This window comes from Dysidea avara, chromosome 4 (genome assembly GCF_963678975.1).
Source record: "Dysidea avara chromosome 4, odDysAvar1.4, whole genome shotgun sequence".
In the NCBI taxonomy this organism is placed as follows: Eukaryota; Metazoa; Porifera; class Demospongiae; order Dictyoceratida; family Dysideidae; genus Dysidea; species Dysidea avara.
The window spans coordinates 8,367,154-8,511,332 of record NC_089275.1 but is presented as its reverse complement, the minus strand read 5'-3'; the positions used below and the strand labels follow the sequence as shown (position 1 = coordinate 8,511,332).

General features: G+C 37.5%; 8 protein-coding genes and 3 non-coding genes across 16 annotated transcripts in view; 4 read left to right on the top strand and 7 right to left on the bottom strand.

Moving 5' to 3' along the window:
* Window positions 1–7,742: 7,742 nt before the first annotated feature.
* Window positions 7,743–26,177, bottom strand: LOC136254080 (mitochondrial carnitine/acylcarnitine carrier protein-like). 2 transcript variants are annotated; one of them, XM_066046737.1, is made up of 9 exons: window positions 25,919–26,175; window positions 25,652–25,872; window positions 23,752–23,842; window positions 23,158–23,278; window positions 23,042–23,114; window positions 20,089–20,195; window positions 9,254–9,303; window positions 9,127–9,201; window positions 7,743–7,848 (listed from the first exon to the last, which is right to left on the bottom strand). In XM_066046737.1, the coding sequence occupies exons 1-9, from the start codon at window positions 26,030–26,032 to the stop codon at window positions 7,786–7,788; spliced, it is 915 nt and encodes a 304-aa protein (XP_065902809.1). In that variant the 5' UTR covers window positions 26,033–26,175; the 3' UTR covers window positions 7,743–7,785. The 2 variants fall into 2 exon arrangements, with proteins under 2 accessions (XP_065902809.1, XP_065902810.1); XM_066046738.1 differs by lacking the exon at window positions 9,254–9,303 and having other exon boundaries at window positions 25,919–26,177.
* Window positions 26,178–43,257: 17,080 nt separating this feature from the next.
* LOC136252992 (uncharacterized) lies at window positions 43,258–89,510 on the top strand. 2 transcript variants are annotated; one of them, XM_066045580.1, is made up of 7 exons: window positions 43,258–43,660; window positions 79,842–80,505; window positions 81,230–81,397; window positions 85,148–85,399; window positions 85,961–86,215; window positions 86,895–87,179; window positions 89,350–89,510. In XM_066045580.1, the coding sequence occupies exons 1-7, from the start codon at window positions 43,373–43,375 to the stop codon at window positions 89,430–89,432; spliced, it is 1,995 nt and encodes a 664-aa protein (XP_065901652.1). In that variant the 5' UTR covers window positions 43,258–43,372; the 3' UTR covers window positions 89,433–89,510. The 2 variants fall into 2 exon arrangements, with proteins under 2 accessions (XP_065901652.1, XP_065901651.1); XM_066045579.1 differs by lacking the exon at window positions 43,258–43,660 and adding an exon at window positions 79,064–79,390.
* A 5,612-nt stretch (window positions 89,511–95,122) lies between these two features.
* Window positions 95,123–98,633, bottom strand: LOC136252676 (uncharacterized). Its single transcript, XM_066045227.1, has 2 exons — window positions 97,971–98,633; window positions 95,123–95,727 (listed from the first exon to the last, which is right to left on the bottom strand). Exons 1-2 carry the CDS (start codon window positions 98,574–98,576, stop codon window positions 95,332–95,334), a joined length of 1,002 nt encoding a protein of 333 aa, XP_065901299.1. The 5' UTR covers window positions 98,577–98,633; the 3' UTR covers window positions 95,123–95,331.
* LOC136252675 (serine/threonine-protein kinase PLK1-like) lies at window positions 98,240–103,080 on the top strand. Its single transcript, XM_066045226.1, has 12 exons — window positions 98,240–98,954; window positions 99,045–99,152; window positions 99,208–99,324; window positions 99,375–99,592; window positions 99,640–99,735; window positions 99,788–100,015; window positions 100,074–100,285; window positions 100,336–100,425; window positions 100,484–100,637; window positions 101,185–101,314; window positions 101,647–101,763; window positions 102,608–103,080. Exons 1-12 carry the CDS (start codon window positions 98,841–98,843, stop codon window positions 102,833–102,835), a joined length of 1,812 nt encoding a protein of 603 aa, XP_065901298.1. The 5' UTR covers window positions 98,240–98,840; the 3' UTR covers window positions 102,836–103,080.
* Window positions 103,081–105,041: 1,961 nt separating this feature from the next.
* On the bottom strand, window positions 105,042–120,663 carry LOC136252817 (WD repeat-containing protein 5-like). The gene is made up of 12 exons (XM_066045392.1): window positions 120,478–120,663; window positions 120,207–120,306; window positions 118,065–118,228; window positions 117,360–117,449; window positions 116,926–117,009; window positions 116,823–116,878; window positions 115,107–115,153; window positions 113,161–113,236; window positions 107,727–107,760; window positions 107,598–107,672; window positions 106,597–106,684; window positions 105,042–105,478 (listed from the first exon to the last, which is right to left on the bottom strand). Exons 1-12 carry the CDS (start codon window positions 120,589–120,591, stop codon window positions 105,378–105,380), a joined length of 1,029 nt encoding a protein of 342 aa, XP_065901464.1. The 5' UTR covers window positions 120,592–120,663; the 3' UTR covers window positions 105,042–105,377.
* Window positions 120,664–120,695: 32 nt separating this feature from the next.
* On the top strand, window positions 120,696–124,266 carry LOC136252818 (eukaryotic translation initiation factor 5A-2-like). The gene is made up of 4 exons (XM_066045393.1): window positions 120,696–120,863; window positions 120,921–121,052; window positions 122,084–122,251; window positions 123,857–124,266. The coding sequence occupies exons 2-4, from the start codon at window positions 120,942–120,944 to the stop codon at window positions 124,064–124,066; spliced, it is 489 nt and encodes a 162-aa protein (XP_065901465.1). The 5' UTR covers window positions 120,696–120,863; window positions 120,921–120,941; the 3' UTR covers window positions 124,067–124,266.
* A 314-nt stretch (window positions 124,267–124,580) lies between these two features.
* On the bottom strand, window positions 124,581–124,652 carry Trnam-cau (transfer RNA methionine (anticodon CAU)). Its single transcript has one exon. It is a non-coding gene; the product is annotated as a tRNA-Met (tRNA).
* Window positions 124,653–124,767: 115 nt separating this feature from the next.
* On the bottom strand, window positions 124,768–124,839 carry Trnam-cau (transfer RNA methionine (anticodon CAU)). The gene has a single exon. It is a non-coding gene; the product is annotated as a tRNA-Met (tRNA).
* Window positions 124,840–124,962: 123 nt separating this feature from the next.
* On the bottom strand, window positions 124,963–125,034 carry Trnam-cau (transfer RNA methionine (anticodon CAU)). Its single transcript has one exon. It is a non-coding gene; the product is annotated as a tRNA-Met (tRNA).
* Window positions 125,035–129,386: 4,352 nt separating this feature from the next.
* On the bottom strand, window positions 129,387–139,968 carry LOC136252137 (uncharacterized). The gene is made up of 9 exons (XM_066044526.1): window positions 139,801–139,968; window positions 138,825–139,745; window positions 132,798–133,408; window positions 132,297–132,332; window positions 131,628–131,698; window positions 131,515–131,572; window positions 130,715–130,843; window positions 130,563–130,667; window positions 129,387–129,970 (listed from the first exon to the last, which is right to left on the bottom strand). Exons 2-9 carry the CDS (start codon window positions 139,654–139,656, stop codon window positions 129,431–129,433), a joined length of 2,382 nt encoding a protein of 793 aa, XP_065900598.1. The 5' UTR covers window positions 139,657–139,745; window positions 139,801–139,968; the 3' UTR covers window positions 129,387–129,430.
* Window positions 139,969–140,090: 122 nt separating this feature from the next.
* Window positions 140,091–144,179, top strand: part of LOC136254205 (TNF receptor-associated factor 4-like) — a 13,498-nt gene continuing 9,409 nt past the window's right edge. The window contains exons 1-4 of one of the 4 annotated variants that reach the window (XR_010700364.1): window positions 140,091–140,520; window positions 141,183–141,311; window positions 141,376–141,474; window positions 141,530–141,653. The gene's annotated coding sequence lies outside the window, so the exon portion shown is untranslated. Of the gene's footprint in view, window positions 140,521–141,182; window positions 141,312–141,375; window positions 141,475–141,529; window positions 142,474–144,179 lie in introns of all 4 variants that reach the window. The other 3 variants (XR_010700362.1, XR_010700363.1, XR_010700365.1) reach the window with 3 other exon arrangements.

The following is a 144,179-nucleotide window of genomic DNA, read 5'->3' as shown; positions in this document are numbered from 1 at the left end:
GTCTCTACAGGGTGATTTTTTGTAGCTGAACTCTCTACAGGGTGATTGCTTGTAGCTGAACTCCTTACATTGTGTCTAGTTTCTAGCTGATGTCTCTACAGGGTGATTTTTTGTAGCTGAACTCTCTACAGGGTGATTTGTTTCTAGCTTATCTCTCTACAGGTAGATTTGTTCATTGCTGATCGCTCTAAAGGTTGATTTGTTGCAGCTGAACACCCTGCAAAGTGTTTTGTTTGTAGCTGATCACTCTAAAGGGTAATTTGTTTGTAGCTGAACTCTCTCCACAGTGACTTGTGTGTAGCTGAATTCTGTGTAACTGAATTCTCTAGAGAGTGACTTAATTGTAGCTGAATTCTCTACACAGTGCATGACTTGTTTATAGCTGAACTTTCTGCAGTGTGACTTGTAATGTTCTGAATCTCTATAGTGATATATTTGCATAACTCTCCACATGGTGACTGTCTTCTTGCTGAACTGTCTATAAGATTAACTGTTTGCAGCTGAACTCCCTACAGAATAACTTGTGATGTAATAAAATTCTATAATGGAATAAATAAATTAGCCGAATGCTCTATTAGGGTGACTGTTCTATTAGAGTATCTCGATCTCGCATTTGCTACACGGAGTTGGCTTTCGAATCATAACTCAGTGGTTTGTAATCCGATTCTTCTGTACTACTGCAACGACTTTCTATGAAGATTATTCCAGCTATACACCAATTTTCAGCTCATTGCTCTAAGCGGTTTGCCTAGTAGGCGTGAAAACTAATACTTTTTTATTCATAAAAATCGATCGCGTAATTGTGACACAGGTTGGGTTTTGTGTCATATCTCCGTGGTCTTTATCTCGATTCCTTTCAAACCACCAAAAGGCACTCCTACGATAGTTACTCCATCTACATAGCAATTTTCAACTCATTCCATGAAGCGGTTTACCCTGTAGGCGTGACAACAAATCGATCTTGTTTTACGCGAATAATCGGTCATAACTCCTGAACCATTCATCGGATTTGTACCAAATTTGATGCTAGGATTCGCCGTTGGACTCCCTTTCTGTGTTCCAAATTTCAAGGCGATCGGAGTACGCGTTTGCTTGTTATAGCAATTTTTGCAAGTGTGCGAAAAGACGAAGAAGAAGAAGGAAAAAAAAAAAACGAAGAAAAAAAAACGAAACTTTGGCAGCTCGTATCTCGGAAATAGCTGGAGCGATTTCCTTCAAATTTGGAATGTAGACTCCCTTAGCTGGCGGGCAACTGTGTAGCAAATTTGGTTCCAATCAGATAAGTGATCACCGAGATACAAATGTGTGAAAATGACGTTTTCGTTCTTCCTGTCAATATACTCACGGGTGTGGCGCGCCAGCTTCTTGGGCCGCACGACACACTACCGTGTGTCTTGATAGGTGAACATTGACCATGGTGGAATGTGATGTATTTACATTATTATGACGTGTGCATGGGGAATCTTAAAGAGAGTTGAAATTGGCTTGTTGCACTGACAATATCCTCATTTCAGCACCAAACTACCAAGCAAGACATGTGGATGTAACCCATAAACAACTCATTGCAGCTGGCAGAGAACCAGAATTATACCGTGGATTTCAATCCAATTCCATTTGAAAATGAGTGGTTTACATGGTGATGTATATAATCACATTGTTTTGAACTCAACACAATTCACAAATGGAACTGAAATCCACAATACTTAGTAATGACCCTGCACATCATCAGACAACTTCCTGTGTGCAATGCATGCACAATACAGTGCATATGGCACACAACGTTCACACTGTATAACAATAACAACCATAACAACCATTTCGATACATGTAGCAAGCACCAGTACTAGTGCAACAATGCAGCATAATTTACATGCCAATTCAGTCAAGGAAAACAGGTGCGTATAGCCTTGTAATCCCCCCACAAACGTATTCAAATGCGTATAGTTGTTAAATACCAGTCTATGTATGGCTGCTCTCCAGCAGTGGTGCCATCGCATAATATTGGATTACATAACAACCTAGCTTTGCTACATCACATCATCCAGCTCATTGCACATCACAGATACTATCATAGATCACCCATCATGAAATCCGTTGCAGACAAACAAACTATTGTATAAATAAATACATTTATTCATAGGCGGCGGAAAGGGGGGAGGTTAGGGGGAATGATGCCACGTCAAAATTATCCTTATTGGAGTGGGGCTGAAAACCTTGCTAAAGATTGGGATACTCTAATAGAGCAGTCACAGTATTAGAGCAATGTGTAGCGAGTTATGTAAGGAATTTTATGTAGTTTATCAGCTATAAATGCATAGCTGGTGATCATGAGGTGGGTAGCTATTGTCAGCTGGCTGTGTTGTGACCTTTTCTTTTTGGCTCACTTTACCAACGGTGGAACTACTTCTTATAGTACAAGGACACCAGTATATTTTGCGAACATACCTATGTTCCGCTTATGCTTTACTCAACGTTTTTTTCGTTATAAAACTATTCAATGGTGGAATGCATTACCATCATCTGTAACTGACTGTATTAATTCTCCATTTTATGAGTACGTGGGTGTCCTGTGACTCACTCCTTTGATAATATTAATATGATTGTAACTATATGCATGTTTTTGTTTTTGTGTGTGTTGTAAGTTGTTTACTTTGGTTGTCTTTGTATCAGTTATACCTTGCTTTGTTTAGTTTTGTGTGTACTATCTATGTATTGTAATGTGTCCCTCCGGGCAAGGAAGAATGGCTGTAGCCGATTGCTCGGAGGCTAAATATATAAATCAAATCAAATCCAAACCAGAGTCAATGTAGTGCCTCATTTCCATAAGTTATATCTGGGTTAGCCCAGCCCCCCCTCATATCAACTACTCCTGCATTTATTTACACAATAGTTTGTTTGTCTGCAACGGATTTGCGTGATGGGTGATCTATGATAGTATCTGTGATGTGCAATGAGCTGGATGATGTGATGCAGCAAAGCTAGGTTGTTATGTAATCCAATACTATGCGATGGCATCACTGCTGGAGAGCAGCCATACATAGACTGGTATTTAACAACTATATGTTATATTTGTGGGTGATTATAAGGCTATATGGCACATACGCACCTGTTACTGCATGTCTTGTGACAGTGACATTTTGTACATCATATAATGTGCTATATGTAAGTTTCTCATATTGTCTAGCTACTCATGTATACATAGCATTTGGAATTTTAGCAAGTTGAAATGCCACTGAACTCACTTTATACAGGATGTTAAAAATATTAACTACAACATTACTGGCCTCACACTAATTTTTTTATGTTAAAATTAATACAATTATACAAGTGAGTTCAGTGGTTTACTGATGGCATTTCAACTTGCTAAATTCCAAATGCTATGCATACATGAGTAGCTACATGAGTAGCTAGCTATCATGAGAAACCTACATATAGCACATTATTATGATGTACAAAATGTCACTGTCATAAGACATGGAGTAACAAAACAGGAAAACATGCCATCCCACTGAACTATACACATGTTAATGAATGAACACATGATAACATGGCGTATTATACTTGTGGCCATATACACATTTTGAGTATATACAAGTCAGAGCATCAGTTTCAATAAGCATCATGTGTATTAAAGTGATTTCATTCATTGAGTAAAAGCTCTGTTAGAAGCAGACAGACAAGGTAGTGTTATAAAGGTGATACCATTTTGTAGCTATACTGAGTGATGTGGGATGTCAACTAAGTGCATAGTCAGGGGATTTTGGATAGTGACTGTAATCTTGGTATAGTTCTGACCCAACCTAAGCACTTTAACATATGTGCAACAGAATTATAATTATAATCATTTAGTAGGTATCAGCGTTGAAACCGGGTCGGGTCATCCGGGTCAACCGGGTCACATTTTCTCCCGGTCATCCGGGTCCGACCCGGTTTACAAATTATCCGGGTCTGACCAGGATTGGATCATGTGAGAAACGAAATTGTTCTTTTGACGACGTGGAACTTATAAACGCTATCGCGTAGCTCTTTCGTGAGCCACGCCCACTTATCGCGTTACCAGCATATGCTCAGCCACGCCCATTTATTAGTAAGTGCAGTATGTAGCACGAAACTGAGGGTATCTATAGTGAGGGGTAGTTATTGTCAGTAGGTGATGACCTTTTTTTTATTTATTTTTTTTTTTGGTCTCCAACCTACAGCTAGGCTGAAGTTGCAATATTTACTCAACACGAATCGAACGCTCAAAACGTAGTCTCGTTCGCTCGCTCGAGACTAGCCGAAACATAGCTCTTATCGCACGCCTGGGCTTTAATTAATCCGGGTCAGCAGTAGTGACCGGGTTTCAACGCTGGTAGGTACCCATCTTACACTACACTTTGTCAATGACTAGAGGTTGACATCCCAGGACACTGTTCCAGGAACTCCTGAAAATTAATTTTTTCACACAGTGAAAGTTGAGTCTTCAAAATGGGACTCTATAGATGTGAGCCAAGTACTGTAGAAATCCAATGCCGCAAACAATTAAGCGCAACCACTACTGTGAGCCACTACATGACAGAACAGTTATGCAATCTTTAAAAACATGCATGATAAAATCTTATGGTGCCTTGGCAGTATTGTATAAGTATAACCTAGTGCAAAAGTGTCTTCAGTACAACCCGAAACACTTCCAAAAATTTACTACAAAATCAAAAATATATAATACTTAGTGGAATTTTCTACTGACTGCCTGACTGATGCCTTCAAACAAGTGTAACTTGATAATGCATGGCCAAGGTTACAGGCTTGATTTTTTCATTGTTTGAGGCTGTGATATTTTTGGCCAGAAAGCCCAATCTTCATATGCCACATGCACCCTGCTACTACAATATCTGATCAATGTTATGTGTAGTTTATACCTGTACACAGTGGTCACATGCATTTGTTTGTTATAAAGCTATGTTATAATAGTAGTTAAATAGAAAATGTGTAGACTTTGATCAGGTAAAACAGTTGTGTAATGGTGCATAAGAGGATTATGTATAAACAAATTCTAAACTTTAAGTGTTGTACACTATAAATATTTTGCTGTTTAAAATTACATAGCATGATATTGTAAAAGTTGCTATATATCATTCAATGTCAGATCATACGCACCATAACAAAAGCTTGTGGTGGTGTTTCAAGGTTAAACAGTTGTTGCATGGCAATGTAGCTAGATAGGTAAAATCTCTAGATTATATACGTGTCACAGATTAAGCAGACTTGACCATATTTCTAGCTCCAATTCTTAATGTTGTACAGTGGAACCTGCTAATCATGCAGGACACTTTCATAATAATAATTATTGTGATTCAAAGTAGAGATGGAAGATTTGAAAGTACTAGTAATGATTAATTGCACCGAAAATATCACGACATGATATATTGTAATACTACAAAGCAGTGCATAAGATTTTTCTATTCTAACTCTGTGGCAATAGGAATAACTCAATAGCTTGGTTGTGAACTGGCATCTGCATTTCAATATTTTGAAAATTTTATGCCAAACTCAGCTATATGTATACAACGTTCACCCAATATGATTTTTTATTCTGATACACAATGTACCGATGCATAAAAAGTTGTACCAATACCTGTTACAGTATCACTCTCCTATGTATTGCAATACAGCGATTTATCACCGTATTTATCATCCAATCTCTATCCCAAAGTATATTCCCCTTACTGACCTTGAAAGTCAGGACACTTTGATAAAATTAGTTGAAGGACAGCACTCCAGTCTGAAATTTATTGTTTACTTGGACAATAACAGTATGTAATTGTGAAAAAGGTGTTTGATGTAGCTTTGGTTTGAGTCTTTATCATGTAAACTAATGGTTAGTTAGCACTGTTTTACTCATAGTCTGATAGAAGTACAGTGAAACCTGTGTATTAAGGACACATGATTGAGCCAGAGTGGATCTGATCACAGCAGGACACATTTTTAATGTTAGGAATATCCCAAAGGATCTGGGAAGTTGAACACAATGTGTATACTTATACGTATTGTTCGTTCTGCTTCTGGTGGGATGGCTCATGAAATTACAGTATTCTGGAAGAGACTGGCTGAGAAGCTTAGTATCAAGAGAGAGGAGCATCATTCATTGGGCTATATTGTCATATTTTATACTGCTGCGTAGTGTGATCATGTGTATCTGGGGCAGAAGATCAAGCAGAGGTAAGTAGAATTCTATAGGAAAACAGGAACGGAAAGCAGGAACAGGAACATCCAATGGAAAATGCCTGATAAAGGTCATCATGTGAAAATACAGGTTTGCTTTTGCAACACAGTTCTTCTTTATAGTGTTGTTGTATCTTTCCATTAATACAATTGAAATACTGTAATAGCTGCATTAAAATAATCTAATAGAGCAGTCAAGAATGTTTCACTAACTATCCAACCGGGGACCTGCCTGGTAAATGATGGACTATAGCTTGTCATAGATTACGTATATAGACTAGATAAATCATCAGCACTGAAAGTTAGCTACTCCCTTGAAACCATAAACATTTAAAAACTATTATAGAATAGGTTTACAAAGTATTCTAATTAACTGACAGTGCCTGCATATACATGCAGGATTGTACCTGCAACCTCAGGAAAACGTCACATGTTGGGGATGTGGTAGCTGCAGTCACCTCATTGGAGCTATGCACCTATGTACACATACGTACGTATGTGAAGGTACATGGCCCGAATGAGGAGACTAAGGACAATATGAGCAGTCATAGGGACTCTTCTTGGAGCCAGTTCAATTTGACACCAGTGCTGCACACACTCTTATCATATGACTTCTTATATGGAAGCAGCAGGTGCAGTTTCCAAAGCCTATAATGTCAGTTAACTATAGAATAATTTGCGAATTTCATCAGTATTAATTTTTAATGTCAAATATTTTAAACGTTTATGGTTTCAAAGGAGTGGCTATTGTTTTCAGTATCAATGACTTCGCTGGTCTATATACAGCATACCTAATAAATGACAACTTAGTCCATCAACGTGTAGGATAATTAGTGAAACATTCCTGACTGCTCTATTACAGTATTTTAATGCAGGTGACTGCTTTATTAGAGTGTTTTGATCACTATAGCAAAGGGATCCACAGTGCTGCAAAGAAACATTGCAGTGTAAAATCCTGTAAATCCATCCCATGATGATCTTTATCAGATATTTTCCGTTGGTTATTCCCATTTCTGCTTTCCATTCCCATCCCATTCTTCCTAGATTTCTACTTACCCATCAAGCAGGGAGCATCCAGTCAAGGAAGACAACCTAACTCTGGGAGGCCTGCAGCTGGACTAAGTGCTGTTGTTCTGTTATACAATAAATAAATTTCAGACCTATAACACACACACAAATTCTTAATCTAATTACACAGAGCTATAGTCAACAATGTTGTATGAGCCTGGAGTTTTATAATATTGCACTTCACATATGTAATTACTTATATTGGCATCAGATTCCTGTAGGCATAAAAACCCTATATGTGACCGGATTTACGAAAAGGGGTCTTCCACAAACATCCAATTCACTAACTTTGACGGTTTGTAACTTCGGATTGGAAAAGACTATTGACTTGAAATTTGATCAGACCAACATGGGGTAATAACTGGTTTATATGTTACTTGAATACAAACTTATGGTCTCTCAAGTTCATGAAATTGGATGTGCGTGGAAGACCCCTTTTTGCAAATCTGGTCACATATGTTTTTGAAATTGAATACTGAAAAATAAATTATCAAAAAATATATACAGGTATTCTCATCACCACGTCGGAAATAAATAATCCAGTACTTTCATTGATGTCTCATATCCAAGCAAACATGCCTGTAAAGGTGGATACCATAGCAACCAGTACATACTGTATTGTAAAGGTGCAACCAGTACATACTGTATTGTAAAAATGCAACCAGTACATACTGTATATTTCCAAAGGAGGCTGGTCACGCATCATCAAATACGTATCTTGTAATCTCAAAGAAAACTATTCAACCAGTATCAATATAAAGTATTCCAATATGCAAATTGATAGTGATAAATTACAGCTCCCAGAGCACTTCTTTCAGCTACTCAACATATTGTGCAACTTTCCTAGCGAAGAAACAAGCACTACACTAGTGTAGTTTTTTTACAAATGTGACCAACAAATTTCAAAATAATGATACCGTTATTAAGTACCATGTTTGGTTGTGCAATCACATTTACAAAGACGTTGGGTGCGTGATCAACCTTCTCTGGTGTGTGGTTGGACACTACAACAGGAGGGACCAAATTTTGCAGCTTTGCTAAATCCTAATTCTATGACCCTCAAAAACCCATGTATAAATATACAGCAGCCTCGATGTAAATTTTAATTATCTGGGCAAATCATGTACACAAACCCAAAGCTATCAAAATTCAAGCCATACAATAACAAAGATGGTATAGTGCCACCATGCATAAACTTCCAAGATTTAGTCACGATTTTTAAAATTCTGTAACTCTGTAATGGAAAGTGCTATTACCATGAAATTTGGAACAGTTAAACAAAATTAGGCACCTACAATTTGAGTCAATTTTCAGGTTGTTTCAAAGTTGCATTTCTAAGTTGCAGACCTATCCCTTCATAAATCCTGATTTTTCACGAAAAATGCATCAAGTCAGTGACAGTTTAAGATAAACTAGATTTACAGCATTTGATGTGTTCACCTATGGTACTGTGAAAATGTTACAGAGCATTTTCTTGATTGCTGCTTTAAAATCAGTTATACAAGCAAATAACTGAAAAACTTAAAACGCATCAACTACTGCATACCTTGCAGGAATCTAAATTCTTTTTACAGAATAGAATGTATATTATATATGTAAAAAAGTTACAGAACCATTTTAGCATAGCTTATTTGGTTGAGTAAGTATTGCTCAATCTTTGCAGGCGTGTAGAAATTTTCACTTTAAAATCAATTTAAAATATGTGATAATCTAAGTTCATTGGCCTAAATTTTGTTCAGCAGTTCATAAAAAGCAGCACAAAAGTGTGTGAGGTGGTAAGAAGTTGCAGTTTTAAAGTTGAAAAAAATATTTTTAAAATATTTTTGGAAGTTTATGCCTGGGCGCACTATAGCTTACAGCACTTCCAGGAAACCCTCTAATGACCACTGGTGTAAGTCCCTTGACGAATGCAGAGGGTCCTTCCTCTCGTATCTACAGTATGAACACAGATGACATCATAGTTATCATAACTATCACTACCTACCAGTTCCCTGAACACAGACCTCATCCCGTGAGGGTAACGTCCTTCACAATCTGTTAAAATGGTAGTAGATAATGACATTATAATAATGATACATTACCTTATATGATACATTAATTAATACTTTATGTTTCATGAATTTTGACCTCCTAGAAGTGAACTTGCAGGTAAAGAAAACTATTCTCACAGAATTATTGCAGTTACACTTGATGAGTGTATGACTGCTCTATTGATCTTCATAGGTGTTGGGCTAAGCCTCTATTGAAACACAGTGGAAATATTGATTCATTTTGTGTTGTTACATACACTATGCATGACTACTTTTGTATACACAGCCATCCTAATACTATTTTAACCTATAGAGCTTTTGAGGAATGAATTTTCACAAAATGTGAGTAAAATATGGCATGTGGGCACATAAAAAACTACCTACTTTTTAAAACTCTGATGTGTCATAACTTCGTACTCCATCATTACTTGGCCATGAAATTTTCAGCACTTATTAAACATTTAGTTGGCTTTAAACTGCAAGTTGCAGAATAAAACTATTCTATCCCAATACTGATATACGAGATGATATGTGGCAGGGTATAGTTTGTGCCCACATGCCCTATTTTTGCAGGTCCAGTTACAAAATATGGGCATGCATGCATAGCTTAACTCTTATAGCCCAAAACTACACATTGATCAAATCTGTTCACTGGGCTACTTGGAGAAGTTTAATGCAACTACAGCAGCTTACTTCTTATGAAGCAACAAAACAACAACAACTCACATTTCCATGCTTTAACAAGTGTTTAATTTCAATTGTGGATTCTCATGTGAGTCATACATATATAGCCTGATAAAAAAATTAATGGTAAAGCGAACGGAGCCAGCCAGAAAGTAAACAATCACAATTCCAAATTTGAGGTTTGGATTGAGTAAGAATCCAATCATGCTGTAAAGAAAAGCTGGTTTCTCTCTGCTAACATGGTAGGGCACCCCAAGTATGATTTTCATTGACGTGACAATTTCATCCCCACCAGCTAGATAAGAAGCACAATAAGCATCCATAGTACAATTACAGGCAACAGTATGGTTGGATGCCCCCAGGCTACATTTTAGTAATTTAAATGAACTAGTTACGTAGTTAGCTACAAAATATTCTAAGCTATAAAAAATTATAACACTTCCTTGCAGCAATTGTGAAATTAATCTGAGTTTTACTTTCTGGCTGGTGGCTATGAAATCGTAATGTCGATAAAATACGATTTTTTTAATGTTTGGGCTGCCTGAGAATAGAATAGCTAACTCTTCCTCACAGCGTGGTGCTAAAGGTGGATGTTCACTCAGTCTGTATTACAAGTTTGAAATTAATCTGAGATTGTATGCTATCTGGCTGGCAAAAATGAAATTTTTGTGTCAATAACAATACGATTGGGATGTCGTGCCATCTGAGAATAGAATAGCTAACTCTTCCTCATGGCATGGTGATGAAGTGGATATTTACTCAATCTGTACTGCAAGTTCGAAATGAATCTGAAATTGTTTGCTATCTGGCTGGAGATGATAAAATTGACAATGTCACATCGATAATAATATGCAGCATTGTGTTTGAGCTGCCGTGCCATCTCAGAAGAGAATAGCCAGATCTTCCTCATAGCATGGTGATAAAGGTGGATGTTCACTTAGTCTGCATTGCAAGTTTGAAATGAATATGAGATTGCTTACTATCTGGCTGTGGCAATGTAATTTACACCAATAATAGCACAATGAATATGTGGGTATAGCTATTTCATTGCCACCAGCCAGATAGCACACAATCTTGGATTAATTTCAAACTTGCAATAAGGGCTGAGTGAACATCCAATTGTATCACCATGCTGTGAGGAAGAGCTGGCTTCTCTCTTCTCAGATGGCAGAGCAGCCCAAACTAAAAATTATTTGGATTTTACCAAATAAAGCAACCCTGTGCAGCGATACAGCTAGACCTTTACTGCTACTATGCACATTTTTGAGCACAGCAACCCTAGATAACATTTAGAACATTCAATCCTGTCCTGTGGAAGTAGCTGTGTTTACAATACCACGTTTTTACTGCAACATGCAAAAAATTACAGTGGCTATTTTTCAAACTAAAACAATCGCGCCTCCAGTTTTAGAGCTGTTCAAGCATCTATCAGTACAGTAAGATAAACGCCCTGCACTGGTAAAGAAATTATTTGGTCAAGTTAATTTTTTCATTGGGAACCCTATCTCAGTGTCAAAGTTTTGCACCACCCAGCTAGCCGGCAAAACAAGGGAATTAGGTAAAATTTTATGCCACGGATGTGGGGGTTTAGGCAATGTTTGTAACAAAGTATCAACTGTGCAGTGGCATATCTACGACAGGGCTTTGTAGGGCCTAGGCCCTGCTAAACTGGCTAGTGCCCTACCAAACTGAAGACTACCAAACCCACAATCACCAACTTTTCATGGGTCATTGCATTATCTGACAAGTGAAACTAGTTATTCTATACTAAATTACTCACCAAATTATTAGTATCGAGCTGTCACAAAGCCAATAATTACGATAATTCTAATTGACACCCATCAAATGAGCATGTGAGTAAATCACCAACAAGTGATTTAATCACGTGCTCAATTGACGTGTTTTAAGGACTTAGATAAGGACATGTCTTCCTAGTGTTCATGTACAGTACCGCCCAGAGGTAATATTACACTTGCGAGCAGTTGACACTCATGTAACCAATTTTTGACCTACAATTTCTTTGGCATGCGTGTGCAAACTAACTCACCACATGTAGCCACGACACACAAGCTCCCTCGGGTGGCTGCCCCAGGAACCGCGTGCCTTCGCATGTGGTGTATTCAAGTCGTGCGTCGTGTCGAGTTGTGACCTGGATTTGAGCACTCAGGAGGGATTGTAACGTTACCTCTGGGCGGTACTGTAGTTCATATCTATAGATCCTTGTAAGATTTCATCAAGAATAGGTGTAGTGAATTGTCTTGTTCTAATGCTTTTAGTGTTACTGTACAATCTGAACAGGTTAAATATACTTCATTAAAAATCTAATAGCATGTTTTTTTTTGTAGCTAAAAGGGCCTCAGTACCATTTTGCAGCTGTTGAAAGTCAATGTTTTTCTGTGGGGGGGGGAGAATACCCCTGCCTTCAGCAGCATATACAGTTCACTTGCTGTGCCCTACCAATAGGGAAAGTCTAGATATGCCACTGGTGTTTAGAGGATTTAGACTAATAGCTGGGTCAAATATCCTATTTTCCATTCTTTCCTGCAAAAACTTTGATAGGTGGCAGGTCTATTCAGAAGTTCCTGGCTAACTCAGTGAGATCAAAGAGAGGATAATGGTTTTAAAAAGATCACTTGACCTACATGTCACTGCTGACATGTGTAAGGCATGATTATTCATGTTATGGTGACTGTTGGGCCTAATGGTTCTTGCAGGTTGGGTTGCTAGGGACAATCTTTCATGTCGAGATTTGTAACTGTAGTGGCGTATGCAGCTTACACAACTTTCCACGTGTGAAGCCATACACATGCCATCTGTTCTGAGCTTATAAAAAACACAACATACTTGGTAGTCTTGCACCGTCACAATGCTGAGCGAAATTAAAACCTTTCGGCTTTGTCCTTCCTTGGTTGGTTCTTTATTCAAGGTACATTTACCGCACAGATGCGGCATGCGGAGCAGACTGGACTGAAACTGAAAGATGCCATATTTAAGGATATAGTAGAGCCAGAAAAACTTCTCGACACCTTGAGTTATTACTGGCTAAAGCAATCATAAAAAAGGAGCAGAATTATTAAAAGGTTTGAAAGCAGCCAAGGTAGTTACTTTGTGCAAGCCCTGCACTGCCAGTGATGATACTGTAGTAGAGGTGCAACGATATGACTTTTAGCCGATATTCCGATAGCCGATATAAAATAATATTATCAAGCCGATAACAAAGTCGATCCGATATGGTAGCATGAACATTTTCTCTAACAATTTGCTCCCTAAATGTAGTAAATAAGTGACAGAGTGGGACTGTAATCAATAACCAACACTACATAATCATGCGCTGCTTGGATATTACTAGAGCATGAGTGCCATTAAATAGATGTTTATGTATATCTGTATCTGCTGATTTTTAAGGCATGTTACCGATCCGATACCAATATGCAAAAACAGGGCAAATATAGCCGATAACCAATAGCCGATCCGAATATCGGTGCATCTCTATACTGTAGATCATGGCATCCAGCCACTCACCAACAACATGATCTCCAAAGTTACAGTGGACCAAGGAAGTTTTGAAAGTAAACCATCACCTGGAAGCAAAACATTGCTAGTTTCGATTTTAGTAGGGAACCCAGGCATTGGTAAGTCATGTTTTCAGTGATACGTAATGTACCGCATTTGTAATTACCACGATGATGGAAGCATCAAAGTTCCTGACGTTGTTGCAAGACCAGTAGGAAAAGAATCTTTGACTTTTTACTTCCATAAGAATGGAGAAGCCTTTTACACAACTGATGTTGTAATCCCATGGTTTTGTCACATCCTATACCCAGAAGTTTCATTGTATCTGTTTGAACCTATATCCTGCTTAGAGGACCCTTCTGGAATATGGGTAAAATTTCGATGATAATGACATGGTCCCCTGATGCAAGATGCTACTAAGAATGTAAAAAGAATGGAGGCGCAATGTATTATATGCCTTGTTGGACGCTTCCAGAACTATTGTTTGCAGGAAAGTACTTACATAATCAACATTCTGATGAAATAAAAGTTGACTTTTCCCAAGAAGCAATCACGGAAAGGTTTGAAAGAATTGGGGGCATCTTTAGGTATGCACTTCCTCACAATACTGAAGTTTTAAATGCTAAGCAGAGTAAGCACTCTACAATATCTAACACAAAATCAGTAGACATTTTTATTGCCACATGCTAACATCGAAAAGACTGATTCAAACAAGGATAACATCAGTTATTCGATTTTAAACTTTTAAACTTTCGATTTTATTCAGTTATTCAGCATGATGGTATAGAGAGGGGAGTTTTCATAACTTTGCCATGGAGATTGCAAGTGAACACATTAAACGTAGCCTTGCTTTGATTGATTGACAGATGATCAACTTCTTAAGTACATTGGGTATCTTCACCAAATGTTTTAGGGAAGGCCAGTTGTGCCAGAAACATTTGAAGTGGTGTACAATGTAATTGTAACAATGAACAACTTAATGAACATGGAAGGTGGACTAACGTAGAATGGAACTTATCAAAGAATTGTAGGCTAAGCAAGGGCAAAGAGTTCATAGAAAAGATGCAGCCTGGTACTCTATGTTATCCTAGTGATCCATTTTTCCCAACAATAGTCTTTATTTTTGTAACATAAGAAGACAAAACAAATATTTTGTACACAAGTTACTTATGCAGAGAGCCACATCAAAATATATAATTTCATGGAGATTGCAAGTGAACACGCTAAACGTAGCCTTGCTTTTTTGATTGTTTGACAGATGAGCAACTTCTTGAGTGCATTGGATATCTTCACCAAATGTTTTTGGGAAGACCAGTAGTACCAGAAACAGTTGAAGTAGTAGTGTATAAATCAATTACAAGAACAAACTTTTCAAGTGGCAACTGTATGAACATGGAAGGTGGACTAACATAGAATGGAACTTATCGAAGAATTGTAGACTAAGCAAGAGCAAAGAGTTCATAGAAGAAATGCAGCCTGGTATTCTTTATTATCCTAGTGATCTATGTTTTCCCACTGCAGACTTTATTTCTGTAGATTTCCAAAAACATAAGACAAATCAAGTATTTTGTATACAAGTTACTTCTGCAGAAAGCTACATCAAAATGATTTTAGTTCATAAAAACTCTACCAGCAGCTTAAAATGGATCCGCAATCTGATGAAATATTTATCTATCTTGTTACTCAGCTGAAGTGGGTAGATGGATACACAAAGAACACAATTAAGAAACTAATCAGCGGAGGAACACTACCACATTTACGTTTTGCAGTTGTAAAGCTAACTGGTGATTGGCACATATGCCAGCTTAACTTGTAATGTAGGATTTATTCATTAGCAATGAACTGCAGTATTTTACAACTTCATTTTTGCCACAGTAATATGAGTGTAACTTTCCCTACTTGTTGTAGCTACACAATTAAAGAGAATTACAGATAATTTTTGCACGTTGTATTGTCTCATGGTTTTTTGGTATGTTAAACAGTATGAAGGCTAAATTATTAAGAGGTGGATGTAGGTTTACGTACAAAAGGTATTACTATATACACACCATAGTACAGCACTCATGCAATGCTAGCTTAGCACTTGCAGATGGCTTGTATATATGTAAAGAATTATGACTGAGCTGTGTGTATTTAGGTAATTTGAAGGTTCCAGGTTCATGCATGGTTATGCTTTAGATAAGAAATTTTTAATCAATACTAAGAGATTGTCATGAATGCCAACAGAAGAAGTCAACTTTTGCAATAAACATTGGTGTGGGACAGTGTCAAATGCTTTCTGAAAATCTAAGTAGATTACATCAACACAATAGCCATTATCTAAATGCTGAGTAAGGTAATCCAATACCTGCAATAACTGGGTAGAACATGATCTTCCCAGTATAATTGATAAAGAGAAATTAGTTGGTTTCTAAATACTAGATGAATTAGTATGTGATCTTTAACTACAGACTCCATCAACTTACTGTAGAAGGACGTTAGACTAAGTGGTCTATAATTACTAGCAAGATTCCAATGTATTTTCTGGCAGTTGAACACAGTGAATTAGACAGAAAATAAGCTCCCACGTGAATACCATATGTGACTGGATCTACGAAAACCGTTCTTATAGCCCAAGAAAGGAAGTTTGATTTTTCACACAAACACAAAGCTTAATCAATGCACTATCAAGTTTCACTGCCACATTCGACCAGAGTGAAGCAGTCTGCTTTTGCTGGCTGCTTTTAAAAAGCATAGTCATACGAGTGATATGGGGTCTTGATGGAGCCCTGGCCAACCAGGAGATGGCTGTGTGTGACTGTACAGCTCTGTGGTGCTGGACAATGACCTGTGCTGTAAATTTCCTTTCATTTTAGTCAGTTCTGAGCCCTGAATGGCCCATAACGTGGCCTAATTCATCCCAACACGTTTCTTTTCAATTTTTGAACACCATCTTTCCCACCTTCCAGGGCCCCCGCCTCCCACCCTTCTGGAGCTCGCCTGATACAGACAACCTCGGTTTAAAAACTATCTAAAATGGCGGGCAACTTAGCTGTTGACTACTTCTTCAGTGGATGATCGGGAAGGTAAGAAAGTGCTGTGAAACGTGTGAAAGTTTGGTATGCGTAGCTACCACCATTGGCCAGCTACAACACCCTGAATATTTAAAACCGACGTTTCTCGATACTTTTAAATGGGCGATAAGACAGAGACAGTCACATATGCAGAGAGACAGTCAGAGACAGTCACATAATTATGCAGTTGCATCACGTCCTTACATGACGCTGGGTATATAAGAGTGTAACAGTGTGCTTTAATTCAATGTATGCCACGTGTGTTATACAGGTTAGCTTACAGTTTTGTCAAGTGTGCTCCAATACAATGTCAGTGGAAGAGAAACTCGAGCTTCTTATGCAAAAAGTCTGCCAGTATAGACAGAGTGGAAGAAAAGCTTGAGTCTACGTCAGCGGAAGTAAAGTGTGAGGTGAACACTACCCAAGAGAAGACATCTCAAGATATAGCCAGAAAGATTGGGAACACCAGCTACCAGTTGTGCAAAAAAGGCACAAGCACCAGTATAAATGTAACTGTGGTATAGAAGAAGCAATCAGCTCCACCTATACAGAGTTGGAAAAAGTGATGTCGTCAGTTCCTGAGGAAAAGGAAGCACTAGAAGGTATGAAAGCAATTGGCTGCTAAGCAGAAGCATATAAAGATTGCTGATCAATCTGATTTTGGCTGGGGCACTGTTGCCCATTATCAGGAGGATCTGTTAGCATCTGGTCCTGAAGACGAAAAGGAGATTGATCAGGCCGAATCTCGTGCTGAGAATGATGCTATTAAGATGCAGAAAGAGGAGCCAACTAGCAGCCCAGAGGTGGAGGCGGGAATAACAATAAGAGAAGATGCCTCCAGTACCAGGATCCTTCCTGGTACGATTTTCCAGGGCCAAGTAGTGGCCACTATGGTGACAGGTGAGACCAATGGGGGCCTCCCCCCAACTGGCTGTGATGCCTCAGAGGCCATACAAGCCGAAGGTGTAGGGGCCGTGTTTCCAGTGTGGTGGATTCGGCCATATAGCTAACTTTTGTTGTGCCATGAAAACCATATCCCTTTTCCCAGCCTGTAGTGCTTGCACAGTATGAGTACAGGGGGTGCCACTGCTGCGGTGAATGCTCAAGTCCCAGAACGGAATTTTAAGAGGCATGGGCGATGGAAAAGTGAGAATGTCAAAGATAATTACGTGAAAGACAGACTAGAAAGTCGTCTAAAAGTGTTAAGGAATTTTGGATTGTATCTTAAAAGTTGTTACAGCCTTCTTTGTGCCTCTATGCATATTGCTAACCAACCGCTGTGGTAGCACAACCCCACTAAGAAATATGGCTGGGAAAGGGTAGTGGTGTATAAGGGTGTATGGTATATGGTATGATGTGGGAGATGTATTTTCTGGTGGGTTGAATGCAGTGAATTATACAGAAAATAAGCTCTCACGTGAATACCGTATGTGGTTGCGTCACATCCTCACATGACGCTGGGTACAGTATATAAGGGTGTATTAGTGTGCTTTAATTCAATCTATGCCACGTGTGTGATACAGGTTGGCTCCCATCCACCCTCCCAAGTTTTCGTTAGCTGTATTCCAGATAGGAGTTAAGAAGTAGATGTGATTTGGACATTAGAACTTAATCATTTGCATACACAGCAGAGTGGAGCAATTTAGGGTTTTTCCAGCAGTAAAAAAAATAAAATAAATCAGCCACCAGGTTTTTCCCCAAGGCTGTTTGGGCTGAGCAGTTCTGAAATTTTTTTGTTAAGCTTATTATTATTTTTCTAGCCCCCACTGCTACCCAAGCTTTTCTCATGTAGTTGTGATGGTTTGTGTAAAATGTATTTGGTGTGATGTATACTCTGTAATTCATTTTGACATTATTATTGTTGACCAACCACTGTGGTGGCACGACCCATGGATAAAGCAGTCAACTGTCAACTTTACCTGTCTCCATCGATGCATAACACTAAGCTGCTAGTTTTCAATTTGAAGAACGATTTAATTTTCCTATTATAAAAGGTTACACTTTACACAATTACATAACAAACACGCACTAGTCTGGAAAAGATCTGGTTATCCCAGAAATGGAACCTCTATGGGTGTGTCTGTTTCAGAACTAGCGCATTTTGCTATGAAATGCATTTTACAAGTCATAGTGAGGCTAAAGTATATTCTATGAGTGAGTTATGATGCCATGCTGCCACATGGCAGCAGTGGCCGTTAATGGGTTAAATTATAGCTTACAAATTCTGGAAAAGCACATTTTTATGAGAATGACATGTGATTAACTCTTGGAATAGTCTTCCTGTGGAAGTTATTAGTGCTACCTCTGTAAATCATTTTAAAGAATTATTGTACAAACACCATACACACACAATGTACACACTAATGTATAACTTAAAATGTAATGATCAGGTATTACTATAGGCAAATGCCTTTCTGTAGCTATTACCTTTCTGTAGCTATTCTCACCCTTGTTTCTTTACTTTTTCAGCGATCTCTATTCCCATGTTATAATTTTTAAACCAGGTGCACACCCACAGCCGGCCAAAGGCCAGCTGTGGGCGTACCCGGTTTACTGAAATTGTTTCCAAAAAGTGTGTGTGTGTTTGTATGTTTGTATGTATATTTGTTTGTCTTTCTGTACCCACGTGAGTACAAGTTTGATCGCTAAAAGCAACCTTGTATGTGACAAATAAAGGCCATGCATTAAACTTCTGGCTTTGGTTTAAGATGGTTAATACGTGCCAGTTTGAAATACGGGTGAAACGAGTTTATAAGGACGCGGTGAAGGCCTTACTCAAAGGGCTCTACTGATGTCAAACAGCCAAAAACACAACACAGCTGGCTTTCTAGGCTACCGGGTATAACAAATTCCTTCGAGTTGAAAGAGGGCGTGCCCGTACATACACTTACGAAAATGAAGAGCAGCTTCGAGGCTTTTCCTGAAAGATACTTCTGTGCATTATTAGTGGGTTAAAGTGTTTTGTTCGAGGTACGCCTCCTTAGCAACGTAATTGCAGAATTACAAAATACTTCATCAATTACGAAATACAAATTCATTTGCGTATATATGTAGCAACAAAGCAAAACCCAATATAAATTAGTTTAGTACACTGTTAATTAATTCCAGTTAGGTTTGTTTGCTGCATGGCGCCTGATTTTTAGAAGTAGCACAACATCAACTTGATTAATTTACAATATCTATGTTAGTGGTTGACTGCTTTATTAGAGTATTTTTTGCTACAAGCAGTGACCAATAATAATGGGGGCATGGCACCCCTTCTAAAAATGGTCCAGATGCTTCGACAAACCTTCAGAAAAATATTGGTGCTTTTATCCACTTTGTAACGATTTCCTCACAATTCAGTGCTAAGCTACCCTACTAAAGCTAATTTAGCATGGCTTTGTTAAGAACAATAGACATTAATTTATTAGTTCTAGTTCTAGTTTGTTTCATTTGGCAATTCCAGTGCTAACAGTGCTTCACAATATTGAGCACTATTCAGTTAAGGAAAAGCAAGGGCTGATACTATAGTGATAAACACTTAATGATCACCTTACCAATTTGCAATCTTGTCTTGAGGATGTCAACAGGAATCATTATCCAGTACAGCACTCCGGCCACTCCTCCAGCAAACATCACTTTCAGAGGGTTAAGGTCATGATGACTAAAGAAGTGCATACGTACATATTAGCAGTGTTGGGCAAGTTACTTTGTAAAAGTAACTAGTTACATATTACATATTACTTGCAACTGAACTATTTAGTTACAGTTACATATTACCCATAAAATAAAGTAGCTATAATAATATTACATATTATATTACTTTGTGTACACAGCCTTAAGCTGTCACGTGTGAAACTACCACCTTATCACGTGACATGATTTCGTTGTTGGACAATATGCAAATTTTGGTTATAAGTAAGAAGCTGGTGAATAAGTTTCATTCAGTAGGCCTCGTTACTTCGTTGTGGCTAGGCGTTACTCAGAGAATAACTAACGAGATTAGTAATTTCGTTACTTGTAGTAATAATATTACATCATATTAGACTCGTTACAGTAACTATATTACTTAGGTAACGCATTACATTTGTAAGTAAAGTAGCTTGCGTTATATTACCTGATTTTTATAGCGTATTTCGTTATATTACTTTGTTACCACAAAAGTAATAATATTATGTAACGCGTTACATAAGTAACGCGTTACTCCCAACACTGCATATTAGAGAACAATTTGATTGTCAGATTGAACCAATATTTCACATGCAGTGGAAATATTACTATCCAAACTACAGTAGTGTGTGGGAAGAATGTTTACTGTTTTTGTACTGGCCAATTCAATCAAGAAAATAAAGCATAATTTGGGACCAGTACTAGCTTACTTATTTTTCTTTCCAGCAATTGTTTTATTTTTACCATATTTGCTCATTACTTTGCTAGAAGTATAGTACGGAATTTAATACCACAGTAGGTATAAGTGTTCATTGTTTTGTAGTGACTGTTCTATTAGAGTAAATGTTATTGGTGAGTAGAGTATCTTGATCTCCAACGACATCTGAAGGAGCATGGAATCATGTACATCATTGTGTTAAGTGATATGTGGTAACACTATATTTGCTTCCAATTCTCTCAAGTACAGTGGACTTTCAGCTATCGGGTGATGATAAAGTGAATTGTTTGGAAAACTGGAGCACATACATTTATATAATACAGAGTACTGTTGAAATACTCTAATAGAACATACACTTGTGTACAAAATACCCTAACAGAACGGTCATTTCCAATTTCGGATAACTGAGGGTATGGATAAATGAGGATCAGATAAATGAGGGTCTACTGTATAAGCAAGCAAATTTTACCTATTAGACCAGCATTCCATTTTGTATTATTCCAGCAAAATCAATGCATCCTTACTACATGTGTAGTTTGGTCAAGAGTTGTTTAATTACTCTATTAGAGCATACATCGATTCTATTAGAACATACAGCCTTAATTTTCCTAATATCCAGAAAGATTGGTCATTTTGGCATTCAAACATTTCACATTCAAATAATCGGCTTTCCACTGTAGTGTTTAATAGTTGTATTGTAACTATCAAATCTGTTCATATTTACCCGAGTTCCCTTACCTCGTTTTGGACTGGAAATCTGCCAAAACATTTACAGTGGAACCTATCTTAGTGTCCACCTCTATAAAAAGACCACCTCGCTATTGTGACTTTTATACACACCCAATTGCAACTGCATTAAGCATTATGGTCCAAAGGTGACCGACCAGCTTAGACAAGTTCTACTGTAATAGCACAGCCAAGCTTTTAAACACAAAACTGTTTATCAGAAAAGTTAAGAACAATTGAACAATGAGGCAATAAATTATTCCATACATTTAATAGATGGGCAAGAGTATGCACTGAACACACTCATCACCGTAATACAGGAAAATTTTCGTTGGGTGAAAGTTTTGTGGTTTCAAAGCAAACCACAAAAGTTTCCCCGCTACTGTAAATTGAAATAATTTTACTACAATTTTAAGTTTTACTACTGCAAATCATCTTGGCATGCCTAAACCGCAAAATTTTTGCCCAGCAAAACTCTCCCTATTGTATTTTTGTTTTCCACTACAGTACTACTTCAGAAATGAAGATAGCGAACAGATAAATCCAACATTTATACAATCAAGCAAAACTACAGTACATTAAATTTCACTAGGGACTGCGGGAAGGCTAAAAAGTTTGTAAATACAAGTAGTTGGAATCTAGACAATAAATTCCTGTTCAATGTGGAAAAATTCGAGACTCAGTATATCCCCCAGTAAGATGCACATACCATAAAGCCTACAATTATTTTGAGGGGGGATTTATCAATAGTGGTGATAAAATTTCTGTGGATCTGCAAGCAAACTCATATGTAATATACGCTGGTCTAAAAATATTTCAAGGATAAATTTTTCACTCTTTCTTTCAAAACCTCAAATTAGTGAAAATTTTGGCTATACAGTATAGCGGAACCTATGTTAAAGAACTCAAGGACTCTCCATGTATCAAGGACTCTGTACATTTAGCTTCTCTATAAATGACAGATTCTGAAGTCCTCTACCAATAAAATTTTACCTCTATTTATTCATTATAGTAAAGTTTTGGTTGGTCCCAAAAAGTGTTTGTTGTACCGAAGATCCACTGAATTAAAATGAAAACATGGTTTTTCCAATAAAAAGCTATTTGACTAGAACAAACATTCTTTAATATTGTAGCAACCTTACAGGAGAGCATGAACAGGCTATACAGTAGACCCTCGGTTATCCGATCCTTGTTTATCTGTACCCATGAAATTGAAAATGACCGTTATACTACAGGTGTATGTTCTATTAGAGTATTCAACAGAGCTAATGTATGGGCTTCATCTATTGCAACAATTCACTTATCTGAACACTTTTATCATTGCCTAAAAACAAAATGGTTCAAATAACTGAGGGTTCACTGTACTGTAAAGTGACTATACATCACTTCTCCCTTACCATTTCCCCTCAGGAGTCATCAACTGCAATAACCACTCATAAGAGGAGAAGTATATCCCTCCAGCAGGAATATCTGTGTGTATATGATGATGCATGTAGAATCACCATGACCACACCTCTTAATGCTGTTGCCATGGTACCCCGGAAAATATTTCTTATACCTCCTTGACGATACAACTGCCAAGCACAGTCCCAGGAACTGGAGTACTTGACTGCACCCTTTGCCCCTTGTTGAATCTGAGAATATAAAATTGAATTAGGCAAAACTCCATAAACTCTGTATATACATTAGCAGGAAAAAAGCCTGTGTACAAATCATTGCAACACAATACCTGGCTGTCATGTGCATAGCATTAGTGAATTTCATTGCTAACTTCCCAGAGCACAAATAAATTCCCAGAGCACAAATAAATTCACATCAAGGATTTATCTGCTAACTACTACTACATGGGTGTGATACCTGAAATCTGCAGTTTTCAGCAGTTAGTGTGGGTAGTAATAGTAACGTTACACGTGGCAAACTTTTGGGCAGTGAGTGAGTGAAGAACAGAGGTAGTATTTGGGGTCTCCATAGGGCTTTCAAATCACTCTGAACAAATAACTATTCAGCCCTCTGTACCTATACAAGCTCACTATACACCATATCCTTACATAAATGTATGTGGTTTGCCAAGACAACAGATCTAGATACACTATTGTACATAACAAACCTGCATAACACATTTCACTCGTTCCACAGGAGCATATACCACAGTGGAGTACAGACCAGCCACCATCCCCGCAATGAAATACTGCCTCATGCTATGAGTATACATAAATAACATTACTTTATGAAATGTACACAAGTAATTACATAATCTGATAAGCCAGATCCATTACTATAATGGAGTTATTGGCTTTACCATTGTAAACTGCACCCTAGCCATTTGCTAGACATCTCCACAATACAGTTTTCAAGCTACATTGACAGACTAGTCCACTTTTACTTTTTTATTAATCAATGGTCAAAATGTTAAATGTGACCGGCTGAGCTAAAACCAGTAGTTTTCGCAAAATACGATTTTGCTACAAAAATGTCTGAAGCATATACACTTGGATAAGAATACACGTACTACATAAAAATTTACACACATTTCAATTGCTTTGGTATGCAAGTTCAAATCAATAAAACCTATACACCACCGGATTTGCCTGTTTATGAAGAGTCAAGAAAATCTTTGTTTCTACATCAAACAGTACGTGCTGATTTATGATGCAGTATTACCGTCATCATATTTTCTTTGTTCTTCTTCTTTGTTAACACAGAGGAGCATAGGGCAACCATAACACTTGATGGATTTGCCAGCAGTTCATGAAGTACAGATTGAGCCAAGCCCCATCTTGTGCTTACTATATTTGTGAGTGAAGATCAATTATAAACACCTGGAATTTATTCAGTACCATTGCTGCACAAATCAAATTTATTATTGTCTAGCGTTGAAACTTCGGCTGTCCACACTTTTGTTACTATAGATAACGGAGAAGCAATAAAATGGAATTCAAGGAGGGTTGTATACAATCACTGGACTGGACTAGTGGACTGGACTGGTGGACTGGACTGGTGGACTCAGTTTTTTTTGTTTGTTTTTCATTTTAGCACATATTTGGGCAACTGGTTGTAGCTATTGCTACATTGAATGTAAAATATGCAGGTGAATCTGTCTACCTGGCACTGTCTGTTATCCTAGAATTGTGTGCAATTCTCTCTCTCTTGGCATAATCTGTATTGTACGACTACCATTTGTTTTATCATGAAGTATAAACCATACAGTACATGTGTATGTAGTGTTGTAGTATCCATGCAAGTTATAGTCATGGAGTCAGCTAAATTAAGTGGCGACAGTTAACTGTCTTGCTATTCAATAGCTGATAAAAAGGTTCTATAGTTTTTGCACGACGGCAATAACAAGTGAAATCACATGCACAAGATTTCAACCAATCAAATTGATCCATTTTGAACTTTAAACTATAATTACTGCATGTGACTTCTGTTTTAGATTTGTTGACATGCAAGAACTATTAGAACCTCTGTACATAGCTGAAGCTGGGCAATGTTGACAAGTCTGGCATGATCACACCTTTCTTTGGTTTGTGTGTGGGTTTCTTTATGTGTGGGGGAGTGGTCTAACTACATGAGACTAACATACTTTCAACCAGTTGCCCAAGTATTTGGTTAAAAAGGGGAAAATACCTGAGTCCAGTAGTCCAGTCCACCAGTCCAGTCCACTAGTCCAGTCCAGTGATTGTATACAACCTTCAAGGGTTGTGCCGTTTGTTTGCTCAGCTGGTCACAAACAATGTTGCATTTTACAGACCCAGAAGTGACAAAATATTTCCGATTCCCTTAAAATGAGCACTAAGGCTCCTCTGTACTGTATAATTAGTAATCAGCATAGCATAAAGAGGGCCATTAACATGCATACACTCCAGCACCTAAACACACACTTCTTGTAAGCATGCACATGCTTGTGCACGCACGCACACACGTGCACAGTACACACAAGTGCACATACGCACCAACTTCACACACATGCACACACGTACACACTAACTTCACACACACGCACACACTTTAAGATATCGTCATTGTTCTTCAATTGCATTTTTTTACCAGTGGAGTATCCCAGGAAATACAGACAGTACACAGGAGTTACGCCAATTAAAGGAGACAACAGTCCACGGTACGCACCCCTCACTCCTTCCTTCTGCAGTGTGGAGTATAAACAGTGAAAAGTTCCTCGATACAATGGCGGTTGTCCTGGTAACGGCTTGGGCATTGTCTGCAGTCTAGTCTGATCATGACACAATGACACGTGATGTGATAACACCGCACCTTACCTTGACAGTATCCATGGGATGTCCCACTAATAGAATAGCTACTCCGCCCACACCTCCGGATATGAAGCTCTTCAGAAATGATGGCTCCTTGTATTTGACCTTGCCTTCTCCCATCACCAGTTGTCTACGTGCTGAACTGCGTGTGGAACGTAAACCGATTCGTTATCTTTCCGCAGTCATTGGCAGTGCCCTTTGTGTAGTGACGCCCCTTGATAGTTAAACCCCTGCGCTTTAAAAGAGACTTGACCTTATCCAATTCAATCGTCTTATGTTGGTGAGCGGTCATGGGGTATACAGTGTATTATCTATGGTCAGATATTATCGTGTTGTATACAAGCAACCGATTTCATTTTTATATAATAGCTCACGGCGAGCTGCACGACACCCGCAGAGTCAGAGTAAAGATTATAAGCGCCACCTACTCATTTGTTAGGCGCTAGTTCTGGTCTTTATAAATCAGCGACCGGATTTTGGAAAATCAACACATTTTACAACTGGAATATTATAAGACATTTAGTACAAGCTTCTACTCAGCTTTACGTACATTGATTCGATCAGTATAGCAGACTCTCAACTTGGAACTAGAGTTAACCTTGAGACACCCCAAAGTGCATGGTCACATGCAATAGTGGGGCTCACGCGCACACATTTTGTTAATAAAGAATGTCAACAAGCCGCATGAACTAGCTATACTGCATGCATACTGCTGTTATTTGCAGCTTATTTCTAGGCTCTATGGTCACGGTGTTAATTTACACATAGAATCTAAACAACCTGGAATTCCAAGCACGGTGTAGCATCACATGAATCATAAGTCTGCTTATTCAGCTTTATGCCTATCTTTGTGATGATTGTAGGTATCACTAATCCTTTCACTAGGTCCGAATCTGGCCTCTGCTCTGGCACATGATAGCTGTCTACCTTCATAACCAAGTTCATTCAAACTGAATTGATTAATACTAGAAAAACTTATTACTACTAAACAAATAACGAGAAAGTCACCTTACCATGTTATAATACAAGGTTTGGCAGGTTGGCTCCAGTCTTTTATAGATTTGAGCGCCATAAAATTTAAATATTTATCACGTGAGTACTATTTTTATATTGAGTTGACAAAAAGTTTCGATTGTGGGTTTGAGTTTTTTACAGGTGAAATCCTTGAGATCCGGAGCGTAATGGTAAGCATAATTATTATGTGGTCTTTATATTCAAATACTGTAATTCAGTTTATTTCGTGCAAAAAAAACAAAAGTTTGAAAAATATTTCCATTAAATTAAAAATAAAAAATTTATAAGACTATATACTCTATTAGAGTACCTTAATGTTTTGCAGCACTGGTAGCCACAGTCGTAAAAAGGAGTTAGCTGTGCGGTTCTTGATGCTTAATTACTGAGTCTTAGATGAAAGCTAACTAATACAGTATAGTTACAGTTAACTATAGCTATGCATATTTTGTACTAATTTTTGAGATGTGGCTGAATTCACAATACAGGAAATTCATTGCACAAGCACTGATGGATGATGCACAGTAATCTCACTTAGTTAACTGCTACAAGTACTAGTATTTAGCAAGTGTTGTGTGTTATGTCACTGTATTCAAATAAACCATCTGTTCGAATGTGTATTTTTGTAAATGAGCCATACTTCTGGAAATGTGTAACGTTAACATGAAGTAAAATTGCATTACAGAACTTTGTATCAAACAGTATATGGTAGTATTGTTTAAGTAAGGATTGCTCCTAAAATGATGTGCACTGCATAAAATGCTGCCTTTAAATTCATTCTAGAAACATGCATCTTACGTGACAAAATCACCTTTACAAATTACAAATTAGCTAATGATCACGATACTCTATCAAGTAACTACTCTAACAGAGCAATCAAGGCTGAAACTTTGCCCTTCAGCTACTCTGTATTTTTAAGCATTGGATTTACTGTGACTGTTGACTTAGCTACTGTAGTCTAAAATCCAAGAGTTTCTTAAATCTCAAAAATTACTGATTCAGAAAATGTGTCCTCAGACATTGTATAACTTCCAAATATTCTAGATCTGCCACTGTTGTTACATACTTGATAGGTGGCACATTTAGCCTATCTTTTTGGGTGTACCGTATAGTAAAAAACTTTGGCGGTAAAAAAGTGTGACGAAACCCGCCCTCTGTTGAAAAAATTGGTGGAAAAACTTTGCAGCAATGTGATAAAAGAGCGTGGTCAGTTTTACATATTTCACAGCAGATATAGGTTTCGGCACACATCCCATGTTTTTCCTTGGGGTTAATTTACTCTAAAACAGTTGAGATATGCTCTCCTAAATGAAGTGCATGCATAACTTAGTCAGGTCCTCTACTAGCTAACTGTATTATTATAATCTGTTCATTATCAACTGTGGCCTTCTACTGCAATGTCTAATAGTCTAAATGGTAATAGATGATATGAATTAGACGAGGATAAAATGACCTATTTTAATTTGCTTACTGGGTAAAAATTAATTCTGTCACTATTCCAAATATTTCATGGTCGCATGCATGCACCATAGGCTGGTGGGTACCAGCCTATATTGCTAGCATAATTCTGAGCATATTTATAGACACTGGAAAGCATCAGGTGTATATCGGCTCAGTTTTTCTGAAAACTTTTATCTGTGGTCTGACTGCATATATGTGGACATCCATCATGAATGGCTACATCCATGTGATTATATAAAATGCTCAATATAGTACTGTACCAGTAATAAGGCAATCATAAACCTTCTGCAGACTTGTTCAATTTGAGTTCATGAACTAATTTTACAAATTCTATAACCTATAGCTATATAGCAACCCCAACTGCCATTACTACTATTTTGTGCTGAAATGTATTGAATATGCCAAATAGGTTATCATGACAAGAAAAAATTATGAACACTGTACAACATAGCATAATAAAGAAAAAGGATTTGGGTGTGTGGATTTCATCAAATTTGAAACCCTCGAGCTCTCAGAGTTTTCATTGTCAACAAATAGCTGCTAAGGCCATGCAAAGTCTTAGTAGAATAAAACACTTTTTCAAGTTATTGTCTTGTAGCTCTTTCAAGATTTTGTACCATACTTATATTCACCCTCAGTTAGAATTTTGTGTTCAAGTTTGGTCTCCATACTTGATTAAGGATAACGTGTTACTGGAAAATGTTCAGCGTCGCACCACCAAACTGGTACATGGTCTATCTAGAATGCCATGTCAGAATCGACTGAAACTTCTTGGGCTGTACTCGTAGGCAAAGAGGTGATTTAATAGAAGTCTACAAAATATGAAATAATAACTATAATGTCGATCTTAAGAGTCTTTATATTGAACACCACCACCAGCAATAGAGAACACCATCTAAAATTTTACAAACAAAGAGCCAGAACTTCAATAGGACAGAACTTTTTCAGCCATCGGATAATTGATCAGTGGAATGATTTACCTAGTTTTGTAATCTCACCACCCACAATTAATTAACCCTTTTAAATCTAGATTAGACAATTATTGGTCTGTAGTAGGATATTTATACTGTGAAAGGCTTCAGGCCTAATGTGTATACATTGTTTTATCCATTAATAAGTAAATAAATAAATAATATATTAGGCAGAAAAATAGGCATATAATACTGCAGGATGGTCCCTATTTGGCTGGATAACCATGCATGATAAATTAAAATTTATACTCACGTAAAATTTCATGATGAACTCATGATCATGGATATATTCTTGGAATTTCATGGCCATGGAGAGTTGTGTTTGATAGTCAAAGGAGGTCTAGACCAACAAAAGAATTTAAGCAGGGAGATCAGCTTTGTTTTTTAGATTATATACTAACCACATGCATGCATACTTAGGTGCATATAGTGCATATCATGACATCACTGCATGGTGATGGTACTGTACATGTCACCATGCATCATTTCAATGAAGTCCATGTCATTATCATTACTAAGCTTACTAAAGTAGTTTTATACCAGAGCTTCACTGGAAAAGGTAGCAGCAGTATAGATACGTACCATAGAAAAATCAGTTAACATGGATGGAGAAAATGAAAAAAAAATGGCTACTGATTTTTTTAATTGCCATCAGATAATTGTAAAGTTCCCTTCAGTGTGGCAAACTAATTCTCCCAATAGTAAGTTATAAGTGTACACAAAGTGTAACTTCTTTCTCCCTTCTTCTACACTTCTCTTGCCATCAGTTGTTTCAGTGCCTTGCAAATTTTGGATAAGTCAGTGTTTATCTCCTTCAAAATATCATTGTTAGTGCATAAAACCTCGGTCTGCCATTATTACTATACCCACAGTACTCCTTAGACTAGTAACCCACAACATTTAGTTAGTTCCACATCTGAAATTGAGCCAACACCTATATACAGTATAATACATACAAGGTAAAGAAAACTGATGATGAATATACAAGCCACATATATTATGGTAATTATATTGGTACCAAGTGAAAGATTGTGTGTGCAAGTTATATGTGATTTCTTGATAAAACCGCATGATATTTTGGTCAGCTGACCATTTTTAGAGAGCACACACACAAGTGAGTTGTCATACTTGTTGTACAGTATAGTCTTAGTACAAGATTAGTATAGAGACCGTACAACCTGCATGTGTAGCTACATTAGTATACTTAGCAACTAATAATAATATTACATCCATGTTATTAGCAGGATTACTTCACAGAATATTAGGTGAGTAGCTAACCCTTAACAGTGGCCCCACAAAAGTAAGCTCTACTTCACTTTTGTGGGACCTCTGCCACCTAAGCTAATATTCTGTGGAATAATCTGCTAATAACATGGACATAATAATTATAATAGGCTTGCGCCAATTATGCCGGCATAATTTCGAGCATAGTAGGCTATAGCAAAAGCATCAAGCATTATGCCAGTATAATAGGACGATTTTCAAGAATTTTAATCAAAACGCGCAATGCGCGCACCAAAAATACTGCACAACATGAGAACACGCTGCACTGCATTTCATATCGAAAACCTTGCAGTGTTCAGGATTATTTTTACTATTTCTTGACTGATTTTTCACACTTTATGGAAATAAGATCAAGATACTCTGACAACTTCAAAATTTTTTTTTGATAACTTTTATTCTTAATGTAATTGTTTATTGTAATGAGCAGGACTCACAGGCATAATGCCTTTTCTCTGTATATAATAATAATAATAATAATACTCTAATAGAGCAGTCACTTACTCTAATACAGCAGCCAGGAAATGCAGATATATTCTAATAAAACAATCAGCTCTCGAGCATATCTTGATTTTGAGACCATAATTTTGAGCATAATAGGCTGGATTTTTGAGCACTGCTCAAAACATAATAGGAAATTTTCAAAACATAATTGGCTCAAAGCCTAAGTATAATATTACAGTTGCTAAGTACACTAGTAATGAGCTATTAGTATAGTGCTGTGCACCAGTGTGCAAATAACCAGTGTTGTGTGTTAAGGTAAACCATAAATTACCCCTGCTGACATCATAACATAACCTCAAAGCATGTGTAAATATGTGATTGTAATAACTGTTATTGCAAAACAGGATGTTGATGATCACTTTGGTACCACCTTAAACCTTCCAGCAGGCTTGTTGAGTGCCTATTAGCTATGTCACTTTACTACACACAGCCAATTAACCAGTTATTGCCAATTATTATTGGTAGGCAATACAAAAATTTTGTAGGTGTACAGCACTAACAGCTACACATACAGGTAGCACAGAAATCGAATGTATTGCTATTGCAATGTTTTTCATACACAACACAAGGGATTAATCGTTACTAATTTAGGCAGTCCAACATACAGATTTTCTGCGGTTACAATGTCTAGGGCATGCACTATATAGCCAAAGACTAGAAACACTGCATGAGCCGCCTGCTTTGTCAGTTTTGTTATCAGAATATACGATGTCCCTTAGACTGTGAACTGCTACTTACATCTTTCAGGGCGGCAGGGCCCGCCTTCCCCATACCAGCCCAACTCAATCTCACAATAGAGCAATGCAGTGAAGGTACAGTAAAAGTCTCAGTATAACACATGTAGTTAACAGGAGGCTGCCACACAAGTTGCTGTCAGACTGTAGACAGGATAATAATGTGGCAAAATTACCGTAATTTGCTTTTTTTCGTTGTAAAATAACTTTCGTATGCAAAATTTGTACGAAAATTATACAAGATCGAACTACTCTAATAGAGCAGTCATTCACGTAAATCATACACTGTAAATTCAGAAGTGTGAAGTTCATACTGATGGTATGACTCCTGCGGTCGCTTAGTGTGATCATCATACTTCAGAAGTATGAACATCACACTTTGAAGTATGATCATCATACTAAGTGACCGCAGGAGTCATACCATCAATTTACAGTGTACGAAAATATTTTACACGAAATTTTTATCACGAAATTTTTTTTGCACGAAAATAAAGCGAATTGCGGTAACCAATGTGGGCTGTACCTCACTAATGTGAGCTGTACCTCGCTTTTGTGGGGCCTCTGTTAACCCACCTAAGCTAATATTCTTTGACATAATCCTGCTAATAATAATAATAATAATAATGTGATATAATTAACCAATGTGGGAGAGACAGTATGTGGCATACCAATTTAAGTGCCAATTGGTTTGTCTCACAGTTGGGGGTGACACATTTGTAGGCTTCTTTGCAGGTCTCTAGTGAGATAGTGACTAATCATGAACCATGGTAATGGTTCATAATAGAGATTGCCTGTTTTTTTTTTTCCAAAATCGTAATTGAACACTCACCCAAACACCAACTTAGAAACCTTTTCCAACCTCTATAGAAATCTTAGAAGTTAATTTGGAAGAAGTTTAGGTCCACCAGCAAATATGAAGTCAGTTTAACTGAAATCTGCCATTTTGTTCATCTTATTTTTTCCCCACAGGGCTAGAGCAAAAAGTGAGTACTTTTGGGCTACATAACTTTCCTTCCTACAGTATGTCTTTCTTTGTGTCCATTTTCTGCATATTGCATCCATTCTCAAGCAAATTTGCTTCTTGTATAGGTTCACTTGGCCATTGATCTTCTGACTTAAGAGTAACCAAGTGTTAATAATTAAGTATCTCATCTATTCACATTAACATGTTCATTTGGAAACCCTATATCATTACCGGTAATTTAATTACATTATATTAAGCTCATACCAGAGCAGCAATGTTGTTGTGTACCACTGTGTACTGATCACATACGTATAGCTGCACAAGTGTGTATGTATATCTGAAGCCATACTATACTGCTGACCAAAGCATGCTATATGCCGCCTCGTTGTATAGTTCAAAGTACTGACTGCTGTACATGACTACACTAACTTGATATATTTTTAGTAGTGTGTAATATCAAGCACCACCAGCACCTCTTATTGGCATGTAGTTAAATGGATTTATAAAAAGCTAATTTTTTTTGAAAAATAAATTTTAAAACACAGAAATAGAGATCAGGGTCGCCCACAGGGGAGGAGGGGGGGGACTGGACCATTTTTCTCCGGGGTCCAGCCTGAAAGGGGCCCCAGGAGGCCCCATGAAGGGCCCCTTGAATACCTGTTTAAAAGATCGATATACTCTAATAGAGCAGTCAGATCTAGGTACTCTAATAGAGCAGTCACAGTATTCTTCAGAGGAGCAGTGTAGCAAGCTTATAAATAAAGGAATATGGTTGGTGAGGGGTAGTATTGCCATTGTCAGCATATAATGACCTTTGTTTTGGTCTTCAACTTACAGCTTGGGTGAAGTTGTGATTCAGAATGGAAACCTCCTTGCCCCAGGGGCCCCACTTTAACTCTTTGCCCTGGGCCCCTTAATTTCTCTGGGCGGCCCTGATAGAGATTGCTGAAAAAAGTAAAGAAACAAGGGTAAAACAAGCCAGCATGTTAAATGCACAGAGATCTCTTATCTGCCCCTGATTTATATAAAAGTACTGTTTCTTCCTTAGCTACCACATCCATTGAGTCCAAAGAGAGATCTCTGTGTGTTCAACATGCTGGCTTGTTTGACCCTTGTTTTCAGCGATCTCTATCTTCATAAGAAAATTATTAAATTTATTCACACTGATTTGGATTGCTTGGCACCCCGACCATAACTGGTGCCCACGAGATTTAATTTTAATTTTTAAAGTTGTTCACACTGATTTGGATTGCCTGGTACCCCAACCATGACTGGCCTCCACGAGATTATAAAACGTCAAAGACCAGAGTTCATGTTATCAGATGTCAGTTTTATACCAGTAGTGAGATGTTGGGCAATAAAATATGGTTCATGAGCATATGGGTGAATAAACCTAAAGGCACTGAATGGATTTTACTATGCCTCACAGTATTTCTGTTCATTGCTACAACTGTTGTTAGGGGACAAGCCGAGATAAGCTCCAGGAGATGTAGATCAAGTGTGCTTGACCAATAGACAGCCAGTAGTTAACCTGGATATCCTGATGGCGAGTTTTGATTATCATATCCTTGTGGAGGGTATAATGGTGGACCATGAGCTGTCGTTGATAGAGATGGAAACAATAATGAATAAAACAATAAAAAGAAAAGTGGATACTGTAAATGATAATCAATTATGTGGCTGTCACTACTGCACACCTACATGTATACTGCTTGTATATATACACAGAGGATATTAAACCAAACTGTCAAGTTACAAATAGAATTTGTATGGCTAATAATCTCCCAATTAGGGTTTTACTAGCTCAGATGTAAAGAGTGTATAACACTACAATGGAATAGCAGTGAAGCATACATACTTCTGAAGTTGGTAGCTACTGACAGTTTTTCAACAATGAATCTTCACATATTCATACACCAACAGAATTATTTTATCAGTGTGTATAAATCACTCATAGTCTACAATATTATTCACTTGCAGCAGCCACAAAGGAAAAACTAACAAAGTGTTTCGGTGAAGGGTGATTAAGAACTAGTACAGTCACACAGACTGTGTCCAGAATTTTCATAACAAAATTTTGCAATATGAGATTTTGTACATCCCTATAGGCTCCAAAGCAAGAACTGGTATATAGCAATTAAATTATAACAAAAGCAAAATGGAATGACAATACCAACAGTGCATAAACCTTGAGTACTAGCAAACCATACTAGACACATAACCTTATGTCATCGATATCTTTGAGTAGCCGAGTAGCCAAATGATTGGTCTAACATTTCATAATATAGCCTTATCCACATAGCGGTAACAATGATACTGTATGTCACGATACAGAAACCTGTCTGCTTTGGTCACCTTTAATTTGGAATTTTTCTAATATTTGCTAAGCAGGTGGCTGCATTAGGCAGGTAACTTAGTAGACTGTTGATCATTCAACAAACAGTGACCTGATTAGGCAGGTTTCACTGTATAGAAACGTTGCATATAAGAGCACACTTGGCAACTGTTGTTAGTCAGACATGCATATACTTCGGGGTAAAAGTGTAGGCTAGTCATTCTCAACGGTTACATGTGCAATGGGACATGTCCTCTAGGTTAGTCGGTCGTCCTGGTCAAAGGTCCACAAACATTAAAATTCATGACTAATCTATCGAAAATTATTAATGCATTTTGTCAGTATTATTTCCAACCTCATATCCTATTGTCTGACAGTGATACTCGGTGTGGACAGCTCGTGATGACAAAGCAAGGGCATTTGTCTCATGCGGTCCTTGTCCAGAAGTATGGCTGATGCAACAGTTGTTCATAAGCTTTTTCATAACGAGCACTTTACATGCAACCTCTATAAGATACTTGTACTACACTACCTAGTATATTGATGGGCTGAGAATACCACCATAATTATAAGTTGCTGGACATCAATTCTTGAACTGTAATATGAACAGTGGGCATTTAGCTAATTTGTCAGTGAAGTGATTTGGCCCCCAAGTTTCCTCTCTTTGGCCCTTTTCTGTAGTACACCGTATTGTTAGCTAGGTCAAGTACTGTTCTTAGGTTTCCAGTTCCAGTTTGCTAGGTTAGCTAATCCAAAGGCTGCAGTGTCAGACCTTCAGTGCTGGTCACTGTAAAAGCTTCAATAACTTTCATTATTACATTCTAGTTGATCTTAACAACCATGATGCACCTTGTGTTAACAGAAGCGTTTGTCTGTCTTACCACTACTGTGGATGGACAGCTGTGTAAAAATATTTATATGGTTTGTATAATTATCATGACATAATTCTTGTGGCATATGGTATAAAAATAAATTTTAAAAATAATTGTAATTAACATGATGTCATAATGAATATACTTTGTCTGGCCTTAAAACTTAAAGGTCAAATGGACCAGAAGTCAATAGAGGAGTTTAGCATAAGCGGAAATATTTTAATTGGTCTGTTAATTACTGTTGCGCAACCACTGAATGCTGTGGTTAGCCATAAAAATGTACAGAAACCATTGGGAAACGGATGACCAAGGACACTAAAACCTTTGTTATCTGGAAACAAAAGGAGATACGCTAGTTTATAAACAGCACCTGAAACTACATTGATTTCTACACGTTTTGGTGGTTGTCTGCTCGTTATAGGGTATGTGGTTAGCTAGTTACAAGCTTCTGAAGTTGAAAACGCCTGGCGAACTGAAAGGTGTTCTGATATCGAGAAAGCAAGCAGATGCTTGTTTCTATGTTTTGATTGAAGAACAATACAAGAACAAGCATTAGGATCACCTGGATAGTGTTTACAAGCGCGCTAAACTTCATGTTTGCTTGTCGGCCCGTCTGGTCGATTGTAGCGTTCATAAGGCCAATGAAACTTGATTTCCAGTTTCTTGCTCAGATTTTTGAAAAATTGATGCGGGCGGGCGATTACTTATTCATTATTTTCCAAAAGCACAACACACATCCAAACATGAAGATTTCTGCCAAAAACAGTGAGATCTACATTGCATTAAAATACGTTACTAATCCATATAACAAGTAATTTTTCCATTGGAGTATAGCTGATTGCTCTATTATAGTAAAAGTGACTGCCAGTGGCGATTCTAGACCTGACCTACAGGGGGGGCCCAGTAGGGAACGGCATAACTATTGTTGTTTGGCTATAGTATAAAGTAGAATTTTCAAGGGGGTCTGGGGGTGCAACCCCCAGAAGCTGCAGGATTTTTGCAATTTAAAGGCTTGAAAACAGCCTAAAATTTGTTCTAAAAACATAAAAAATGCTAAAAATAACAATGCCAATCTATACAGCAACTTTTCCCCAAGATTTTTTTAAAGTTATTTTTAACAGGGGGGGGCTTGGCCCCCCCTGGCCCCCCTCTTAGAATCACCTATGGTGACTGCTCCACTAGATTAGAGTATTTCGATCTGAAATACCAATAATGAAATTCCATGCGAGTGTATCAAAAGCATGTGGGCGATGACGCGAAACTGCTAATCAAGTTTCATTGGCCAAATTAGCTATCTATTACCAAGCTTTGCCAATCAGTTCTGAGTGGTTTTCCGGTAGAAATTCACAAGTATCAGCCTTGGAAAGCATAATATTGTAAAATCTTTAACTTTACGGCTCCATTACTCGCTAACCCTTTATCAAGACACACGGTAGTGTGTCGTGCGGCCCAAGAAGCCGGCGCGCAACACCGTGAGTATATTTACTGGAAGAAAGTAAACGCAATTTTCACACCTTTGTAGCTCCGTGATTCCTTATCCGATTGAAACCAAAGTTGCTACAGACGTGCCGGCTAGGTAGGGGAGTCCACATTCCAAATTTGAAGAAAATCGCTCCATCCATTTCCGAGATACGAGCGGCCACTGTTTGGGTTTTTTTTCTTCGTTTTTTTTTTCTTCTTCTACTTCTTTTCGCACACTTTGCAAAATCCGCAATAAAACACGAATTCGTGCTCCACTCGGGCTGAAATTTGGCACACTTAAAGGGCTCATTAAGGCAAATCTCAGTACCAAGTTTGGTAAGAATCCGATGAACATTCACGGAATTATGACCGATTATTTGCGTAAAATAAGGTCGAAGGTCTGTCACGCCCACAGGGTAAACCGCTTGAAGGAATGAGCTGAAAATTGCTATGTAGATGGAGTAACTATCGTAGGAGTGCCTTTTTGTGGTTTGAAAGGAATCCAGTTAAAGGCCATCGAGATATAACACAAAACCCAACCTGTGTCACAATTACGCGATCGATTTTTATGAATAAAAAACTATTAGTTTTCATGCCTACCAGGCAAACAGCTTAAAGTAGTGAGCTGAAAATCGGCATGTAACTGGAATAATTATCATAGAAAGTCCTTGCTGTAGTACAGAAGAATCGGATTACAAACCACTGAGTTATGATTCCAAAGCCAACTACGTGTAGCATATGCGAGATCGAGATACTCTAATAGAACAGTCACCCTATTAGAGCATTCAGCTACGTTTATAACTTACTCTATTATAGAATTATATTACATTACAAGTTATTCTGTAGGGAATTCAGCTACAAACAGTTAATCGTATAGACAATTCAGCTACAAGCAAGTCAACCTGTAGAGAATTCAGCTACAAATATGTTGCTGTAGAGATTCAGAACATTATAAGTCACACTGAAGAGAATTCAGCTATAAACAAGTCACCTTGTAGAGAGTTCAGCTACAACAAGCCACTCTGTAGAGAATTCAACTACAAACAAGTCACTGTGTAAAGGGTTCAGCTACAAAAAAAGCTATACCCAGTAGAAAGTTCATCTAGATCAGCTACAAACAAGTTACTTTAAGCAATGTTCAGTTACAAGTAACTGAACTCTGTAGAGAGTTCAGCTACAAACAAGTCACTCTGTAGTACAAACAATTAAGTCACCGTGTAGCTGGAGAGTTCAGCAACCAATCAAAAAAACCACTCTGTAAAGAGTTCAGCTATACAAACATGTTATAACTCTATAGAGAAAGTTATAACTCCATATTGAGATCAGCTAGAAACAATTAGTCATCCAGTAGAGAGATCAGCTACAAGACATCACCTTATAGAGAGTTTAGTTACAAAGAAACCACCATGTAGAGAGTTCAGCTGCAAACATATCACCCTGTAGAGAGTGCAGCTATGAACAGATCACCCAGTAGAGAGTTCAGCTAGAAAAAGTCATCTTGTAGAGAGATCAGCTAGAAGGATCACCTTGTAGAGAGTTCAGCTATAAACAAGTCACCCTATAGAGAGATCAGCTAGAAGAAGTTACCTTGTACATACAAAGAAACCATCATATAAAGAGTTCAGCTGCAAACAAATCACCCTGTAGAAAGTTCAACTACAGATCACCCTGTAGAGAGATCAGCTAGAAGAAATCACTTTGTAGAGAGTTCAGCTACAAAGAAACCACCATGTAGAGAGTTCAGCTGCAAACAAATCATCTGTAGAGAGTTCAACCAGAAACAGGTTCACCCTGTAGAGAGATCAGCTAGAAACAAGTCACCCTGTAGAGAGAGCAGCTACAAAGAAACCATCCTGTAGAGAGTTCAATTACAAACAGATAACTCTATAGAGAGTTCAGCTAGAAAAAAGTCACCATGTAGAGAGATCAGTTAGAAACAAGTCATCCAGAGATCAGCTAGAAACAAGTCACCCTGTAGAGAGATCAACTAGAAATAAGTCACCCTGTAGAGAGATCAGCTACAAAGAAACCATCCTGTAGAGAGTTCAATTGCAAACAGAAAACCCTATAGAGAGAGTTCAGCTAGAATCAAGTCACCATGTAGAGAGATCAGCTAGAAACAAGTCATCCAGAGATCAGCTAGAAACAAGTCATCCAGAGATCAGCTAGAAACAAGTCATCCTGTAGAGAGATCAGCTAGAAACAAGTCACCCTGTAGAGAGATCAGCTACAAAGAAACCATCCTGTATAGAGAGTTCAATTGCAAACAGAAATCCCGAAAGTTCAGCTAGAAACAAGTCACCATGTAGAGAGATCAGCTAGAAACAAGTCATCCAGTGATCAGCTAGAAACAAATCACCCTGTAGAGAGATCAGCTGGAAACAAGTCGCCCTGTGGAGAGATCAGCTACAAAGAAATCATCCTGTAGAGGGTTCAATTACAAACAGATAACCCTATAGAGAGTTCAACTAGAAACAAGTTACCGTGTAGAGAGATCAGCTAGAAACAAGTCACCCTGTAGAGAGATCAGCTAGAAACAAGTCACCCTGTAGAGAGATCAGCTACAAAGAAACCATCCTGTAGAGAGTTCAGCTACAAACAAGTTACCCTACAGTGAGATCAGTTTGAAACAAGAGATTTCAGCTACAAACAAATAAACCTGTAAAGAGTTCAGCTATGAACAGATCACCCTGCAGAGAGTTAAGCTAGAAACAAGTTACCCTATAGAGAGATCAGCTAGAAACAAGTCACCCTGTAGAGATTTCAGCAACAAACAGATTATCCTGTAGATAGTTCAGCTATAGATACAAATCACCCTATAGAGAGATCAGCTAGAGGAAGTCACCTTGTAGAGAGATCAGCTAGAAAAAAGTTGCCTTGTAGAGAGTTCAGTAACAAAAAAAACCATCCTGTAGAGAGTTTAGCTACAAACAAATCACCCTGTAGAGAGTTTAGCTGCAAACAAATTACCCTGTAGATAAATCAACCTGTAGAGAGATCAGCTCGAGGAAGTCACCTTGTAGAGAGATCAGCTAGAAACAAGTCACCTTGTAGAGAGTTCAGTGACAAAGAAACCATCCTGTAGAGAGATCATCTAGAAACAAATCACCCTGTAGAGAGTTCAGCTAGAAACAAATCACCCTGTAGATAGATGAGCTAGAAACTAGACACAATATAGGGAATTCAGTTACAAGCAAATCACCCGTAGAGAGTTCGGCTACAAACCCTGTAGAGAAATCAGCTACAAACAAATCACCTTGCAAAGAGTTCACTTACAAACAAATCTACCTGTAGAGATATCAGTTACAAACAAATCACCCACTGTATGGAGATCAGATTACCCTGTAGAGACTTCAGCTACAAACAAATCACCCTGTGGAAAGTTCAGGTATAAAAAATTCACCCTGTAGATAGTTTTGATACAAACAAATCACCCTGTAGAGAGTTCAGCAAGATAAAAAGTCACCCTGCAGAGAGATCAGGTCACCCTATATAGAGGTCAGCTAGAAGAAGTCACCTTGTAGAGAGTTCAGCTACAAAGAACAGAGAGTTCAGCTAGAAACAAGTGACCCTATAGACAGATCAGCTAGAAACAAGTCATCCTGTAGAGAATTCAGCTACAAACAAATCACCCTGTAGAGATTTCAGCTACAAACAGATCATCCTGTAGATAGTTCAGCTATAGATACAAGTCACCCTGTAGTAGCAGAAGTCACCTTGTAGAGACCAGCTACAAAGAAACCATCCTGTAGAGAGTTCAGCTACAAACAAATCACCCTGTAGAGAGTTCATCTATGAACAGATCACCTGTAGATAGTTCAGCTATACAAGTCACCCTGTAGAGAGATCAGCTAGAAGAAGTCACTGTCTAGAGAGATCAGCTAGAAGCAAGTCACCTTGTAGGTAGTTCAGCTACAAAGAAACCATCCTGTAGAGGGTTCAACTACAAACAAATCACCCTATAGAGTGTTCAGCTAGATAAAAGTCACTGTACAGAGAGATCAGGTCACTCTAGAGAGAGATCAGCTAGAAGAAGTCACCTTGTAGAGAGTTCAGCTACAAAGAACACACTCTGTAGAGAGTTCAGCTAGAAACATGTTACTCTATAGGGAGATCAGCTAGAAACAAGTCACCCTGTAGAGATTTCAGTTACAAACAGATTATCCTGTAGATAGTTCAGCTAGATACAAGTCACATTGTAGAGAGATCAGCTAGAGGAAGTCATCTTGTAGAGAGATAAGCTAAAACAAGTCACCTTGTAGAGAGTTCAGCTCCAAAGAACCCACTCTGTAGAAAGTTCAGCTACAAACAAGTTACCCTATATAGAAAATTAGAAGCCTGTAGAAAGCTCAGCTACAATCAAATTACCTTGCAGAGAGTTCAGCTACAAACAAACCACTTTATAGAGAGATGAACTAGAAACAAGTCACCTTGTAGAGAGGTCAGCTACAAAGAAACCATCCTGTAGTTCAGCTACATTTCAAGTCACCCAGTAGAGAGATCAGGTGCAAAGAAATTATCCTGTGGGGAATAGTTGGCATTTAATAAACTATATGTATATAATTTGTATAATTACTATATAATAGTTGAAGTATTAAAAATCATCTTTAAGTTCTTTTCTTCTTCCTTTGGTAAATAAAAAAAACAGATGGGTTAAAAAAGCCTCAAAGCCAGCCATAGGCCGGCTTTGCAATATACAAATACAAAAGGAAGTGATATCCAGAGTTGGGGTAGTTACTTCAGAAAAGTAACTAGTTACTAGTTACACGTTACTTTTATCCCATGTAACTTAGTTACAGTTACAGTTACTTTTCAAAAGGTAACTAAGTACTCTAGTTACTAGTTACTTTCGTAGTATCAATTATGACTTGTTTTTAGCTCTTGTAACATGAATTTTGCTCAGAAATGTATCATTAAGGGATGCAGTACATATGTGCACTTAAAATAACAATTCTGTTGCTCTTTCAGGTCAGTTTTAATTAATGCTACGTCTGTTACTCAAGCTGAATCATAGAGAACAGTACACAGAATGTGCTTACTTACTGTAGCTGTATATGGCACAAAAATTTGAAGTGCTCTTGCTTTTAAAACATAATTATTTATAGTTACAAATGTAACTATTATAACTAGTTACTATTGTAACTTAGTTACTTTTCAGACAATTACTCCTAGTTACAAGTTACTAGTTACAAAGCAAGTAACTAGTTATATTACTAGTTACTTTAAAAGTAATCCGTTACATAACTTAGTTACAAAAGTAACTAGTTACCCCCAACTCTGGTGATATCTAATCAAAAACAGCCAAGCTGTAAAAAAAGGTGCGGCCCCATGGTGAAAAAAGATGTGAAATCCAAGGTGGTGGCCAAGAAATGGCTGTGATGGTAGGTTAATGGCAAAAATTTTAATTACGACAATTCGGGTGAATTTGGTGCCGAATCCTAGTGGAGGAGGCAAAGCAAATTCACCTGAATTGTCGTAATTAAAATTTTTGCCATTCAGTAACCTACCATCACAGCCATTTCTTGGCCGCCACCTTGGATTTCACATCTTTTTTCACCATGGCCTTTTGGGGGGCCGCACCTTTTTTTACAGCTTGGCTGTTTTTGATTAGATCCTATTAACAGCAGGCAGCCACGAAACGAAAGGGAAATCAATGTAGTTCCTATCTATGTACAGAAAATTGGAGCATACCGTATACTTTGTAAGCAACGGAGGTTTATCATCGTTTTCCCAATGGTTTTATGGGCATCCAGTGGTTGCGCATTATACAATTAACGCTAATTGCATTCCTAGACGCTTCTCAGTATACTAAACTCCTATTATCAGGTGTTCCCCACTGAGCAGCGTGAGACCGCGGCGTTGGGCGATGGCGTGGTTTATGAGTAAACGTAAATGTGCAAACAAGCCTGAAGGCAAATGGATTTTACAGTTCCTCGCATTTCTGTTAATTGCTACAACTGTTGTTAGGGGACCAGCTCCAGGAGATGCAGATGAAGTGTGCGTGACCAGTCCTCTTAGACCACTACTAGTTAATCAGGATATCCTGATGGCGAGTTTTAATTATCGTAGCCTTGTGGAGGGTAGTGGTGGACCATGGGCTGTCGTTGATTTAGATGGAAATAATAATGAAGTGGCTGGTAGTCGCTCCCCAATAGTAAGTTTTGAAGTAACTAGTTTAGCAATGGTGATGTTTAACGTATTATGTAATAGTTACTGTGTTACTTTTTGGGCTTTTAAGTAATATAACACAATTCATAGCTAGTGTGGTACGCTGTTATAATATAGCGTAAGCGGGGGGGTAGCCAACCCCCACGCAAAAACCCTACACGAGTCCCAATATTTAAAATATTTCTGTATTTAGAATATATCTGTAATTACAATGTAATTCTAATTTCGATTTTTATTGTGATGTTTTTACCTCGAGTTTTCGTATAGAAAGAGATCAGAGGAACTTCAGAAGAGGCACAAGTGTACTTTGCACTGTCAATTTGAACCGCTGTATAGAGCAGCAACCGTAATTGAACTCATGAACAGACTAAAACAAGAATAACTTATTTTGTACATGGTTCTGGATTTGGGATTTCTAAATATTTAATGGATTTCTAATTGGATTTCTCAGATAGTGTACGAGAGTCCCAAGACGTTGGCTACCCCTCGAGCATAAGCGATGGATTAATGACCCCATACTTGGTACCTTAACTTCTAACTCTGTGAAGGAAGGTCCCAATTTTCACCATCTGCTCCAGCTGTCTCTCAGCTATAAAGTAGGTGTGGTACCATTTTCATAGACTGGTTCGTTTTAGCACTGTGCACACTAGACTGAGACCATGTAAAATATGTATTATCGACCACCGGTATGTTTTATCGACCACACATACATTTTACAAAATATGGAGATTATCGACCAGTTGCTAATATGATGTAATATCACTGCACCTGAAAACTCTGCCATATATGATGCAATAGGTAGAGTTGGGGAAGTTACTTCATGAAAGTAATATATTACTTTTATATCAGTATCAAGACACACGATAGTGTGTCGTGCGGCCCAAGAAGCCGGCGCGCCACACCGTGAGTATATTGACAGGAAGAAAGAAAACGTCATTTTCACACATTTGTATCTCGGTGATACCTCATCCGATTGGAACCAAATTTGCTGCACAGTTGCCCGCCAGCTAGGGGAGTCTACATTCCAAATTTGAAGGTAATCACTCAAGCCATTTCCGAGATACGAGTGGCCAAAGTTTCGTTTTTTTTTCTTCGTTTTTTTTTTCTTCTTCGTCTTTTCGCACACTTGCAAAAATTGCTATAACAAGCAAACGCGTACTCCGATCGCCTTGAAATTTGGCACACAGAAAGGGAGTCCAACGACGAATCCTAGCATCAACTTTGGTACAAATCCGATGAATGGTTCAGGAGTTATGACCGATTATTCGCGTAAAACAAGATCGATTTGTTGTCACGCCTACAGGGTAAACCGCTTCATGGAATGAGTTGAAAATTGCTATGTAGATGGAGTAACCATCGTAGGAGTGCCTTTTGGTGGTTTGAAAGGAATCGAGATAAAGACCACGGAGATATGACACAAAACCCAACCTGTGTCACAATTACGTGATCGATTTTTAGGAATAAAAAAGTATTAGTTTTCACGCCTACTAGGCAAACCGCTTAGAGCAATGAGCTGAAAATCGGTGTATAGCTGGAATAATCTTCATAGAAAGTACTTGCAGTAGTACAGAAGAATCGGATTACAAACCACTGAGTTATGATTCTAAAGCCAACTCCGTGTAGCAAATGCGAGATCGAGATACTCTAATAGAACAGTCACTCTAATAGAGCATTCGGCTAATTTATTTACTCCATTAGGCCACACAAAGTCAATTATATGTTTCTGGTCCCCGTGCGGGTCATTTTTAAACCAGTCGCGCGCCCAGCCGGCTGTGTGCGCGCGCGCCTGTTTACTGAATTTGTTTTTTGTAAAAACGTGTGTCTGTACCTAGGCGACTCTTCTTAAGCGGTTTTCCCCTGTTTTATAGATATTTACCACCTTTAAAAACAACGGTGAAGGCCTCATAAGCTTCCAGAGATGGTGTCTCCTTCGAGGAAAGAGGGGGGCGTTGCCCTCTCTCTTACGCGAACAAAAATGCAGGGCATCCTCGAGGCTTTCTCTAAGAAGTTTGTGTAAAATAATACGATAGAAAGGCTATAAAACAGTTAAGAAGATAGCTCTGTACGTTATTTGTGGTTCAAAGCGTTTTTTTTTTCTGGTTAGGCTTTCCAAGATGCTTCATTAGCATGACGCGATCGATCGATTGTAAATGGGCGTGTTTGCTGCTATATCATCAGTTTATTTTTCATAGAGTTTATCAGCTTGTACCTTCTTTTGTGATTCCTGAAATTTAAACTTTTTACATCATTAATACTAAACATTACAGTGCAGTTGGTAGCTATGTATGCATTAATCATTTGTAAATAAAAAAAATTAAAAAAAAAAAAATCCTGGTCACCTGGTCAATTTTTGCATCTGAGCTGGACCAGAAACATATAATTAACTTTGTGTGGCCTTATAGAATTTTATTACATCACAAGTTATTCTGTAGGGAGTTCAGCTGCAAACAGTTAATCTTATAGACAGTTCAGCTAGAAGACAGTCACCATGTGGAGAGTTAAGCAAATATATCACTATAGAGATTCAGAACATTACAAGTCACACTGAAGAAAGTTCAGCTATAAACAAGTCATGCACCCTGTAGAGAATTCAGCTACAATTAAGTCACTCTCTAGAGAATTCAGCTACACAGAATTCAGCTACACACAAGTCACTGTGGAGAGAGTTCAGCTACAAACAAATTACCCTTTAGAGTGATCAGCAATGAACAAATCAACACAAATCTACCTGTAGAGAGATAAGCTAGAAACAAATCACCCTGTAGAGAGTTCAGCTACAAAAAATCACCCTGTAGAGACATCAGCTAGAAACTAGACACAATGTAAGGAGTTCAGCTACAAGCAATCACCCTGTAGAGAGTTCAGCTAAAACAAATCAACCTGCAGAGAGATCAGCTACAAACAAATCACCTTATAGAGAGTTCAGCTACAAACAAATTACCCTGTAGAGAGATCGGCTACAAACAAATCAACCTGCAAAGAGATCAGCTACACACAAATCAACTTGTAGAGAGATCAGCTACAAACAAATCACCCTGTAGAGAGATCAGCTACAAACTACACACAATGTAAGGAGTTCAGCTACAAACAAATCACCCTGTAGAGAGTTCAGCTAAAACAAATCAACCTGCAGAGAGATCAGCTACAAACAAATCACCTTATAGACAGTTCAGCTACAAACAAATTACCTTGTAGAGAGATCGGCTACAAACAAATCAACCTGCAGAGAGATCAGCTACACACAATTCAACTAGTAGAGAGATCAGCTACAATCAAATCACCCTGTAGAGAGATCAGCTACAAACTAGACACAATGTAAGGAGTTCAGCTACAAGCAAATCACCCTGTAGAGAGTTCAGCTACAAACAAACCAACCTGTAGAGCGATCAGCTAGAAACAAATCACCCTGAAGAGAGGTCAGCTACAAAAAATCACCTTGTAGAGAGATCAACTACAAACAAAACACTTTGCAGAGAGTTCAGCTACAACAAATCAACCTGTAGACAGATCATCTAGAAACAAATCAACCTGCAGAGTGATCAGCTACAAACAAATCAGCTTGTAGAGAGATCAGTTACACACAAATCAACCTGTAGAGAGATAAGCTAGAAACAAATCACCCTGTAGAGAGTTCAGCTAAAACAAATCAATCTGCAGAGAGATCAGCTACATACAAATCACCATATAGATAGCTCAGCTACAAACAAATTACCTTGTAGAGAGATCGACTACAAACAAATCACCCTGCAGAGAGATCAGCTACACACAAATCAACTTGTATAGAGATCAGTTGCAAACAAATCACCCTGTAGAGAGATCAGCTACAAACTAGACACAAAGTAAAGAGTTCAGCTACAAGCAAATTACCCTGTAGAGAGTTCATCTACAAACAAATCAACCTGTAGAGCAATCAGCTAGAAACAAATCACCCTGAAGAGAGGTCAGCTACAAAAAATCACCCTGTAGAGAGATCAGCTAGAAACAAATCACCCTGAGGAGAGGTCAGCTACAAATAATCACCTTGTAGAGAGATCAACTACAAACAAAACACTTTGCAGAGAGTTCAGCTACAAACAAATCAACCTTTAGAGCGATCAGCAATAAACAAATCAACCAGTAGAGAGATCATCAAGAAACAAATCAACCTGCAGAGAGATCAGCTACAAACAAATCAGCTTGAGAGAGATCAGTTACACACAAATCAACCTGTAGAGAGATAAGCTAGACACAAATCACCCTGTAGAGAGTTCAGCCAAAACAAATCAATCTGCAGAGAGATCAGCTACATACAAATCACCTTATAGATAGTTCAGCTACCAACTAATTACCTTGTAGAGAGATTGGCTACAAACAAATCACCCTGCAGAGAGTTCAGCTACAAAAACATCACCCTGTAGAGAGTTCAGCTAGACGAAGTCACCTTATAGAGAGTTCAGCTACAAAGAAACCATCATGTAGAGAGTTCGGCTACAAAGACACCACCATGTAGAGAGTTTAGCTGCAAACAAATCACCTGTAGAGAGTTCAGCTAGAAACAAAATACCCTGTAGAGAGACCAGTTAGAAGAGGTTACCTTGTAGAGAGTTCAGCTACAAAGAAACCATCCTGTATATAGTTCAGCTACATTTCAAGTCACCCAGTAGAGAAATCAACTGCAAAAAAATATCCGGTGGGGAATAATGGGCATGTAATAAATATATGTACATAATTTGTATAATTACTAATAAAATAAAAAATAATTGAAGTACTAAAATTCTTCTTTAAGTTCTTTTCTTCTTCCTGTAGTAAAGAGAAAAACACATGGGTTAAAAAAGCCCCAAAGCCAGCCATAGGCTGGCTTTGCAGTATACAAATACAAAAAGAAGTGATATCTAATCAAAAACAGCCAAGCTGTAAAAAAAGGTGCGGCCCCCAAAAAGGCCATGGTGAAAAAAGATGTGAAATCCAAGGTGGCGGCCAAGAAATGGCTGTGATGGTAGGTTAATAGTTACATTTTAATAATGACAATTCAGGTGAATTTTGTGCCACTTGGTCTTGGCACCAAATTCACCTGAATTGTTGTTATTAAAATGTAACCATTAACCTACCATCACAGCCATTTCTTGGCCGCCACCTTGGATTTCACATCTTTTTTCACCATGGCCTTTTTGGGGGCCGCACCTTTTTTTACAGCTTGGCTGTTTTCGATTAGATAATATATTACAGTTACATATTACTTAGAATAAAGAGTAACTTAATAATTTTACATATTAAGTTACTATAACTTAACAATATTACATATCAAGTATATTAAATTACTAATGCTAAGTTACTTTTTTATTAAGACAGCTAAGTTAAAGTTAACATATAAACCACATGCAGTCACGTGATGCACATCAGTCATGCGTACGTGCAACACCTGAGCACCATTATAGAAGAAAGGTTAATGGATTAAGGTGATTAATTAATAGTGGAATGGATAATTGGCAGTAAAATCCATTTATAATGCGTTACTTGTTCATCTTTACTCGTAGTATCACTCGTTACATCGCGGTAAAGTTACTCGTTACGTAATAATATTACTTGTTTCGTTACTAGTAACAAATTGTAGTTTCCAAAAGTAACTTAAAGTTATATTACTGCATTTCCAAAAGTAACGCGTTATATTACTCAGAATCGTGAATTGTAATATATATTACGTAACGCGTTATATTACGTAACGCGTTATATTATGTAACACGTTACCCCATCTCTGGCAATAAGCCAGTTGCATGTAAGGGAAAATACTTTAATTGCGTTTGCGCAACCACTGGATGCTGTGGTTAGCCATAGAAATGTACAGAAACCATTGAGAAATGGACAACTATGGACACAAAAGCTATTGTCATGTAGAATGTAAGGAGATATCCGAGTTTTTGAAGCGGCACTGGAAACTACATTAATTTCTATGCCCTATGGTATTTGTCTGCTGTAAATATGCCAAAAATTGGCGAGTTATGAGCCAGTGAAGTTCAGAAAGCCTACAAAATACATTTTCTGAAGATGAAGCACACTAGCAGCTGCTTGTTTCCACTGTAGTCCAGTCATTTTACTGTTTAACCTTTAACTAATTGCAACAAAACAGATTCAAATGTTTCTGGTACAGAAAAATGTGCCCTACAACATATCAAAAGTCTCGGCGAGTCTCATGGGGGAAAGTGCTTTTTTGTGACCTTTTATAGCCATTTTCAGCTTTAAAATGTGATTTTCAGCTTTATTTCATCTATGCATTATCCAAACCACTCAAGTTAGGTATTAAATGATTGTTCTTACCATAAGGAACAATGTAATAGTTGTTTGGTGTCCATAGCTTAATCTTTTCAAAAGTAACCATTTTATTGTCATTATTTTGTCCCACCCATGCATATAGTTGGATTTTGTTTAAAGCAAGATTAATGACACTAACCATTGCAGGAGACGTGTTTCAACAACAGAGGGTCATGATGAAACCTTAGATGTATTTGTTACCATGAAAACACATAGTAGGTACTTCATACATTGGTTGTAATAATTATTGTTATATGATATGAACAATACGTACTTCAGATGACAGAAGATGTGCACAACTGAGTTGGTGCAAGTTTAAAGTAGAAATGAGTGTAATACAAATATTTACTCATGCTGCTTCTTCATCATTATCATCATTTTCAATTACTTCTGAATTAGTGCATCCTGACCCTCTGCAGTTGCCATGAGCAACAGAACACTTTACATTGTGCTTCTTGCATATGCACCTCATACTGCTGCAGTCAGCCTGACAGTTACATCTGATTATGCTATCATGCCAGTCTGGGGTCTCATAATCTATTTTTTCTTTCAAAACCAATGAAAAATGCAAAGGAATTCAAAGAGTAAGGCTATCAAGGAGCAATTGGGTCCTGAAATATACAGTAATATCCTTTTTCTGCATGCAGTCCTTGGCTGTGATACTACTTCACACCTGTTTGGTATTGGAAAGGGCACATATCTACAAAGAAATTCCAGTCAACTGAACACTTTTGAGAACAAGCCAAACCTGAACTTGCTTAAGAGTTAGCTACCCTGAAGAAATTAATTCCCTTTGCAGGAGAACAAACATTAGTTACTTTGTACAATGGGACACCTGGTGAGTCACTAGACTCTCCGTGCTATAAACATTTCGGAAAAAAAAATTGCCACAAACACATCTTTTATCCATCCACAAACCTTAAATAGTTGCCACCTACTTTAGCTGCAAAATACTACGGCCTTTAATTTTATTTTCATATATTGGAGTGGAAAGGTGTAGTGGCGAAATGAACCTATATAGAATGCATGGGAATGGAAGAAGAGTGATGAAAAATAATTTATACCTAACCATTACTTACTGATTTGCCACCAGCACCAAGTGAGCTTCTGAGAATAATCAGATGTAACTGTCAGACTGACTAGCAGTATGAGGTGCACATACAAGAAGCACAATGTAAAATGTTCTGTTGCTCGTGGCAACTGCAGAGGGTCAGCTGCAGGATGTACTAATTCAGAAGTAATTGGAAACGATAATAATGATGAAGATTCTGCATGAGTTACACTCATTTCTACTTTAAACGTGCACCAACTCAGTTGTGTACATCTTCTGTAATACATACCATCTGAAGTACAGATTGTTCATATCATATAACTATTACAATCATTGTACGAAGTACCTACTATGTGTTTCCATGGTAACAGATACATCTAAGGTTTCATTATGACCCTTCGATGTAAAAACATGTCTCCTGCAATAGTTGAAGTGTCATTAATCCACAAAAAAATTGCTTTGAACATAATTCAATTATATGTGTAGGCGGAACTAAATAATGACAACTAAAATGGTTATAACTTTTGAACAGATTAAGCCATTGACACCAAACAAGTATCACATTGTTCCTTATGTTAAGAACATCATTTAATACCAAATTTGAGTGGTTTGGATAATGCATAGATGAAATAGAACTAAAAATCACATTTTAAAGCTAAAAATGGCTATAAAAGGTCACAAAAAAGCACTTTCTCCCATGAGACTCACCGAGACTTTTGATATGTTGTAGAGCACATTTTTCTGTACCAAAAACAAGTGAAACTGTTTTTGTTGTAATTAGTTAAAGGTTGACCCATTTTTTGGCTACAATGACTGGACTACTGTTTACCCAAGGTACAAAACAAGAACAAGTATCAGAATCACCTGAAAAATGTATCTCTGGGCTCGCTGAAAGAGCTGTTAACTTGTTGGCTGCTCATGGCAATTCTGCATTTTCCTTTGAAGCAATTCGCAACAAAGGCTGTTGTTACGAATTGCTAGGGTTGCTGAATGGTTTTCTGATACTGAACATATGAATAGCAGCTGGAGGAAGCTTTATCTGGTAACATTTCCAGGGCCGTAGCCAGACTTTTACCTGGGTAGGTTCTTTAGACAAAAATATGGAGCTTTAGTGTGGTTTACATCAGCATTGAAACCGGGTCACTACTGTTGACCCGGATGACCCACTGACCCAGTTAGCAATCCGGGTCAGACCTGGATGTGACCTGGATTAATTAAAGCCGAGGTGTGTGATAAGAGCTATGTTTTGGGTAGTCTCGAGCGAGCGAGACTACGTTTTGAGCGTTCGGTTCGTGTTGAGCAAACGGGTAGTTTAATATGTGATAACTAAGACGGTAAGTTTATGATTTAAAATCAGTCAGTGGGTTTGGTTCCACATAGCTACTGTGAGTTTACAGACAGCAATTGGGTGCATCTTGATTCGTGCATGACCTAGTATTACAATTTCCCAATATATTAAAGTGGGTGTGGCTCACAAAAGTACTTATTCTGCTGCAATACTAGACTATATACAACTCATACAATAATCGATTAGTGGGCATGGCTCCATGTAAGCTTGCAGACAGCAACGAACACATTTTCATGCTACAGACTGCACTTACTAATAAATGGGCGTATGTCTGTAGCGCGATAAGTGGGCATGACTCACAAAAGAGCTACGCGACTATCGTTTATAAGTTTCCGCGTCGTCAAACAAACAGTTTCGTTTCTCACGTGATCCAATCCAGGTCAGACCCAGATAATTTGTAAACCAGGTTGGACCTGGATGACTTGGAGAAAATGTGACCCGGATGACCAGACCCAGTTTCAACGCTGGTTTACATCATGGTGTGCTAAAGAAGTATCTGAGGTTATGGTCCTCCCCAGGAAATTTTTTGAACATACATACCAAAAAGGCTACATTTTAGACTTTCAGTCACTAAAAATGATAAAATTATGGACCTTTCTACTAAAACTGTGGACCTTTTTACTAAAATTGTGAACCTTTTTACTGAAAATGTGGACCTTTTTACTGAAGAGGGGAGTTCTTTAGAACCCCCCTTCCCTACGGGCCATTTCTAACTTCATGGCCCTATAACTCAGGCATATTTTATCCTATTTACAGCGAATCAACATGAACAGATAGAGAAATTAATGTAGTTTCTTTCCATGTTCAGAAAATTGGACCATACCCTATACTTTGTAAGTAACAAAGTTTTACTGTCAATTATCACTGTTTTCCCAATGGCTTCAATACATTTTTATGAGCATCCACAGCATCCAGTAGTTGCACAATACGCAATTAACACTGATTGCATTCCTAAGACCTTACATGCAACTGGCCTATTCAGCATCTAATAATGTATACACCCACCAATTTTCAGATCAATCGCATGATTAGAATGCGAGTTATGAGCAAAAGCAGCTTATTAAACACATAAAATGCCATCTTTTCAATAAAGCAACAACAAAAACTACAAGTCTTTAGACTGGTCTTTGCTTGAAACCTTCTTTAAAACTGAATAGAACAACCTGGCTGCTTTTGCCAGTCCATTACACAAGTGAACAAAGCAGCATCATGAATCACCGGATCCAGCATATCATTCAGACTTGTTTCAGGCTTCACCACTACTGTAAGACTTTGTAGAATACGGGCCAATACATTTCCATTGTGTAAAACACTGGTAGTGATGTCTTGACCGACTTATCTCCTTCTTCTCCATTTGAAATTAGCAAAATCGTCTTTGTGTGATCAAACAAACTTGCAATGGGAAGCACTTGGGCGACTATGTTGTAAAACCCTTCTTTGATGATCAAAAACCTGTAAAAGAGGACAGAAACCATTAGAACAGTCCTATAAACAAGTACGATTTATGGAGGAGTTCATTGTTTTTACGGGAAATGCTTAGGTCGATAATACGCACTGGTCAATAATCGGTCGCTTATACTATATATCCCATTAACCGTCACTGGTGCCATATGGAGGTTTTGTTTCTAAGTAACGTACAATAGTCATTTGGGAATACTTTCAACGTCAGTTTGACAAGTTTCCTTCTGACGCACGATGTCACAAAAGGTCACACCCACAGGTACCCTGTAACTATGATAAAAGGATCCCTCCTGCAAAGTCGATTCATTTTGCACAAAAGTGATGTAATGGCGTCTACATGGTTTTAGAAAAAGATTTGATTCAAGCCATTTTTGATGGGCTTTCTGAAGAAGATGAAAGTGATAACGATGAAGACAACGAAATCTATGCCTTCTTGGGCACTCTGACAGTACGGCGAGTGGACCTGATGGCGGCAAACCTTATTGAGGACAAAGGCGAGGATCAAGAAGACTAGGAGGACCAATTTTTTCGTGCTAATCTGATGGCTGGCTCCCTTAGCATAGCTGGAGGTGATCAAGAAGACGAAGAAGTCAGTAGCACACCATGGTTAGGTTTAGGATTAAACAAAAATGTTGCGTAGACAAAATGAGTCCTTAGGCAGTAACATTAAAAGGTGCTGTTTGTGCATCTAACTAGCTAAAGCCTACACACTGTTGTTTATACAGCTTATAGAAACTATTAACCTATTGTAACGTTATTAATTTTCAATTCCAGACAACATACTGACAGCCGATTTCAATTTCCTAGCACACAGGAGCCCTCCACACTCAAGTCCCTTAGTCGGCAATACTCTCTTCCAGGCATACATTATTCTTGGCCGTCCTCCTGTTGATGGTCAGCAACTTCAGACTTTGCTTGTGCTCTACTATATTCGAGACATCACGTGCCAGCAACATGTGACAAATAAACAAACCATTCTTCAGATAAATATATATATCAACTATTCACAGTCTGTACTAACCTGACACATGGCTAACACGACCACTCAAGTTTATCGCAGCTGCTGCCTTGTAATTTGTCTCAACCAACTCAGCAACAGTCCTTCGCCATTTCCACCTTGCATCAGGTGCGCAATTGATCACGTGATGCTGATGTGCAATAGTTAAGCATTAATGCAATGTGACCCCTTAAGGGTAGTATAGAGGAGTGCCAGTGGCCAAGTAGCTACTGGAGAACTCCAGGGGTGCAAGTTTTGGTTAGGACCCAGTCTAATTTGCTTTTGTTCCACCTATTTTTCTTTCCAGCAATTCTTTTATTTTTCACCTATTATGCTCCATATTTTGCTCAAGAATTATAAATTTTGCTCAAAATTCATCTTTGTTAATTGACCATTTCCAAGTGTAAAGCTACAATTTCACCTTAAAGTGACTGTTCTATTAGAGTATCTCGGTCTGCACTTGCTGTCTGCGAAATCGACGTGTCCCTAGATTTGGTGTGATTTTTAATTTTAAGAATTCTGCTTCTGAAAGGGGGATTCATTTGAACCCCCCTGGCTATGCAGTGACTGGGCCTATGAAAATAGGGAATGTGGGCACATATAATTTGCTTACTTTTTCAAACTTTCATGACTCATAAACTTTTATGGCATTGTGCTATGGCTATGCAATTTTCAGTCCGTGTTAAACAGTTAACTGGCTATGATACAAATTAAGTTTGAAGTGCTATAAAACATTGCTAGGTGTTAAGCTAGTTACTGTATTACCTCAAATTATCTCGTATAAATTCCTGGTTTAGCCTGATTTCATTTAGTTACCAGGTAGTTATTATCATAACCCAGATGTACGCAGGATAACTCCTCTATTAGCAGCAGTGACTTGGCAGCAGATTCTCAAGAAGAACCAGTAGTTTACCCTATCTGTGAACAAAATTAATAATATTATTATTAGTATTATCAAAGACCAAAAGGCTCTAGGCCTGCACATGGGTGCTTCCTCTATTACAAAAGAAAACACACAAACACTACTACATCCAACAAAAATTACATAACTAAAGACAGTGAAATACAAAGATGACGATACACAGCCAGACGAAATGAGGGTACATGGGGAGAGATAAACTATTACAGGGAATACAGTTCCCAAAAAAATTGTATTGACGAAAAAAAGAAAATCTATAGCAGTTAATAGTTGACTTTGGTGGAATAATGGAAAGTGAATGGCTTCTAGTTGGTAGATGATTAAAGTGAATGAAATTGGTAATGATATACAATGATTGTTAACTATCTCGTAAAGCAAGCATAATTATAGATAGTCACGTAAAGTTACAAGGCTTGGCCATGCAAGTTCATCAATATAAGTAGCAGATTACTTTGGCCATCTCCTCATGGTGAAAGGGATCCAGTGACTGCCACATACCCACCTAGCAGTACTACACTGTAGACACTCCAAAAGGAGTTTATTCTTAGAGGTGTGTGGATTCCACACTGCACAAGTGTATTCAAGTATAAGTCTATCAAACATTTGTATGATGCAGCTTTAGCAGCCTGAGTTGCACCCCACAGAGAGTGTCCAAATAATTTGAACATTTTGCTATAGTAACCTTGCAGTGAGTAGACGATGATAATGTGTAGAGTTGATAAAAAATCCAAGTTACCAAACAAAGGGTTTCCACTGTATAGATAATTTATCTAGTGCTAGGCATGCGTCTATTATGCTGGCATAATTTCGGGAATAATAAGTGGTTGAAAGAATTGAAGAATATTCCAGAATAATTGGATCAGCTCCAGGAATAATTGGTACAAAATTATAAGTGTTCCTTGTAGCCTGATGCGAAATCTTTTGAATACACCACTGAAACAGTTCAAGCATAATAACGGTTGAAAAGATTGAGATACTCTAATAGAGCAGTCACTTACTGTACTAGAGCAGTCATTCACTCTAATAGAGCAGTCAACTTTGAGCCCATAATTCTATTATAACAGTCACTTATATAAATCCATAATTAATTTGCTTATATCTGGCACAAATCTCAGGAATGATTTTGGGATAGATTGGGAATAATTTTGAGAATAATACTATAGGTGAATAAAAAGAATTTCCAGAAAGAATAATTGGAAGATTTTGGAGCATAATAGACTTAAGCCTATCTAGTACAGTAGATAAAAAAATTCAATAGGGTTTTGTTTCCATGAGATGAGCAAAGCCTGATGGATTAAGGTGGAGCTGCCCATAGATGAATACTGCTTTAGTCCTGCTGCAACTGTTCCCATGTAGTCACTAACTGAATCAACTTGTTTGTACAGGGCTACATCATCAGCAAACAGCTTGACAGTTGAATATCATTGACATACATACAAAAGAAAAATAGTGGACCTAAACTGAGCCCTGGGGTACCCAGAGGTAACAGGTAGCCACTGAGAGTGTTATTCATTATCAAAGACCCTCCTGAAGATTGAAAAGATCCCAAAACATCACCTGCTTGGTTGTAGGCATGCTTGGAGAGTCACACAGGTACCAGGCCTCACATTTCCCCTCACAGAATAGTGATCCAGTTTATTGTCTGTTTTGTTTACAAAACCATTTGGTAATCAGGAGGAGTACGACTCATGTCACGTGTACTAGTATAAGAATTCACCATGTCAGAAAACATTTCACATGAGCCCAATAGGTCCTGTACATTATACTGACAGTGGGGGTCACCGAGGTTTAGTGATATTCAGGTTCTACTTTATCCCTACTTTACAATGATGTGAATTTCACGACTATAAATGGAACTTTTTGTGATGCTATAGCTTTCCAGTATGGCTGGAGACCCCCTAATTTCCCAGCCACTTGTGCTTGTGGGAAGCCTTTTTCTGCTGACCATCACTTCACTGTTACTTTGGTGGCTTTCCCACAATTAGGTACAATTAACAACATTATGTGACAGCTGATTTGCTGTCTTAAGTCTATTCCAATATGCAAATTGAACCACACCTTCAACCACTTTCAGGTGAAACCTTTCTCATCATACAGCAAATGCAGATGACCAAGCAAGATTGGATATCTCTGCTAAGGGTTTATTCTTCCGATAGTAAAAAGAAAGAGATTGGTTTATGTGACTCTTAGCCAAGGGATTAAAAACCCTCACATCAAATAAGGCCAACTCATGGAGAAATGAAAAAAAGTGTGAGTATGAGGAAAGAGTTTGTAATGTTGAACATGAAACCTTTACACCTCTTCTGCTGCCAGTGGCATGTGACTACATTTTACAGATGTTGGCTTCCCTTTTGTCTGACAAACTGCATCATCAGTCTTATTACCAGACGATTCATTGGCTTCATTGTCATTTGAATTTCTCCTTGTTAAGATCAGTGACTATGTGTTTGAGAGGAGCAAGATATACTTGTGGTAGACCACTGCGTGCTGCTGCCAGTGAAATTTCTCTGACAGTAAAATATAACTTGCTTCAGTAATAATATTTTTGTTCTATAAATTGTTCCATTAAGGAGAAACTAGACTTAAAGTAATGATGACGAATGGCAGTCATGTACTTCCCATGAAGGGTTACAACTCTTGTAATGACCACGTACAATCGTTCATGCCTGATGTATCACAATGATTGCTAGTGCTCTGGTACTTTACGTATTTTGATTTGCGTGTGTCTACCCTAATATTATTGCTGAGCTGAAAGATAACCACAGGATCAACTGAAGCCTGCAGTGTAACAACAAAACCTGAAAAGAAATAAATGAGGCAATACAGCAATCATATATTAGCTCAACTATACATTACAAAACATGTGCACGGTATCCATCTACATAGCAGAATGGTTTTGGCCACATACTTGTGTTTTGTAATGCAATGCAATCACATGGCCGTGCAAGCATTCTATTTTGTGAAAGCTCAAGAAGAGAACAACTTCCTCTTGTCTCAGTAAGAAATAGTTAGAGACCTACCACGAGGATCTTTGTTATCTTTTAAAAACCCGAGGCAAAGCCGAGGTTATTAAATGCCACAAATCTGAGTGGGAGGCCTCTAACTGACTTTGAAAATGGTGGGGGTGTACAGTGCTTATTCTGGATAGCTTGATTTCATTTTGAGTTAAGTAAAACTAGGGTTCTGCCGATACAGAAATATACCTACCAATTCGATACCAATGCCTAGCAGTAAATTTTCACCAATACAGATACTGATAATTGCCATACAATTTACACACTGCTCAAGTTAGCTATGTGTGACTGCTCTATTAGAATATTTTATTATGCAGTGGCTGTTCTATTAGAGTATAGAGATATTCCATCTCCATAACAACCATTTTCTGTTGGCCATATTGTTGTGCAGATTTGTCGAATTTGTATGGAGAAGGTTGAAATTAGGTACTGCGTGCATTCGGAATACAACAAACGAAAAAAACTATGGTGGATGAACATCACATAAGGTTAGTGCTAACATGTATAACAGAGAGGCTAACCTGTAAAGTGGATCAAAAAGTCCCTATACAATGCTTGATACAGTTGCACAACAATATGGCCAACATACGGTATAATAATCAAGGAATTACGGTGCCTGTTTTTGTTACTATGGAGATGGAATATCTATATATTTCGATCTTTTCCATGCAAACATAATAAGTAGCAGTTGCTCAATGTTTAACAAAGCAATTCCTGCACCTTTTGTGCTAGAATAATGCTCAACACTATTTCCAGCCTGTTATACCTCAGGTTTTGCTAGCATAGCATTTATGATTATAGTTATGATGATGACGGTTGGTGCGAGTGGCTATTAATTGGTATCAGAATACCTAAATAACTAATACCGATCGATACCAAAAGCCCAATATCGGCTCTGATACAATACCAATCCGATTATCGGTGAAACGCTAAGTAAAACAACATCATGGCATCATATCTTGCATAAAATGTGAACCCACAATCATTTTCCACATTGTTATACTAAAAGAAAGCTCACTGATATTCTCTGCCTCCTGAGGGAGCCATAGCAGATCAGTGATTAACTGTGAGATCAGCAATGTTACTCACCACATTAGAAATGAAGCATTGATCCATTTAAAATGCTTCATTGTCTCAACTGGTTACACGAATTAAGAAAAGTTTGAAAAGCACTTAAGCTCTGCAATCAAAGTAGCCACTATGAAAAATACGGATGATTTCCATTATGAAGGGAAGCCATCACATACTACCACCAAATTGACACTTTTCGCTGTCAAGAAAGATGAATGGGACACAAAGGAGGACACTAGTAACTCCATGAAGAATGCATTGTACATACTGTGGTATACCAAAAGGCACCTCTTGGGCTGAAGCGATCTTGAACAGTGAAAAAATTAAGTCTGTGGCCATAGCCGTTACCGAGTTACGCTTGTCTGAAGGCATCAGTCAGTTATACTCAGTCAATCACTAGAAAATTTTGTTTAATATTTTTTTAAATTACATAGCAACTTGTTGAAAGCGTTTTGGGTCAATCTGAAGGTATATTACCTAACCAATACTGCTTCATCATCATCATCAGGAAAATGGTTTTTAGTGATATTTTCATGGGCCACGTCCACACCTTTGTGGTCCCTACTATAGAGTACTGTATGATATAGGAGTCAGGTCTCTAATCATTTTAGAGTACCTCTCCAAGCCTGGTCTCTTCATGATTTTAAAGACCTCATTATCTCCCAAAGATCAAAGGATTTTATGCATCGTATTTGCTAATCTCAGATGAAGCCAGAGTCTTTTGAGATACCAGTATGCGTGGTAAATGACAAGTTACCACATGTAAATGCTATGCAAAGAATGTTATAATTTATTTTACAATGCATGTATTTTTTTTCTTGACTCAGCTGTACCTGATTTTTAATGCTTACAGAATTCCTCAATCCTACAAATAAACTGAGAATTAGAATTCCAATAAAATCAAAATGGGGTTAAAGCCTCGTAGGACCTATTAGCTACACCTGTATCATGCATGGAAAAGAAAGATTACAAGCAACTGAAAACTTGAAATAATTTAATGAGAACTAAACAGTGTATCATTCTTATATCGCTACAATTATGTGAATAATTATATTGATGCGTGCAACAATACATAGCTGTATGTTAAGACTATAGCCACATATAAAGAGTGGCAATTGATTGGATGACATTCACGTTTTGCCATTATAGGTGTTGTCTGTTATTGTGTACAGCCAATATGGTGGATTTTAGGCTGACACTACTATATGGCATTCAGTTAATTTTTAATGTCTACTTGTGAATATACATACTCACACCCACTGGTGCTTATATACACCTGGTACTTATTATAGGATCATACCAGCTCATGCATATGTTCATTATGATTATGATAGATACATATGACACTATGAATGAGTTTAATTCACTTTTTTAACCTCCTTTTTGGTGCAATAAAAAGGAGTCAATACATAAAGTAGATGACAGCAAAAATTACTGAAGTGAAACAGCACAGAGGGTAGATTACATCTTTATCAGAATCTGAAAAGGCACATTCCACATGTATGTTCATTAATGTGGAATTTAAAGGTGGTTTTTAAAACCAATCACAATGCTTTGTTGATAGCTCATTTTGTACTATAATAAACTAAGTGCATGCCACATCTTTAGCCAGCCGCAAACTGACTGTGAGTGCATTCCTAATTGATTTTGTAAAAATATCTGTGTATGCATGTATGTCATACACACATTCATACATGTATACGTACGTACCTACATACATACATACATACATACATACATACATACATACATACATACATACATACATACACACCTACATACATACATACACACCTACATACATACAAACACACACACACACACACACACACACACACACACACACACACACACACACACACACACACACACACACACACACACACACACACACACACACACACACACACACACACACACACACACACACACACACACACACACACACACACACACACACACACACACACACACACACACACACACACACACACACACACACACACACACACACACACACACACACACACACACACACACACACACACACACACACACACACACACACACACACACACACACACACACACACACACACACACACACACACACACACACACACACACACACACACACACACACACACACACACACACACACACACACACACACACACACATACATGCTATTGATGTTTCACTTGTCAGACAGCTAATCAACTATTCCACTTGTTGTATGCCTTACAATCTCATTCATGCATGTATGCATGTAGCCCTCAAACTATGACTATTTGCTACAAAGTGAGATAAAGCAACTCAAGTCACACAGTGCTAACTGAGATCATTATAGCCATCTGGATTTGATATAGTCTACCTGAACACAAATTGCTATGTAACGTTTATAATTCTTCCTCAGCTGGTTGTTCAGTGCTGTCACATGTTTGCTAAGAAGTGTTGAAGAGACCCATATTACGTCCTACTTGGGTTTGGCCCGGACACTGTTCTTAGCACATCAGTCTCTTCAGCTTGCATCAGTTGCTCAGTGGTTTTGTTGTTTACATTAATCACATATTAGAAGATTAGTACTGACATCATGTACTTAATATGTATTAATGATGATATCCATCCGTTGCAGACATATAATTACTTTTAGTCGGGGTCAAATACTGTAGTATATATCAGATTCTTTGTCTCGTGCACTAAAGCACTCCACAATTATGTTCTCTTGCTAATTATTATGCATGTGTGTATATGTGTGTTTGTTTACAATATATATAATTCATATACTAAAGTATTTGCAGTCTTTTATGGTCATAATGTATGTTATAGTGGAGTCAGTCAGGATCTACTTGTAACAGAATTACTACAGCTTGTGGATACCTATCAGGTGCACAAGATAACTGGCTCATCACTCAGTACATTAACAACACTGCAAGACGTGACATGTACATTAGTGTGAAGTATAGCATAAATGCTGGTTGTGGTCAAGGTTGTAGTACTGTACTGGACATGTATGTGCTCCAAACAAATGAAACTGACCAGAATTTTGCAAGAAACGTTAGTAATTTTCCTAGTGCACCATTATTTGCACTAACTGATACTGTCAGAGATGGAAGCACCATAACAACTGAGATAATACGTATTGGATCTTTATCCACCCCTGGACTGTATGTAGCATTCAGGGACACAGGAACGTGTTTAAGTATTGCTGAAGTAGTAGTTTATTATCCAACCTGTGATGCTTTTTCTCTTACTGCTGGTGCTACATTTACAAATGATGGACACATTGGTGATATCTTGCAAGGAAGTTGTTTTCCTAACATGGCTGTTGACATTAACACCAATCCCACTGATAATACTGTTAGTGCACGATGTGTACTTGACTGTAGTACAGTAATGACATCTTGGAATTCTGCTATGTTAGGAGAGCCAGATTGTATGTGCCTTCCTGGTTTCATGTTTACGTCTCGGTCTACTGCTGACCAATGTGAAGGTGTGTGCTACATACAGTGGCTATTCACATTAATAATAATGTTTTGATTTACATAAATGATGCATTGTGACATGTGATAATTGTTATGAGAGCTTGGCTAGGTCAGTAATTTTATAGAATTATTAAACTCCTGTTTAAATACAAATTGCTTTATTCAAATATGTATATGTACTCTTGGCAAGAATTTTTGAGGATAGCTATTGTATGAACAGCTGCTTATGTATGCTATCATATAATCAAGTTAGATGAATGATCAAGTGTATTTGCAAGTCTTTGGACTTAAGGTATTGATAAATTGTTTTCAGTGATACACACACGGTGGTGCATATAAATGTGTAACATTATCTTATCATTAATAGGCTGTTTATTTCTGTTATTATGTGTACCCCTGGTGGTCAGGCACTGTTTATACAAGACTAGCTGTAGTGGATGAATTTCATAATAATACTGTTGCCCTTAATTAGCTACCTAAACTTTGCAATATTTGCAGTAATGAATCTCTAAACTTCTTATGATATGATAGTGATTAATAACTCATCAAAAATGCTGTAATAAAGCACTCGGCTTACTCTAATAACATAGTCAGGTGTATATAATTATAATGAGCAATGAGTTGCCTGCTTACATTGGTCTAGGTTAACAGTATACTTGATGTTTCAAGCATCTATATTCTCCGAATCATGCCAGCATCATCCTACTGTATGTTGCTATGCTGTATTTACATATTTCACTGTATTTCACAGCTTGTCCACCCTTCACATTCAAGAACACACTAAGTAACACAGACACATGTCAACCATGTCCATCATTCAGTAATACTACAGAGAGTGATACTGGAGTAGCAGTGTGTCCTTGTGATCCAGGTTACTACAGGATTAGAGATGATCCCACTTTACCTTGTGTTGCTATTGGTTAGTTTACATGTGTAAATAGTTATGAATTTGGAATGTGTCTGTGTGTGCTACAGTGTGTGAGTGTGTATATAGTGTGTGTACATGTGTTGTCAGCACCTCTGATTGGTGACTTCTGGGTATGGCTATCAGCTGACTAACACTACTGACAGTGATCTTGATGTTGAATCAGGACCTGAAGAGCCTAAATTGGACCTCTGAATTCCATTTGTCTTCTTTCTCTATTTTACACTCCTATATTAAGTCCATCTACCACTCTTATTACTACCACCCATGAGCTTTCAAGAGGCTGTAGGACCATGTGTCCTACGGACCTTCAGCACTTGTGCTGTAAGCCTTAATAAATAAAATAAAAAATATTATCCACACAAAAAATATAGGGCATATTTGGGCATCAACAACTTCAACACCCTCACAGTAGTAGCTAATAGAAAGATGAATTTTGTTTGTACAGCTTTAGGCACTGTGAAGTCACTACATAATGATTACTTAAAATTGTCATATCTTCTAATGGGTTTTGGCAAATCAGTTACATTTTATCTTAAATTCTTAATAATACACTTGTTACAGTAGTTTAAATGGCATTATAAACTCTATCTAATCTAAAACAGCCAAGCTATGAAAAAGGGTGTGTCCTACAAAAAATAGCTAGACTATGAAAAAATGTGATATCAAAAATTGCAGCCAAGAAATGGTATTATATTATCACTAACTTGATAGTATAATAACATTGTAGCCATCTCATGGCCGCCACCACTGATATCACATCTTTTTCACAATAGCCTAATTTTTGAAGGCCACACCCTTTTCACAACTTGTATAGCTGTTTTGGATTAGATATGTTGTACAGATAAGGAGAATTTCTAGATTTTAAGTGACATTTGTTATCATTTTTAAGGTGAACTGTTGTAGTTGTTGAATATCGCATGACTGCTCTATTTAGAGATCTCAAAACATGTTTGTTATATACATGTACAATCGGTTTTTACTCGTTGCTGTTTAAATGTTTAAACAGATTCACCATTACTAAAGGTTTGTACCTTGATTGTTACCTGACACAAGTAAGAAATTCAACTAATTTGTTGCATAAGCGGTTTAGCTGGTAGGCATAACAACAAATCACAAATGAAGCTGACTGCTCTATTAGAGTATCTCAATCATGTGACTATTATGGTATGCTAATGTATTTTATTTGAATATCATTTATTAATATTTTGTAGTACTCTAATAGGGTACATGTTTATTTGAGCATTTCTAATACAGCATATGAATAAATCTATGAAAATATCTTGTGTAGTAAATTGGAACTTCCATTTATAATGTAGGCATTAAGTGAGGTAAACAACTGACAGCAGAATGATGAAAGGTTTGAGAAAATACAGTAGGTGTGGAAGTACCTGCAACTTTTTTTCAACATTTTTCCTGCACAATTTTTTCTTTACTTTTGGTGACTGTTTTATTAGAGTATCTGGGTAGTGTTTGTTTCACATGTTTGGTTTTTGCTTTATATCTCCTCAGCTAATACTCTCAGAGCTTTAAAATCACGAAAGGTCTGCATTACGATGGTCAGCCTATCTGCATACCAATTTTTAAGTTGTGTCTGTCAATAGACTAGTTTACCCTACAGGTGTGAAAAACAATTGCACTTGCAATTTTTGAAAATCACTAAGCTTGTTATTGTAACGTCCTTTTGTCTGTTTTTCCTTATTGATTTTTCCAATTTGTGCATTTTTGTAAGTGATGTGAAAAGAAAAATTGATGGAAGATGATTAAATATATGAGATGAACTTTAAAGTTGCATATCTTGATCTCAAAGATGGCTTGACTCATTTAGTGATGTGTATACTAAGATGTTCCACCCAGAAGGATGTATCACAGAAACAAATGGGCTATTTCTGTTTAGCAGTTACTGAAGTAACTACGAATGCCTGAATTGTGTTTTCTTGGTTACTGTAAAATACATACTTGTCTGTCATACACCTGGACACATTAGCTTCCCTTGGCCATTCAACACACTCTTCTGTGTCCTTATAACACCTGATTGGGTTCCTTAGTATCACAATGTGTATACTAAGTGACTATATCTGTAATACGGTTCCATATTTGGTACACAGTATCCTCTCTATCAGAATTAAAATGTTAACGATGTCTACATATCAGGAAAAATTTTCCATTAAAATTTTTGTCATTGGTTGGCATCGATGAGAATTAAAATTACTTGCATGGCACTATGCATTCATGAGAAAGTTTGGTTGGGGCAGATAATTCTATTGCACTTCTGCATAGTAGACATCCAGTGACAAGGAGACTCGTATTGCAAGCTTGAAAGTGGGCTCATTAGTATCTCACCAAGATATCAAGCTAGGCATGATTGCTTCACATCAGCAGAGCTGCTAGTGTTCTGAGTGAATATCTACAGCAGTTGCAGATGTTGCAGTTATCTCCTTTTGAACGACCAGCATGGAGGGAAAAATTAATAGGACATTTAAGTTTCAGCCTTTTCTGTGAATGCTCTTGGAGTTACATGTATAGCAGTAGACAGCAGGAAAGCAAAACAATCAATTTGTACATTAACTATTTGTAAATTAAATTACAAGGGCTCATTTAATTGACCATAAGTCATGAGTACAACAGGCTATGGAATTAGGACTTAATATTCTCATAAAATTTAACCATGAGCTGAGAAACACATCAAGGTAGAGTTTTAGTCTATATCCAACCATGCTTTCAAGTTTAAGTGGTGACGTTATAGTTACAAGTTACATTTAACTGCAACATTAACAAACACACATAACTCACATTTGCTTCACAGTATACAAATAGTACTCTGAGGCTCTAAAAATATCCCATACATTTAGTATGGATGATTCAGGCACACAAGCATGTTTACAACATGAAAACATGCTTGTTCCAATACAAAACCATTGGGAATGAACATGTATTCACCTCTTTTGTATTATATACTATATTTGGCAGAGCTCAGGTGAATGTGTACTGACAATAAATATCAGTTCACTGATTTTTGGGCTAATTATAATGAAGACTACTTACTTTTCCATGTCAGAAATGAAATTGCTTGTTTGAAACTTTGTTATAACATGCAACATATTCAAGTGGGGAAAAGTTGCTACCCTTTGTCATTATTTTAGTTAATAGACAAGTTGTGATTTGTCAAGTTGGGCTAATTGGAAAGGTCACAAGACTGGTTTTGTCAGACTGGATCACATGTATAATACAAATACAAAGTTTATTTTATTGTCCTGTCTGTCTTCCTCTCTTACACACGCTTAAAAATTAATGCTGGTGATATTTTCTTTTATATAGCTTGTTCAATACGATCAGTCAAACTAAGGGTTAGTGTGATTGGTAGAAAAGCAGTGGTCAAATTCTCAGCTGTTCCAGATAACAACGAGGGAACGTATCGCTGCAGGCTGAACAATGGCAGATACAAGCCGTGTAAGTTTACTGAATATTAGTCCATGATATGTGGTGAGAAAATACTGTAAGAAGATATGTAGTAGTAAGGAGGGCATTGGTAATAATAACAAAATTTAAATGTAATTTATTGCAACTCAATAAATTGAAGTTAACATGCCTTGGTGTGGGCGTAGAATGGATACAGTGCAAATCTACGTACCATACCATAGTAAATGAAGCCAGCATCCTTTAGTGATAAACTAGCCTTTCGAGTAAAGTAATTAAATTCAGCAACACAGAATCCTTGAGTTGACTGTAAGGTCCATTAGAGAGGCATTGTATATTAGCAGTGCTAGCACCACAAACTGAAATCAACACTTGTTTCAGGTAAAAGTTGAACCAATCTTGTAGGATACATGAAACGTAATGATGTCATAATGATTCATTGTAATAAACTGGTTTGACAGGTTTGAGATCACGAGATCATGCCATAGTGCATAGCGTGTTGGCAGACAGAAAAACTTTTTTCCCTCCCTCCCACCCAAAACCATGCATTAAGTATATGTGCCTGTGCATATGTTGTTGTATGCGCTTGTACGGTTGTCCACATAATGTATGCATATATATATATAAAATAATAAAAACTGAACCTTTGTAGGCATAACTTAGTTACATTGCTTGCTTGGTTGTTGTGCATCCAATTACTGATATTGAACTTAAATACACATATATAGTTAAACGGCAACTGAGGACCAAGTGCAGGTGGATGAAGTGCTAATTATCTGTGCATGGTCAAACCAAACCAATTACGCTACATTTAACTTATATGATTATTCATTGGTTGCTGCTATCACGTGTTGTGTTGCTATATGACGTGTTGCTACAATCTTGTACTAATTGGAAGACATATTTGCTTCGCGGTCAACTGTAAATCCAGTTATGCCATATCCACAATGCTTGTCTGCGTGGCTTGTGCAAAAGTTATTACACCCTACTCCAACAATTTCCTCAGTTGCCCTTTCCCCAAAGTACTTGTGTACAGATATCTGTATGAATGTTATTTGTGTTTTGTGCTGTTATGTATATTTATGGCAATGGTGCAATGTTATGTGGTAGATATTTGCATGAGTGTTTGTTTGTTTGGTGTTGTTGCATACACGTTATGGCTTTGTGGAAAATGTTATTGTGGTTAGAACTAGGAAAAGTAAGCTATAGAGCTAGGTGCGGTAGAAGGGTGGTGTGTATAGCTAGGAAAACATTATATAGTCGTGTCTATTTTGTATGCACACATACTAAATACATGGTAAGTGGTGATTGCACCCCGGGGGTGTGCACTGCTAGAGTATGCCGAGTGCACACTGCCCCGGGGTATTTCCATACCAATCAGCATGTTAATGTACATTTAATTGAAACTTTTAGCATAAGAATGAAGCATTTTCCATAACCCTACAGTAAAAAATATGATTACTGATCACAAGCACATTTTACAAATTAGTTTATGACATATTGATTCTTTCTATGTGCTAGCTTGAGGAAATTCACAAAATTCCTTGAAAAATTTGTCAAGATTTTGTAGCTGATTACATAGAATATTTATTGCATGCAGATACAAGTATAACTTTTAGCTGAAAATATTGTGTTACAGGTACTAGTCCTACGACTTATTCGAACTTGCGTCCTAGAAGTCACCGCATTACAGTACAAGCTGCTTGTCCTGGTCGATCAGCTGTGAAGAGGAAGAGATTCAGGTTTAGAGTTGGCAGAGTAGAAAACTGATTTATCTGCAACTGAAACAATTTCATAACACTTTAGGTCTCATTTTGTGCACTAACTTTAGTTCATATTAGAAGGGAGTTTAAATTTTTAGTGTTTTGTAAATCAACTACAGTACATTTGTGTTAACTGATAATGATGCTATTGTAGGTTTTCATTTGTTTGAAAAATTTTTCTTGAAAGATGAAAGGAATTGGGAATCATAAATAATTGGATTTATTCCGTAAAGTATATTTAACCATTTAATGTTTTAGGTATCAAATGTGTCCATATGCTTTTGGATAATTTTTCAAAATCTGGTCACATATTGTCAACAAGGAAGACAAAATGAAGGGAAATGATGTCAAATTTCATCTTTAATACCAAGTACAAATAGCAATCTTCTTATTTGGCCTATCAGAAATCCTTATACTAGTATTTAAAAAATGTTAATTTAAAAATGAAGTAGCAATAAAAAGTAGTGAAAAAAGAGATGAATGATGGTATTACAGCATAGCTTGGTGGGAAAGTCCCTACTTCAGAATAGAGCAAAATTATAGCTAATGTGCCAAAGTAGGGACTTTCCCATTGAGCTGTGCTGTAGTACCATCATTCATCTTTTGTTTCACTACTTTTTATTGCGTGGATCTGTTGAATGAAAAAAATTTTAAGATACTAGTTTGTTTAGTTTTTTGTTGTAGCACAGCTAGTTACAGTGTAACTTGTGAGCTAGCTATTAAGTTCCTGTACAACTTATTAAAGTACGTACTGTGCCAAAATTGGAAGCACATAGGCCCGTAGTAGCGTGCATAACTTACCTTTGATTGTAGTAGCAGTTGTGCTCAGATCTATGACCTGTCTAAGTATGATGGTCCATGTTCTATTCACCCGGGCTGGAAGTTGTTCGAACGAACAAGCCTTTTCAGTTGTCTGGAACTTAGTCTCGTCTAACAGGATGAAGTAATACAGTTTCCACTCGAATAGTATCCAATCACTCATCGATCTCGCCATCCGGCATTGAGTGCTGAGTCAGTGTGTTCAGAGGAACAGTCAATCCGTTGAGTATCAGTCCGTATATATAGTAACAATTCTCTTCGTCGATTGCAGTCCAGGCATTGGCAAAAGTTGAAGTGACAACTCAGCAGCCTTAATTTAATTTTCACATGCAACACTTGAAATTATTAGTTCCCCGCTCTTTCAACACCATAAGTGCTTTCTGAAATAATTTTATGGTGTCTACAGAATAGTGTTGATACGGAAAATTAATGCCTTGCCTCTATTAAGGCCATGCCTCTATGAGGTTTTAAGGTTTCTATGTGGTGCCATCACTTGTCTCAACTGTATTAGCAGTAGCAAAATGTATTGAAGATGGTGCTCGACTAGATATTTCAATCAATGGTTTTTGGGGTGGCCGTTGTGAGAAAACTTACACTGATGTTAAAGTCTTTAAACCACACGCTCCTAGTAATCATACCACCAGTGCCAGTGCCATTTACAGAAAACATGAATTGTGTAAGAAGCATTCATACGAAGCTCGCATACGTGAAGTTGAACAGAGTTCCTTTACTCCTTTAATCTTTTCAGCCACAGGAGGAATGGCTAACGAAGCAACCATGTTTTACAAACACCTTGCTTCCTTGCTATCAGATAAATGGGATTCGAATTATGCTGCTGGATCCAGTGCTGCTTGTCTTTTTCACTTCTGAGGTCAGCAATTAGATGTCTGAGGGGTTATAGATCCTCAAAGGGCTCCTAGGCCACTCTTTAGGATCAGCACCAATTGACCTCATTCAAGTAGAGTCAAGACTCTCATTAATTAAGCAGTAACTCTTATTGCATTTTTCCCTCCTTTTTTGTACGTTTAATTTGTTGTTTCTTGTAAAAAAAGTTATGTACGCCTTTTTAATGTTTAAAAAAAAAGTAAAATGTATTTAAAACCTAGTAATCACGAACATTTTTACTTGTGGTATTCAATTTCAAGTTTTCTCAGTAAAACTGTTGAGTCAGTACAACTGCATGTGTGTGTTGCAAACTTGTGAGACATGCATTTAACATTTAATAATTTGTAAACAGGAATCAGCTCCATTTAAAAGTTCAAAAGATTCGTGAACTTTAGTTGATGAATGTTCGAACCCTAGTTCGTTTGGGCCCTAATACATACATACATACCTACGTATGTACGTACGTACATACATACATACATACATACATACTTACATACATACACACACATACATACATACATACACACACATACATACACACACATACATACACACACACACACATACATACATACATACATACACACATACATACATACACACATACATACATACACACATACATACATACACACATACATACATACACACATACATACATACACACATACATACATACACACATACATACATACACACATACATACATACACACATACATACATACACACATACATACATACACACATACATACATACACACATACATACATACACACATACATACATACACACATACATACATACACACATACATACATACACACATACATACATACACACATACATACATACACACATACATACATACACACATACATACATACACACATACATACATACACACATACATACATACACACATACATACATACATACATACATACATACATACACACATACATACATACACACATACATACATACACACATACATACATACACACATACATACATACACACATACATACATACACACATACATACATACACACATACATACATACACACATACATACATACACACATACATACATACACACATACATACATACACACATACATACATACACACATACATACATACACACATACATACATACACACATACATACATACACACATATATACATACATACACACACACATACATACATACATACACACATATATACAGTGTTGGGCAAGTTATGAACACTGTACTGTACAACATAGTGTCATATATTAGGCAGACAAATAGGTATATAATACAGCAGGCTGGTCCCTATTTGGCTGGATGACCATGCATGATAAATTAAATTTATACTCACGTGAAATTTCATGATGAACTCATGATCATGGATATATCATTGGGATTTCGTAGCCATCATGAGTTGTGTTTGATAGTCAAAAGAGATCTAGACCAACAAAAGAATTTAAGCATGGAGATCAGCTTTGTTTTTTTTAGATTAATAGTCAAGCTAGCCTTAATTTAAGTTAGCTAATTATCTGTCTGAGTCTGTCTCGCATGTACACACATCAAGGTGTTCCACCACTTACAGTAGGTTTGTTCTCTGTACCACCATGCGTATATGTAAAAGAATAAACTGGTTACCATCAACTGGCTAGGTGTGGACTACACTACCCATTATGAAGCGAAATCATATTAACCACATGCATACTAGGCTTGCGCCAATTATGCCGGCATAATTTCGAGCATAATAGGCTAGCAAAAGCATCAAGCATTATGCCAGCATAGGACGATTTTCAAGAATTTTAATTAAAACGCGCAATGCGCGTGCCAAAAATACTGCATAACATGAACACACTGCACATTATTACTGCATTTCATATCAAAAACCATGCAGTGTTACTATTTCTTGACTGATTATTCACATTTTATGGAAATAAGATCGAGATACTCTAATAGAGCAGTCACTTACTCTAATATAGCAGTCAGGAAATGCAGATATACTCTAATAAAACAGTCAGCTCTCAAGCATAATCTTGATTTTGAGAGCATAATTTTGAGCATAATAGGCTGGATTTTTGAGCACTGCTCAAAAGCATAATAGGCAATTTTCAAAGCATAATTGGCTCAAGCCTAATACTTATAGTGCACATCATGACATCACTGCATGGTGATGGTACTGTACATGTCACCATGCGACCATGTCATTATCATTACTAAGCTTACTAAAGTAGTTTTCTACCAGAGCTTCACTGAAAAAGGTAGCAGTAGTAGTAGGTACCATAGAAAAATTGGTCAACATGGATGGAGTAAATTTAAAAAATGGCTACTGGTTTTTTTTAATTGCCATCAAATAATTATAAAGTTCCCTTCAGTGTGGCAAACTAATTCTCCCAATAGCAAGTTCTAAGTGTACACAAAGTGGTGCAACTTCTTTCTCCCTTCTATATATAATTCTCTTGCCATCAGTTGCTTCTGAAATCAGTGTCTTGCAAAATTTAAGTAAGTCAGTATTATCTCCTTCAAAATATCGTTGTTAGTGCATAAAACCTCAGTCTGCCACTATTGCTACACCCACAGTACTCCTTAGACTAGTAAACCACAACATTTAGTTAGTTCCACATCTGAAATTGAGCCCGGCAGCACCTATATACAGTCTATACGTACAAGGTAAAGAAAACGGATGATGAATATTATACAAGCCACACATATTATAGTAATTGTATCAGTACCAAGTGAAAGATTGTGTGTGCAAGTTATGATGTCTCAATAAAACTGATAATTTGGTCAGGTGACCATTTTACACTCAAGTGAGTTGTCATTACTTGTTGTACAGTATGGTCTTAGTGCAAGATTAGTATAGAGACCATACAACCTGCATGTGTAGCTACATTACTAGTATACTTACATGTAGTAAGTCCATGTTATTAGCAGGATTACTTCACAGAATATTAGCTTAATTAAGTGGGCAGCTAACCCTTATAAGTGGCCCCACAAAAGTGAACTCTACCTCACTTTTGTGGGGCCTCTGTTAACTCCCTAAGTTAATATTCTGTGAAGTAATACTGCTAATAACATGGACATAATATTATTATAGTTGCTAAGTATGCAGCTACACATGTACATATAGGTAGCACAGAACGTAATTCCATTCCAATTTTTTCATGCACAACACTAGAGACTAGCCATTATTCAGTCCAACATAGATTATCTGTGGTTACAATGTCTAGGGCATGCACTATAATAGCCAAAGACTAAAAACACTGCATGAGCTGCTTTGTCAGTTTTGTTATCAGAATATATGTATGATGTCCCTTAGACTGTGAATTGCTACTTACAGGCTACCCTTGCCATTCTTGCAGGGCCCACCTTCCCCATACCAGCCCAACTCAATCTCACAATAGAGTAAATGCAGTGAAGGTACAGTAAAAGTCTCAGTATAACACATGTAGTTAACAGATGCCGGTATGCCACACAAGTTGCCGTCAGACTGTAGACAGGACAATAATGTGACATAATTAATCAATGTGGGGGAGAGAGGATGTGACATAAACATCAGTCTCCCATACAGTAAAAGTCTCAATACAACACAACAGAAGGCTGCCATACAAGTTGCTGTCAGACTGTAGATAGGATAATGATGTGACATAGTGTGTGGGGGAGACAGGATGTGACATATACATCAGTTTCATGTCCCAAATGTCAATCAGCTTGTGTCACAGTATATTTTTTTCCCAAAATCCTCAGGCTAAATGAACACTCACCTAAACACCACCTTAACAGGTCTGCACATCTTCCATTCCCAAAAGAAGCCTTAGAAATTAATTTGGAAGAAGTTTAGGTCCACTAGCAAATATGAAGTCAAAAGGATTTGATAAAAGTAGTTTATAAAATTTACCATACGTTCATCTTCTCCTTCCCACATGGCTAGAACAAAATGTGTGTTAGGGATAAAGACTACGTAACTTTCCTTCCTATGTCTTTCTTCATGTCCATGACCCTAGTATTTTTTAAATGCATAACTATTGCAATGATAACATCTATATTCTCAAACAAATTTGATACAAAGTACTGACTACTGTACGTGACTACACTAACTTGATATTTTAGTACTGTATAATAATAATTTATCAAGCACCACCAGTACTTATTATCATGTAGCTAGCTAAACAGATTTATAAAAAGCAACTTAGTGTTAAAATAATTTTTAAAACATGGGAATAGAGATTGCTGAAAAAAGTAAAGAAACAAGGGTCAAACAAGCCAACATGTTAAACACATAGAGATGATTTCTGTCACAGTGTGTTTAACATGCAAAACCTCACACTATGAAGCGAGTATATAAAATGTAATTATGAGTACAAAAAGGTAATCAAAATTAAAATCACTAAGTATAGGTCAACCAAAGTGTCAATTGTAACTATTTCATTAGATAATTTGTTCCATGACATAATGGTAGCTGGAAAGAAACTAAACTTGTATGCATCAATCCATCTAGCTAAAAGCTTGAAATCATAGCCTAACTAACATGGGCTCGAACTAAGGCTCAGTTTAAGTCTACTAATTATAAGTAATTGTGATTTAGATTCCTTTAAAGGTTATGCACTTGTCAATTTCATGCCCCACCCGACAAATTGTGGTGTCAAATTCCCCACTACTGGGGAAAAATCGGCTGTCAAATCCCCACTATATCCCCACCCCCATAGCAGGGGATTTGACAACACCTCAAGGATGACTAAGCGCATATTTCATGCATGCAACTAGTAATAAACCTGCCCTGTAGCTAGTAAAATTATGGCAAGTGCGATTTTATTGTTTAGAAATGCAACTACCGAAAATTGGTCAGTGAATTGGACAACTATCAAATGCCCCAGGGGTGGGGACAAGAAGCATTGTCAAATCCCCACTTGGGGTGTGGGGACGCCGGCCCAGGGGTGGGGGGTGAGGCATGAAATTGACTGAAGTGCATTTATCTCATTGTTAGTTAGCCACTACACATGATTTTTGTACATTAGCGTTGTACCCTTGATGGGTTTTGCTAATCAACAAATAAGTCATTAGGTCTAAGTCCCTGAAATTAGGTTAGGTAATCCTAAGGCTGCAGCACATGTTGCTGTCAGGCCTTCAGTGCTGGTCACTGTAAAGTGCTAATAATTATATGGTGGGTAATCTTATACATCATTTGTAGTCTTGTCTCTACGATTGTGAAGACTATTCCATATTAGAGTAGCTATTAATCATCTCAGTAACACTACTTGTAGCTATAGCGGTAATCACGGTGGGGTCTATTCTACGGAACGGAACGATGGACTAAACTATGGAACGGAATGCTTTCTCAAATTGAAGCTTGCAGCTTACCATTGCTATACAAGTTATCGGTGGCGCTTCCAGCAGGTAATCAAACGTACCCCAAGAAAGATAAAACGAATTTAAGGATCGATTGTGGGTTCTTGTTGGTTGTCATTAGTAACGAAGTAGAGTTCTACTATAAATTGTGGGAACAGCTGACTCAATGTGTTCATCTTCGGATGTATCAAGCAGGGAACTTAATGCATGACTTGTTTTTACTAGTATGTGAGTTGTTTTTGCTTACTTTAACTTCAGAATGTATACAGTCTGGGGCCCAGCCTTTCTAATTGGCATAAATCAGTATGTAACTACACTACTAAGGAAACAAGTATGGTGACAAGCTTAGTCTAAGCAGAATCTAAAGAAATTTTGTGCAGTGTGTGAGGAGCAAACATTCAGATACCTGAAGGAGTGAACATCAATGATTCATTAACAGAGTAGTGGACTAATGCCAGATATCTCAACCTGAGTAGTGAGTTGAATCCAGGATGGAGTCTATTTTACAGAATGGAATGCTTTCTGAATCAAAACTTGCAGCTTAGCTAGCTGCTATCATTGCTGAAATCGCATTTTATCAGTGGAACCTCCAGGAAAATGGAATAGAATAATAAAATATTAATACTGAGCTGTACTGTCTCATGCAGTGATTGTTCTACTACCTGATATATCAAGTAGGTCTCTTCAATCCATTTATTACATGACCAAGGCAAGTTTTGTTACTACAATACAGTAGCCAATTGGATGTCAGTTGTTTCTGCTGATCTTGACAAGCCATAAATAGTTTAGAAGACCACTCAATTCTTCAGTTTCAGAGCATAACATCTACAGAGAAATTAACTAGAAAGTTACTGGTGACAGGAAAAGGCTATGACTTTATTCAGTCTAATAAACAGAATAATTATATGGTTGATTGAGGGAGGTATCACTTTCAGAATGCTCAGACGACCAGCGATGAGATGCATGGATTCATCAAATTTTTGTTGCGGTTGGAGACATTATCCAAAAGTAAACTGACTGTGTAATACTAATTCACTTTCTTTATATTTTCTAAATTTTTGAGCCTATATACAAATAATTAAATTTTTCTTAGTCAATAGAAGTCCTAGAATAAGATGGGAGAGAAAATTTATCTTTACCTATACTGTACAACTTCAAAGGAAAATGAAGAAAACATACAGACAAATCAATAAAATTAGTACAACTACAATAAGGTTAATTACACATTTAAATACTTAATATGAATTAGAGCTTCAGATAATTATTGCTCCAAAGCAAAATTGTAGATGGAAAAAACAAAGACTGGCGAGATCTTGGTTAATTAATGACAATGGTTGGAGATTAAAAGGGTGGTAACTTCTTGTTTTTGAATATGTTGCAAAGTGGAGGTACAAATCAAAATGGGATATCAATTTCATTATGAAAATTTGTATACATAAATAATCTAGCAATACCATATTCATTTGTCCTCCACTTAAAAATGCTACAACAGTGTCGGTACATTGGCAGTCTACCTTGAAATCTCAACTCTAGAGTAGATCTAACACAGAGCAGCCCGCACTGTAACAAACACATGTGATCCCACTGTAATTTCGTGGATCAGCTGGACTGGGAATCACTTGAAAATAGACGAACAAATTTAACCTGTTTTGTTTGAAGTGAAGCATGTAAAATGTTACACTTAGGATTCTTAGGTGGTATGTAAATAATGTGAGCATTCCATTTCGGGTCTGACTATATACATTGAAATTACACACACACACATCTTGGTCCAAATCACGTTTGCCTGGTGGCTATGGGCATGGTTTCACATGCATAGAAGTCTTATAATTGAGATTTGGTTGATCTTGGAGTTTTGGCATTTAGCCTGATTCAAGGCTAGCAGTCAGACTCATCCTTGAATTAGTGCATCAGAAAAATCAGCTCACTATTGAATACGGCATTAGTCCACTGCACCGGCTGTTAATAACTCCATGCATACACTTCAGTGATGTTTGCAGAATATAGCCTCCTTGTGGTCTGCCAAAATATTTGCTCCTCACATACTGCACAAAATTCTTCAAGTTTTAATTCAGCTGGCTCTTTCCTGTTACCAGTCACAGTGTCTTCCTGCTTGCTTTATTTGTACACTGACTTATGACTTGAAAAGCCAGCCCAGACTGTTTTCTAGCGCCAAAATAAGCAAAACAGCTCACATAAAGTGCCCTTCTTGATATATCCGTAGATGAACCATGGATGAACATCACTGATACAGCTCATCCCACAATTAATACTTCGTTACTAATGACAACCAACAAGAACCCACAATCGATCATTTAATTCTTTTATCTTATGTTTAATCACCCACTGGAGGTGCCACTGATAACTTGTAAGGGCAGTTTCAGCAATCGTAAGTTGTAAGCTTCAATTTGAGAAAACGTTCCGTTCCGTGGTTTAGTCCATCATTCCGTTCCGTTCCGTTCCGTAGAATAGACCCCACCGTAATCACCAGTTACAAATCTTGCTGCTCGTCGTTGTACAGATTCCAGTTTGTCATACATTAGCTGGTGCCCCGCCCCCGCGAGATTATAAAAAGTCAAAGACCAAAGTTCATGTTATCAGTAGTGCGAGACGTTTGGCAATAAAATATGGCGTGGTTTATGAGCATATGCGGGGTGAATAAGCCTGAAGGCACTAAATGGATTTTACAGTGCCTCGCGGTATTTCTGTTAATTGCTACAACTGTTGTTAGGGGACAAGCTCCAGGAGATGCAGAAGAAGTGTGCTTGATCAGTCCTCTTAGACCACTAGTAGTTAACCAGGATATCCTGATGGCGAGTTTTGATTATCTTAACCTTGTGGAGAGCAATGGTGGACCATGGGCTGTCGTTGATAGAGATGGAAACAATAATGAAGTGCCTGGTAGTCGCTCCCCAATTGTAAGTTTTTAAGTAGCTAACTTAGCACCTGCATGACAATGCATGGTGTTGTTTAACGTAGACTATTATGCATGTAATAGTAGTGATTCCGGGAGAATTTTAAAATTAATGGAAACAATAGCATAACCTTGCAAGGGATAGTCACTACCAATAGTCCTGTAGAACCATCTGCGACCGGGATCAAAATCAAATCAAGCGATCAAGAGGTAAATTAGCACTGAATCAAGCGATCAAGACGTCCTAGAAAGTGGTGACTAATCTAGCTCGCAAGCAAAACAAGAATTTACGGAAATATGTGTTAAATTATCAAGCAATCAAGGCTGTTTGATAATTTAGCAATTCCACAATTATGTTCTCTTGCTAATTATTATGCATGTGTGTTTGTTTACAATATATATAATTCATATACTAAAGTATTTGCAGTCTTTTATGGTCATAATGTATGTTATAGTGGAGTCAGTCAGGAACTACTTGTGAGAGAATTACTACAGCTTGTGGATACCTATCAGGTGCACAAGATAACTGGCTCATCACTCAGTACATTAACAATACTGCAAGACGTGACATGTACATTAGTGTGAAGTATACCATAAATGCTGATTGTGGTCAAGGTTGTAGTACTGTACTGGACATGTATGTGCTCCAAACAAATGAAACTGACCAGAATTTTGCAAGAAACGTTAATAATTTTCCTAGTGCACCATTATTTTCACTAACTGATACTGTTAGAGATGGAATAACCATAACAACTGAGATAATACGTATTGGATCTTTATCCACCCCTGGACTGTATGTAGCATTCAGGGACACAGGAACGTGTTTAAGTATTGCTGAAGTAGTAGTTTATTATCCAGCCTGTGATGCTTTTTCTCTTACCGCTGGTGCTACATTTACAAATGATGGACACATTGGTGATATCTTGCAAGGAAGTTGTTTTCCTAACATGGCTGTTGACATTAACACCAATCCCACTGATAATACTGTTAGTGCACGATGTGTACTCGACAGTAGAACATTAATGACATCTTGGAATTCTGCTATGTTAGGAGAGCCAGATTGTATGTGCCGTCCTGGTTTCGTGTTTACGTCTCGGTCTACTGCTGACCAATGTGAAGGTGTGTGCTACATACAGTGGCTATTCACATTAATAATAATGTTTTGATTTACATAAATCATGCATTGTGGCATGTGATAATTGTTATGAGAGCTTGGCTAGGTCAGTAATTTTATAGAATTATTGTTTAAATACAAATTGCTTTATTCAAATATGTATATGTACTCTTGGCAAGAATTTTTTAGGACAGCTATGCATTGTATGTACAGCTGCTTATGTATGCTATCATATAATCAAGTTAGATGAATGATCAAGTGTATTTGCAAGTCTTTGGACTTAAGGTATTGATAAATTGTTTTCAGTGATACACACACGGTAGTGCATATAAATGTGTAATATTATCTTATCATTAATAGGCTGTTTATTTCTGTTATTATGTGTACCCCTGGTGGTCAGGCACTGTTTATACAAGACTAGTTGTAGTGGATACTGTTGCCCTTAATTAGCAACCTAAACTTTGCAATATTTGCAGTAATGAATCTCTAAACTTCTTATGATATGATAGTGATTAATGACTCATCAAAAATGCTGTAATAAAGCACTCGGCTTACTCTAATAACATAGTCAGGTGTATATAATTATAATGAGCAATGCGTTGCCTGCTTACATTGGTCTAGGTTAACAGTATACTTGATGTTTCAAGCATCTATATTCTCCGAATCATGCCAGCATCATCCTACTGTATGTTGCTATGCTGTATTTACATATTTCACTGTATTTCACAGCTTGTCCACCCTTCACATTCAAGAACACACTAAGTAACACAGACACATGTCAACCATGTCCATCATTCAGTAATACTACAGAGAGTGATACTGGAGTAGCAGTGTGTCCTTGTGATCCAGGTTACTACAGGATTAGAGATGATCCCACTTTACCTTGTGTTGCTATTGGTTAGTTTACATGTGTAAATAGTTATGAATTTGGAGTGTGTCTGTGTGTGCTGCAGTGTGTGAGTGTGTATATAGTGTGTGTACATGTGTTGTCAGCACCTCTGATTGGTGACTTCTGGGTATGGCTATCAGCTGACTAACACTACTGACAGTGATCTTGATGTTGAATCAGGACCTGAAGAGCCTAAATTGGACCTCTGAATTCCATTTGTCTTCTTTCTCTATTTTACACTCCTATATTAAGTCCATCTACCACTCTTATTACTACCACCCATGAGCTTTCAAGAGGCTGTAGGACCATGTGTCCTACGGACCTTCAGCACTTGTGCTGTAAGCCTTAATAAATAAAATAAAAAATATTATCCACACAAAAAATATAGGGCATATTTGGGCATCAACAACTTCAACACCCTCACAGTAGTAGCTAATAGAAAGATGAATAAATTGGCATAAATTTGTTTGTACAGCTTTAGGCACTGTGAAGTCACTACATAATGATTACTTAAAATTGTCATATCTTCTAATGGGTTTGGCAAATCAGTTACATTTTATCTTAAATTCTTAATAATACACTTGTTACAGTAGTTTAAATGGCATTATAAACTCTATCTAATCTAAAACAGCCAAGCTATGAAAAAGGGTGTGTCCTTCAAAAAATAGCTAGACTATGAAAAAATGTGACATCAAAATTGCAGCCAAGAAATGGTATTATATTATCACTAACTTGATAGTATAATAACATTGTAGCCATCTCATGGCCGCCACCACTGATATCACATCTTTTTCACAATAGCCTAATTTTTTAAGGCCACACCCTTTTCACAACTTGTATAGCTGTTTTGGATTAGATATGTTGTACAGATAAGGAGAATTTCTAGATTTTAAGTGACATTTGTTATCATTTTTAAGGTGAACTGTTGCAGTTGTTGAATATCGCATGACTGCTCTATTTAGAGATCTCAAAACATGTTTGTTATATACATGTACAATCGGTTTTTACTCGTTGCTGTTTAAATGTTTAAACAGATTCACCATTACTAAAGGTTTGTACCTTGATTGTTATCTGACACAAGCAAGAAATTCAACTAATTTGTTGCATAAGCGGTTTAGCTGGTAGGCATAACAACAAATCACAAATGAAGCTGACTGCTCTATTAGAGTATCTCAATCATGTGACTCTTATGGTATGCTAATGTATTTTATTTGAATATCATTTATTAATATTTTGTACTACTCTAATAGGGTACATGTTTATTTGAGCATTTCTAATACAGCATATGAATAAATCTATGAAATTATCTTGTGTAGTAAATTGGAACTTCCATTTATAATGTAGAAATTAAGTGAGGTAAACAACTGACAGCAGAATGATGAAAGGTTTGAGAAAATACAGTAGGTGTGGAAGTACCTGCAACTTTTTTTCAACATTTTTCCTGCACGATTTTTTCTTTACTTTTTGGTGACTGTTTTATTAGAGTATCTGGGTAGTGTTTGTTTCACATGTTTGGCTTTTGCTTTATATCTCCTCAGCTAATACTCTCAGAGCTTTAAAATCACGAAAGGTCTACATTACGATGGTCAGCCTATCTGCATACCAATTTTTAAGTTGTGTCTGTCAATAGACTAGTTTACCCTACAGGTGTGAAAAACAATTGCACTTGCAATTTTTGAAAATCACTAAGCTTGTTATAGTAATGTCCTTTTGTCTGTTTTTCCTTATTGATTTTTCAAATTTGTGCATTTTTGTAAGTGATGTGAAAAGAAAAATTGATGGAAGATGAATAAATATATGAAATGAACTTTAAAGTTGCATATCTTGATCTCAAAGATGGCTTGACTGATTAAGTGATGTGTATACTAAGATGTTCCACCCAGAAGGATGTATCACAGAAACAAATGGGCTATTTCTGTTTAGCAGTTACTGAAGTAGCTACGAATGCCTGAATTGTGTTTTCTTGGTTACTGTAAAATACATACTTGTCTGTCATACACCTGGACACATTAGCTTCCCTTGGCCATTCAACACACTCTTCTGTGTCCTTATAACACCTGATTGGGTTCCTTAGTATCACAATGTGTATACTAAGTGAATATATCTGTAATACGGTTCCATATTTTGCCCACAGTATACTCTCTATCAGAATTAAAATGTTAACGATGTCTACATATCAGGAAAAATTTTCCATAAACATTTTTGTCATTGGCTGGCATCGATGAGAATTAAAATTACTTGCATGGCACCATGCATTCATGAGAAAGTTTGGTTGGGGCAGATAATTCTATTGCACTTCTGCATAGTTCACATCCAGTGACAAGGAGACTCGTATTGCAAGCTTGACAGTGGGCTCATTAGTATCTCACCAAGATATCAAGCTAGGCATGATTGCTTCACATCAGCAGAGCTGCTAGTGTTCTGAGTGAATATCTACAGCAGGTGCAGATGTTGCAGTTATCTCCTTTTGAACGACCAGCATGGAGGGAAAAATTAATAGGACATTTAAGTTTCAGCCTTTTCTGTGAATGCTCTTGGAGTTACATGTATAGCAGTAGACAGCAGGAAAGCAAAACAATCAATTTGTACATTAACTATTTGTAAATTAAATTACAAGGGCTCATTTAATTGACCATAAGTCATGAGTACAACAGGCTATGGAATTAGGACTTAATTGTCTCATAAAATTTAACCATGAGCTGAGAAACACATCAAGGTAGAGTTTTAGTCTATATCCAACCATGCTTTCAAGTTTAAGTGGTGACGTTATAGTTACAAGTTACATTTAACTGCAACATTAACAAACACACATAACTCACATTTGCTTCACAGTATACAAATAGTACTCTCCAATCTAATTATAAGCTATATCAATTCAAGTCTTGTTTCACTGTCTACTAGCAATTAAAATGTTATTTTGTAGCATGCATCTTTTACCTAATGCATTTCATTGTGTCAAAAACAGAATTATTCAAACTAGTCAGGTTTTCGCTCAACAGGTCACATTTGTATATAAGAGATCACTGAGCATTTTTGGGATGAGGAACTGTATGTGAGTATCCTATACAAATATTATTGCTTGAGCATTTACTAGTGACTACATTATGTTGCTAAGTACGTTTGGGCTCTGAAGCTTCAATAGTGAGGATATGTCGTTTAGAGACAATGTTTTACCCATTCACTCTATGTGTTTTGGGTTACTAGTATAGGCTAAACCCGGATACTGGACTTGCATCAGTTCTAATTCACACTACCACTCAGTAGCAACTAGCATGGGACCTTGTAGGCTACCAGAAATTGCGTATCCCTTCAAATTGAAAAGGAGTGTCTCCCCTCATACTCTCATATACAGACAAAATTAAAAGCTGAACCAAGGTTTGTCCAGAAGCACCAAAAATAGATAGATAGATAAACTATAAAGCAATTATTTTGTTGACTGGTTTATTTAGTTAGGCTTCCTTAGCAACCAAAAAGGTAATAATTATTAATAAATAATTTTAATGAATACTATACAAAATGAATTTTATAATGTCCCTATATCAGGGGATAGTATTAGCTGCATGGGTGCCAGGTTTTTAAAAGTTACCTTATTCTGGCTAACTAACTAACTAACTAACTGATATCCTCAGACAAACATAATGGTTAATGCTTTCAGCTTTGTATGTAGTTATGAGACATCACTTAATCCCAGCACATGTCTTTTGGTATCCTCACACAGAACTTTAACATCTTATTGCTGTGTGTGTCTCATTGTTCAGTTGCTCCATACAATGTGGTCATCATGGGTGATAACATATATGATAATGGAGATCAGTTAGAGTTGCATTGTTCATCAGAGGGTGGACCAGACTTTAAATACAGTTGGAACAGGACTAATTTATTCTCAGTCACCACAACTACTAACACCAGCACCCTTACTATTAGTAATCTAACTACAGTTGATGGAGGGAATTACACTTGTACTGCCACTAACGATAATGGAACTAGCATGAACACCATTACTGTGTATGGTAAGTTAAGATTACAAAGCGATTCAGTGGGGGACCACATTACATTTGTTGAAACCATTCAGCTGTTGTTTTTTTTATTTACAGTAAAAAAACAAGTGTATGATTAGTTTTTAATTTCCTTTGTTCTTTTAAATGTTATGTCATTAAGTACAGTAGTAGTATCATAATGGTTTGTGTATGAACCTTATCCGCAATGACGTCAAAGCACAAAATGGCAACTGATAGTGTGGACACTATAATGTACAAAGTGTATTGGGAAAGATGGCGGTTTGCTATCTTTATGTTTTTATATACTGCAGCAAGGGGCAAGGTGAGGCATACATACTTACAAGACAAATGCACGTGGTTTTGCGTCGATACCAAAACTTTAGCTGGTGGGACTATTTCACATCACTACATCACACTAACTGGCCTCTTACCTTTGTTGTCCAATATTAACATAATGGTTAATGCTTTCAGCTTTGTACATACGTAGTTACAAGACATTGCTTAATCCCAACACATGTCTTTTGTTAGACAGTAACTTAGTATCTTATTGCTGTATGTGTCTCATCTTTTTAGTTGCTCCATACAATGTGGTCATCAATGGTGATAACACATATGATAATGGAGATCAGTTAGAGTTGAACTGTTCATCAGAGGGTGGACCAGACTTGGTATACAGCTGGAGCAGGATGACGAATGATTTCTTGATTGTCACAAATACAGCCACTGACAACCTTAAAATTGATAGTGCAGCTACGATTGATGGAGGGGAGTACACTTGTACCGTTGCTAATGATGCTGGAACTAATAGCCATACCATCACTGTCTATAGTGAGTTTTTCCATATATGAACTACAATAATAACACATTAATATTAAATGACAATTCGTCAATAATTCCAAAGTTTACTTAGTGAATTTTTCTTGACTTGGAAAAGTCAAAAGATCAAAACTATTTTGTACATCATTTGTATCATCAAAGAAAGTTTTGACAAGTTAAACCTTATATCTTGATGAATTGTTACTCCAAATTTATCATGCTTTTTACAGGTTTTGCATACTGTTTACCAGTAAAATTTGTTTAATAGAAATACCTACAGTGTTATTAGTGTACTGCAAAAATGTGGAAGTTTGACAAATTAGCATATCACAAGAGTTTATGTCAGATAAAAGATAGTAAATTTGCCATGCAGCAATGCATAGCTACATAATAGTTTGGAATTTAAAATTTTGAGGTTCTAAAAAAGACAATAGTCTTGTATAGTAATATAGCTAAATAATTTTCTTGAATAGATATTTACAGTCTCTCCAATAAATGTCAAGTAATGTCTTACAAGAAATAGTATCCAAAGCATTAAATAACTATAACAGATGATAGGGTGTTCCAACTATTAATAATTGTGTTGATAAAAAAAATACTTGCCAAACTTTAATTCTACCAAACTTTAATTCTGCCAAACTTTTATATGATGTGTGTTAATGTATGAACACGTTGTTTGCTCTCTCAACAGTTGGTCCAGTATTTACTACTGATCCTGTAGCTAAGGAGGTGGTGATTAAAAACAGTTTTACACTTGATTGTACTGCAGAAGGTTTTCCTAGACCATACATACAATGGTACCTCAACAATACCATCATCACCAATAGCCGTAATATTAATACTACCTCAATAAACAGTGTCACTAGTACATTGATAGTTATGATGGCTGAGTTTAATGATTCTGGTGTGTACTACTGTGAAGCTGTTAGTGGTCGTGCTACTGTGAAGAGTAGCATGGTCAATATCATTGTAGTAGGTGAGCACACACACACACACACACACACACACACACACACACACACACACACACACACACACACACACACACACACACACACACACACACACACACACAAGCAAAGCAAAGTCTACCCAGCAGTCATGCGAAACACAGCTATTGTCGCTCAGCACTGGGATGTCTCTGCACCACTCAAACACTTGAGCCTTGTGTTGGGAATTCTTAGGCATAGTAACCCGCAGGAGGCTCAAGAAGACAGGTTACAGAACCTGAATTTTCACAACAACCCCAACACCACTAAATGAGACAAAGACAGTTGGGCATTTACTTCCCCGTAAACACCAGGTACCCATATAGATGTTACAGCTGGGTGGGCTGATTCCCCAGTTGACACCAGGCCACCAGGTCCCCAATATACAGCTGGGCAGACTGGAACAATGTGAGTAAAGTTTCTCATTCAAGGAAACAACACTAAATTGGCATAACCGGTCATCGACCACACACTACACATATGCATGCATGCATGCACGCACACAAAAAGACACTCACATACACTACACACACACACACACATCACACATACATGCACTTATTATACACTTTCAGCATGCTGCTTAAATTCTATTTGTTGCCAACCCACTTTGGTAGCTATACCCAGCTGCAAATAAACTACCATGATGTATCACTATGAACGTGTGATCCATGAATAGTTGGTCAGCTTATTTGGGGGTTGGTCAAGTATTAATACGTCACTAGGATGATGTGACTGTGTGACCATAACATTAAATTGGAGAGTATGTGTGTGTAATCAGCTAGTAAAATTCATTGTGAATTGACATGTGAAAATGTGCCATGGAGTGTTTACAAGTGGCCATGAATTTTGTCATGGTGGTGTGAATAGTGATCATGAAGGCATCTGTGGAAGTTTATGTTAATAGAGAATGTGTACAACAATTACATGGCTCTTTTACTACTATATTTGGTTAGCGAGATGGAATAATTATGTTTGCACACATGACATCCATTACATACTCAAAGAAGGTTTTAGACATTTGTTAAGTCATACATGCAATGGCTATCAATCGGTAATACTTCCCATGAACTGTGAACGTTCGTTATGATGCTTCTACTGCCCTCCAAATTTTGAGTTAATAAACTGAAGCACGCATGAGTTAATAAACTGAAGCACGCATGAGTTAATAAACTGAAGCACGCATGAGTTAATTATAGCAATTTTTCAAGGGTACAAAAAGAAATTAAAAATATCTAAAAATAATGAACTAAGCAATGTTAAGCCCTGCTCCTCCAGTACAGGGGAGGGAGGATTTGACCAGGTAGAAAATCAAATTTTACAACCTGGAGATAAATTGTTTGGTCAAACTCCCTGTATAAGATGAACTATGAAGGCTACAGTATCTCAGTAATGTATGGCTACATGTATTCAGCTATATAATTACAATTTGGACTAGCCACCCCAGAGGGAGTTTCCACAACAAAATTTCCATTCAGGAACTACGTATCAATGCAAGCTACAGATGCATGAAATTGGCATTTTCTTGGTTCTTGTTAGGGACCCGCCGATTATGCTGGCATAATTATGAGCATAATAGGTGTCTGAAAGCATTTAGCATAATGCTAGCATAATAGGTAGAATATTTGTGTAATAGTATGAATTCTTGCTTATCAAAATAGCTATCACAAAAAGATCGATATACTCTAATAGAACAGTCAGTAACTCTAATAGAACAATCATATAACTGACTGTTCTATTAGAGTATATCGATCTTTTCTGTGATATACATTTTGACAAGTAAGTTTGTGCTTCAGCCACTTATTATTTATCCATAAATTGGAAATTATTACTAGAGCATGGGAACTGAAGCATAAATAATTGGGCATAATAGGTAAGTATTGAGCATATATTTAAGCATAATAGGTAAATTTTTGAGTAGTGCAGCATAGCATAATAGGTAAAATTATGAGCATAATCGGCGGGTCCCTAGTTCTTGTTAAGTACACACTTGTCTGTCGGTGGCTCACCCGACCTCACACTGGCTGGCATTAGCCGCATGACACATTATTGTGTGTCTTGATATAGCTAATGATTTTTAATTTTGATATGCTGCTATGCATGTTCAAACTTATCTATAGGAGGAGTAATCATAATTGCATGTTGTTAACCCTCAAGGTAAAGGTGAAGGAGCTGGAGTGACCATTGCTGCTAGTTTCATGATCATTATTATGTGTGGAGTGCTCACCCTGTTGTTCTGAAGAACCTTGACTTTATAAAGTGTTGTATTACAGTATGTGCTGTTTTATATCCAACCATAGATCCTTTGCATTTCTAAAGATCTATAGCTATGATCGAATTTTATATTGTGTCAATTTGATGGGGTAACATTATAATGCAATGCAGAGCAAATCTTTATGATGTACTTGCGCATAAATATGTGCATGGACCATTCACTAACTTTTACTCTAATGCCAAGAGTTCATTATTATATAATTAATAGTGAGAGAGAGCATCTAGCTTACTGCCCCACAATGCAGCTTGACTGGGTATCATTGAACAGACCTGTTAATCGATCTTTGATAAATTAACACTGTTACTGGAAATTGGAGAACTGATTGAGAAGAAGTATATTATGTGTAGTCAAAGCTGTTGCTCTACTGAGATATGGATGTAATTTTTGCTGAAATGTATCCTAGTGGATTCCTACCAATCCTACATTGTTAGAAACTCTCCTCTATTTTATATTAGTAAGAGAGCTATCAGGAAAAGCAGTGAACCATGCAACACCTCAGTTTAAACAAAAAAAATTCTTCAGCTAGCATTTTAACATCACTCACCAGTTGAAGTATGTGGCTATTAATTTGATCAAAGGTGAACTTGTCCCTATTTGAACAAGTTATACTGACAGTTAGTCACTCTCTCACTACTTAAAATTATATACATATGAAACAGTTGTAGCTGGCTAAATGACCATGGCTGCATGGAGATGCATGCCCACTAGCTACTGGCTGAAACAGGTAGACATATGGCTGGTTCCCTGAGATTTCCAGTGTGCTTGTACTGTTAAAACAGATGTGTTATACCTATGGTAAGTGTCTATTGAGCAGTCACATTACTATAGTAGAACCTCTCGTAGATGAAAAGATGCTATAATATCATCTATCATAGATGCTACAATGACGGCTTTTGTACAGCATCATTTGATGCTATGGTAGCACCTGTAGCAAGTATTAAATTCACCTCACATACAAAATTCTGCAAAATAAAATAAAAGAGTAGTTACACTGTATGATGGTGAATTTACAATTGAACCATACAGAGTTCTTAAGGTTTGGTTATGTGCTTCTGACAGGAAATTTGTTCTGATGCCCTGCATTTAATTTCTTGAAGTCACTCTATGAGTCCATTCCTGAACAATAACAGATGTGAACTCAGCTGGGTTAACAGTTGCTGTTGAGGTTTACAGTAACATCCTCAATACCTTTGAAACAGGATCAAGGTGACTTCATAACTGTTAGAATTTGCACCACACAGAAATTAACAATGGAGCTAATAGCATAATATATTCATCATCACCATATTCCGTATCATGAAACTAGCACTTGCATCATGTTTATATAGACACACTGCAAGAAGCATCTTGACAAGAGCTGGAACATAAAAAGGACATCATTTTTATATTTTCCAGTGGTCATCTCGCACCTCCAGTTTAGATAATGAAATATAACACTCCATCTGATTTTAAAATGATTTGCAATTTTTCCTTTTTAACACTTGATTCAGCTAGGAGTGCCGGCATAATTATGCTGTGAATGGTTTAGCATATTCTGCAAGAGACAAAGTCAGGTTGAGTTGCCAAATTTGCTTGCAATAGCATATAAATAACAGCTTGTCTTTACAGTTTTTAACATCTTGGGAATAAGAGAATTACAATAGTGCATTATTTAATGTATTCAGTAGCAGATGTTGTGAAACAATATTATCCAAGTAACAATGAAGTAGTGAAATAATGTAATAACAGACAATGTAGCCTGTGATGAGCATATAAGGAAAACTTTTTAAACGTTTGCAGACAATGAATTTGGATTGAGAGACAATGGTGAGAGTTTTAAAGAAATAAAGAGCATACTATTTTAGTCAGGTTGGATCAGGCACAACTCCTTGCAATAACCAACAGTTCCTTGTGATTGATGTTGAGATTCCAAAAGTAATTGATTAACTCATAATTGGCTTAATTTGATGCACTTGAAATTCTGAGCAAGTGCATGCTTCATACAATAATTTCTTGAGACATCTTTCCTCAATGATGAGAGGTTTTGTAGAGATTTTAAAAGCACAGGATGAAATGGTGACACAGCCATGTGTTTCAATACAAGACAATGAAGTTAACTGCTGCTTATAGGTTGTAAGCTAAATACTATATAGCTTAATTGTAGCATGTATATACCCTGCAACAGTTTTGCAGTGTCAGTTCATTCATCAGAAACTGAGCTTGAGGATTATCCATCATCCATGTTACATTGTAAAACTGGTACATCAGTGATCACAAGACAAGGACATGGCTACTGGATACAGCAAACCAATTTTTCCTTCTATTGTATCTCCACTGCACTTAAGCCTGGCGCCAATGTAAAGTAAACTGTACTAAATCATCTATGCATGCACTTCTTCGCTAAATGCAACATCTGGCTGTTCAATGATGATCATTATAATACATACATCAGCATTGTCTGTGTTCACAGTGGAGTCAACAGACAACTCAGCATCTGTAGCTTGAGTTTTTGTTTTTTTTCTACATGTGCATAATGTTAATCAGAATGTGTTAGTACTGTGCTTTGTATATGCACATAAGAATCTTTCAGCATGAAAAAGTCAGCCCTTTATGTAGTGCAGCTACCACTACTCTAGCAGTTCAGATACCAAACCACAAACAGTAGATGACTTGCATGGAATCACATCACTTATTCGGGTACTTCTAAATCAACATCTTTCAGTTACATCATTAGGATAGTGAAAGTGTTATGATCAAATACAGCAACTGAGTGCTGTTAAACTTTTAAAGTTATTTTTGTCTTGTCTACAAATTTCCTGCTTTCAACAGGCACACAAGACAATCCAGAAAGATTCACAACATTACCCATCAATTGGATTAAACATAATACCAATCCACAGTATACATATGTACTGACATAAGTGACATTTAGGATGCTGCTATAGTGTCACATGACCATGCAGTACGTTCAATATCTTTATACGTACATAGTATCTTTTGAGCTTGGCCATGGGTACCATTAAATGCCTGCTATCATGTCCTTGAATTCTGATTAGATTCTGTGCTGGGTTTACAGGTATGACTTGTAGTTGCATGTCACACTGAAGGTGAAATTTAATGGAATTTGGATCAGTAACCAGTGGTGGAGGAAGGTATGAAAAATTTGGGGGACTGAGTATAGCTACTTGAGGCCGGTACATGCACTCTCTTACTAGGGGGACCTGGGGGAATGCATATGCCTCCCAGGAATATTTTCAAAAATAAGTGCTATATATGGGATTGAATCTGGAGGCAGTTTTAGCCAATAATCCTGTGAAAGCGTATACCACGTTGATCATTTGATATGACTTATGACATCACAAAACTTAATTTATTGGGGGAAGGGGGGAGTTCTACTCCTGCTTTTTGAAAGTTGGGGGAGGGGGCTTTAGCCCGCTACCACTGGTAACCGTTCCTTCTACTTCATTGTCAGATACAACACCTTAAGCTTTGTTTAACATATCCCCTGTTACCCTGTCTCCATGAGCAGTCTTTCCTAAAGTTACCTACTAGCTTTTGACATTGAGGAGCAGACCAGAAAATTATTTTGTAAGCTGTCAAAATGCTTTGTAGTGTCACACATGTATATTAAATTGTGTATGTATGCATTGTGTGGTGTACCACTGTCTGTGGGTGACATGTCATGTATAATCCACTGGTCCTCACTGCAATTAGCCTTGTAGACAAATTCACCTGTGATAAAAATAGTATATAGATGTCAGCATTATAAATCACAAAATCAGTTGATTCAGTAATGCATATTTTGAATCTACCATAAATATAATACACTTTTAGTCACCACCCTCGTTTATCTGTACCTAACATAAAATTATAAAGGGTGTTCAATTAGAGTATTTTTGATAGTAGGTGTATGTTCTAAGAACACTTCAGAGGCGGGCAGATCATTTAAACTTCACTAATTGCCATAATTGGCCATGGCCATTCTTCCTTAGTGCTACATGTATCAAAGTTAATATTATTGCTATAGTTATACAGACACAACAGTATACATGCCTAAAACTATACAACAAGGTGCACACAGGCATGTACTATTACAGCCCGTATATCACTTTATTAGCTTAATTTCATTGTTTATATACAACATGCTGGATCTCTTGATATCGGAGTGGGCACCATCCTCTTGTCCTTCCACACTGCAGAATGCTAATGGGAATTCTCATTCTTGTGGCCAAAATTATTTTACCAATAGTGGAAGATGTCATAAGCTTAATTTTTTTTCAAAATATATCTTTTTAGGACTACGATATACTCATAAGGTAATGCATAAAAAACACTTTTGGTTGTTTCAAATATGGAATGGCTCTACAACACTAATAGATTTATAATTGCGCAGGCAGTGTTTATAGTCTAGTTTTTGGTTTAGTACTGTTAGAATTTTAAAATTCTGTTACAGTGAAATTATACAATCCATATGTGTACACTGTTTATAGTATAAAATTCAGAACCATGGTTCACCAGATTTTTTACAGTCCATACTATCAAAAACAGATTTTGTAAGGATAAAATGTTTACAGGGAAATTTTTGTTTCAACTACAGCTAGTTTGGGTTTTAGTAAATAGTTGGCAGATACACCTAAACTTGCAACATAATTTTCTAATAAAGCATACACTTGGTGCTCTAAAAGTAGAGAATTAGGATTTGTGTAAGAATTGACACAATAGGAAAACAATGTGTACAGAACACCTCAGTGTTCCAAATTTGGTGGCTTTATGTTTCTTTGAACTGATCATGAAGTTATATATGAAAGAAAATTCTGAGTGTGTCATTTTTGGAAGTTTATGATGTCTCATACTATAGGCATTGTAAAATCATATGCAAGAGTTACAAATATATATGATTATCAACTCTTGCATTAACTGTAAGCAAAATTTCACACAATATGCCTCAATACAGTGAACATGGCTATAATATTAGTCTCGTACCCAGATCCATTTCCTCAGGGGTGGCACTTATTGATTAGAGATCATGAGTCCCTCCCCCCATTCAGAAGATACTATCAGCAATACATGTCTTCGCCCATGAGTCCATCATGAATATCAGATATTGTGGAGGCTCCTATGACATGAACTGGTCTCTTATAGTGGAGGGTTTTTATTTTACCCTCCTTTCCAAATGTACTTCATGACCTCATTATGGTCAAGTACCCAGTAGGTCTCAAACACAGCTAAGATGTACTTCATGACCTCAGTTATAAGGCTACCTCATGACACCAAGTCCATGTCCCAAACATAACTGTACTAAGGTGTACTTTCACAACGTCATTATACAGTGGAGAGTTGACTATACAAACACCAAAAGTGACTGCTCAATTAGAGTATTTTGTCAAAAAGTGTATGCTTTATTAGAGTAATTGAACAAAAACACTGAATATAAATCAATGGAATGGATGCTTGATTTATGTACTATATATTGTACAAACACCCCTTCTCTAATATTAGTTTGGATAATCAACTCTCCACTGTAACGACACATTATATAGGTCCCAAAAACATAATACTACCATCCTTTCTTAGAATTGTCCCTGTACAGTAATGATGAATCTTGGAAACTACTGTTAATTTTAAATCCAAGAACCTAATTTAACTCCCTACCCTGTAACGTCATTGTTTGCTAGCTTAACATAGCAAAACAAAACAATGGAAATATTCATTTACACATGATCTGAAAAGGAGAGTTTTCACAAAATAATAATAATTGCCATACAAAATGTCTTTCAATTTACAGAGCATAATATAACGCATAAACTTGAACACACATACAAATTATAACAGACACAAATTATAGCACACACAAATTATAATACAAACAAACAATAACACACAAATCAATTTTGGCCATTACGCAATGCCCACTCAATGAACTTGTCCCAGTCTGCTTTACTGAAGAGTTCCAGCTCAGGATTAAGCCCATCGGGATTTAATGTGTTGTTCTTCTCAATTTCCATAGCACGGCACAGATGTAGTTCCTCTGGTGATGTGGGTGTGATTTTAATCACCCAGTCAGCAGCAGAAGGGTAGCGTTTTAGCTCAACCTCTAGTGGTGACAGCAAGGATGGATTCTTTGTGTAAAGACCCTCAAACATAGAGACAAGTTCATTCAAAATGTCATAGGAGCCTCCACAATATCTGATGCGCATGATTGACTTGTGGGCAAAGACATATACTGCTGATTGCATCTTCTGAAGGGCTGAGGTGGAAAACTGACTCTTACCACCTAAGACCTGCAATTACAGCAGTAAACACAGTAAGATGTAGAGTGGGACAACATACATACAGTGACATTACTTAGTGTGGTATATTTTTATTGCAGTACGAATTTATTGATCCCAGACACCACAATACAAAGCCTGTCACTGTTTACTGAATGTTAATTCTTAAACACGCATACACTAGTATTTCTGCATGGACAGACATTCACTTATGATGCATTTTCTGGTTACTGCTGCAAAAGTGACAAGAAGCCATTATGTTGTACTGAGACATTATTCAGCCCTCCACAAGTAACCTGTTTCTAATTATGGAGCATGCTTATGGTAATATAGAGAATTGTTGACTATTTATCAGACTAGACTACAGTGGAACCTATACACGACGGACACTTTGGGACCAGCTGATTTTTATCATACAGTATAGTAGTAGCAGTCATGAAAGTTTGAACTTTCCTGTCCAAAATATCACCCAAAACCCAGCCTTACTTTTCCTTCATGACAGCTTGGCAGTACTGGTTAGGCATAATCAAGCCCAAAATGTCTTAGAGCAATCCTCTTCCTGAATTTTCTACTACCTGACTGACGCCCCTTGACTATGGTTATGGCCGTGGTCTTGATTTCTCCACTGTTTGATATATAATACTTAGGCAACACTTTGTCCTTTTGGTTCCCTTTTATTTCCACCATCGTGTAGGTGTGACTCTCAGTAATGCAGCATAGGCTATTAAAGGAATTGTTCATGATTTCCGTATTGCAGAGGTACTTCTCATACTGGTCTCCATTTGTGACCAGATTTTACAAAACTGTTCCAAATTGCACATCAGACAAAATCAAACTATTACCATTAGTGGATAGTTATACCATCGTACTACTCAAGCTACTCGAGGGTTGTTTTAACAACAGATATCTTTTCTGGGTGGTATAGAGAGCTCAGATGGCAGTTTCAGGCTTTGTGAAGGGCCTGACTTAGTAAGAATCAGTAGTTTATGGTGGATGCATGGCCTAATAATGTTGACCAAACATTTTTTCTGTTGATTTTTGCTGCATACCAGCCACTAAGAAGCCAGCACAGCCCTGTAATCTCATGTCTGGACTTCAATCATGGTCTGCCTCCATTTTGAAGGCTATCTCTTACCTACCCCACCTCTTTGTGAGCACTAGTGATAATGCATCTCTTGTGTAAATTTCATACATGTGCTTGCTATCCTTGGAAAGTTATGCTGACTTGAATAGTTTAAAACCGTTTTATCTTGAAACTTCTAATGTGTGATTTGGAATGTTTCTCCAAATTTCAGTCACATTTATTCACTGTACAACAAGTGGAACATAGCTGAAAATGAAAATGTTGCAGAATGATCACTTCACTTTTCGAGGGGGAGGGAGGGGCATTCAGTTGTGCAATAATGTGTCTGTACTGTCTGGTACCATTCTTTCCTTTGATGCAGTATACAAAGGGAGCATGGAAAACCCAGAACAACCTGGATCAACAATATTTTTGTGATTTGGAGTCACATGCAAGCACTAACATGCCAGATTATAAATACTCTACGGTGGAATGAACAAGATTTGTCTACTAATATGTTCTATAGCATTTGTAGCAAACCTGCAGGGTACAATATAAACCAACAGAAAAGTGAGCATTAATTAGGAACAGTGTACCATGCATCTCAGCCACTCTCCATACCCTTAACTAACAACCAAATGATTTTGAAACCTTTGAAAGACAATGCACTTCTAGCTATAGTACTGTGCAACCACAATTCATTTTGTACTGAAGTATGCCTCTAATAAATTCAGTTGCTGACCACCTAACTTGTGTAAGTGTAGCAAAACTATGTCTCAGGATAGTAGCAATTATGTAGTTAGGAATGCTTACATGAAGTTTTGGCTGAGAAAGGTCATTTTCAGATAAATGATTTAACGTGAATTCCAATTAAGGATCGCTCTCATGTTTATTCATGAAGTACGCTGCAGATTTGTTACAAGTAAGGATAATAGAAATGTTGTAGAACATATTAGCCGACAAATTTCATTCATTTCACTGTGGAGTCTTGGTAACAAGTCTTACTCCCCATGAAATTCCCAAGTGAAGCAGAGGTAGTGGAGCAAGGCAAACAGTGGATAAAGGGAAGTTTGGCAATAAAGTCATACAGTAGCATAATAGTATAATGGCTAAACCCTCTCGCCCTCATGTAATTTTTAATAGCTAGGACCAGACACAGAAATACCAGTTGAAAACCTTACTAGACACTTACGTGGGGTAGGTTTGGTGTAAACCACCCTGAATCTGTCTTGAAGTTGTTTGTAGCCATTGATGAGCTGGGCGGTGGTGCTACAACATCTTGGGGCAATGGCATTGGAGGTCGCTTGTCAATATCCGGGTAGTTGGTCCTAGGGCTATCTCTATCATCATCAGCGCTTGTGTGACTAGGCAGACTCTGTCCTCTCGGCAGCGGTTCTCCTCTGCCCCTTGGCGCAGGAATAGGTTTCTGTGGTGAGAAATCAACGCTTCCTGTTTTATTTCGGGGTTTAGGCGCAACTTTTGGTGAACGAGGTGGACTTGAAGTCAAGTGTGGAGAGGAGCGTCCTTCATTTCCAGCTGGTAGTTGTATTTCTGGTGTCGTCTTTTTTGATGTGTCAAACTTGAAATAGTTGATGGGAATTACTCCCTCATTTCCTAGTAAATTGCGTCCTATGTAGAAGAAAAGAACGTTACATGGTTCGACGATTACAATCTGTTCTCCTTTCTTGAAATCCAAATCAATGTTATACTCTGGCGAGGCGTCATACAGTGCAATACACACTGTCCCGTTCGGCACAGGATTGTCTTGCTCGAACTTGATTTCTTTAGAGCTGATCATTATTTTTCTCGCTACCTCAACACATCCGTAAAACTTCGCGTGATCTATTATTTGCTATGGCTACGCGACTGTGTAAACTTGAGGTTAGTACACGTGATCACTCAATTCAAATTCTGAGCGCCCGTTTGCTACAACAGCTTCTACAGTGGTGATTTTGCTTTTGAAAACCTAGGGGTTTTACTGCAGTTTATAATAGCTTTATTTTTAGAGTAAGTTTTCAGCGTTTGCTTTGCGGAAACAAAACAGCGGAGCCAGTGTCGAGTCATGGCTACTATGAGCGGGAAATCTGCATCTTCGTCTGGAATTAAAAGAGATGAAGTAATATTCTTCGATGAAAAGAAAAAGAAGAAATACAAGATGGGAAGGTTTCTGGGAAAAGTAAGTCAGTAATCAGTTTATGTTAAGGCATTTCTCCTTTAGCCGTTTTGTGTGTGTCGTATTTTAAACTCAAAATCTGTTCTATAACAGGGCGGCTTTGCCAAGTGCTACGAATTAGTTGACATGGACACGAACGAGATTTTTGCCGGGAAGATAGTCCCAAAGAGTATGTTAATAAAACCGCACCAAAAGGACAAGGTATGTAAATTGAATGAAATTCAAATTTACGTGGTTACCTCACAATTGCTAATAGATGGCCATGGAGATTGACATCCACAGGTCATTGCAACACAAACATGTAGTTCAGTTTTATAGTTTTTTCGAAGATAAGGATAACATGTTTATACTTTTGGAGCTGTGTCGAAGAAGAGTAAGTGTTTGAATTGTACTAAACTAACATTTTATTGTTGCCACTTTTAGTCACTAATGGAACTTCACAAACGAAGAAAAGCTCTTACTGAGCCGGAAGTTCGGTTTTTTATGAAACAGATTCTAATTAGTGTGACTTACCTGCACTCTCAACATGTGATACATCGAGATCTCAAATTAGGTAATCTATTTCTCAATGATGATCTGGATATTAAATTGGGTGACTTTGGGCTTGCAACACGTGTGGATTTTGATGGAGAACGGAAACGGTAAGGCTAAACATTGGCAAAGCATTTTGTTAGTATTTGCTTAACAGAACTCTATGTGGTACGCCCAACTACATTGCCCCAGAAGTACTGGGCAAGAAGGGTCACAGTTATGAAGTTGATGTGTGGTCTATTGGATGCATCTTGTAAGATAGGATTGTGAAATTGTATGAATCTTTTCACTAATTCTTTACCTAGATATACGCTTCTCGTTGGAAAGCCTCCATTTGAGACATCAAGTCTGAAGGATACTTACACAAGAATTAAACGCAATGAGTATCGAATACCCTCAATCATCAGCTCAGATGCAAGAAATCTAATACAAAAGTTGTTACAAGCTGACCCGAAGCACCGCCCTACCACTGAAAGTATTCTCTGTGACCCATTCTTCCAAACAGGCTTCATTCCTACAAAACTACCCATCAGGTATACATTCTGTAATAGACAGCTCTCTCTGTGTTAATCTGTTGTTTTCTTTGTTTAGTTGTCTTACAGTTGCCCCCCATTTTAAACGTGCCTCTTCTATTGGCGTGGCAGACTCAGCCTTGGCTCATCGCAAACCTCTAGGTGATGCAAACCAGGTTGCCATTGGTGATGGCTTCCGTAAGCCATTTGTTGAGGCTAACCACGGTGCTGCTGTGGAACTACATAAACCGTTCCCAAGTGATAACCCAGGACCAGCTTTTCAGAATGAGAGTCAGTATAAAATTGTGTTGTGTGACTTTTACTATGTGTCTCTTATTTAGACCCACCAGACTGGCATCTCAATTCACTACTGACGCAGTTAAATGCTTGTATTGCCAGTAAACCTACAGAAAAGCCTATACAGTATTATGGTGAGTAAGTCTATAAGAGAGGCCAGCTTTTATCCTCAATGGTATTGGGTGTTTGTAGATGATGCAGAAGACCCAGCTGCTATTCCAATATTTTGGGTCAGTAAGTGGGTGGATTATTCGGACAAGTATGGTTTAGGATATCAACTATGTGACTCTTCAGTTGGGGTGCTGTTTAATGATTCCACCAGGCTACTGCTGGGAGAAGATGGAGAGTGAGTTACTGTGTCTGCATGTGTCCGTAAGTGTGGTGGTGACTGTTATACTTTTAGCAGTCAGCAGCATCACCTCATAAGTACCCCTAATGCTGATAACAAAATCAACCATTAGATTTTTCTGAGCACAAAGCCTAGATACTGCTTGATAGTGTCTTTCGGCACCAGTGCCTCCAGCTGTTTCCCAAGATAACATCTTTCACTTGCATGTAGGATAGACACAGCTTGGTTGCACCGTGTCAGGGTCGTATGCTGCCACTCAAGTTCTAGTGGGTCCCCTGGCTGCGTCATGAACATTGTCGGTAAAGCAGGTGTGAATTAGCCACTGTTGGTCTAACCTTTACTGCTGTCTTTTCTATCCATGTTGAATAGTCCAGTGACCTGCATAGGGTAGTGAAAACAGCATGGTGTATGTGCACATTTGTATGGTTGTGCAAGTGTGTGTGTTCTGTGCCTTTGTTCATGTGATGAAATGTGCTGCTGTGTATGTCTATGTCAACATTTAGTGGTCTACATGTATGTACATACTATTTCACATTCTACGCAGGAGTATGCAGTACATTGATCGTGAAGGAAAGGAAGACTTCTATGGGCTCAGTGCCTACCCAGATACATTGTACAAGAAGGTCACCTTGTTGAAATACTTCCGTAGCTACATGTCTGAGCACCTGTTGAAGGTACCACTTTTGTATTATTGTGTACCCCTTTGTCTATTTGGAGGGGTTTGTGTGTGTGTGTGTCAACCTTGTTAGGTATCGAACATGAACAAAAGGAATTTTAGTTATAATTAGCAAGTCTTTTTGTATAATCACCACCTAAGGACCTCCTGGCCACTGATTTCTTATGAGCAATTGTCATATTTTATAAGACTTCTATTTCTAGTCCATTGTTTATTATAATCCATTGTTTATTATAGAACCAGGAGCCCATTTGCACCACAAATGAGCTCCTGATAGAACTGACTTTGTCATGTATGCTAATTGATGGATTTCTCATGTATTTCTCCCAGGCTGGTGCTTCAGTTGGAGAGCGTCCTGTTGAAGAAGGGGTACGTCTGCCTCACTTGCGTACCTGGTTCAGGACGAGATCTGCCATTGTGTTACACTTGTCAAATGGAATTCTACAGGTATACACTGCTGTACCTATAGTATACTGTGAGGTGCTGTCTTGGACACAATAATCAATACAAGTCTACCATATAGCTGGTTTTTGTCGCACTGAATTTTTTGTGTCTGGTACAAATTTTCAAAAATTAAATCTGCTGCAATAAAACATTGTCACTATTAAATTGTTGCCACTGTTTACCCTTTACCACATAAGCTATATCACCACCTTGCTCTATAAACATACTACATAATCTTGGTATATTTCTTGGCAGGTGTCTCATAGTTTCGTCTGAATTCTTTGTAACTGCCACCTGTTGTGTAATTCCCCTATCAGTTCCCCAAACACTGCAGTCCATATTTTGTTATAAATGTGGTAACCATGAATGTAAGAGCTTTTGCGGAGCACTGAGGTCATATTTCCAACAATTTTCCGCATGCATCTCTAGTGAGCGTCTGAAAGGATAATAAAAAGCTGCGAGATTTTATTTGTGAAATGACAGGGTGTTTGCGAAAATTTGTGACACATTTTTTTTTTACTTGCAGCATTTAAAAGCTCGCAACAAAAAAACCAGCTATACAGTATTTTATTTAAATTCAACATTACAGTTGTTGACAAAAATTTTCACCCACTCAGTAAAATATTTTGAGCATATACCAAGTTGGCCTTACCTTGTAGTAGTTGAGACTTGAGGAATGTGGTGTTTGTTTGTGTTAAAATGTGATATGGGCGCCTCTTTAAATATCACAGGTCCCACCATATCATTTATGCGAATAGTTATTAGGAAGTGGCTGTATTTGTTAAAAAGAACATTTTCCTCTTTGCATGTACCTATGTGTTTGTCTAACTTTCTGCTTTGTTATTAGATCAACTTCTTCCAAGATCATACGAAGGTGATATTCTGTCCTCTAATGGGAGCTGTTAGTTTCATCGATGAGAACAAAAACTTCTGTACCTTCCGGCTACCTCACATTGAGAAATTTGGATGTTCCAAAGAGTTGGCCAGCAGGATACGCTACGCGAAGACCATGTCAGAAAGGTTGCTTGCAAAACTTGATCCTAATCCCAACCAGGAACCACAGACTAATGTGTAGAAAGACACACGATGTCTTTAAACTTAGACCATATTGTTTACCATAATTATTGCACTTTTAAAGCACCACTTTTTGTGTGCTTGCTGTAAGAGTATGTTTAGGAATATATTGTTGTGTATTGACACTTTGTGTCTTATTTACAGCTGTGTTTGTCTAGATGCTTATTTTGTGGTAATATTATTGTATTCTTGTACATAGCATACATGTACATGCTTGTAAATATCTTATTACGCACAATAAACTTATTTTATTGTAAAATACAGTGATATTGAGTAAGTAGTGTGTACTAGTTTTGACTTCTAAGGACATTTACCATATCAGGAGCCCACGAACCTGTATTGGCTGAAACTCACCAGCTTTTTGCTGAACTTGTGGAATACAAATGGGAAAACCCTTGCATTGTACATGTAGTTACAATTTTTCATTGGTAGGGCCAGTGGCCATATATTGCAGGACCAAACTAATACACTTTCCTCCAAGCTGAGCAGGTAGTCACTGCAAAAGTTTCCTGTCTACAAGCACCTAATTTAGCTGCCTATATAGTAGAACAGCATATAGCACCAAAAATGTGCATTTCATACACTGTAATACAATTATGAAACTTTCCACACAAATTGTACTTGTGACATATATCAGTACATTTTTGATATAGTGCCATCATGGATTTGACCTTTACAACCATTTTTTTCATTGAAAATTAATCATTTTTGTCTATCTCCTCGAGGCATTACTTTACACTGTCAACAAACAACCAACATTGCTCATGCTTATTAATTTTGTCAATTTTTCCTCATATTTATTACATCAAATTTGATCAAAATGAATGGAAAAGTGTGCATTATTAGGAGATATGTCTCCATGATATTTAACCTCCTTACCAAGAACAGTTTCTGCAGTCCATTTAGACCTCTGCCAATACAAATTTGTGACTATCAAAAATAGACCTTGTTACAGTAAAATCAGTCAGCTCCCATCTGCACTATATTAGTACTCACTGTTGTGTTAACATGACAACTGGGGCTAGTGCTATACCACACGACTACTTCAGTCTTAGCAGGAGCTCTTACATCTTTGACCTTGTCACCTATCGTAAGATGATCAGCACTTCGTGACACTGGGTCACCAATATGGAGTATAGGAAGCTTACATGATTGCGATGGGAGCAACATTATGATTGATTAAATTTGTTTGGCTAGCTGGTGTAGGAGATCCAGAAGAATTTGAGAACGATGGGTGGAGCACTGGTATTTATACAACTGTGTGTCATAATGTTCACATATGTGCAGCACAAAAGTGTTTCTCGCAACTGAGCTAAACCAGCTCAGCTTGCATACATTAATAACATATTGTAAGGACCTCAGTAACATTGTCTGAAGAGCTAGTAATTTCAGTACATAAAAAGTAAGTATGCAGGTGGCAAAAACCATCTTTTAGCACAAGGGTGGCCAAAGAAATGTTGCAAGTGAATTAACAGCTATTCTGTAGTGTGTAGTATCAACTGAACAATGTAATTGAGGCTGAATAGTACCTGTAGAATAGCAGCAACTTTATAAACAGGTTATAGGGTGTACACAGCTCCTTAACCACAGACTGATATTATATAAGCACAAGCAATGGGGTAAATTAAATTGTCATATTCCTCAACTTCAGCCATTACAAGACAGTTCATTGTTTAGTCTAGCAACCACCAGAGGTCAAAGCATCATCTGTTTGAACAAGTAGATTATCAGTAGCGTAGACAATGTGAAATTTCTCAGTGACTTGTTGTAGATCAGCCATACCGCTAGTATTAACTGGTGATTGGAGCATTGATAATCAGCTGTAGTTGTCTCACTAACAATGAAGAGTAGTGTACTATAAGCCATCGACTTTCCTTCCTCCGTATCTAGACAGAAACTATAATGTTGAGGTGTTATAAATAGTAGTAAATAAGAGTATGTATTCAAGCTAAGAAAACATTTTAAAAGATTTAGATATTTCTATTAGGATTCTCATTCTACATTTGGTATTGTTTTAAACAACATTCTATAAGAGATTTTCGACCCTCCCATGCATAATTACAATACTTGGCTGTATTCTGTAACTCCATCTGTATATTCACTAAACAGCCTTCATCTAGGAAGGCAAATAACTGAACAAGACCAGCTGGTAGGCTGTATGTGGTCATGTGCCTAGTAGTGTCCAAAAGACCAATAAGACATCAAACTGAAAATAAATCCCATGGATAAATGTAACACAATACTCACTGCATAAATATACTGTATTTATATAAGTATTAACTTTATAATTAGTTAAACAAAATCACTGAAATACTGTTCTTGGATACATTCATTATAGTTGAAAAGCATAACTTAATACAAAAAGAAAAACCAAAGCAAATAAAACTACGACTGTACAACATTAAAAAAAGAACACCACAAGACACATACACAACACTTGTAATATATATATATATATATACAGTACTAGCTATACTGCGTACCACAGGTAGAAGAAGTGTAAAGTTGTGCATATATTGTGTGATTCTAGTAGCGATCAAATATTAAGTGTCTGAACGCCATACTTTAACTGTTTTGTCTTCTTCAAGAGCTCCTGATGCGATGATGTTTTCTGACGGGTGGCATGCTGTGCATAGTACTACATCTGCATTGAAAAAAGAGTGCATGAAATCATAAGAGTACAATAATCAACAAAATTAGAATGTTGGTTTAACAATTTATTATTGCAAAGAAACTTCAGTCATTCACCCAACACCACCAGAAAATGAATTTTAGACCTACATCACATACTATCATAAAATACAATGCATGCTTTTAACCCTTAAATCTGCATAGTCCAGAAAACTGGACTTACACTTAATAAATACGCATGCTTTGCATAAAGTGCTGTAACTTTCAAAGTGTCCATCCTACGGCTATGCAATTTATGTCATTCTACTTGTGATGTAGCAAAGATCAAAATGATACCTAGGGTTTTACCCTAACACTAAATGGTGAAGCCAAAACTAGCCGTGAAAATTAACTTTTTGGAAGGAAACACGCAAACCCTTTACATACCTTTATAAAATGGTTGATAACTCGATGGTACATGTAGTTGATCCTATCGCTTTGCAACAACTTTCATTCAACTCTTCGTGAAATTCTGCATCAGGCCATGTATGACTCACGTGAGTAAACCCACAATCGAACTTAAACACGTGGCAAGAATTAGAAACACGGAGATGTGACTTGTCGCTGTTCACCACTTCATAACAAGTAAGCCACTGTAGTTACAGTGTTCATTTAACCTTCTCCAAGTAGCCTAGTGAACATGCTTTTAATTTATGTGTATTTGTAGGCTGTAAGAATTAAGTTATCCACCTAGTGCTGCCATGCATGCCCATATTGTGTAAACACGCATTTCCAAAAAGTTTTCTGCAGGTTTAAGGGTTAAGAAACCACTAAAATTCTATCATAATAAGTAAATTCAGTGACCATCACCACAGCACAAGCTACTGACCATATAAGGGATAAAGGAGTCATTTGGTTAATATGAATAACAGTAAACATCTGGTTGCTAAGGAGCAGTCTCAACCACTATACCACACAGCACAAACACTACAACTCCCACACTATTGCAATGGAACTGAAACACTCGTGAAAAGTGGACAACTTGATATCACAAATATCCATGATCACATTTGTGTTATTGGACACACATGAATTTAAATGTAATCTAAAACATTTTAGTATACTATCAGTATACTCTAGTAAACAAATCACCTTTATGTCCCTCTAATTTCTGGACTATTTCCTTTGTCTGCAAATTCCATATATAGATCATGTGATCCTCTGAGCCTGATACTATCCACTGTATGAAAAATAGATGCATTCAAATACATACTTTAACATTGCCATACATTATAATTTAAAGCTTCTACAACACAATCCATAAACAGTTGCTCACACAAATGTTAAAATTAGTAAGCACGAATCATCAAGAATCCCACATGTTTGTGTATTTTCTAATTCTATTTTATTAGATTTCCTTTGCCAAAGGAATGGTCAACTGAAGTTTCAGCCCTAGAAGCCGACAGCTACAATACAGTACTATACGTGGTAACAACAGAAATATCAAGAGGTAATACAGACAATAAACTACAGACACTACAAGCAAGAGTTCATAATAAACTCTTTCTAAAACTAACAGATGCAATCTTATATAAAGAGGTAATGTAACCATTACAGTCTCCACAAACAGGCAAATTCATTGTGCCGGGTGAGTTATGTCTTCCTAAGACCAGAGCAAAGGAGAAAACTTGGAAAAGACAAGAGTGTACTACACATCCGATGCAAGGTAAACTAATACTCATATCTTCTGTGTATTGAACAAAATTTCTAACTCCTCTTGCTTTGGGTATACGATGTTTCTTTTGCTGCTAGCACCTTCCTTCATTGGGAAACATGAATTTAACAATTTATGGACTTTCTTTATAATTAGTAAACATCCATCATGTTAAATCATTAAACTATAAGTTAGCCTTGCACAAATTGTGAGAATCTTGCAGATCCAGTTATAGATGCCAGCTACTTGTATTAAACAATGTCACTATTATTAATTAAAGGATGGCATTTACTACACACTCACGTACAAATGCATGCACACACACACACACACACACACACACACACACACACACACACGCACACACACTCACCCACACGCACACACACTCACCCACACCCACACCCACACTACACATACACACACACACAATACATACCTTGCCACCAGTTACAGAGAAATTGGAGAAAATACAATATTTTTCATTTTTGTGACCGGAGTAGACTTTGAGGCACTGAAGTATAAAACAGTACATGATGACATCATCATAAGGATCATGTGATCTTACCTTTGCTTTGTTGTAGTCCCATAACTTTAGCGTACTACAATAATAACACTAAGTATAGAATACTGTACAAGATGAGATTAGCAATATATGCACATGTGACCTAACACATGGCTATCAATATCATACGTGACAATCTCAGCGAAAACCCATTTAGTTCGCATAACTTCTGAATTTTCTTTTATTTTCTCAGGAATCTGCATAGTTCAAGGAATGGTTCACTAAAATTTCAGTAGATTATGGTGAGTAGTTTTGGAATTACAGCGCTAGAAAGTAGGAAATTGATTTGTACAGTGACTATACTAAAAATAAACTACAGGTGCTTACATTACCAGCCATAACTTAAATTTGATTAGTCTACAAATTTGGGATTTGGCTTACAGTGTTCACTATGGATTGGCAGGTATCATATAGTATGATAGTAACTGTATAGTAGGGACCACAAAGGAGTAGGTGTGGCCCACGAAATAATATCACCAAAGTATCAGCCTCAATTTTCCTTTACGATGATGAGGCAGTATTGGTGAGGTAAAACTAAGCCTAAACAAGCTTTCAGATTGACCCAAAACACTTTCAACAAGTTGCTACGGAATTTTAAAAATTTTTTATTCAACGGAATTTTCTACTGACTGAGTAACTGACTGATGCCTTCAGACAAGCGTAACTCGATAACAGCTAAGGCTACGGGCTTGATGTTTTCACTGTTCGACGTCGCTTCAGCCTGACAGGTGCCTTTTGGCATACCGCAGTACGTACAATGCATTCTTCATGGACTTACCAGTGTCCTCCTTTGTGTCCCATTCATCTTTGCTGACAGGGAAAGGCGTCGATTGGGCGCGAGCACGTGATGGCTTCCCTTCGAAATAGAAATCATCCGAATTTTTCATCGTGGCTATTTTGATATGCAGAGGTGCTTTTCAAACAGTTCTTGATTTGTACTGCTGTGTAATGGGTTGAACATAGCCGACAGCGAAGTGTAATGTATACTTCACTTTTCAGACAATAATTAATATGATTGGGGCGCGCGGCACGATTTCTTTCTTTTGGTATGCGTGGATTGTGGTTGTGCTTTTCGAACAGTTCTTGATTCGAAATGCTGTGTAACGGGTTGAACATAGCCGACAACGAAGCGTAATGGATACTTCACTTTTCACAAGATAATTGATATAGCTGGGGCGCATGGTGCCTTTTCAGATGCGGTATACGTGGGTTCACCAGTCATAATAAAATTATTTATAAAAAAAGTTAACAAAAAAGTATACGAAAAAATTTGGAATTTTCAACTAGAGTAGGGACCATAGCACATCGATAAAAAGTACTGAAACAAGTTGGAGCAGTCCATGATATTAAATCATAGTAAAACAATAAGAAGTGTTATATCCCTACTGTGCTCAAGATACCATAACGGAAATGCACAGTAGGGATATAACACTTCTTATTGTTTTACTATGATTTTTAATATCATGGACTGCTCCAACTTGTTTCAGTACTTTTTATCGATGTGCTATGGTCCCTAATCTAGTTGAAAATTCCAAATTTTTTCGTGTACTTGTAGTTTTAGCCTTGTAGTCACTTGCGTGTAGGTGTATGAAGATGGTTTTATTGAAGAAATGATTTTGTTTACGTCTACAGCATCGTACACAAACACACGCGACACACAAACCATTGGGGCTACAGAAATGAAGCAAAGATTTTCGAACTCCCCATGAGTTGGCAAATACAATGGTATATAGATTTAATCGATTTAACACTTCCTTTCCCAAGTAATGGCTCGTTTAAAACTTGCATAAAATTTGTAATACGCGTAATTTCATCCCTTTTTAAAAAATTCCATTTTTATCAATACGCATGTTTGCGCGAACTAGATGGGTTTGCGCGAACTAGATGGGTTTTCGCTGAGACAGTCACATATTGTATAGTGGGAAATTTTTGAAAGGTTAAATTTTCGAAAAACCATGCTTGACAACAAGTTCAAAAAAAAATTTTTTTTTGAAACTAGGCTTCATTACCCTGCTGTGCCTAAATAATTAGCTAGTAAGGATTTGTGAAGTCACTCAAAGCTGTAGCTAAGTGGTTGTGTTGATTAGCTATTAACTAATACTAATTAGATAATATGCTATACTCCTTTGGTCATGGTGAGAACAATGGTGGACAGCAGCAGTACAACATATTCAATGGAGTCTATTGTTCAAGGACACCATGTTTACAAACAGATATGGACCAGTTCCACCGGTGAAGAACTGTCATGCCAAAGAGAAGATGGCAATGTATGCTGTCGCAGTGATCAAAGAGTTACGAGGGCGAGAAACTGTTGTAGGTCATCTCCCTAGACAAATTTCAATGGTTTGTCACTCGTTTTTGAGAAAAATGCGGTGTAATAGCTTGCCATGTTACTAATGGTTGCCAGTATTCTGCTGATCTTCCTCAAGATGGGTTGGAGGTTCCCTGTAAACTGATTTTTTTTCACCAAAGATAAGAAGTTGTTTGATAAAACTGTGGCATTGCTACAAAGGCACCCGGACTAGTCACCAATTCTACTCCAGCTGTGAATCCGGTTGCAATTTCTGGAGCCCCAACATCTTCATCAGAATTCTTTGCTGGCTGCAGTACCCCCATTTCCCTTGTTGAAGAGGTAAACAAGGGACAAGAAGAGCCGAATCATGATCCCCTGTGGATGTGCATTGGAAAATGTTATGAAATTCTGACAAAGAGTGTTTGTTGACTTATGGCCACTCGCTCAATGACAAGCATATAAATGCTGCTCGTGTTCTTTTAAAGAGACAGTTCAGCAATGCAGTTGGCCTACAATCCACTTTGTTACAATATAAAGAATTGCTAGTTATGATGACAATGGGATTGCAGATCGTTCATTGCAATGGGTGTCACTGGGTTACTGTCTACAAGGAAGACAAGGACATCATCATAGTAAAAGTATTTGATTCTGTGTGTACTTCATTGGATCAGGATCCATGTACTTTGGTATTCAAGGAGGAAGAAATGAGGCTCCACCTTTGTGAATGTTTTGAAAAACAGTCTCTAACAATGTTTCACTGCATGTAATTATCATGTAATTAATTTGTATTCTGTGTGACACACTCATACTCATAATGCATTAATTACATACAGTAGCTAGCTACTTCAAATTATAAACACAGTCAAAAAAATGTAGCTGTATTATGTTAATGTACAGGTTTAAATTTAAAGTGAACCAGCTTTCCTCCTGAAGCCATTTCTAGCTATTTCAGGGTGTGAATGTAAATAATCAAATAAGTTAATTAACCAAACGGCTCCCTGTGGCTTTACCACAGAGAGGGAAAGATCGATAGCCTGCACTTTATTGCATTCATGAAGCTGTGAACTGACCCCTTAGGAATTCTTTACAGATTTATTGACACTGACATCCAGTGGTTGTAGTAGTTAGCTGGCACCAAAGTGATAAGGATATTGTTGTCTTTAAGGACTTCAAGCTGCGGGAGTGCACTGAGCCTTGAACCGATCAAATATCACCAGACAACTCTGGTCATCTGGTAGCTTGAGATCTTGCCTCTTCTGCTTTACATACAGCAGCAGAATCTCATCAATATATTGCAAAGTAGTCAACTCATTGGCCCAGTGATTTTCTGTAGAGGTCACATTCCAGCCTGCAGGAAATTTAACAGTGAGAAGAGATCTTCTTGTGGTTACTTTGTAAATGATTTGTGGTGGCAGAAAATGGCCAGACATGGTGACACTTAAAACTGCAGTAATTTGCCTCTTATCATCTATGACTGCAATTGCAACTTTTGCTTCCTTCTGTCCTCCATGGTCTGGTTACTAACAGGAACATAATGGATTCCAGTATGGTCCCTATAACCAAGTCACCTGGAATATCCTCAAGCTCCATGATTGCCTTCACGTCATAGGCAAATCATGTCTTATTTTCTTCAAAATTTACATTGATATTTGTGCCTTTGTTGTGGCTTTCCTTTTTACAAAGTTCATCCGTATCATCGGAAACTTTTTCAGAATGGGACCACCATTTTTTGCCAGTAGATTGCTATCCTTGTGACGGACAATACCTTCTGCTGTAGCCATCACTATAGCTGTGTTTATCACCACACCATTCACTCACATCTGCCACAAGAACGTCTCCACATGTTTGTCCAGTTCTTTACCCAGCAGTAAAGGATGTCCTCACTTCTTCTTTGGCAACGCAGTAACCTCTTGACTTTCACCTGGTCCACGTTTTTTGTTTAGTACATCTAGATACTTCACCTTCCAACCATGCACAATACTGGGAGAAAGTTTCCGGTGTTGATCAATTTGCTTTCCAGATTCCATCTTAGAAAAGTGATGCACCGCTGATGTAATTCCACTTTCAACCGCTATCTTGGCAATCTCTGCTCTTTCTGTATCACCAAATACCTGGTACATTCTATGAATATTGGAAGATTATGCCTCATCCTCATCGCAAGTAGGTACTGTGATGCTACCCTTAGTTGTCAAGAGATGCTCACGTACAGAAGAATTTGCTGCTTCGATTGTTGAGCTAGGCATTGACGTCGACAAAGGTCTGTCAGGCTTTGGTAGAATTGCTTCCACCACTTCTTCCTTCATAGGTTCCTTGTTCGTAAAGTACTTCCATAACGCAGTCTGCTTTGCCATTTTCACCTCGATTTATGAATTTTTACCACAATTATCACTCAATTATTGATACTTATATTTCTATAATTACAAAAAAAATTTTTGAAAATGCATTCACATTTTCAAAGTTTTCGAAAATTAAACCTTTTGAAAATTTCCCGCTATACAGTATCATAATGGCCCATGAGAGTTGTGAAAATATTCTAATAGAGCAAACAGTTTCAAAGGGACCACATCTTGGGGCCAACCGCATACATTGTTACCTGCATGCACGATGAGGGTGGCTACTGCCACTATCCAGGCGGAACCAGCAAACCACATCACAGGGAACATTGAATGGTTGTACATGTACGTATCATTATACATATGCACTTTACACACACTGTGACCCTTTAAGTGAGCATGCCTTACAAAGTCTTGGTGCCTAAGCCTCTAGACTAGTGGAAATTCAGTATGCTTTATCAACAGCAAATTAAGGCAAATATGATGTCTCACTACTTGAATTTAATTGTACAGCAACATCTGCTCTAACTGATTCGGAGGTTACTTCGATAGAATCTGGTATAGTGAGCTATTTTAAAGTAAGTCATAGGATATCAGTAGATGTTCAGAGTATTTGTGATTACATACTGTATAGTCAAATTAAAATCTGGTGTGCTCAATGTATGGCAAGGAAGAAAGGTAGTTGCCAATTGTCAGAGGGTAATTATTATAAATCAATCAATGTATATGATAGAGCAAGTTACGTATTAGTACTGATACATGTACACTACAGTTACACACAACACACACAGAGAGACAACCACGCACTCACTTATCTAGTGTCCCTGCTAGAATGTATTTGCCATTGGGGGAGAATTTCACATAAGATACAGGAGGGTTTTCATCATCTGGAATAGAAGAGATATTAAACAGTAGACACATCTAGATAGTTAGCAACACTATATGTGCTGTCTACAAAAAACGTGAACACAAGGTAAGGGGGGAAAAGCTTTTAAATCTAACACATAGTGTAAGAAATAACTTTTCAAACATGTGCTGACACTGGGTCAGGACAATGCAAAATATCAAACAATTTGCTAGACATTTTAACTTTTCCTTTTCCCTTCATGTCTTTCAGCCACCTCAGCCCTGTATTAGGCCACAATATAAAGCTTTTGTAAGGCTAATTAACAGAGATCGTTTAGGCTACTAGACACAAGCGTTGACAGCTTGTCAGTGGATGGTTGAGTAGAGATCAGTACAATGGTGAAGAGATGCTCGAAACAAATGTGTATTGTGTATGTATTGCTTTATCGTCTGATTGTCTGCCTGTGAACTGCCAGTAAGATGATACAGGCCAGCATTAAGCTGTTATTGTATGATGGCTACAGGCCTGTATGGATCACCTACAAGCCTGTTAAAGACTCTCAAATTATTTACTCCTCTTCCTTAAAAGTCACAATGATTACACATGCACTAGTTTATTAGAATATCTACAAAACATGTGCACTTGTGTGTACTGTGTACTAGTAGTGATAGAGGCTATTGTTGTAGCGTAGCGCAAACATTACTCCTCTGTTGTAGTACTAGTGTTTAGGCAGCCAGAAATTGCTCCTAGTTGCCTAGCCATGTAGTGTTGTACCGCCAATCAGCAAGTTTACACCGGTATGCGTTCACCATAAATCATGTGGGTAATGTGTGTTGTACCAGCCTACAAAGCTACATGTATAGTTCAACTAGTGTCAAATGTTTTTGTACATATTCTAATAATTTAGAACATGTGTGACCATGAGGAAGAACACTATGACCAGCTCCATAATGATTCTCCAACATTAGAAGAACTAGATAATGTCTAAGACTGTTAAGAAGCTGTTTCCAGCTTAATTGATATTTAACATGTGTAAACAAGCAGTAGATACAGATATACATGTATTTATTGGTACTTGTGCTCTAGCAACACCTGTTTATGTAATGTCGACTGTTGATTAAAGTCTATTGTCTGGCCAGCACTATCCTTTCCTCTGATACTATGCATTGGTTCAGTAATTCACTCAGTTGAACACACACTACCAAAATTATTTTTTGTTGCTACATACAATGCAGAGGATTGGAGGGCAGAAGCACTTCAGGCGCTACTTGAAAATATTATCTTAATTGCATAGTTTAATCACATGATCCTCAATAGTCCCAATACAAAACTAGCTAGCTAATGAACAGTGATCACTGATGATCACTAGATATTTTGGTTGTGCTTCATGTAAGGATTAAAATGATGTATTTTGTTTTGTATAAGTGCTTAGTTTTGTAGGCAAAACTGATGTAGGCAAAACTGATGGAACAATACTTCGCGCATAGTAATACTATCACTAGCAAGGTATTTATGTTCTAAACCAAACAATGGTACCATACTTTGTTACATCATCCATACATTTTATTTCATCTAGAAATGCATCGGTTTTGCATAATTCATTTTAACAGCACTTAAACCGCTTCCACCCTCCTCTGCACACAAATAACGTTTAAAATTAATTGTATCAGCTGCTCCTTGAAAATTTCCCCTTGCAATTAACCTGTTATACAGTATTATAGAAGGACTGAAATGGAAAGTTAAATGTCCACTAGTATAGCTGCAGGTGTAGATAACCTTCCTTTTTATTTCTATGATCCATACTGAAATATAAATTTCTAACTCTTCTTTATACTTGAATATACAGTATTAGACCTCTTGCTTGACTACACTATTACACACAGTACACACACACACACGCACAGACTGACCTACTAATGTCTTCAAACACTGGCCGGTAGCTGTGTCCCATATACGACTACAAAAAACAATTAGGACAACTAAACACATACAAATTACGACCCACTTGGTGAAGAAGAGCTACCCCTGCAAGTTAAACATTAATGGATGTATGTAGGAGCAGTAACCCGTACTACCTGAACCCCACCCATATTGCAAAACATGCAGAACTACATATCATCTGTATATATCTAGGCAGTATTTTGGAATAGTAGTTCAAAGACAGACACAAAGATGGAGTGAATATGGTGTTGCTATGTCAACGATATAGAAAACTCTATTTCTATCACCAAAGTTTGTCACGATATGAACATATGATATTTATCACTCAAATGCAACATCATCTAGCGAGAGTGTGAGTGATCAAAAAAACCAACTAGGTAATTAAAGGGCGTGGTGTCTGTTTGGCTCACAAGTATCATCTGAAACAAAACAGGATGAATATTTGTGAGCGAAACAGGTGCCACGTGGATGCCTTTTAGTATTTTTTAATCACTTGCACTCTCACAAGATGAAGATGCATTTGAGTGGTACAGTATATCATGACTACTTGTGACTTTGCAATACAAACATATACACAAGTACACAAAAAATTGAAATTTTCAACTACAGTAGGGACCATAGCACATATTAAATCACAGTAAAGCAATAAGAGGTGTTACATCCCTACTGTGCATTTCCATTATGGTATCTTGAGCACAGTAGGGATGTAGCACTTCTTATTATTTTACTGTGATTTAATATCGTGCACTTACTCCAACTTGTTTCAGTACTTTTTATCAATGTGTCGTGGTCCCTACTCTAGTTGAAAATTCCAATTTTTTTTGTGCACTTGTTTATTAACTTTTTTTGTAAACTAAAATTATTATGACTGGTGAACCTACGCATACCGGATCAAAAGAAAAAAATGGCGCCACACGCCCCACTATCAACTATCATCTGAAAAGTGAAGTATCCATTATGCTTTGTTATCATCAGCTATGTTCAACCCGTTACACAGCATTACGAATCAAGAATCGTTCGAAAAGCACCACTGCAATCAAAGTAGCTACTATGAAAAATACGGATGATTTCCATTACGAAGAGAAGCGATCACATGATACCCGTCAAATCGACACTTTTCACTGTCAGCAAAGATGAATGGGGCACAAAGGAGGACACTAGTAAGTCCATGAGAAATGCATTATACATACTGCGGTATGCCAAAAGGCACCTCTTGGACCAAAGCTATGTCGAACAGTGAAAAAATCAAGTACATAGCCTTAGCCATTATTGAGTTATGCTTGTCTGAAGGTATCAGTCAGTTACTCGTCAGTTAAAAAAAGATTCCATAGCAACTTGACGAAAGCATTTCAGGTTGACCTGAAAGCTTGTTGGGCTTAGTTTTACCTAACCAATATTGCCTCATCTTTGTCAGAGAAAAGTGAGGCTGGTTTTGGGTGATGTTTTTTCAGGGGCCATGCCCACTACTTTGTGGTCTCTTACTATACAGCACTATCGTACTGTATGATACCCTTTATTCTAGAGTAAATTTAAGCTGGAGGTAGTAAATTTAAGCTGGATGTATCCCACACGTCAAAGCTATTCATATTTACCAGGTTTTAAGCTATAAAGTGGCCTAATGCAGCCAGATTTTTTTTAGCAAAACTGGTTGTAAAACAAACATGCATATGCAAAATGTGACTTACCATAATCCATCATAACTGCTTGAAACAATTAGAGCTCCATCCCTATTAAAGTGCACCTAAACAAACAATAGACATCAACCCACCACACTACACATCATCTTACCGCAGACACAGGATCTGAGTGTGCTGGTAACGTCTTGATACATTTCCCAGCCTTAACATCCCATATTCTAACACTTTCATCAAACTATGAAAAAGTATCATGTAATATACCTTCATTGAATAAACCAACATAAACACACCATAAACAGTACACTATCTTAATTTGTAATAATGGACACTTGGGAATTAGCCACATATTTGCTAGAAGAGGATTTCAAAATCTCCTTTCAAGGAATAAAATCTTTGTCCCTATCTTATCAAGGTTTCCCAATTATGTTCCTTAATTTGGGGAGTTTGTAGCACAAACAACAAGGTAAATTATCGATGGTAATTATATTTTTTGTACAATCAATATTTTTTTAAATGCTAAAATTGATAAGCAAGTATAGAAAGGTTTTGTCAATTTCTTGACTGTCAAAATTATTATACACTTACTGATCCAGATGCTATCAGATTTGATTGTGGGTTGAAGTTACAACAGAAAACATAGTTAGTGTGACCTTTCAGTGTCTTCAAACATTTTCCCTACATGTAAAGGTATAATAGAGAATGATACACATAATACTGCATACAAACAATATGACAATAATATTGTTCTGAACTACTTCATGAACACTGAAAGACTATATGTGATGTACAGTATAAAACATGAAAGTGAAATGACTACATAATAGGGCTGGAAGATAAGAAGGTTATCTAGATACATAAGTTTGCTTATTGAGATAATAGTAAATTTTCATAATCTATTGTAAATCAACTACAGTCAGATGGAAAACTTGTGGAAAGGTGTCAAACAACTTCGGGAAGTGATAAAATTTCTAGCTTAATTACTTTGACTTTATGTCAAAAACTGTGTTTACAAAATGGTCCTATGATGTCACATTGTTATTGAGATAAAATGGTTGTCACTTGTCGAGATCATAGGTTTACCATTACCACAGAGCCCTACTACAATAAAGATGGAAATTTTTCTTGACCAAAAACTGCATTCAAATAAACATTGTCACACACACACAGACACACAGACACACACACACAGACACACACACACACACACAGACACACACACACACACACACACAGACACAGACACACACACACACACACACACACACACACACACAAATGACATTCACTTACAGTAGCAGCTTCCCATAGCTTCAGTGTTTTGTCATCAGACGCTGACACAATGTACTTGGAGTCTTGTGACCATGCCACATCAGAGATGCCCTGCTTGTGGCCGGTAATGGTACGTTCAAATTTGCCATCATGTGCTCCCCAGATTTTCACTGTTTTGTCAGCAGCTGTGGTAGGAAATCAGAACAAAGATGAACACAATGTGAGAAATAAGGTTGCTGCAAATTGTTCTATTGTAGCTATAGCAAAAGTAGCTTGCTTCAGATAAAGTATTTGTATTACGTCGTACACATTAATACATTTACGTACGTTGGGTTTCCATTGCATCCTACACTGCCTGTTGCTGGAGAACCCAAGTCATTACCGGATTGGGAATTTTTAAATGCATTTAAGAGGTTTTAGTCTGACTGCACAGGCTTTGCTGTTCTTGTGTAGAAAGATGATTTTGTTTGCCGGTAATAATAGCTACTTCTACATACAAAAAAAAAATAGTGGAAGTTTCCCAAAAAAAAAATCGATTAGCACTTTTTACTGGCAAAGCTTATGTGCTAGGAAACAACGTACAAGAAGGTGTTAGTGTGTTAAACCATTGAGTCTATAGTTCTCGAAGACATTTTTGTGGAATTATGGAATCAAACATTTCCTTTGAAATCTATTGACTTAAAAATATACATCTATATACATCAGCTTATATATTTTGCAACCTTAACTTGCATGACAATTAGGGCTGGGACGAATATTGAAATTTACCTTCGAATATTCGCTAATAAAACGTTCGAACATTCGAAGCTTCGGTGATAGCTATCAAGTCACAGGTTTTCTTGTATTTATGCACATCCTTCTTAGGTTTTACCCTTCTAAACCTATTTAACAAGTTTGTAAGCATTTGGAAAGTGCATAGCAGCAGTACTGAATGACACGATCGATCGATAGCAAATGGGCGTGTCCGCTATACTGCAATCGTACACACCAACTAATGGCTAAAAGTACACTTTCCATCACTTTATAAGGTGTGTTAAGGCTGCAACTATGGTAGCAAGCTGAACTGCAATGGTTTAAAAGTGGGCATGGCAAACGAAGATCAATCGCGAAGAGACAACATTGATCACACAAGAGCTGCAATAAAGTAACAACGTTTATTTGTAATTCTTTTGTAGACTATTATTAGTACAATACGAAGCTTCGAAGGATACTTTTATAATTCGAAGTTTGCTTAACCTTCGAACCCACGAAGCATTCGAAGCTTCGTCCCAGCCCTAATGACATTGAAAACAAACATCATCAGACTACTATTACGCCACTACGTTATTTTGTACTAGTCCATCTGGAATGGAAACACAGAACATACGGTGAATTGGTTACAAGTGATGAGCCCACAGTTCACGTACATGGCCCATTCTCAATATACTTTTAGCATTCTCACCAACATGGCTGAGAACGTTCCTCCTATTATTTCAGGCTCCAAGTAATCACTGAACTAATTTTTCAGGCATTTCAACTTTATGAGAGAGTTACACTGTCCCATGCCACATAACCTGTAAAACAGTAAGATTAGGGAGGTAGGACTGCAAGACAGTGTCTTGCGGGGTATGACCAGGCTTTATTTAGCAAGGGGACCCTGATGCATTCCAAACATTTTAACATGCTCTGTATGGAATGTCAGCAGAACTTTCATTCTCCATTACCTGACAATGCATCATTCTGGGGTAATGATGCCAGACCAAACAGGTGCCATGTGCTTACACACAGTAAACACACAGATATGCCATTCCTCCATTACACAAACCTTATTTTGCTCCAGATACAGTATAACAAGTATAGTAGTTCTATCCTATACTGCAGCAGTAAAAGTTAACTCAGTGGTCCTGGGTAATACGGTTTTGCATGTTGGTTGTTGGTCTGTACACCAGTAACTGAACAGGACTGGCTTGAAAATCACCCAACAAAATATTCTTACAAAATATCTTTCATGCAATATCCCTAGCAAAAGAAATTCTAACTGATAACCATCTCGCAATCACTGCAACACAGTAGTATTCACACCTTGAAACATTGCGCAAACATGTTGGATTGGTGTTCACACTAACACATCTTTGTATGCTGATGTAACATTCACAATTGCCACACAAACACAATCAAACTTACACGAGCTTGCTAGCCACCGTCCATCTGGACTAAACTTTACTGAGGAAACTGCTTTAGTGTGACCAGTTAATGTGTACTTCAGGACATAGTTGCACTTTGCCTGGAGACAAACAAGACAGCCTTTATCTCAACCATAACAACCCTCTATTAATAATGTGGGCCAAGGTTAAGCAACGTGGTGCTACATAGTATTATCATGCTGTTGAATATTTTTTGGGCACAATCCCTCAGGCTTACGCCACACAACACTACACATTCGGTACCAACTAACCACCGCCTGTTTCGCCTTCGGTGTGGCACCCTGTGAAGGTGGCTTGGTATCTTCCTTGTCACTTGGTTGACTGTCCATCTTACTGTTTTCATCAACACTTTGATCCGCGCTCATTGTGAGACACTTTCTCACCAACACACCCTATCTAATGCCCACTATTAATTCACGTGTATTATCACGTGGGTATCCCACGTGAACTGAAGATTGCACAACTTTTCTGCGCACGTGATTTGGACGTTGCACCACTAGACAGCAACGTTGACAGATTGACGTGGTATATAAACCGAGCAAGCGTTTCTACCAGTTCAAGTTGTATTAACCGTTCTCTATGATAGTCAGTCAGTGTTCCAGTGCCGATTCGTGTGCCAACCAGAATCCGTTCATTTGTAAGTGCTGAAGTGTGTAGAATGTTTGATCGTGATATTTCTACCTTGTCTGCGTAGTCCCGTAAGGTGTCTGTACTCATGGCGAAGTTTCCAGAAGAAGTTAACTTCACTACTGCGTCTGCAGACGCTTCTGCTACATACCCTGTCCAGTGTGGTTCACTGAGGAAGGGAGGAATGGTCGTGTTGAAGGTATTGACCAGTAGTGTAATGTGTCACGTGTAGAGTAGAATCTTTTAATGTAGTATGTTGTATTTAGGCCATACCTATTTGATCTTATGTTGTGTGGGCAAAATTATTTTAAATTTGGGTAGGTAGGTCGGTTTGAAAATGAAATTTTAAACACAAGCAAATAATGAATGTAGCTATAATAGTACACACAGTTAAAAATCTAGATTTCATACTCTTCTAGTAGCATCAGATATCACCAAAAGAGCTTTCCCATCGTATTCTACAATTTTAGAACATTGGACGATCTTCAATGGTCTCTTTTGGACTATATCACGAGGGTGTTGATGATGTGTTGTCTTTAATTAAGTACACGTGATCCGCACACGTGATTTTCAAAATTATTTCATTTGAAGAAAAATGCAGTCGTTCGGGCCCACGCAACAAGATCAAAATAGGTATGGCCTTAGCATGTGTTGTTTGTGTGTGTGTGTGTGTGTGTGCATATTAATGTAACATGTGGGTCAGTGTACTGAAACTAAAGCAATTGCTATCAGTGAGCAACACTATTTCTATCAGTGAGCAACACTATTTCTATTTTTTGATATTCTATTTCCCCTCTGTTCAAGATCACTCATTGCTTTAAGAACATTGGCACAGGTTCCTAGTCCCTTCCATACAGGGCATAGCCATTGGGTGTATGAAAACAACATGTCCCAACACAAAATAGGGTCTAGCTTGCAAGACTCTTGGCCAACATTGTACATAGATTACCCACAAGGAAGCCAACACATGCACACTCACTACACTTCTATCTTTCCATGCAAAACATTTTGTTCAAACAATAAGCCCTACAGATGTCTTGTATGGATAGTTATGTGTGTGTATCCATGTGCCGTATATATGTTAAAGAGTTCTGAAGTAGAGTTTATTACTCCTCAGCTAAAGCTCTTTACTCTAAACCTTCCCATAGAAAAGTCTTATTTGTTTTAAAATAGTTGTAATGTATATGATAGTCATCAGATATCACAGTGACCTACTCTTCATCCATATAGAAACATCCGTGCAAGATAGTTGAGATGGCGGTGAGCAAGCCAGGTAAACACGGCCATGCTAAGGTACACTTGGTGGGACTGGATCTGTTTACTGCCAAGAAGTATGAGGATATCTGCCCCTCTGGCCACATGATGAATGTGCCTAATATCGTCCGCAAGCAATACCAGGTAAAGTGTGTATAATAGCTATTGTAGCAAGATCTGATTTGTGTGTATGCTTTGTTAGGCGACTCACATGTAGTCAATACATTAAAAAGTCATCCCTTTTACAAGCTTTATATGTACGTTAGCTACTAAGTGTAAAAAAAGAATTGTATTGTAACTGTTGTTGACATATTGTACTTAACCAATTTCACAATTGAAATTTTTATTTAATCTTTAGTACTCTCGTTGTTGAGTTATCTGAGGTGGGCTTCCAGAGTGTAATCATGTTGTGGGGTTATGTTTTCCATGCTATGTATTTGGAATGTAGTTTACATGACAACATGGTGATTAACTGATATCCTCATCTTATACTTATTGTGCAAATCTGTTTTCAGCTGTGCATATTTTCTCATAGAAAAAATATCTATACTTAATTTAAAATACAAATTAAAGCTGAGTAACTACAGCTAAGCTTGCTGTAGGTGATTGATTATCTTCACAATCAGTTGCATACGTAGTAATACCACTTAATTGCAGATGAAAACAGAGGTTACCTCTTTTGACATGACCAACTATAGTTTCTAGTTTAATCATGTGAAGATCATGACGGGCAGAGGTCCATATCATCTCATCTACACATGATGTCCCAAGATATGAGAGCTCCGTATAGCAACATGTGACTTCACAGCTATGTTCTAATATAAAGGATCTAGTTTAGGAAGTTGGCATGCCAGACATTATAAACTAAACTTTTTGCAAGTTAATTAATTTTTTATACAAATATAGCTGTTTTGCATCATAGGCCAGCCACACCAGTTTTCCACTGTGAAAGATTTGTATGGTATCCATTACCATACAGTTTAAATTTGTGTCAGACACATTATCCGCAATTACGTCACAGGCACTCGATAGTGTGGGGACTTTCATAAAATTTGTATGGGTGGCTATGGGAAGAAAATTTATATTTCAGCCAAGAAAGAAGCTATCAAGCTCTAACTGGTTATAACAGAAAGAATAATGGTCTTTGAAAACCTAAATCACTTGTGTGTATTCATCGTAATATCTTACAACCATACCTGACCTCGATATCTTATTTGTTGGCTGAGATATGGTCACTCAATCCCATACAAATTTTACAAAAGCCCTCCTACCATAACAGCCATTTTTACATCTGTGACGTAATTGCGGATAAGGTTCATTATTACTACCTGCTCTGTTTGGTAGCCTTTCCATTGTTATTTTGTGTGTTCTGCATGTAACTTGATGCTGTAACATTTTCAAACCATGTATAATTTGCCCTGTTATGTCCCTGTAGAACCTAATACATTCTAATATTTCAATCAATCATAAATCATAATATTATGTAAAAAATCTTGCTTGTCCTCGGCTTTGCCTTGGAGCCTCGGCTTTGCCTTGGAGTCATGGCCTCATTGATGAGGCTTCACTTAGACACCAGTTATTGTAAAACTGTTTAATGATTGTTATATTAGAGCATTTTAATGTTGCTGTACAATAAACTGGTTGCTCTATTAGAGTAACTTGAACATTTTTCTTTCCTGAAAAATAGCCCAGCTGTCAGTTGTGGTATCACATTACTGTAGCTAGCATATACTATTGCTCGTTCTACAGTTAATCAATGTCAGTAGTGATGGATTTCTGTCACTGATGGATGAGACTACTGGGGTTGTGAGGAGTGATGTGAAACTGCCAGAGGGTACCAAGCTGGGGAAGGAGATTTTAGAAAAGTTTGCTACGGAACAAGATTTGCTTCACTTTGTGTCACTGTTAGAGGCAATGGGAGAAGAAGTGGTTGCTGGGATAAAGTCAATCAGTGACTGAAGAAGATCAACTGATGACAGAGAATAGAGAACACAGAAATAGTTTTGTATTGTGTAAATTGATTTTTTTTTTTTTTTTTTACCTAATTGCTTATATATTTTTATTATTGTTTGCAATGTGTTGTCACTACATTGGGTGCTAAATGTTAAAAGGATATTACTTGCTTTTATTTTGGATTAAGATCAGTGTTAGCCAGTTCATCATTAGTGGCTTTGTAATTCACTAGTTAGGATAGTTTACTCTCACCCAGTAAACAACTCCAATAAAGTAGTCAGGTAATACAATAAAAACTCCAATACAAACCCCCATTGAACCATAGATTATAGGGTATGTCTATAATCTATGACGAACAAAAACAGAGGACATTGATGGTTTTGATCCATCGACCTCTGGGTTCAGTATACTGGGCCCATGCCACCATGTATCATAATGACCATTATACACTAATGAAAAGTCAGGTACCTGTAAAAAAGATTCTACAAAAAGTATTCTAGTACTAATATAAAAAAAAAATTAGCAGAGGATGGTTTCGATCCATCGACCTCTGGGTTATGGGCCCAGCACGCTCCCACTGCGCCACTCTGCTACACTTACATGTTGACAGCACTTTTAATGTATTTAAACCATCACCCAGTGAACTACCCTAATAAAACAGTCAGGTACGTCTAGTTGTTTTACAAGTACGAAAAAAAAAAAAGAATTAGCAGAGGATGGTTTCGATCCATCGACCTCTGGGTTATGGGCCCAGCACGCTCCCACTGCGCCACTCTGCTACTTACAAGTTGATGGCACTTTTAATGTATTTAAATCATCACCCAGTGAACTACCCTAATAAAACAGTCAAGTACGTCTAGTTGTTTTACAAATGCGAAAAAAAAAAAAAAAAAAAGAAGAATTAGCAGAGGATGGTTTCGATCCATCGACCTCTGGGTTATGGGCCCAGCACGCTCCCACTGCGCCACTCTGCTACTTACGCGTTAAGTGCACTTTTAATGTATTTTAATCATCACCCAGTGAACTACCCTAATAAAACAGTCAGGTAGGTCTAGTTGTTTTACAAATACGAAAAAAAAAAAAAAAAAAAGAAGAAAAGGTTAGCTAGCAGAGGATGGTTTCGATCCATCGACCTCTGGGTTATCTGGGTTATGGGCCCAGCACGCTCCCACTGCGCCACTCTGCTACACTAACATGTTAATAGTACTTTTAATCCATCACCCAGTGAACTACCCTGATAAAACAGTCAGGCCGAGTGCCCGGGTCTACTTGTTTTACAAAAGTGCTGTAGAACTAAAGAAAACAAAGGAAACTGAGTTAGCAGAGGATGGTTTCGATCCATCGACCTCTGGGTCACAGTATGGGCCCAGCACGTTTCCACTGCGCCACTCTGTTTCACTTACGTGATTAACGTGATGCCATGCAATTTTCATTTTAATATTTCGGGTCGCGGCAAGTTCAAGTTACTCAGACTTCAAGTTATGAAACTCAGTAAAACGTTGAAGAATGCAGATAATCCCGCCAGACCCATTAGTGACTTGTACAGTAGGTCTACCTGTCGAAAAAAGTAGAGGATATTTATGGCGAGGGACTGTCAGAAATGGTGTGTGGAGACTTGAACGTTGTAGCTATTTGTATAATATAATTAATTTGTCTTTTTAATTGAGTGTATATGTATGTTCAGGGGCGGATACGGGGGGGGGGGGGGGGGGGGGGGGGGGGGGGGTCTTGACCCCCCTCCAAATTTTTTAGTATACCAAGATCGAGATACTCTAATAGAGCAGTCACTCTAATAAAGCAGTCACAGTATTAGAACAGTGTGTAGTGAGGATTTTTATGCACTTTATCATTGATAAATACGTAGTTGGTGAGGTGGGCAGCTATTTTCAGCTAGCTGTGACCTTTTTTTTTGGTCTCACCTTACCAAACCAGACAATGTAATGTCTCAGAGTTCATTTTGACCCCCCTTTTCCATAAGTCTGCATCCGCCCCTGATGCTGTTTTTGTTTTTTTGTTACTCTTGCCATGCCCACTTGTGGAGTTTATATTGCCCTATTTGTGGTAGCATGTGTCCGAGGATATAATTATACTGTTACTGTGTTTTCATCAATAAAACTGATGGTTTATGTGCACTGAACTACCTCGTATAGTCGTATTACTAAGTTGCTTAGCTGGTTTATAGCTTGTTCTGTACAGTGCACTCTACATGAAAGCGCACTGAACTACCTTGTATTACTAAGTTGCTATTATAAAACCATTGAAATTAGTGTGCTAGGTCACTATCTACCTTCTTCCATTCAGAACATTAAGAACTTTATTGACTTTGTACAACTTTGTGTAACCACCAAATCTTCCATCTAAAAGATCCTTGACAATGCTGCTCGTCAATGTATGACATGTTCGCAAAAGATTTTCTTGGCCAGGAATTGTAGTGATTGGTCAACCTGCGAGCACTTAACTTAAGTTTTGTCTTGTAATTGTTGTTGTTGGTCCTTTTTGTTTGTTTGTTTTCTTTTTACATGTACACACCTTGCCGTGCCCACAAGATCTCATTTTGCTTGATCTGACTGTGGCCGCACGAGACCGAGGACTAACAATGTATTGTATGCAGGGGCAGATCCAGAGTTTGGAAAGAGGGGGAGCACCTTGCTGAAAAACAGTTGAAGCCAAAAAAAAAAAAAAAAAGGTCACAACAATAATAAGTAGTTATCCTTTACCAAATATATCACGTCTGTTATGTAAAATAAAATCCTATTTATAGCTTCATAGGTAACCTACACTGCCTCATGAACATTGTACTGCTTTATTAGAGTAATTGACTGCTTTATTAGAGCATCTCGATCTTGTATGCAATTTCTTGAAGGGGGGGGGGGCATTTGCCCCAAATGCCCCATCCTGGATCCGCCATTGGTATGTATCATCATATTACTAATGATGGTTCTCTCTCTTAACTGGTTTACAGTTTGTCCTGTACAGTGCACTCTACATAAAGCAAATTAAAATTTTATGATGCGTGTACAGTACTGTATTTCTGTATACCCTAAATATTTCAAGGGAAACATTTTTGAGGTTGAGAAATGTTGCAATATTTATCACAGAGTTATAACCATTTTCAATAGTGATCTGCCTGAGGATATTAAAGTTTTCATGGTACCCCCAACTAACAAAAACTTTCCATATTGAAATATTTTGGCTATATGGTATGCACTTAGCTACTACTAGTTGGCCAAACTCAGAAGTACTAACTAATGTGGCAATACTCAGTTGTCTAATGGGATAATAGTACAGGATCATAGATGCAGGACGCCACCAAACTTATGAAGGAGTCAGCATGACATGAAAATAAAGACAAGCAATGTTATCTTACAGCAAGGTTTTTCATTACTTCACAAGAGTACATGCAGAAGTCATTAACTATATAGAAATCAGTGTATGTCAAGTACAAAGTGAGTGACTTTAGTACATTCTGTTCAGAATCACATCCTCCAAAGAGATAACTAGTAAGTACACTACAACAGTTAAATCACAGGGAGCATTAAAACTATTTGGAGGTAACCTAATCAGTGACTTTAGTACATTCTGTTCAGAATCACATCCTCCAAAGAGATAACTAGTAAGTACACTACAACAGTTAAATCACAGGGAGCATTAAAACTATTTGGAGGTAACCTAATCAGTAACTACAGCGTCTGCCAAGGGCGCATCCCCCCCCCCCCCCCCCATCCCACACACACACAATATACAACACACACTACACACAAATTACATACAGTCTAGGAATAATAATTTATTATTAATTTCCTGGAGTTAGTGCATTGGTAGACTTAGACGTTGTGGCTACTTAAAATGAATTGGGTGTAGTGAATGGAATTGGGTGTAGTGAATGGAATTGGGTGTAGTGAATGGAATTGGGTGTAGTGAATGGAATTGGGTGTAGTGAATGGAATTGGGTGTAGTGAATGGAATTGGGTGTAGTGAATGGAATTGGGTGTAGTGAATGGAACTGATCTGTCTGATGCATGTCTTGCATTAGAAGGTGCATAGAAGTAAGATATACATTTTGGCTTCGTTCATATTTCTTAAGCTACATACCTCTATATCTGTGTATGGAAAGCAAAGCTCAAGAGGACACAGCAGAGATTATTGAGGAGTAGCCAATGACATAACATTATATGAGAAATCCAATTGGAAATCCTATACTGAGATATTGGAACTCTCATACATAAATTGCATGTGTATAATAGTGTGTGTGTGGTGTGTGCACTGTGCATGACTGTGTGTAGTGTGTAGCACATGTACACTTGTGTATATAGTTTGTGCATGACTGTACCACACACATAAAATTACCTATACACACCCTTGTACAGGCTATGCCTTTTGGTACAGACACCTCAACACTCACACATTATGTGTGGGACACACACATTGGACTCTTAGGCCACTCCAAACAAATTCTGTTTCCCATGCACCGCCTGCATCTGTTTTCTATCAGCTCTAAAATGTTCATTATTCCATAAACTTATATGTTACATTGAACAACCTCCAAAAATTCCATTTTTTTTTCAAAGTTGTGAATTGAGTGGCAATTTTTAGAGAGAGGATCTCACCCATATAAGTAAACAGATCTCACCTATTTTAACCTCAGTTGTCACTCCAAGTGCACTGAAAAAGGTTGAGGTCCATAGTAAAAAAATCAATATGGGGCTTTTCCCTTGTAAGTTAAGTAATTCCCCATCTACTTCCAACATATTCCATACCCTCAGATAATGCATTACTGTTTATGTCTTAGTGTTATACTTTACCAGGTGATTACATCTTCTATTGTTTTAGGTCACCAAATAGAATAATTGCGCAGCTTAGTGTAATTAAAAACTATTTTGACTTACGTGATCAAATCTGTGTCAATTGGTTTCTGGTGACCCTTATTACCGCTGAAATCCGGTGTCAATAGCCACAACCATAATAATAAAATGAACAAATGGGCAAATTTCAGGTCTGTCTGAAATACTCTCACTTGATACTTACTAGTGGACCTATACTCATCGCAAAGAACCACCAGAGGGTTGTTTTGAGTTGGAGGATACTTCTCAAGGTGGTTTTTAGGTGTGCGTTCTATTAGGATTTTTGCAAAAAAAAAAGGGCAATCCCTATTATGAACCCACTATCGTGGTTCATGATGAACAAACAGGAAAATTTCTGTTTTCTCTGAAATGCATGTACTGTTTCCTTTTCACTTGATACTTACTATATAAATAACACCAGTAAAGAAGAAACCCTGAACCCTGATCCTAATCTAACTCTAAAGTACAAGATGTGTCCTCTAAAGTCGAATGCTCGGGACATGCTACTTTTACAATTACATAAAATACATCATGTGCTATGCAGAAGGAGAGTATCAGGGTCTATTAAGTTCGGGTCCGTTGAAGGATTTGATAGAGGCATTCCCATTGGCTGATTTTGATATTGGCCTTGCTGCAAGCCCATTGATTGTGCTGTCTGCATCTGTCCAGCTTGCTGAATTCCCATTGGCTGGCTATGCATCTGCATCATTTGGCTTTGCATCTGCCTTCCTTGTGCCAGCCCACCCATTGGCTGCATCATGTTGCCTTGACCCATTATTCTCATTGGCTGGCTAGCTTGCTGCAATCCCATTGGTTGGCCCATAGCTCCACCCCCTCCAACTGCAGCTGCCATCTGAGTTTGTTGTTGGAATTGTCTCATTCGCCTAACATTCTCAAGAACAATCATCTGGTCTTCAGATATGGACCGTTCAAAAAACTGCTGGATTTCGGGGAGTAAGTTACTGGGTGGTTGTAGTGAGGGGGGCAGCCCAGAGGAATGTGGTACCCCTCCAGAACGCCCTTGTTGCACCTCCTGTAGAGTCTGTCTGAACATCATTAGGAACTTGTCCTGTAAACAACAACAACACAATGATAACATACTAGTAGTAGATGATGACACAGAATCCATGACTAAGTCAAATTCATTAGATATATCTAACCAGGGGTATACATCATTACAACAGAAATAAATTCCAGGCTTTGGAAAACACCAGGCAGTAATAATTTCTAACAATTCTTTGAAGGATGAAGTAAAGAATGTTACACAATTCCTTGTAAGGTTGAATCTGTGAATAAACTTCAGGATAGTACATCACTGAGGTGTGAAGTTGATTGTAATAATGAGAATGTTGTACCTATTTATAAATACAGATCACTGGTATTTAGCGATCAGTGTGAAAAGATGCTTGAAAGGAATAAATGGCCAGGCCATAATATGAGACAATAAAGATAAAGAGCATCATCTGAAAGCTAATCAGCAAAGTGTTTACTGTTGAAGACTAACATTTTGTGGCTTAGAATGATTTCAATATTTACCTAGCCACCAACAATTGCTTGCCTGATCAATCTTGAAAGGTTTCATATACACTGGCTTTGTACCTTACTCAGTAAACACAGGTTGGACACATGAGAACAAGTGTATTATTATTATGCACACCTACTTGTTCAGAGGGAACATATCCCACAAATTGTTGATTATACCATGTTAGTATTATTGACTTCACTGGACACATTGGCTGGGTGCCTAGCAACTGCACCATACCTAACTGGAGTTCATGTGATTATCATCACCATGTGATTATGTGATGCTTACCTGTTGTTGTTCTGCTGATGCCAGCATTTTTAGTGTATTAAATGATGCCACAGGCTCTAAGAAATTGAATGTCACCATCGTCGTGGTAATGGGTATAGAATGTCTCTTCATTTGACCAAGGACTGATTGCTATAAAAAAATACACCCAGACACACCTGAATGTAAGATCAAGTTGCATGACATATGCTAAACGTAGAAACGATGGAAAAGGCCAAAGAGATGGGTAGGTAATGAAAGTTACACAGTAAAGTTTGAAGCATACAAAAGTATGCATGCTATTCTTGGGCTTGGGGAGAGGTAGAATCCCTGAGATGGTATTTTAGACTACTTTCACTCTCTTTTTACTGGCAAAATTACCTTCTTCATGAGATAAGTAAACATAACTACTAGAATAGTTGACTATTCTACTGATCTTTTTTCTTTTACAAGCAATGACCAGTAACCCCTCCCTCCATCACCTATGACAAAATGTAAGCTACAAAATTAAAGTAAGTTCCTTTTTGACATAAATGTAAGCCATACAACAGAAGTTAACCACTACAAAATTTGTATATATGTAAAATTAAAACTTAATGTAAGCCGCAGAGCCACATAATTATAATCAGCAACTATTGAATGTAAACAATACAGGCAAACAGTACAATATATTGTTACCAATATCATAGTTTATGGTACACAACTTTAATGCACTTACACTAGTTCCCGGAGATTTCAAATATTTCATATATTGATTTCTATCTCATCCACTAGTAACATACACCCATGCCCCCTCCCACACACACACACACACACATACTCACATAAATGGTTCGGGGGTAGGGTTGTATGATTATCTTCGGTGGCCATAGCTCTGGCTTCCTGCAACAAAAGGGTGAATGGCTAGCCAGCCTACAGATGTGTTATTACCACTCACAGTATTGACTTGCTGGAGACCTTTGATACGATGGAACAACGTACTGTTCTCATCTCCCTCAGTCCATCTCTCTGTGGGTGTGTACAATAACACTATTAATGTATCAGCCACATAGCACAAAGAATCCTATGAACATATTGTATACCTCCCGTATGAAACCTGTGACCATCAGGTCAAAACTGTGTAATAAGGTCACTGTGTAATAAGGTCATCAACCAATTTGATAATCCCTAAATGTGTAAGTGACCTGCCTAATATAGCCAACAGTTTAATGCAATGGAATCTTATACACATTTAGTAGGTATTTACGTAGTAACACCACAACATTTATAATTAAAATACCGTGGTATGATATTGATCAATACTGCCCACCCCTACTTAATATGCTAGCATTATGCTGGCACAGCACTCCAGCCCAGAATGCTTTTTATTGTGCTGACATATTTGATGCAGGCCTAGTCAAGAGGATCAAGAGGTCTATCATTGATATGTAAGACTGAACCTTCTGAAATAGAAACTGACTAGTAACTATTCCTACAATAACAGTGTGTACCACTTGGAATCTGTTCTACATGATGAACAAAACTTAACTTTTTGCCTATGGTTACAGTAAGGTCAAAATATCAAGCTTACATTCCTTAACCCTATCACATGTGCCTCATCACTCACCATTTCAGACATCTCAATACTGCCAATCCAGATGATCTACATGGTAACCATGGTAACTATGATGTTACACTATTAGCCACATAACTAGTTTCTCATAACAAAGTGTGGGTCATTTTCCACATAGCTGAATTAAATACTGCAATTTTCTTTAGTTTGCTCTGGTTAGCTACTAACTTAAATGTTGCTCAATATTTGCATTCAGCCACTAAAGGCACCAAAAATCAATGAAATGGAAATGAAATGATTGGATGAGAAACTAAATTATACACGTACAATTTTCAAGGGACCTAAGTTTCATGGATTTCACAGCTGCTTGGCTGTCTGTGACTCACAAATTAATGACTTTCAAGATTAGTTCTAAGCTATAAAAATAGGTAACCTGAGTGAAAACAAGTAATTCTTAAAAATTAAACTGAAAATTGCCAATCTACAAAAATTGCATGCCTCAAAAGCTTGTACATATACGTATGGTAATAAATATTTCATGTGACGTGGCCTTACCTGAGTTTGTTGTGCATTCTGACCAACCACAGCAGATAATGGTGCCCCACCCACCCCAGATGAAGTGGGGTATATATCTGGTAGTTGCTGCATGCCTGTTGGCATGGCAATCGACGATGATGGACCCATACCAATTCCAGACATTGATGAAGGCATTCCCATTCCAGGGTTCATACCAGGAACTCTTGACTGAAATCCTCCTGCCCCAGTGTTCATTCCAGAGCCCACTCCACCAGGACCAACCACAGAATTTATTCCAGTGTTTATTCCAAGGCCCATTCCACTGGTAGACATTCTTCCAGCATTGGCTCCAGTGTTCAGTCCAGTGTTGATGCCAGAAGGCATTTCAGAACTTGTTCCTGAGCTCATTTCCAAACCAGTTCCAGACATAACAGCTAGAGAAGTGTTCATCTCAGTCTCTACTTCAACACCACCCACACTAGTACTAGCAGCGGCACCACCAGTAGAGCTGGGACTGGTTGAGCCAACTGAACTAGTGTTAGCGATTTCTGTTAGTAGCTTGCTCATGATTGGTTGCATCCCTGGTGTTGTCGTTGACACCTTTCCTGTGATCGGCTGCTGTAGTGATGTCATCGGTCTTAATGATGGAGCTATATAAGATGACATTATATAGCATGCCTGTAGCTACGCATAAAATGAACATAGTATTCTTGGGGCTATAAAAAGTAACAAGTATAAGGAAAAATAAGAATTTTTAGTTTGATTAGATTCATGATTGAAGTAGGAATTAAATGTTACTGGTATATCTGCAGGTGTATTCGACCTCCTTTTAGTTTACTTCTTTTCCATGATACCTAATCGAACTTAAACTTCCTAATTTTTCCTTATACTTGTTTACTTTTTGTAACATTATTATTAAGAATGTTGAACCAGCACATACAGTATCAAAGAAAGGATGGCGCCAGAGTTAATGTTTTTGTCTGAAAGCATGCCTCAGCTATCATTTATTGGATCAAAAGTAAGGTAGTCATTACACTTTACTTTCAGTTATGCTCATCCCATTACATAGTGTTACTGCAAGAGAAACCTTCTGTGAACAATCCAGCCAGCACGAAAAATATGGATGATTTGTGCACCTCAACTATCCAATGACGTAGCCAAGCCAGGGCATTACCCTGCCATCAGACTACTTTGCCCCGCCATCAGCCACCCAAGGCAATTAAAGACGTGGGCTGGATTAAAGTTTGCTTATAGCCATAACTTACACAATACTAACCGTGTTATTTTCACCAATTTTTTTCTTTCCAACTATATAGTTGATGGACAGAGGTGGGGTTATCCATGGGATTTTCCCTACGAGTAACTTGATTGTGTACAGATAATAGGAGGCAATAAATAAAAGCGAGATCACGTGATTACAAAAAACTGTGCAGCATTGTGACAAGGAGTGAAGGATAAGAACTGGTATTGACTCTTCCAGTATAATGGGATGGACAGTTATCATTTGGATCAACTTGTGCTATAAGTGTGGGATCAGAGAATAGAGGAGAGGTAATCAAGGTAGTGCTGTACACCAGTGTGCAATTTACCGGTTATTAACTAGGTCAGCCAATAACGGGATGGTATATTTAGTGGAATGATGGAATTAGCAGAATCATAGCTTACAGATTATGGACAGCCATCACCACTTAGCTGCTCACTGTTACATATATAAAAGCAGCTACACAGAACCAAGAGTTCATAATATAAAGTAGTAAGAGAGAGTGTCCAACAGGAGTACATTCTAGCAAATACACTGAGTAAGATAGAATATCAACACCTTGGTTTGTACAAAGGTTTCACCATCTCAACACATATCAACACTTGTCTTACACCAGTAAATGTGTCAATTGGATCAAAACTTTCTGAGTTTACTTTTACTCAGTGTGTTTGTACAGACTATATTGGCAGTTTCACATTCTTCCTTAATATTGTATATTATAAACTCTTGATAGAACTCACCACGATTAAAGCATATGGTCTATGTATCGCTGATTTTCTGTCTTCTTGCAGCTTAACATCATCTGTAGCAATCAATTATTAGAGTGTAGTCATATCTCAACCATCACACCCCATATATTATATTGGAGCACATGTTACTAGAAGTGCCTTCAAGGGGATACTTATAATTGAAAATCTGTAATAGCCACCTCAAGAAAATAGAATATGGCCACCTAAAACTGGCCACCTAAAACTAAGCCTGACCATTCAACACCAGTTAAAGAACATTCTAGAATGCTCTCATCACATGTTTGGTAACTAGCTATAAGGCACTTCTAGTAGCATTCACTTTAAAATATGGTGTGTTAATTGGAAGGTGATGATCAATAAATCATTAAATTAACTGATGAGGCTCGAGATAAGACTAAAGTCTAAGAATGTATTGCCACAAATGATAGAAGACAGAAAATCGACGCTACAAAGACCATGCGCTTCAATTGTGGTAAGTTCTATATACCTGTTCTATATGCAACAGTGAAGAACTAACTGGTAGTGGATGTCTCTAAGACTGTCAATAATCTGTAAACGACGATTCTGCTGTTTCCGCCATTCCGCTAAATATACCATCCCTAGTGAAGAAACATTTAAACTGGTTATTGCCCACCTACTTGGTAAACCATAACTTACCCCTGCTGACAAGTGTTAACATCATAACATAACCTCAAAGCATGTGTAAATATGCATGTAATTGTATTAGCTGGCATTGCAAGACAGGATGTTGATGGGCACTTTGGTACCACCCTAAGCTTGTTGAGTACACATTATGTCTGCCAATATACATACAAACCAATAAAGGGGCTATACACTCTGTGAAGTCATGTAATATTTTGTGTAACATGAAATCATTGTTTGACCAATACTATTACATAATGTCAGCTTTATTCTGCTTATGTTTGTATTTTACCAACTGTAACATAACCACCTGTCCTGATAAGCATTGAGTGGCTTCTGTATACCAAAACATATGCAGCAGGTAAACAGCACATATAGTGCAGTACATAAGCCCTTAAAATTGACTTCACTTTTTGATAAAAGCACCAATTTTTTTACAGTGTATATGGAGCGTGCACTAAGTGTTTTAAGAAGGGGAGGCACGTAAAAAGTCCTCAGGAACACCCCTTTTTGCACCCTGACAAGAAAACTATTTGTTACTATTAAAAATCAATCATGTTTCTATCAAGTTAACTGCTGGGCCTAGTATCATAGTAGTACAAAGCATACAGCTGGAACATAATAGCCTATTAGTAATCTATAAAAAAAAACAAATAGTTTTCTCACCTAGGCAGTAAACAAAATCACTAAAATTTCCATTTGCAGGGATTCTGTTAAAGTTTTGGACCTTCAATGCTGATGATTGTGTAGTACTATGTACAAGGATCATCTTGATATGTATCATTTCTTTATTAAAGGGGTATAACAAAAGTTATTTAATGCTAAAGTTTTAATAGGTCACAGGTGGATATCTCAGCAGAAAACCATGAACTATAGCAGTTCAATTATCAAGCACAGAGCTTGAACAAAAGGTCCCTTGTCCTTATACTGGGCACCACATGAAAGGTAATTAAAGTTCTAGTTTAATGAAGGCGGTTGCAAGTTGTTTCAACATCTTGTTATCAAGCTACAGCGCTTTCAATTCAGTGTAATATAGCATATGTAAGAAAAGCACACAGATGAGAATTAAGGTATTTCTTAGTGCTGTGATAATGCTCAAAATAAGCATAAAGGAGCTGGGTTCCAATGAAGTGAGATTTTGAGCACTAAGAAGTACCTTATGACACATCCTTGTGCTTTTCTTGCTTATGCTATATTACACTGAATTGAAAGTGCTGTAACTTGATAACAAGATGTTGAAACAACTTGTAACCGCCTTCATTAAACTAGAAATTTAATTACCTTTCATATGGTGCCCAGTATAAGGACAAGGGACCTTTTGTTCAAGCTCTGTGCTTGATAATTGAACTGCTATAGTTCATGGTTTTCTGCTGAGATATCCACCTGTGACCTATATTAAAACTTTAGCATTAAATAACTTTTGTTATACCCCTTTAATAAAGAAATGATACATATCAAGATGATCCTTGTACATAGTACTACACAATCATCAGCATTGAAGGTCCAAAACTTTAACAGAATCCCTGCAAATGGAATTTTAGTGATTTTGTTTACTGCCTAGGTGAGAAAACTATATATATTTTTTCATAGATTACTAATAGGCTATTATGTTCCAGCTGTAAGCTTTGTACTACTATGATACTAGGCCCAGCAGTTAACTTGATAGAAACATGATTGATTTTTAATAGTAACAAATAGTTTTCTTGTCAGGGTGCAAAAAGGGGTGTTCCTGAGGACTTTTTATGTGCCTCCCTTCTTAAAACACTTAGCACACGCTCCATATACTCTGTAAAAAAAATTGGTGCTTTTATCAAAAAGGGAATGAATGTTTGGCTTAGGCACTGGACTAATAGCCCCTTTAACCAGTTATTACCAATTATTTGTAGGCATACCAATTATTTGTAGGCAATTAACCAGTGACAAAATTTTTGTAGGTGTACAGCACTAAACCAAGGCATTAGCACCTGCCTAGCCATGTAGATACTACTTAGTGATAGTTCAAAGGGTATGGAGTACTTGTTCAGTTAGCAGTTGTTTTCTTTTTTGTTTCTAGGCTGAAACTAGTGGCACTGGCAGGGCATAGTCATCATGTGATACAACACTAAAAGCACCTTGTTCTTTAATTCAGGTTTCTTCCTATCTGGTATTACAACACATACAGAGAGGTGTAAGGTATCAGGAGGCCAATAGCTAGCTAGCATTCACTTAGAGTAAGGCTGCAGTACATTAGTCATCTTGCATACAGTAGTGTAGATATACATAGTGATGCATACATTTTTTTTAAAATTCTGTGTTGATATCCATATGAAGATGGGCACGTGTATGTATGTTGCATGGTTGAATGGCTTGCCTGCCCAATGCCCTGGCATGGCAAAAAGTCTGACTACGCCACTGCAACTATCAATTACTGACTCATGGCTATTATGCTTCACTTTAACCTATTTTCAGCCCATTACACATAAATTACAAATGATGACACCTCTGCAATCAATCCTGTCACAACGGAAAATAATGTTTACAATGATACGTGCATTTTACGTGCTGCGGACGAAGCAGTGTTGAACAGTAAAAAAATCAAGCCTGTAGCCTTGGCCGTTATAGTTACATTTGTCTGAATGCATCAGGTGCAGGCAGGCAATAGAAAATTCCATTGAATAATTTTTCTTTAATTTTGTAGCTACCTATTGGAATCATACTGAAGGCACTTCGGAAGTTGGCTATACCTAACCAATACTGCCAAGGCACCAGGATGGTATTGTGAAGCTGGTTTCTGGGTTATATTTTTGTCATGGCCAGAAAAACCCAAGCCTCCATGATCACTATACAGTACTACCATACTGTATGATATTCAATCTATAAAAAGGAATACAGCTATAGCCTGTCCCTTTGATTCAGCAAAATTTCAAATGGATGAGACTGAAGTGGACACTTTACCAAACTTATGACATTTTAATAACTGAAAATTCTACTTTTGTGAAAAGGGGTATTTAACGAGCCCATCAACCTGAACCGACTAAAGGTCAAGGTCAAACTCTGACAGGTCCTAATTTCAATTACATTTTTGTGACATTGTCATAATTTATGTTGCGCGCGTGCACACACACACACACACTCTCGCATGCATGCATACAGACACTATAAAAAACTTATATTGGAGACCATAAACCAGCTATGTCCATTCACTGAGCAGTAAGTACAAGTACATAAATGTACAGAACCATCACCTATCAATTTAGTATGGCTGGTATCCATATATACAAAAGAGAAGTTTGGTTATCAAACATCCTACAATCTCAAAGCTCAAACTATTCAACCCAGATATGCTAATGTGTAAATTAGTAGCATATGTGACCAAGAACCCTTCCAGCCACCCCAACACAATACATGGCTTTCCAGTCAAGTATATTATCCCACCTGCACCACTGAAGTAACTGGTGAGTCCAAGTGCCTGATGTAATACTAAATTTAATGTATCAATTTTTTCCAAAGCACCAACAAGCTGTAATTTGGTATCAGCCACTTCTTGAGTCAGTGAATGTTTGGTCAATGACAAGTGTTCTTCCATCTTCTCCTCTTCATGTTCCCTCTTCCTCTTACGCATCATCCTCTCCTCACACCCCACATTGTGATACTCACACTGGATCATCTCAAGAGGACACTCCTTCCTGTGTGCTTCCATGTCTTCACGAAGGACACTCCCTATCTCACACTTGTTGGGACAGGATAGCGGAAGCTTGGGACACTGTTCTTTGTGTTCTCCCTCAATAAACTGATGTTCTCCTGTAATGTGGCAGTACTGACAGTCGACCTTACGATATGCACACTCAGTCTCAACATGACTGGTCAGATATTGTCGTTGTAACATCTTCCCACACTCATTGGAACACTTCACATTCTCAAACTGACAACCATCACTGTTTCCAAGGTGATTGTATATGTCATTCAGTTCACCCTGCCACTCGCAACCTCTTTCTGTGTTAGTACAGGTCACATGAAGATTCCTAATCTCTCTATCAAGTTGCTTGTTGATATAAGCCACAAATTCTTTCTCACGGCAAACTGGACAAACACCTTTACTTACAGTAACTGGACTCTGGACATAGTCCAGACAAGACTTACAGAAAACATGTCCACAACACGTAGTGAGATAAGGATCTCGACTGGGAAGATAACAAATATTACAAACAAGACGATCTGGTGGAGTATTAACGAATTTGTAGTCATACCCGCCACTGAAAGTGGCCATACCGGTCGGGATACCGGTGATCTAATTGCTGCAAAGTGCTCAGGCTTGAAGTGACAACTCAAACCTCGACTCAAACTCAAATACGCCGACTATCAAAGAACAAGACACATTTGAATACGCTGGTTGTCATGATAACTATCTAACCTGAAACGAAGCCACGACCCCGGCTTCTCAGCTCTGGTAATCTCGAATTGTGTTCAGTCAGCTCCCGCTCAGAACAGTCCGTTAGTCCTAAACGGTAGCCGTAAAGCATGTAAAGTAGCTCGCCATAAACTCTGCCATAAAGTAAGGGGGATCTCCAAACACGCTTAACGTCATAATGACGTAACCGGGGATTTCAGTTCCGTTTGAAAACAGTCTGGACTATGTCCAGAGTCCAGAGACATCCGTACGTTTAGTCTGCAGAGCCGGCACCATCACGTGACTCTAGAAATTGTTATCGAGGGATTCTCGTGATACTTAATACTTCACGTACGGATGTCTCCTGATACTTTGTCACTATAAGCATACTATCTATGCTATAAGTGATGGAAGAATCTCGCCCCGTTCATAGCACTAGTGGTAGTGACTCTATCGATAGTTTTTGCCTGCTTCCAGAGTTGGATTCTTTTGAAGCCGTTTCGTTTTATGCCGGTTGGGCAACAGTTCTCATAATTCGAGGATATAAAGCAGCATTTAAAACTTTATGAAGAACAACAGTTTGTAAAGTTTTGGTGTAGAGACTCCAGGACCATTGAAGCAGCCCAATAGAGAGTGAATAAGCCTATTAGAGACCAACTCAGTGAAGTGCTATAAAATCACAGCTGCATACATGACCGGCGGGAAGAAAGTTAAGGCAAGGGGAGAAGGAAAACGATGTACTTCGTGAGTCCAATTTTTATTTGTATGGCCACATAACTTAATTATTGGTTTCTCATCCTCCTGTGCTCAAAATAGCAGTGCAGGAGTAGTCTCGTATGGCCAGACCCTTTCCACACAGCCACTTATCTAAACTATAAGCGCCCCTCTACAAGGGTCCGGAATAGTTCGTGAGCTTAAAAATTTTCAACACATTATTAGTGATGAGTGATTGACTGGGTAACACCTAAGGTACAAATGCAATGGATCTTCTCTTGAATCTTCAGTCTGTTCTGATCGGCAAACTGCTCAAAATCTTTTGTCTACTTTCTCTGTGAATCCAAATGAACTCAGCCTGGTCTATATTCAACCATACTTGTTGAAGATTCAGTGGTAGGTAGAAGGCAAAACCCACACTGGTCCATAGTCATCATCCCCAGAGGCCCTCTTCACCTCATTCTTTAGTAATTACACTACTTTGGTGATTAAGAGATAGCCAAAGTAGCTATATTTTACACTCACCAACCACTAGGGATTGTAGTTTTTTTTAAATATGTGAACTATTCCAGACCTCTGTAGCGCGGTGCTCATAATTTCCAATCGATAACTGGCTGAGCGAAAAGGGTTTGGCCACGTGAGACTAGTGTAGGAGGGCAGATTTTTATTAATTTTTATTTTTTACTAACTAGATAACTGAATTAGCTAGCTAAAATGACTCAAAATGCAGACTGCTCTAGGAAGGTACCAACTATATAAGGCTCCCTTAACTACCACTGGTGCAAAAAATCTTTGATGAAGGAAGAAAAATGGCAATGCAGGTGAGATGAGAAACTAATAATTAAGTTTATGTGGCCTATCTACTTTTACAAACTGCATATATAGTACATTTCGGAGAGATTGCAATGCTGAACTGAAGCTACGTGCATCTGATGATGGAACAGTGCTTATTGTTAGAAACTTCTGTACCATACTTTCAGTAGGGTAAGCTGTACTTTGGATTATGTATATACAGATTATTGCATTGTCTGTGAAATAGGAACTATTCAAGCAGCTGCCACAACAATGGAAGCTTACCACAGCTGAACGGGAAACAGCTGAGAACTTGTTGGAACTGAATGCCAACAAAAAGATGGTCCAAGATAAATTAGTAATGAACACAGGTCAGCTCAGTATTGTTATTAATCCACCCACCTCATAGCATTAGTCGTGCACTTTATTACTTACATGTATCTGGCAATTAAGTGAGGTAGAAATGCTTTATTCTGTTTACTTTCACTGCTTCTTCCATACAAAAATGTAATAAATTATGTTAGGACAATATCATGAAAAATATGTTGAACAAGAATGAGGGTATAGGTTAATTTTTTCACATTAATAGTGCAACTGCCAAATATGTTGTACTTAAAGCATTGCCACGCATGTGTATGGTAAATACAACATGAGGGACATGTCAAGAGGCTAATATAGTACAAGGAAAAGCTGAGTGGCTGTATTACCCTCAAACACCCCCCTAAGTGCTACAGGGTATATTTTTCATACACACAAGCATAGGCGGTGCTTTAAGTGATATACAGTACTTCCTGGTTATCTTGCTCAGCAATTTTCTCAAGTACTCAAAATGCTGTAATTTTCAGTGGTCAGACTATCAGTAAGTATTCATTTCTAATTGTAAAACCAATTTGCAGGATTATTTTGGTTATAAATTTTAGTGATTTTCAATGTCACACACCTGATTAATTGTGCTGTCAGAACAGTCATGCATCTAATTGTTACTATATGGAAAACACAGCAAACTTCGGTACCATGCAAAGATGCAAAGTACAATATGTTTGATTATGCATGCTGATTATGTTTGATGGGATTGTTGTGCAGGCAAGGTAGTTTTACTTAAGGACCTTAGCAACATCAGGGCACAGTTGCAATGTGGAAAAAGCCGTAATGACATGGATGAATCTGTGAAGCGATTAAAAGACACATATGGTAAGGTGATGTGGTGGTGATATGGTGATATAGTGATATGTTGAGCTACTTTGTACTTCACACTACATACATGCAATGAAGAATCGTTTTGCCAAATAAGTGGATATGCATCTTGATGTCATTAGTTGTGAAAATAAGTAACTTGTAGGGTTCTGCGATGCAGTGCATTTTGTGTATCATGTATCACCATCAATAAACTGTTTGATATGATACTGTATCACAATACTATAATGAAGTGATTGTGGCTGGTTATGACTGGTACTAGCTAGCATAACCAACCATTTTAATTTGTTGATAATTGTATTGATATCTATTAATTTATTTTGTACTTTAAAGAGCCAACATGCAATGTGTATACATATGTATATTTGTATACAAATTTGTATATTTGTATACACAGTGGATGTTGATAAACAAAGCACATCTCTACCTGAATACCTATAGTGGTGTGGCCACTAATGACCAGACAAATTAACCACCAAAAACATGGCAATACATCCTCCCACAACGATTGCTCACATTTGATGAGTTGTCAAGATGGCTGGTACAGCAGATTGTTTAATTTGTCCTAGTGGTGCAGTTCTTTATACTTTAAGTGAAGACCTGGGTAAAAACATTCTAACCATAACAGCAGGGGTTAGCTATACACACATATTTGTATGGCTTCTCGTAACGCTGCACTATATATGTAGCACAAGTAACAGAGAGGGCTTTATTCTATTTGTTGTACCGTAAAGTTAGGTTGTTAAGCGCATGCGTTTATAATTTTTAGAGAAAACTTTTTGTAATAATCATACTATTTGTTAGGCGCATATGCCTAATTAATAGTTTGTGATGGTCACCATACCAGTGTGCAAGGATATTTGACTCCATTTCTGGATGAAATCCTTCGTGATAAACAAGATTAGATATCACTATCCAGATGGCCGATCTGCTGTATACATAGCGAAGGGAGATCTCAAGGGAGACATAAGCGCTTGAAAAGACATTAAGTTTTCTGTACTTTCAGCTTTTCTTACTGTGTGTAGCCTTATCATCATATTTGGCCACGTGCACTTATCATCCATGGTTAATTACAAGAAATGTGTATGCGCTTAACAAATAATATGTACTTAATAGATACATGCGCTTAACAACCCGACTCTACGGTATTATCTTCAAGGGAGATATCACTGTTACAGTAATAGCACAATCATTGATTGTTCTATTAGAAAACTTTAATAATCATATTGATATTTTCTAAGTACAGTATTGTATCATGATGGTTATTAGCTGTATCAATATGTTGCTCTGGTAGCTCGCTCTATTGTGCATAGTTTATTTGTCATAAATTTGTAAATTTCTGAATTAGGTGCATCAGTGGATGTTTTGGTTAATGAATCGAATATGTTTATGGGGCTATTCTTCCAGGATAGTGAGATGAAAAGCATATTCAATTCATACCCTGAATTAGTTTGCATTGATGTTACTTGAACTGCACTTCCCAGTGTACATCATGTTGGTTGAAGATGGTAATGGACAAAGTGAAGTGGCCGCAGTCTTTTTACTCTTAGAAGAGACTGAGCAGTCTATTAAGAGTATGATAGGGATCTTTAAAAAGCATAATCCACATTGGCTAGCTACACGAGTCTTGATGACTGACAAGGACATGTTGGAACATGATGTATTATCAGATGAATTTCCTTCTGCGGAGCTAACAATTTGCC

Excerpts from the sequence above, each read along its gene's own strand:
- LOC136254080 (XM_066046737.1), bottom strand. The coding sequence starts at position 26,032 with ATGGGAGAAGGCAAGGTCAAATACAAGGAGCCATCATTTCTGAAGAGC. Across the intron at positions 23,843-25,651 it reads AACAATGACGATATCTTAAA|CATGAGGCAGTATTTCATTG; the intron begins GTGTGTGCGTGT and ends GTATACTCATAG. Across the intron at positions 7,849-9,126 it reads GAGGGTTTCCTGGAAGTGCT|GCATGTTTGCTTGGATATGA; the intron begins GTAAGCTATAGT and ends CCACCTTTACAG.
- LOC136252992 (XM_066045579.1), top strand. The coding sequence starts at position 79,100 with ATGGCGTGGTTTATGAGCATATGCGGGGTGAATAAGCCTGAAGGCACT. Across the intron at positions 79,391-79,841 it reads CTGGTAGTCGCTCCCCAATT|TGGAGTCAGTCAGGAACTAC; the intron begins GTAAGTTTTTAA and ends TGTATGTTATAG. Across the intron at positions 80,506-81,229 it reads TACTGCTGACCAATGTGAAG|CTTGTCCACCCTTCACATTC; the intron begins GTGTGTGCTACA and ends TGTATTTCACAG.
- LOC136252676 (XM_066045227.1), bottom strand. The coding sequence starts at position 98,576 with ATGATCAGCTCTAAAGAAATCAAGTTCGAGCAAGACAATCCTGTGCCG. Across the intron at positions 95,728-97,970 it reads TTACACCAAACCTACCCCAC|GTCTTAGGTGGTAAGAGTCA; the intron begins GTAAGTGTCTAG and ends CTGTAATTGCAG.
- LOC136252675 (XM_066045226.1), top strand. The coding sequence starts at position 98,841 with ATGGCTACTATGAGCGGGAAATCTGCATCTTCGTCTGGAATTAAAAGA. Across the intron at positions 101,315-101,646 it reads TGTCTGAGCACCTGTTGAAG|GCTGGTGCTTCAGTTGGAGA; the intron begins GTACCACTTTTG and ends TATTTCTCCCAG. Across the intron at positions 101,764-102,607 it reads TGTCAAATGGAATTCTACAG|ATCAACTTCTTCCAAGATCA; the intron begins GTATACACTGCT and ends CTTTGTTATTAG.
- LOC136252817 (XM_066045392.1), bottom strand. The coding sequence starts at position 120,591 with ATGAGCGCGGATCAAAGTGTTGATGAAAACAGTAAGATGGACAGTCAA. Across the intron at positions 118,229-120,206 it reads ACGGTGGCTAGCAAGCTCGT|CTGCTGACAAAACAGTGAAA; the intron begins GTAAGTTTGATT and ends TTCCTACCACAG. Across the intron at positions 106,685-107,597 it reads TCTCTGTAACTGGTGGCAAG|TGGATAGTATCAGGCTCAGA; the intron begins GTATGTATTGTG and ends TTTTTCATACAG.
- LOC136252818 (XM_066045393.1), top strand. The coding sequence starts at position 120,942 with ATGGCGAAGTTTCCAGAAGAAGTTAACTTCACTACTGCGTCTGCAGAC. Across the intron at positions 121,053-122,083 it reads GAGGAATGGTCGTGTTGAAG|AAACATCCGTGCAAGATAGT; the intron begins GTATTGACCAGT and ends TCATCCATATAG. Across the intron at positions 122,252-123,856 it reads TCGTCCGCAAGCAATACCAG|TTAATCAATGTCAGTAGTGA; the intron begins GTAAAGTGTGTA and ends CTCGTTCTACAG.
- LOC136252137 (XM_066044526.1), bottom strand. The coding sequence starts at position 139,656 with ATGGCCACTTTCAGTGGCGGGTATGACTACAAATTCGTTAATACTCCA. Across the intron at positions 133,409-138,824 it reads CAGTTACTTCAGTGGTGCAG|CTCCATCATTAAGACCGATG; the intron begins GTGGGATAATAT and ends CATCTTATATAG. Across the intron at positions 131,573-131,627 it reads GTCTCCAGCAAGTCAATACT|GAAGCCAGAGCTATGGCCAC; the intron begins GTGAGTGGTAAT and ends CTTTTGTTGCAG.